This window comes from Mauremys reevesii, linkage group 24 (genome assembly GCF_016161935.1).
Source record: "Mauremys reevesii isolate NIE-2019 linkage group 24, ASM1616193v1, whole genome shotgun sequence".
Classification (NCBI taxonomy): Eukaryota; Metazoa; Chordata; order Testudines; family Geoemydidae; genus Mauremys; species Mauremys reevesii.
In genome coordinates, this window is record NC_052646.1 from 21,254,255 (window position 1) to 21,363,310 (window position 109,056).

Below are 109,056 nucleotides of genomic sequence, written 5' to 3' on the forward strand. Positions count from 1 at the left end.
GCAGGGGAAGGGGCAGGTGAGTGTGCAAGGGCAGGGGAAGGGGCAGGCGACTGTGCAAGGGCAGGGGAAGGTGCAGGCGAGTGTGGGAGAGCAGGAGAAGGGGCAGACAGGTGTGCAAGGGCAGGGGAAGAAGCAGACAGGTGTGCAAGGGCAGGGGAAGAAGCAGACGAGTGTGTGAGGGCAGGGGAAGGTGCAGGCTAGTGTGGGAGGGCAGGGGAAGGGGCAGGCGAGTGTGCGAGGGCAGGGGAAGGAGCAAATGAGTGTGCAAGGGCAGGGGAAGGGGCAGGCGAGTGTGCAAGGGCAGGGGAAGGGGCAGCCAGGTGTGCAAGGGCAGGGGAAGAAGCAGACGAGTGTGTGAGGGTAGGGGAAGGGGCAGGTGAGTGTGTGAGGGCAGGGGAAGTTGGCAGCTGAGTGTGCAAGGGCAGGAGAAGGGGCAGACAGGTGTGCACGTGCTGGGGAAGGGGCAGACAGGTGTGCGAGAGCAGGGGAAGGGGCAGGCGAGTGTGCCAGGGCAGGGGAGTGTGCGAGGGCAGGGGAAGGGGCAGGCGAGTGTGCGAGGGTAGGCGAGTGTGCGAGGGCAGGGGAAGGGGCAGGCGAGTGTGCGAGGGCAGGGGAAGGGGCAGGCGAGTGTGCGAGGGTAGGCGAGTGTGCGAGGGCAGGGGAAGGGGCAGGCGAGTGTGCGAGGGCAGGGGAAGTTGGCAGGCGAGTGTGCGAGGGCAGGGGAAGGGGCAGGCGAGTGTGCGAGGGCAGGGGAAGTTGGCAGGCGAGTGTGCGAGGGCAGGGGAAGTTGGCAGGGGGAAGGCAGGCGAGTGTGCGAGGGCAGGGAAGGCAGGCGAGTGTGCGAGGGGCAGGCGAGTGTGCGAGGGCAGGGGAAGTTGGCAGGCGAGTGTGCGAGGGCAGGGGAAGGGGCAGGCGAGTGTGCAGGTGCTGGGGGACACACACAGACGTGCACATGGAAGATGCCCCCAGCCAGGCCCCTTCGCTGGGTCTGGCCCAGCTTGGGGCAAGGCCGGGGGGCCGGGTCGCACCCTCGCCCACAGCGCCCCCTGCTGGGAGAGGGCCGGGGGTCACCCACTCCCCACGTCTGGCCTGGCCCCCCATGCCTGCACCCCCACCTCCCCCCAGTCTCCCACTCCTGCCCCTGCCGATCTCCGGGTGCGTCCCCGGCCCTTCCCCAGCCCCCGGCCCCGGGAGCGCCCCGGCCCTTCCCCAGCCCCCGGCCCCGGGAGCGTCCCCTGCCCTTCCCCAGCCCCCGGCCCTGGGAGCGTCCCCGGCCCTTCCCCAGCCCCCGGCCCCGGGAGCGTCCCCTGCCCTTCCCCAGCCCCCGGCCCCGGGAGCGTCCCCGGCCCTTTCCCCAGCCCCCGGCCCCGGGGTGCGTCCCCGGCCCTTCCCCAGCCCCCGCCCTGGCCCTGGGAGCGCCCCGGCCCTTCCCCAGCCCCCGGCCCCGGGAGCGTCCCCTGCCCTTACCCCAACCCCCGGCCCCGGGAGCGTCCCCTGCCCTTCCCCAACCTCCCCCGGCCCCGGGGAGCGCCCCCCGGCCCTTCCCCAGCCCCCGGCCCCGGGAGCCTCCCGGCCCTTACCCCAGCCCCCAACCCTGGGAGCCTCCCCGGCCACCCCAGCCCCCAACCCCGGGAGCGTCCCCGGCCCTTCCCCAACCCCCAGCCCCGCGGAGCGTCCTCACCCCCTCCCCTCTTGTCCCGCACAGCCCCATCAACACCCCTCAGCCCCGCCGCCAGCCCCTGTCAATGCTCCCCAGACTCTTCACCCCCCCAAGCCTCCCCATAGCGCCCACGGGCCCCACAGCCTCTGTGCCTCCCCCACCTCGATAGCTGCCCGCCCCCCGGCTGACCCCTGGGTGGGGGCTCACTGAGAGATGGGACCAGGGGAGGCCGAGGTGCCCCCCCCGACCCGCGGCCAGGAGGGCGGGGTGGGGGGCTGGGTGTGAATGTTCACGGGGTTCTGCTGCCCCCTGGCGGACAGCGGCTGAGGCGCAGGTGCTGCCTGAGCGGTTGCTGAGTGCCAGACCCGGTGTGTGTGTGTGTCAGAGCCAGGGGCCCTGTCGCACGGGGGTGGGCGTGTGTCTCTGTCGGGGGCCCTGTCGCACGGGGGTGGGCGTGTGTCCGTGTCGGGGGCCCTGTCACACGGGGGTGGGCGTGTGTCCGTGTCGGGGGCCATGTCGCACGGGGGTGGGCGTGTGTCCGTGTTGAGGGCCCTGTTGCACGGGGGTGTACGTGTGTCCATGTCGGGGGCCCTGTCGCACGGGGGTGGGCATGTGTCCGTGTTGGGGGCCCTGTCGCACGGGGGTGGGCGTGTGTCCGTGTCAGGGGCTCTGTCGCACAGGGGTGGCTGTGTGTCCGTGTCGGGGGCCCTGTCGCACGGGGGTGGGCGTGTGTCCGTGTCGGGGGCCCTGTCGCACGGGGGTGGGCGTGTGTCTCTGTCGGAGGCCCTGTCGCACGGGGGTGGGCGTGTGTCCGTGTCAGAGGCTCTGTCGCACGGGGCTGGGCATGTGTCCGTGTCGGGGGCCCTGTTGCACGGGGGTGTACGTGTGTCTGTGTTGGGGGCCCTGTCGCACACGGGTGAGCTTGTGTCCATGTCGGGGGCCCTGTCGCACGTGGTTGAGCGTGTTTCCGTGTTGGGGGCCCTGTCGCACATGGGTGTACGTCCATCTGTGTCAGGGGACCTGTTGCCCGCAGGGTGGGCATGTGTCCGTCTTGGGGCCCTGTCACATGGGGGATGTGCGTGTGTCCTTTTCAGGGGGCCTGTCGCATGCTTGGTATGTGTTTCTGTGCCACGGGACCTGTCGCACACCAAGTGTATGTGTGTCTCTGTCAGGCATGTGTGTGTCTGTGCCAGAAGCTCTGGTGCACACTGTGTGTGTGTGTGTGTCTGTGTCTGTGCCAGGGGCCCTGTTGCACACCATGTCTGTGTGTCTGTGCCAGGAGATCTGTCACATGCCGGGTGTGCATGTGTGTGTGCTGCAGGCCCTGTTGCTTGCCTAGTGAGCCTGTGTCTGTGCCAGGAGCTCTGTCACATGCGAGTGTACGTGTGTCTGTGCCAGGAGCCCTGTCGCACGCGGGTGTACGTGTGTCTGTGCCAGGAGCCCTGTCGCACGCGGGTGTACGTGTGTCTGTGCCAGGAGCCCTGTCGCACGCGGGTGTACGTGTGTCTGTGCCAGGAGCCCTGTCACACGCGGGTGTCCGTGTGTCTGTGCCAGGAGCCCTGTCGCACGCGGTGTACGTGTGTCTGTGCCAGGAGCCCTGTCGCACGCGGTGTACGTGTGTCTGTGCCAGGAGCCCTGTCGCACGAGGGTGTACGTGTGTCTGTGCCAGGAGCCCTGTCGCACGCGGGTGTACGTGTGTCTGTGCCAGGAGCCCTGTCGCACGTGGGTGTACGTGTGTCTGTGCCAGGAGCCCTGTCGCACGCGGGTGTACGTGTGTCTGTGCCAGGAGCCCTGTCGCACGCGGTGTACGTGTGTCTGTGCCAGGAGCCCTGTCGCACGCGGGTGTACGTGTGTCTGTGCCAGGAGCCCTGTCGCACGCGGTGTACGTGTGTCTGTGCCAGGAGCCCTGTCGCACGCGGGTGTACGTGTGTCTGTGCCAGGAGCCCTGTCGCACGAGGGTGTACGTGTGTCTGTGCCAGGAGCCCTGTCGCACGAGGGTGTACGTGTGTCTGTGCTGCAGGCCCTGTCGCACGCTGGGCGTGCCTGTGGCCGTGCCTGGAGCCCTGTCGCACGCGGGTGTTTTCCTCACCCCTCGCCTCCCCTGCAATTTCCTCCCAGCTGCTTCCTGCTGCCCGCGTTCCCCCTGCCCCCCCTTCGCTCTCTCCTCCGGGGGGTGGGGGGTGGGAACTCCCCCCTGCTCTGCCCCTCCCCCGTCACACCCCTCCCCGACCCGCCGGGCCCCACGCTGCCGGGGCCCAAGCAGCCAAGCTCCCCCAGCCATGGTGAACCCCGACAGGTGGATGCCAGGTAGGGGGTGGGGATAGGAGCAGGGGGCAGGGCTGGGAGGAGCCGGGGGGTTGGGTCAGTTCCCCCTGCCTGGGCTCCGTTCATGGGGTGGGGGCTCCCGGCAGGGGGTGCTGTGGGGAGCAGGGCAGGGCTGGTTGTGGGGTGGGGGTGCTGGGGGTGGGGAGGCTGGCCATGGGGTGGGAGGCACAGGCCGTGGGGCACTGGCTGGGGGGGGCACTGGCCATGGGGGCTGGCTGGGGGGGTGCCGGCTGTGCAGTGGGGGTGCTGGCTATGGGGCGCTGGCTGGGTGGGCCACTGGCGATGGGGGTACTTGCTATGGGGTGGGGCACTGGCTGTGGGGCACTGGCCGTGGGGCTGACCTGTGGAGTGGAGGCCCTGCCCGTGGGGTGAGGGTGCTGGCCGTGGGGCTGACCCATGGGGTGGGGTGCTGGCTGTGGGGGCTGGGCAGTGGGGTGGGGTCCCTGCCCGTGGGGTGAGGTGCTGGCCATGGGAGGCTGGCCGTGGGGTGGGGTGCTGGCCGTGGGGCTGACCCGTGGGGTGGGGTGCTGGCCGTGGGGGCTTGGCAGTGGGGTGGGGTGCTGGCCGTGGGGTGGGGGGCTGGCCGTGGGGTGGGGTGCTGGCCGTGGGGCTGGCCGTGGGGTGCTGGCCGTGGGGCTGGGCAGTGGGGTGGGGGGGCTGGCCGTGGGGCGGGGGCCCTGCCTGTGGGGTGGGGGTGCTGGCCGTGGGGCGGGGGGCCGGCAGTGGGGTGGGGGGGCTGGCCGGGGGGCGGGGGCCCTGCCGGTGGGGTGGGGGTGCTGGCCGTGGGGCGGGGGGCCAGCCGTGGGTATTTTTAGCCTGGGTTTCAGTAAATCTGAGGCTTTTTTAAACCGGCTAAAAATGCGAAAGGGAAACAAATAGGAGAAGTGAAAGTGCCGGGGCTTGGCGGCCCCGCTGGCCTGGGGCCTTCGCACCCAGCAGGGCCCAGCCCCCAGCCCAGGGCCACAGGGGCAGACAGGCCTGTGGGGGGGCGCAGGCCGGGAGGGGCTGGCTGGGGCGCAGGCCGGGCCTGGCGTCCAAAGGCTGAAATGGGGCCGGGCTGGGGATCCTCGCCCCAGGGAGTGGAGGACGCTGACGGGGCCCAGAGAGCGAGACGCGGGGGCGGGGGCAGAGGCCGTCACAGCTCGGGAACGTCAGGCCACGGCCTGTGGGACAGGCCCCCGGTGTACCCACCCCGGCCTACCCAGCCCCCAGTGAACCCAGCCCCCGCCTACCCAGCCCCGCCCCCCCCCCCCCAGCCTACCCAGCCCCCGCCTACCCCAGCCCCCAGTGTACCCCCAGCCCCCAGTGTACCCAGCCCCCACCTACCCCAGCCCCCGGTGTACCCCACCCCCAGCCTACCCCAGCCCCTGGCGCACCCCACCCCCAGCATACCCTGCCCCGTGTACTCAGCCCCACCTACCCAGCCCCGGTACCCCACCCCGGCCGACCCCACCCCCCCGGTGTACCCAGCCCCCCGGCCTACCCAGCCCCCCTGGCGTACCCCCCCCCCCAGCATACCCTGCCCCCCCGGCCTACCCTGCCCCTGGTGTACCCCGCCCCCCGGCCTACCCAGCCCCGGCCTACCCCACCCCGGCATACCCAGCCCCCGGCGTACCCCGCCCCCCGGCCTACCCCAGCCCAGCCTACCCCACCCCAGCGTACCCCACCCCCAGCACCTGGACACAGCCCAGCCCCCAGCCTGCCCCGTCCCCCCATCCCCAGGATCCCCAGCACGGAGCCTGCCCCCGCCCCCCGCCCGCCTGTTTCGGGGTTTGTGCCGGTGACTCAGTCTCTCATGCAAATGAGGCAGCAGGCGGCTCCTGGCGGCCCCGGGCTCCGGGCCCACTTGGTCCCGGGGGCGCAGAGCCAGCCAAGCAGGCAGGAGCTGGGGGGCAGGGACCCCCTGGGGCTGGCCGGAGGGTGAGCAGGCGGCGTGGACAGGCAGGGGTTAAACTCTCACCCCGCAGGTAATTCCTGGGGGGTAGATTGGGGTGGGGAGCAGGGCTGGGCAGGGGGGAGTTGGCTGGGTTGTGGGTCGGCGAGGGCGGGGCTGGGGAGGGACTCTGATGGGGGGGTGAGGCTTCAGGAGGGGGGAGCCCCAGCCTGAGAGCACTGAGAGGGGGAGGGGAAAGGGCCCATGTCCCATCCCCCCCCCCCCCCGGGGGCTGGATCAGGGCCAGTTCTGAGCCCCACCTGGCTGGCCCCCCATCCTGCCCCCCACCTGGACACAGTCACTGTGCAGCCAACAGGGTCACAGAGGGGGGCGGACCGGGAGCCAGGACTCCTGGGTTCTCTCCTGGCTCTGGGAGGCGAGTGGGGCCTAGTGGGTAGAGCGGGGAGGGGGCGGGGGGAGCCAGGATGCCTGGGTCCCAGGCCCGGTTAATCATCGCTCCCCGTCTCTCTCTCTAGAAATAAGAATGTCTAAGCCACTGGAGCTGGAGAAGGCACGAGTGGAGCCACATGGGGAGCACACAGGTACCCCCGAAACCTGGGGGATGCCCCACCGCCCACCAGTCTGTCCCCCCAGCGGAGCCGGCGAAGGGGGTCGGGAACGAGGACCGTAGCAGGCCCTGTGGGTGCCCTGGTTTGGGGGGGCAGGGCCCTGGGATGGGGGGGTTGTGAGGGTTTGATCCCGCTGGGGGAGGCCAGAGACGAAGGTTCATTTTCCCTCTTGTTCCAGACACAGAACGAAACGGTCCCGACACAAACCACCAGGTGAGTGAGGGGGGGGACTCAGGGGGGCCGAGGGAGAGCCCGGTGTGGGGAGCGTGGCAGGGTCCAGAGAGGTGTGGGGGCTGGGGAGGGCAGGAGGGGGAGCAGTGGGGCTGGGGATCACGGTGTGGGAGCGCACTGGGGTCGTGGGGAGCACGGTGCAGGTGGGGGGAGCAGTGGGGCTGGGGGATCATGGTGTGGGGAGCGCACTGGGGTCGTGGGGAGCACAGTGCAGGTGGGGGGAGCAGTGGGGCTGGGGGTTCACGGTGTGGGGAGTGCACTGGGGTCGTGGGGAGCACGGTGCAGGTGGGGAGCACAGTGGGGTTGGGGATTGGGGGCACAGGAGGGTCCCCATCCCCCCACTGACTCGGGGTCCCCCCATCTGTTGCAGACCCAGCAGAGCAAACCAGCCCCGTTCTCCCCGGCCCCCACCGGCCCCAGCCCCAAGGTACGAACCGTGCCTGGGGGCTGTACCTCGCTGGGGGCCGTGCCTTGGGGCTGTGCCTTGCTAGGGGGCTGCGGGGGAGCCGTGCCTGGGGGGGACCATGCCTGGTTCCCAGGGGTTTCCACCCCCCCCCGTTCCGGTTTTCGCTCGGTTGGCGGGTTGCGGGCGGTGACTCAGGGGTGGGGTGGGGAAATCCAGGGCCCCGGGGCGGCAGCAAAACAGGAAGTGGCTCAGCGGGCGGGGGGGGGGGACGGGAGAGCGCGTGAGCGAGCGCCCCCCCCCACCAGCCCCCCCTCCGCAAGCTGGGGAGCTGAACCCCCCCGGGAACATTGTCAGGGAACCCTGGTCCTGTCCCCCCTCGCAGCTCCCCAGCTCTGCCCCCCCATATGGCCCCCCATGCCGGCGGGGCCGGGGGAGGATCTCCCGCCCAGCTCCTCCGAGGTTCCGAGGGGGGGGGGAGTCTGGCTCCGTCGGGGGAGGGAGAGATCAGCGTGAGAATGGCCCAGGCTGGCCCGGGGCCAAAAGCCTCCCCCCCCCCGCCAGGCTCCCCTCTGACCCCCGACTTCTGAGCCCCCCGACTTCTGAGCCCCCTGCCAGGCCCCCCTCTGACCCCCGACTTCTGAGCCCCCCGACTTCTGAGCCCCGCCAGGCCCCTCTGACCCCGACCCCCGACTTCTGAGCCCCCGCCAGGCCCCTCTGACCCCTGACCCCAACTTCTGAGCCCCCACCAGGCCTCCCTGTAACCCCTGAGCCCCACCAGCCCCCAATTGTGACCCTTGACCCCCTGCCAATGCCCCGCTCTGCCCCCCTGACCCGTCTCTCCTCTCCCCCAGATCAAGGCCGAGGACCCCCCGGCCCTGCCTCCAGCTCCAGCACCGGCCCCCCCGGCCCAGCAGCCGCACCTGCCCCAGGCCCAGCTCATGTTAGCCGGCAGCCAGCTGGCCGGGGTGAGTGGGGGCCCCCGGTGGCGAGGGGGGTGGGGGCCCTGGGGTGGGGGCAGGAAACAGCACGGGGCCTTTCCCCTGCAGGGGGCGCTGGCTCCCATCTGGCCCCAGCGTGGGCTGAGGGGGGGTCCCCGGCTGGTGCCCTCGCGCTAACAGGGGTGGGGGCTGCTTTGCCGCTCGCTGGCGCTTCCGGGGGGGACGCGCTGGGACTAACCTGCTGCTTCCCCTCTCTGTCCCCCTCCCCCGCCCGTGCCCCCTGCGCCCCGGCTTGCCTGGCCCCCAGCTGACGGCCCTGATGCCTGCCCAGCAGCAGCTCCTCCTGCAGCAGGCGCAGGCGCAGCTTCTGGCGGCGGCCGTGCAGCAATCCAACGCAGCCGCTGCAGCCACCGCCGGCAGCCAGCCGCCGGGGGGCGAGGCGCCCCAGAGCCAGCCGCAAACGCCCCAGCTGGCTCTGTCGCAGCCCATCCAGCTCACCGCGCAGGTAAGGGACGCCCCCCCGGGCGCCGCTGCAGCACTCTGGGCACGGCGGGGGGGTCACTGCATCACTCTAGGCACGGCGGGGGGGTCACTGCATCGCCGTGGGCACGGCGGGGGGTCACTGCATCGCACTGGGCCCTGTGGGGGGAGATCGCTGCATCGCTGTGGGCATGGCGCGGGGGTCGCTGCATCGCACTGGGCGCTGCAGGGGTCACTGCATTGCTCTGGGCATGGTGGGGGGTCACTGCTTCACACTGGGCACAGCGGGGGGTCACTGCATCACTCTGGGCATGGCGGGGGGGTCACTGCATCACTCTAGGCACGGTGGGGGGGTCACTGCATCACACTGGGCACTGCAGGGGTCACTGCATTGCTCTGGGCACGGCAGAGGGGTCACTGCATCACACTGGGCACTGCAGGGGTCACTGCATTACTCTGGGCACGGCAGAGGGGTCACTGCATCGCACTGGGCACGGCGGGGGGGGTCACTGCATTGCAGTGGGCACGGCGGGGGTCGCTACATCGCACTGAGCACTGAGGGGGCGTCACTGCATCACACTGGGCCCTGTGGGGGGAGATCGCTGAATCGCTCTGGGCATGGCGCGGGGGTCGCTGCATCGCACTGAGCACTGTGGGGGGGTCACTGCAGCACTCTGGGCATGGTGTGGGGGGGTCACTGCTTCACACTGGGCATTGCAAGGGTCACTGCGTCGCTCTGGGCACGGTGGGGAGGTCACTGCATCATGCTGGACACTGCGGGGGGGTCACTGCATTGCTCTGGGCATGGCAGGGGGTCACTGCATCACACTGGGCACTGCGGGGGTCACTGAATCACACTGGGCATGATGGGGGTTGCTGAATTGCACTGGGCACCATCGGGCATCACTTCATTGGGTCTGGCATTGCTGGCTGTCACTGCATTGCGCTGGCCACTGCAGGGGGGTAACTGCATTGCAACGGGCACCACAGGGCGTCACTTCACTGGGCTTGGCATTGTAGGTGGCCACTGCATCCTGCTGGGCACTGCATGGGGTGTCACTGCACTGCTCCGGCACTGCGGGGGCGGGGACTGCACTGCACCGGGCACTGCGGGGATGTGTGTGTCACTGCGTCTCGCTGCGCACCATAGCTGGGGAGAGCCGTCACTTGCCGTGCACCGGGGCCGCTAAGGCTCTGAGCCCCACACGGCGCCAGGCCCAGCCCCCCATCTCCCCCCGACCCTCTTTCTGTCCCCCAGGACATCCAGCAGCTCCTGCAGCTCCAGCAGCTGGTGCTTGTCCCTGGCCACCACCTCCAGCCGCCCGCCCAGTTCCTGCTGCCACAGGCCCAGCAAGGACAGCAAGGTACAGCCCTGGCAGCGCCCTGCCCCCCCCGGCGCCCTGCCCCCGGCTCCCCCCAGCGCCCTGCCTCCCAGCGCCCTGCCCCCGGCTCCCCCCAGCGCCCTGCCCCCGGCTCCCCCCAGCGCCCTGCCCCCAGGGCCCTCCCCCCAGCTCCTCCCCAGCGCCCTGCCCCCAGCGCCCCCCAGCGCCCTGCCTCCCAGCGCCCCAGCGCCTGCCCCCGGCGCCCTCCCGCGCCCCCAGCGCCCTGCCCCGCTCCCAGCCCCAGCCCTGCCCCAGCGCCCTCCCCCGGCGCCCTGCCCCAGCGCCTCCCAGCGCCCTGCCCCCAGCGCTCCCTGCCCCCCCAGCTCCCCTCCCAGCGCCCTGCCCCCAGCTCCTCCCCAGCGCCCTGCCCCCAGCGCCCTCCCCCAGCTCCAGCCCCAGCCCCCAGCTCCCTGCCCCCCCAGCGCCTCTGCCCCCAGCCAGCCTCTCCACCAGCCCCCAGCCCCAGCCCCCAGCTCCTCCCCAGCCCCCCAGCGCCCTGCCCCCCAGCCGGCCTCTCCCCACCAGGCACTCCAGCATTCGGCCAGGGAGCCCTCTAGCATTGGCTCCCATGCACCACCCCCGAGGGGCGGCATCTCTGCCCAGGTGAGGGTCCCTGTATGCCCAGACCCCCAGAGGCAGGCCGTGAGGGGTCTCGGTATAACCCGTCCTGCCCCCCCCACCCCCCAGAGGCAGGCGCGTCGCGGGGGCTGGGCGCCCGGGCGAGGGGTCTCGGTATAACCCGTCCTGCCCCCCCCCCAGAGGCAGGCGCGTCGCGGGGGCTGGGCGCCCGGGCGAGGGGTCTCGGTATAACCCGTCCTGCCCCCCCCCCAGAGGCAGGCGCATCGCGGGGGCTGGGCGCCCGGGCGAGGGGTCTCGGTATAACCCGTCCTGCCCCCCCCCCAGAGGCAGGCGCATCGCGGGGGCTGGGCGCCCGGGCGAGGGGTCTCGGTATAACCCGTCCTGCCCCCCCCAGAGGCAGGTGCATCGCGGGGGCTGGGCGCCCGGGCGAGGGGTCTCGGTATAACCCGTCCTGCCCCCCCCCAGAGGCAGACGCATCGCGGGGGCTGGGCTCACTCTCTCCTCTCCTGCAGGGCTGCTCCCGACACCAAATCTCTTTCAGCTACCTCAGCAAAGCCCGGGGGGGCTCCTGCCAGCCCCCCCCCGCGCCGGGCTGCCTGCTCAGGTGAGCCAGCCGGGGGCTCAGAGGGGTCGGTATCCACCTCCCCTCCGTCCGTCCCCCCCCCGTCCGTCCGTCTGTCCCTCCGTCCCCACCCCGTCCGTCTGTCTGTCTGTCCCCCCATTGCTCTGTCTGTCCCTCCGTCCCCCCACCCCCACCCCGTCCGTCTGTCTGTCTGTCCCCACTGCTCTGTCTGTCCCTCCGTCCCCCACCCCGTCCGTCTGTCTGTCTGTCTGTCCCCCATTGCTCTGTCTGTCCCTCCATCCCCCACCCCCGTCCGTCTGTCTGTCTGTCCCCACTGCTCTGTCTGTCCCTCCGTCCCCCACCCCCACCCCGGTCCGTCTGTCTGTCTGTCCCCCCATTGCTCTGTCTGTCCGTCTGTCCCTCCGTCCCCCACTCCCACCCCGTCCGTCTGTCTGTCTGTCCCCCCCATTGCTCTGTCCGTCCGTCTGTCCCTCCGTCCCCCCACCCCGTCCGTCTGTCTGTCTGTCCCCCATTGCTCTGTCTGTCCCTCCGTCCCCCCCCCCCCCGTCCATCTGTCTGTCTGTCCCCCCATTGCTCTGTCTGTCCCTCCGTCCCCCCACCCCGTCCGTCTGTCTGTCTGTCTGTCCCCCCATTGCTCTGTCTGTCCCTCCGTCCCCCATCCCGTCCGTCTGTCTGTCTGTCCCCCATTGCTCTGTCTGTCCCTCCGTCCCCCACCCCACCCCGTCCGTCTGTCTCTCCGTCCGTCCCCACCCCATCGCTCTGCTGGCCATGCCCCCCATTACCATCCATCCGTCTGTCTGTCCATCCAGCCCTGCCACACCTCCAACTGTTTGTCCATCTCGCCCGGCTCTGGGCCCGACCCTGGGGGACCCCTTCCCTGCGCCGCCCCCTGGGGTCACTCTCCCTGGGGCCGGGAGCCCCCTGCAGGGGGGGACACTGGGGGGGACCCCGCCCCCGAGGCTGCAGTGACCCGGGTGGGTTCTTGGGGGTCCGGGCGCCCTGAGTGACCCTGGAGAAGGGAAATTACAGCACAGTCCAGCTGGGGCGGCCCCGACCCCCCGTGAGACCCCGCTTCCAGCCCCCCTATCAGCCCCCCCAGCCCTTCGTCCCCCAGCTGCTCACCCCGCCCGGCGTCCTGCGGAGTGTCCGGGCCGTTGTCTTCTGGGCCAGACCCCGCCCCCCGGCACCCCCAGGGACAGCCCTGCCTCACTAGGACCTCAGAGACCTCTAGCCCCAGGCATCCGTCTCCGGGTCTGTGCAGAGAACCCCCCCCCCCACGCCGAGTAACCAGGCACCACGTGGGGAAACTGAGGCACACACAGTCGTCACCCAAAATATTATGCAAAATTCCCACTTCATCACCCTCCCCAACTTGTCCGTCCATCCATCACCCCCACCCCACCCATCTGTCTGTCCGTCATCCCCCCATCCAGCAGGGGGCACAAGGTCTGTGCTGGCGCTTGGGGTGCATGGATCCCCCAGTGACCCCCTGTCCCCCCCAGCCAGTGACTCGGCCGGGCCTCCCCGAGTCCCACCTCGCGCACCCCCAGCCCCCGAAATGCCTGGAGCCGCCGGCGCACCCCGAGGAGCCCAGCGACCTGGAGGAACTGGAGCAGTTCGCCCGCACCTTCAAACAGCGACGCATCAAGCTGGGCTTCACGCAGGTACTGCCGGGGGAGGGGCAGCCAGGACTCCTGGGTCCTCGCCTGGCTCTGGGACAGGGGCCTAGTGGTTAGAGTGGGGGTACTGGGAGCCAGGACTCCTGGGTTCTCTCCCTGCTCTGGGAGGGCGGTGGGGCCTAGTGGTTAAAGCAGGGGGGCTGGGAGCCAGGACTCCTGGGTTCTCTCCCTGCTCTGGGAGGGCGGTGGGGCCTGGTGGTTAGAGCAGGGGGGCTGGGAGCCAGGACTCCTGGGTTCTCTCCCTGCTCTGGGAGGGCGGTGGGCCTGGTGGTTAAAGCAGGGGTACTGGGAGCCAGGACTCCTGGGTTCTCTCCCTGCTCTGGGAGGGCGGTGGGCCTGGTGGTTAAAGCAGGGGGGCTGGGAGCCAGGACTCCTGGGTTCTCTCCCTGCTCTGGGAGGGCGGTGGGCCTGTAGTGGTCGGGGAGGGGCTGGGCGCCAGGACTCCTGGGTTCTCTCCTGCTCTGGGAGGCGGTGGGGTGTAGTGGTTGGAGCAGGGGCTGGGCGCCAGGACTCCTGGGTTCTCTCCTGCTCTGGGAGGAGTGGGGCCTGGGAGGTGTGGTGTAGTGGTTAAAGCAGGGGCTGGGTGCCAGGACTCCTGGGTTCTCTCCCTGCTCTGGGAGGGCGGTGGGGCCTGGTGGTTAGAGCAGGGGGGCTGGGAGCCAGGACTCCTGGGTTCTCTCCCTGCTCTGGGAGGGGAGTGGGGCCTGGTGGTTAGAGCAGGGGGGCTGGGAGCCAGGACTCCTGGGTTCTCTCTTGCCCTGCTGCTAACTGCGACCCCCCCGCCCCAGGGCGATGTAGGGCTGGCCATGGGGAAACTCTATGGCAACGACTTCAGCCAGACGACCATCTCCCGCTTCGAGGCCCTGAACCTCAGCTTCAAGAACATGTGCAAGCTCAAGCCACTGCTGGAGAAGTGGCTGAATGATGCCGGTGAGTTGTGGGGTGTGGGGCAGATGGGGAGGGAGGCTGGGGGGGCCAGAGGGTCACGACTGGGACTTTGTGGGTGGGCAGCACAGGGGCAGGGGTAGCAGGCAATGTGGGGACGGGGGGAGCAGGCCTTGGTCTGGGGGGCTGCTGGGGAGGGGGTCTGTGTGCCGGGTCTATGGGCTTTGGGGCCCAGGGGGTGGGTGAGGGTGGGGCTGGGAGGCAGGACTCCTGGGTTCTCTCCTGCCCCTGGGAGGGGAGTGGGGTGTAGTGGTTAGAGCAGGGAGCTGGGAGGCAGGACTCCTGGGTTCTCTCCTGCCCCTGGGAGGGGAGTGGGGTGTAGTGGTCGGGGGGAGGGGAGCTGGGCGCCAGGACTCCTGGGTTCTCTCCTGCCCCTGGGAGGGGAGTGGGGTGTAGTGGTCGGGGGGAGGGGAGTTGGGCGCCAGGACTCCTGGGTTCTCTCCTGCCCCTGGGAGGAGGTGTAGTGGTCGGGGGAGGGGAGCTGGGTGCCAGGACTCCTGGGTTCTCTCCTGCCCCGGGGAGGGGAGTGGGTGTAGTGGTCGGGGGGAGGGGAGCTGGGCGCCAGGACTCCTGGGTTCTCTCCTGCCCCTGGCAGGGGAGTGCGTTGGGTGGGTTGGGGCCGGGATGGTGGCAGCTGGGGCAGGACAGTGGGGGGCCCGAGTCAATGGTCTGTGCGCCCCCCAGAGACCATGTCGGTGGACTCGACCCTCCCCAGCCCCAACCAGCTGAGCAGCCCCAGCCTGGGCTTCGACGGGCTGCCAGGCCGGCGCCGCAAGAAACGGACCAGCATTGAGACCAACGTGCGCTTCGCCCTGGAGAAGAGCTTTCTCGCGGTGAGCCCCCGGTGCTCCCGCCGCCCCGCGAGGGACCCCACTTGTAGTGCTGGTGGGTCACTATCGCTGACGTCAGCCTCTGCCCCAGCTGACTGGTGGAGAGTTAACGGGACATGAATGTTTGTAACAAGGCTCCAGAGGCGACCCGGGGAGCCTGACTTCAGTGCCGGCCAGACGGGATGAAGCTCTGGGATTGTCAGACACAGGGATGAACACGATTTGCTGGGGAAGAGTCAGCTCAGCTCTTGGGAAGGGAAATCGCGCCTCACCAATCTGCTAGAATTCTGAGAGGGGTCAACAAACCGGTGGCCAAGGGGGAGCCAGTGGCTGTCGCGTCCGTGGGCTTTCAGAAAGCCCTGGCCAAGGGCCCTCCCCACAGGCGCTGAAGCAAGGGAAGCTGCCCGGGCTAAAAGGGCAGGTCCCTCTCATGGGGCGGGAGCTGGTTCAAAGGGAGAAATGGTCAGTTTCCAGACTGGAGAGAGGTAAATAGCAGGGACCCCCCAGGCTGGCAGCCCTTCTCGGGGGCTAGGCCCTCGGCACCGCACCCCTGAGCCCCCAGCAGCCTGGGGCCCCTCGGGGAGTCCCCTCGATCTGGGCCCCTGGGACCCCCACCCCCAGAGGGAGCCACACCCCCGATCTCTAGCTGCAGTGACTCTGCCAGCGTCACACAGGAGATTTATTGAGCGTCGGGACCAGCCCAGGCAGGTCTCAGGGCCCTCGGCCCGGCCAGTCTGAGCCCCGGGCAGCTGGGCCTGTCCCGGCCCCATGGCTCCGGCTGCTCCTTGTCCCCATCCAGCCGAGCCCCCTAAATCCCCTCCCCCACCAGCCCCTCCTCCGCCCTTTGTCTTCAGTCCCAGGTTGACAGGTTCCCGGGCCCCTCTCTCCTCAGCCCATTGGCCCCCCACTGGCCCTGAGCTGGGCTGGGTCCCCAATCTCCAGGCTGGTGTCTGGGGTCCCTGCTTCTAGGTGAGGTCACACCTGGTCCTGTGCCACACCCAGGGAAACTGAGGCACGCACAGTGTTCATGCAAACCATTGAGAAAATCCCCCACTTCGTCACACAGGGAGGTGACACATTTTGCAGACGATACAAAACTACTCAAGCTAGTTCAGTCCCAGGCAGAGTGCGAAGAGCTACAAAGGGATCTCACAGAACTGGGTGACTGGGCAACAAGATGGCAGAGGAAATTCACTGTTCATAAGTGCAAAGTGATGCACATTGGAAACATAATCTCAACTACACATATAAGATGGGGTCTAAATGAGCCGTTACCCCTCCAGAGAGACCTTGGAGCCATTGTGGAGAGTTCTCTGAAAACATCCACTCAATGGGCAGCGGCGTCAAAAATGTGAACAGGATGTTGGGCATCATTAAAAAAGGGAGAGAGAATAAGACAGAAAATATCCTGTTGCCTCTACATAAATCCATGATACGCCCACACCTTGAACGCTGCGTGCGGATGGGGCCGCCCCAGCTCAAAAAAGATCTATTGGAATTGGAAAAGGTTCAGAAAACGGCAACAAAAATGATTCGGGATATGGAACAGCTTCCGAATGAGGAGAGATTAATGAGACTGGGGCTTTTCAGCTTGGAAAAGAGACGACTCGGGGGGATATGACAGAGGTGTATAGAATCATGACTGGTGGGGAGAGAGTAAATAAGGGAGTGTTATTTACCCCTCTGTGGAACACAAGAACTAGGGGGTCACCTAATGAAATTAACAGGCAGCAGGTTTAAAACAAACAAAAGGACGTATTTCTTCACACAGTGCACAGTCAACCTGTGGAACTCCCTGCCAGAGGGTGTTGTGAAGCTGAAGACTATGACAGGGCTAGAAAAAGAACTAGAGAAGTTCCTGGAGGACGGGTCCATCAATGGCTGTTAGCCAGGCTGGGCGGGGACGGTGTCCCAAGCCTCTGCCGGAAGCTGGGAATGGGCGACAGGGGGTGGCTCACTTGATGGTTCCCTGCTCTGTTCATTCCCTCTGGGGCACCTGGCACTGGCCACGTTGGCAGACAGGACACTGGGCTAGATGGACCCTGGGTCTGACCCAGTCCGGCCGCTCTTATGTTCTTGTGTCACTGCCCCCAGAACCAGAAGCCTACCTCAGAGGAGATCCTGCTGATCGCAGAGCAGCTGAACATGGAGAAGGAGGTGATCCGTGTCTGGTTCTGCAACCGCCGCCAGAAGGAGAAACGCATCAACCCCTGCAGCAGCACCCCAATGCTGCCCACCCAGGGCAAGCCCCCTGGGTACGGCCCGCACATGGTAGGTACCAACACCCCGGTACGGCCCCCCACATGGTACGTACCGACACCCCCGGGAACAGCCCCCACATGGTACGTACCTACACCCCCGGGTACGGCCCCGCACATGGTATGTACCGACACCCCCGGTACGGCCCCCCACATGGTACGTACCGACACCCCGGGTACGGCCCCCCACATGGTACGTACCGACACCCCCGGGTACAGCCCCGCACATGGTACGTACCGACACCCCCGGTACGGCCCCCCACATGGTACGTACCGACACCCCGGGTACGACCCCCCACACGGTGCGTACCGACACCCCCGGGTACGGTCCCCCACATGGTACGTACCGACACCCCCGGGTACGGTCCCCCACATGGTACGTACCTACACCCCAGGTACGGCCCCCCACCTGGTACGGCCCGACACCCCGGGTACGCCCCCCACATGGTGCGTGGACACCCCGGTACGGCCCCCCACATGGTCCGTACCGACACCCCGGGTACGTCCCCCCACACGGTTCGTACCGACACCCCGGGTACGGTCCCCCACATGGTGCATCGACACCCGTGCACGGTCCCCACATGGTAATGCGTGCCGACACCCCGAACGGCCCCCATATGGTACGTACTGACACCCGGCACGGCCCCACACGGTGCGTACCGACACCCCCGGTTACGACCCCCCACACGGTGCGTACCGACACCCCGGGTACGGGCCCCCACATGGTACGTACCGACACCCCGGGTACGGCCCCCCCACATGGTATGTACCAACACTCCGAGTACGGGCCCCCACATGGTATGTACTGACTCCCCAGGTATGGCCCCCACATGGTATGTACTGACTCCCCAGGTATGGCCCCCACATGGTATGTACCGTCACCCCAGTTATGGCCCCCACATGGTACGTACCGACACCCCAGGTATGGCCCCCACATGGTACGTACCGACTCCGCCGGGAACGGCCCCCACATGGTACATACCAACACCCCAGGTACAGGCCCACATGGTATGTACTGACCCCTCCATGTATGGCCCACACATGGTACATACTGAACCGGGTATAACCCCACATGGTACGTACCAGCCCCCTGGATACGGCCCCCACATGGTAGGTACTGACCCCGTGCCCCCGGTACTGCCCTCGCATGGTGCGTACCGACACCCCCCAGTATGGCCCCCACATGGTACGTACTGACCCCCCAGGTACAGCCCCCCACATGGTACGTACCGACCCCCCAGGTACAGCCCCCCACATGGTACGTACCGACACCCCCCAGTATGGCCCCCACATGGTACGTACCGACACCCCCCAGTATGGCCCCCACATGGTACGTACTGGCCCCCCAGGTACAGCCCCCCACATTAGGGTGACCAGAGAGCAACTGTGACAAAATGGGCTGGGGGTGGGGGGCAGGGGCGGCTCCAAGCGGGTGCCTGGGGCGGGGCCGCGGGGGGCGCTGCGGGGGGCCTTAGGCAGCTTGCCTGCGGGAGCTCCGCTGGTCCCGCGGCTTCGGTGGAGCTTCGCAGGCAAGCCGCCAACGCAGCCTGGGGCGGTGAAATGCCTAGAGCCGCCCCTGGTGGGGGTAATAGGCGCCTAGATAAGAAAAAGGCCCCAAAAATGGGACTGTCCCTATACAAATTGGACATCTGGTCACCCTACCCCACATGGTCCATTCTTCGAGCGATTGCTCCCATGCATTCCAGTCAGGTGTGCGCGGCGCGTGCACGGCTCCCCGGAACATTTTTACCCTGGCAACTCCGGCGGGCCGGCTGGGCGCCCCCGGGAGTGGCGCCGCCATGGTGCCGGATATATACCCCAGCCGGCCCGTCCGCTCCTCAGCTCCTTCTTACCGCCCGTGACGGCCAGTTGGAACAGTGGAGCGCTCCCTTTCCTCCACGGCCCTCGCGTTCTCCATTCTTCTCTGTACATAGTGGTTTAAATTAGTTTAGTAGTTAGTTTAGTTGAGTAAGTTTAGTTAGTTATAGTATAGCAGGGAATTAGGGGGGCTCGCCCCTCTTCTTCCACAACCGGTGCGGGCTCATGCCCAAGGCACCGGGGTTTAAGCCCTGTGCGGCTTGCCAGCGGCACATGCCCGTGGGTGACCCGCACGACTCCTGCCTGCGCTGCCTCGGGGAATCTCACAGGACAGACAAGTGCCCGATCTGCATGGCGTTTAAGCCACGCACCAGAAAGGAGCGAGACTCTCGCCTTAAGCAGCTCCTTACGGAGGCGGCACTTCAGCCTCCCGCGCCGTCCCTGGCGGCGCCGAGATCGTCCTCGGCGCACAGCGCACCAGCGGCACCGAGCCGCCCCAGTACCGACGCTGCTAATTCTTGGCAGACGGCACCGATGTCCCGGCACCGTTCCCTCTCTCCACCGAGGAAGCGGAAGACGGCGCACTCGGCTCCTAAGCCTCCTGCTTCGGGACAGCTTACCCAGCCTTCACCAGCACCTCCGGCACCGGCTGCGGTAGTGCACAAGCCGTGCACGGTTCCGTTGACTCCGGCACCTCAAGAGCCGTCGAGTCCGGTGCCTCCCTGCTCCCCGGTGCCAACCGCCGTCGAGCTGCATCTCCCGTCCATGCCCGAGACATTCTTGACGGTGAGAGAGCTCATCGAGCTCACAGAGGCACGGAGCCTCCGGCCCCCGGCACTGCTGGTGCAGGCTGTTAAGTCAGCGGACAAGCCGGCCATGATGCGGCCCCCTTCCCCTGACGGACGGGATAGACGGCGCTCCAGGACTCGGTCTCGCTCCCAGTCCCGAAGACGGTCACCGTCGCGCCGCTCCAAGTCCCGGCACCGCTGTCCATCGCGGTACCGTTCACCGTCTCGACGCCGGTCGCAGTCCCGGTACCGCTCAACATCGCGGTACCAGTCGCACTCCCGGAGACGCTCCCGGTCCCGATCACCGTCCCGTCGGCACCGCAGGAAGTCCGAGTCCCGGCACCGTTCCCGGCACCGTGACTCCAGAAGCCACTCCCGGCACCGCCGGTCGAGGTCCCGGTCGAGGTCCCGGCACCGCGGCAGTCGATGGTCTCGCTCACCATCTCGGTACCGCGACGACCGGCACCGACCCTCGGCACCGTCCAGGCACGGGATGCCAGTTTCGACGGCGCAGTCCGTCAGCGCCTCCGCACTGCCGTGGCCATCCTGTCATTCGTCGGTCGCTTCGCGGGCAGACAGCTATGGCCATCTCCAGGCGGCCCCGCACGGACAAGTCCTCGGGGCACAGCAGTGGGGTTTTTGGGTCCCCTGGGCCCAATACGAAGCTCAAGGGCTACCTTGCCCCCAGCGGACCCCAGCCTCCGAACGCAGAGCGCCGGAGGCCACTGTCAGCAGGCCGCCCCCATCACCAGGTGAGGCCCAGTTACCGCCTGATCCCGCGGACCATCCACGGTCAGAGTCAGCTGCCCACCACATAGAGGACCCACCCGCAGAGGCGGTGGTCCAAGGTCTGTCCTCGTCATCTTCACCAGACGAGGCGGTGGCAGGGGCTTCTACGGTAGACCCTCCGCCTATTGACTTGTGGGCCCACCAGGACCTTCTTCGCAGGGTGGCGAAGGCTATCGACCTCCCGGTACCGGAGGTCACTGAGGACGAGGACCCGGTGACAAATGTAATTGGGGCTGAGGCCCCAGTGTGGGTGGCATTGCCATTCATCCGCACTATCCAGAAAAACGCCACTACCATCTGGCAGTCACCGGCGTCCGTTCCTCCCACCGCCCGCGGTGTCGAAAGGAAGTACTCCGTCCCCCCCACGGGGTACGAGTACTTATATACCCATCCTGCACCAGACTCGCTCGTGGTCCAGTCGGTCAACGACAGGGAGAGGCATGGTCAACCAGCTCCAGCGCCGAAATCCAGAGAGGCGAGGCGCATGGATCTGTTGGGCCGAAAAGTCTATTCGGCCGGGGGTCTCCAGCTCCGGATCGCCAACCAGATGGCCCTCCTCACCAGATACACCTTTGACATCATGGTGTCCCTGGCGAAATTCACAGAGCTGATCCCGACAGCCTCGCGCCAAGAGTTCACGGCACTCCTGGAAGAGGGCAAGAAGTCCTCCAGGTCATCCATCCAGGCCACTCTGGACTCCGCGGACTCAGGCGCTAGAACCCTGGCCTCAGGAGTAACCATGAGGCGCATCTCCTGGTTGCAGTCCTCCACATTGCCACCGGAGGTGCAGTACACCTTGCAGGACCTACCCTTCGACACCCAGGGTCTGTTTTCTGAAAAGACGGATTCCAGAATTCAGACCCTGAAGGACGGTCGCATAGCCATTCGCACTCCGGGTATGCATACACCGGCTACCTAGCGAAGGTCCTTTCGGCAGCAACCCTACCGGCCATTTAACCAGCCTCGGTCGCGACCCTACAATAGCAGACGTCCCGGCCTGAGTTGCCGTAGACCGTCGGGTAACAGGCGCAACCAGAACCAGGCACCTTCCAAGGCCCCTCAAGGGCCCAAACAGGCCTTTTGATGGGACGCCCGAGGATCCTTCCCGTTTATTTTGCAACCGTCTTTCCCGCTTTCTCCCGGCGTGGTCCCAGATAACATCGGACAGCTGGGTGCTTCGTACAATCCAGTCGGGTTACCGCCTTCAATTTATTTCGCCCCCCCTTCCGACCCGCCTTCCCCGTCCCTCTTCAGGGACCCCTCTCACGAGCAACTCCTCCTACAAGAGGTCGAGACTCTGTTGAGCCTGGGTGCCATAGAGGAGGTGCCTCACGACAGGCGGGGCAGGGGATTCTATTCCCGATATTTTCTCATCCCCAAGGCGAAGGGAGGTCTTCGACCCATATTGGACCTCCGGGAGCTCAACGTGTATGTGCTCAAGCTCAAGTTTCGCATGGTCACCCTGGGGACCATCATTCCCTCCCTGGATCCGGGAGACTGGTTTGCCGCCCTCGACATGAAGGACGCGTACTTCCATATAGCAATTTACCCTCCCCATTGACGCTACCTGCGGTTCATGGTCAACAGCGCGCACTACCAGTTTGCGGTGCTACCCTTCGGCCTGTCCACCGCGCCGAGGGTCTTTACCAAATGCATGGCAGTAGTTGCTGCAGCCCTCCGCCGTCGTCGCATTCATGTGTACCCATATCTCGACGACTGGCTGGTTCGCGGGACATCCCGACAGCTGGTAAAGGACCAGATGTCAGAGATACTATCCCTGTTTCGGTCCCTCGGCCTTCTCATCAACGCCGAGAAGTCCACTCTAGCTCCATCGCAGCGGGTGGAGTTCATTGGAGCGGTCCTCGACTCCACCTTGGCCAGGGCCTGCCTCCCTCGATCTCGGCACCAGACAATGGTATCCATCATCCAGGACCTTCTCACCTTTCCCACGACAACGGTTCGGTCCTGCCTGCGCCTCCTGGGCCACATGGCGTCCTGTAGGTTCGTCACGGCGTACGCGAGGCCCCGCCTTCGCCCCTTTCAGTCTTGGCTGGCGTCGGTGTACCGCCCGCACCGAGACTCAATAGACATGGTAGTCACTGTCACAAAGCCGACACTCGATTCGCTCAGCTGGTGGCTGAACCCAGAGGTCGTGTGTGCAGGAGTCCCGTTCCGTCCTCCTCGCCCATCTGTCACCTTGACCACAGATTCCTCGGCGTTGGGATGGGGGGCTCACCTGGGCGACCTTCACACCCAGGGTCTCTGGTCCCCCCAGGAGCTCGCTCTCCACATCAATGTCCGGGAGCTGCGAGCGATCCGCCTGGCGTGTCACACCTTCCGCGCCCGTCTGCAAGGCCGCTGCGTGGCAGTCTTCACGGACAACACGACGGCAATGTTCTACGTGAACAAGCAGGGCGGAGCTCGCTCCTCCTCTGCACGGAAGCAATGCTCCTGTGGGACTTCTGCATGACCCACTCCATTCACCTGGAAGCGTCATTTCTTCCAGGAGTGCAGAACACGCTGGCCGACCATCTCAGCAGGTCGTTCCTCTCCCACGAGTGGTCTCTTTGCTCGGATGTGGTTCACACAATTTTCCGGAGGTGGGGGTTTCCCCAGATAGACCTGTTCGCCTCCAAGAAGAACAGGAAGTGCCATCTGTTTTGCTCATACCAGGGCCACTCACCGGGCTCCCTGTTGGACGCATTCCTCTGCTCCTGGACGGATCACCTCCTCTACGCCTTCCCTCCGTTCCCGCTCGTACACCGAGTGCTGCAGAAGCTTCGGAGGGACAGGGCCCACGTCATACTCGTCGCTCCGGCCTGGCCGAGGCAGCACTGGTACACCCTGCTGCTCGAGCTCTCCGTTCTGGATCCCATGCCCCTCCCGTTATGGCCGGACCTTATCACCCAGGACTTCGGCAGGCTCTGTCACCCGAACCTACAGTCCCTCCATCTTACAGCCTGGTACCTGCGTGGCTGACCCACGCAGAGAGGGACTGCTCGGCGGCAGTGCAGCAAGTCCTGCTAGAGAGCAGAAAGCCATCCACTCGATGCACCTACCTCGCGAAATGGAAGCGTTTCGCGCTCTGGTGTGATCAACGAGGCCTCAATCCCTTTGTAGTCCCTGTCCCTACCATCCTGGACTACCTCTGGTACCTTAAGGAGCAAGGTCTTGCGGTCTCCTCCTTGAAGGTGCACCTGGCAGCCGTGTCCGCCTTTCGGCCATCTATAGAAGGTCGTTCCATCTTCGCTAACCAGATGGTTTCCCGCTTCCTTAAAGGCTTGGACCGCTTGTATCCGCCGGTGCGGCGTCCTACTCCGACCTGGGATTTAAACCTCGTTCTGGCCAAGCTGATGGGACCGCCCTTCGAGCCCCTGGCCACGTGCTCTCTGCTCTACCTCTCCTGGAAGACGGCCTTCCTCGTCGCAATTACATCGGCAAGACGAGTCTCTGAGCTCCGTGCTCTAACGGTTAGTCCACCATACACCGTGTTCCACGGAGACAAGGTGCAGCTTCGACCACACCCGGCCTTCCTCCCTAAGGTGGTGTCGGCCTTTCACCTTAATCAGGAGATCTTCCTCCTGGTCTTCTTCCCGAAGCCGCACGCCTCCCCTCGGGAGCAACAGCTTCACACCCTGGACGTCCGCAGGGCCCTCGCTTTTTACATCGAGCGGACGAAGCCCGTCCGGCGTTCGCCACAGCTGTTTGTAGCAGTTGCCGACCGCATGAAGGGTGAGCCGGTCTCCTCGCAGCGGATTTCCTCTTGGGTGACGGCATGTATCCGGACATGCTACGAGCTTGCTCGCGTGCCGCCAGGCTGCCTCACCGCTCACTCGACGAGGGCGCAAGCCTCGTCTGCCACCTTCCTGGCCCATGTCCCCATCCAGGACATCTGTAGAGCGGCTACCTGGTCTTCTGTCCACACCTTCGCCTCCCACTACGCGTTGGTGCAGCAATCCAGAGACGACGCAGCCTTCGGCTCCGCGGTTTTACACTCTGCCACGTCTCACTCCGACCCCACCGCCTAGGTAAGGCTTGGGAATCACCTGACTGGAATGCATAGGAGCAATCACTCGAAGAAGAAAAGACGGTTACTCACCTGTAGTAACTGTTGTTCTTCGAGATGTGTTGCTCCTATCCATTCCAGACCCGCCCTCCTTCCCCACTGTCGGAATAGCCGGCAAGAAGGAACTGAGGAGCGGACGGGCCGGCTGGGGTATATATCCAGCGCCATAGCGGCGCCACTCCAGGGGGCGCCCAGCCAGCCCGCCGGAGTTGCTAGGGTAAAAATCTTCCGAAGAGCCGTGCACGCGGCGCGCACACCAGACTGGAATGGATTGGAGCAACACATCTCGAAGAACAACAGTTACTACAGGTGAGTAACCGTCTTTTCTGACCCCCAAGGTACGGCCCCCACATGGTACATACCAACACCCCAGGTACAGCCCCCACATGGTATGTACCAACTCCCCCGGGTATGGCCCCCACATGGTACGTACTGACTCCCCCGTGTATGGCCCACACATAGTACGTACTGAACCTGGGTATGGCCCCTCCCCCCAGGTACTGCCCTTGCATGGTACGTACCAACACCCCGGGCACAGCCTCCACATGGTACCTACCGACCCCCCCACCCCGGGAACGGCCCCCATATAGAATCATAGAATCATAGAATTCAAGATCAGAAGGGACCATTATGATCATCTAGTCTGACCTCCCGCAAGATGCAGGCCACAAAAGCTGACCCACCCACTCTTGAAATAATTCTCTCCCTTGACTCAGCTGTTGCAGTCCCCAAATCCTGGTTTAAAGACTTCAAGTAGCAGGTAATCGTCCAGCAAGCGACCCCTGCCCCATGCTGCGGAGGAAGGCGAAAAACCTCCAGGGCCACTGCCAATCTACCCTGGAGGAAAATTCCTTCCCGACCCCAAATATGGCGATCAGCTGAACCTCGAGCATGCGGGCAAGACTCACCAGCCAGACACTCTGGAAAAGGCTAACAATATCCCAACATTGACCCTTTGTACTAATTACCATTGTGGCACATTATTGACCTATTGACTAAACCCGTTATCCTATCATACCATCCCCTCCATAAACTTATCCAGCTTAATCTTAAAGCCAGAGAGGTCCTTCGCCCCCACTGTTTCCCTCGGCAGGCTGTTCCAGTATTGCACTCCTCTGATGGTTAGAAACCTTCGTCTAATTTCAAGCCTAAATTTCCTAACTGACAATTTATATCCGTTTGTCCTTGTGTCCACATTAGCACTGAGCTGAAATAATTCCTCTCCCTCCCTGGTATTTATCCCTCTGATATATTTAAAGAGTGCAATCATATCTCCTCTTCTCCTTCTTTTGGTTAAGGGAAACAAACCGAGCTCCTCAAGTCTCCTTTCATACGACAGGCTTTCCATTCCTCAGATCATTCTAGTGGCCCTTCTCTGTACCCGTTCCAGTTTGAATTCATCCTTCTTAAACATGGGAGACCAAAACTGCACACAGTACTCCAAATGAGGTCTCACCAACGCCTTGTATAACGGGACTAGCACCTCCTTATCTCTACTAGAAATACCTCGCCTAATGCATCCCAAGACCGCATTAGCTTTTTTAACGGCCACATCACATTGCCAACTCATAGTCATCCTACGATCAACCAGGACTCCTAGGTCCTTCTCCTCCTCCGTTACTTCCAACTGGTGCGTCCCCAGCTTAGAACTAAAATTCTTGTTAGTCATCCCTAAATGCATAACCTTACACTTCTCACTATTGAATTTCATCCTGTTACTAATACTCCAGCTTACAAGGTCATCCAAATCTCCCTGGAGGATCTCCCGATCCTTCTCCGAATTGGCAATACCTCCCAACTTGGTGTCATCCGCAAACTTTATCAGCCCACTCCTACTCTTGGTTCCGAGGTCAGCGATAAATAGATTGAATAAAATGGTATATACCGACATCCCCCCACCCCCCGTATGGCTCCTACATGGTACATACTGACCTCCACAGTAGAGCCTTCCCCAGATTGTATGTATGGACTCCTCCCCTTATCGCCCCCACGTGGTATGTACCGACCCCCCCTCGAGGTATGGCTCCTACCACCCCAGAAATGGCCCTCACACTGTACATACTGACCCCCCCGCTATGGGCCCCACATGGTACATACCTCCCCCCATGGTACTATCCCCACATGGTATGAACTACCCTCTCGGTACAGCCCCCGCATGGTATGACCCCCCCTGGGATGTACCCCCGCACAGCCCCCACATGGTTCGAACCACCCCGTACAGCCCTCACATGGTACAACCCCCCCAACTCTCCCATGGTATGTACCGACCCTGCCCATGGGGAGTTCCAACAGCTCACCCCAGAGGTGGGCGCCTCGTGACCCCGACACTCCGTCTCTCTGCCCAGGTGACGAGTCCAGGCCCCGGCGTGAGTCTCCCGCTCTCCCAGGCTTCCAGCAGTCTGAGCACAACAGGTGTGGCCTTCCCCCTTGTTTACATAGGGCCTGCACAAACAGGACCCTGCTGGGGGGACGGGGGCTGAGACATTGTATTTACATAGGACCTGCACAAACAGGATCCTGCTGGGGGGATGGGGGCTGAGGCATTGTATTTACATAGGACCTGCACAAACAGGACCCTGCTGGGGGTGGGGGCTCAGGCATTGTATTTACATAGGACCTGCACAAACAGGACCCTGCTGGGGGGATGGGGGCTGAGGCATTGTATTTACATAGGACCTGCACAAACAGGACCCTGCTGGGGGTGGGGGCTGAGGCATTGTATTTACATAGGACCTGCACAAACAGGACCCTGCTGGGGGGAGGGGGCCTGAGGCATTGTATTTACATAGGACCTGCACAAACAGGATCCTGCTGGGGGGAGGGGGCCTGAGGCATTGTATTTACATAGGACCTGCACAAACAGGACCTTGTTCAGTCAGCAGAGTGAGATTGAGGCCCTTTATTTAAGTAGAACCTAGAGAAATGGGACCTGTTCAATGGCGGGAGACTGAGCCAGCAGGGCACTGTGTTTACCTAGGACCTGCACAAACTACCTGGCCAACAGGGAGTAGATTGAATGAGGACTTGAAAGCCAGTGTTTACATAGAACCTACCTAAACTCAGCTGGCGGGGGCAGACCAAGGCGCTGTGTTTGCATAGGGCCTACACAAACAGAGACCCGTGGGGATGAGCTGCTCCCTCTCCTGATCCCCCTGTCCACCCCCACTTCTCTCTTGCAGTGACTACCTTATCCTCAGCGGTCGGCTCCCTGACCCCCAGCCGGACGGGAGCGGGCGGGGGGCCCCCCACCATCAATTCCGCCACGCCGCCCCCCCCCAACAGCGCCAACCCCAGCCCCCAGAGCAGCAGCCACTCGGCCATCGGCCTGTCGGGCCTGAATCCCAGCACAGGGTAAGTGGGGGGGGGCCGTGACAGGGACTGAAGGGGGTGGCAGGGATGACACTGCCCTACGTTGGCACGGTAACTCCCCCCCTAAGGGGGCAGGTGCTTCCGGTGCCATGGGTGGGGGGGTGGCACCCTTGCCGAGGGGCCTGGAGCCAGGGCGGGTGGCGTACATGCCTCTAACCAGTGATGTGGGGTGCACGTGCCCCTGGCCACGGGAGGGTGTTGGGGGATTCCCCGGCCTAACCTCCTGCGTCTGGTTTGATTTCAGAAGCACAGTGCTAGGGGTGAACGCGGGGTTAAACCCGGCACTAATGGCCACCAACCCACTGGCCACCATCCAAGGTTCGTGGCACGAGCAGGCATGTTGCCATTTGCTCTGCCGGCCGGCCAGGGCGGACGTGCCTGGGTGTGAGTGTGGGGGCTCAGGAGCCAGGTCTGTCTGGGAGGAACGGGGGGTTAGCGTGTGCAGGGGCACAAGAGGGACAGGCCGAGTGTGAGCGTGCAAGGAATCCTGGGAGAGCAGAGATCTGGAAGGTGTGTGTATCAGGAGTGTGCGTGCGGGGAGGGTGGATGTTTGCGGAGATCCGTGTGTGTGAGAGGATCGGATGGGAGCACGTGAGGATGGCGGATGTGTGCAGAGATCTGTGAGTGTGTGTGAGGATTGGGAGTGTGCGTGCAAGGAGGGCGGACGTGAAGAGATCCGTGTGTGTGTGAGGATCGGGAGTGTGCATGCGAGGAGGGCGGACGTGAAGAGATCCGTGTGTGCGAAGAGGGTGGACGTGTGCAGAGATCCATGTGTGTGTGAGGATTGCGAGTGTGCATGCGAGGAGACTGGACGTGTGCAGAGATCCGTGTGTGGAGAGATCCGTGTGTGTGAGAGGATCGGGGGTGTGCGTGCGGGGAGGACAGACGTGTGCAGAGATCCGTGTGTGTGAGAGGATCAGGGGTGTGCATGCGGGGAGGACAGACGTGTGCAGAGATCCGTGTGTGTGTGAGGATCAGGAGGGCGCGTGCTGGGAGGGCGGATGTGTTAAGAAATCCGTGTGAGGACAGATGTGTGCAGAGATCTCTGTGTGTGTGAGGATCGGGGGTGTGCGTGCGGGGAGGACAGACGTGTGCAGAGATCCGTGTGTGTGAGAGGATTGGGGGTGTGCGTGCGAGGAGGACAGACGTACAGAGATCCGTGTGTGTGAGAGGATCAGGGGTGTGCGTGCGAGGAGGACAGACGTACAGAGATCCGTGTGTGTGAGAGGATCGGGGGTGTGCGTGCGAGGAGGACAGACGTGTGCAGAGATCCGTGTGTGTGTGAGGATCGGGGGTGTGTGTGCGAGGAGGACAGACGTGTGCAGAGACCCGTGTGTGAGAGAGGATCGGGGGTGTGTGTGCGGGGAGGACAGACGTGTGCAGAGATCCGTGTGTGTGAGAGGATCGGGGGTGTGCGTGCGGGGAGGACAGACGTGTGCAGAGATCCGTGTGTGTGTGAGGATCGGGGGTGTGCGTGCGAGGAGTGTGGCTGTGGGGCCAGGTGCGTGTGTCGTCCTGGCAGTTGAGTGTGCAAGGTGTGCGCGAGGCCGGCCGGCGGCACCCCAGACACTCCCGCCTGCTCATTCAGTCTGGGTCCCCCTCATCCCATCCATGGCCTGTCGCCGGCACCGTAGTCACCAGTAACCATCCATCCCATCCACTCACTAACCGCCCCTCCCACACTGTCTGTTCTGTGTCCTACACGCTGCCCCTGCGGCCCTGGGGCCCCCGGGGGCTCACTGGATGGGGGGCAGGGGGAGGAATGGGATGCAGAGTCTTTCCCCTCTAGGGGGCGCCGGCTCCCACCCGGCCCCAGGGCAGTGGCTGGCTCAGGGGGGGCAGGGAATGGGGCAGGGGCCTGTCCCTTCTAGGGGGCGCTGGCTCCCACCCGGCCCCAGGGCAGGACTGGCTGGCTCAGGGGGGCAGGGAATGGGGCAGGGGCCTGTCCCTTCTAGGGGGCGCCAGCTCCCACCCGGCCCCAGGGCGGGACTGGCTGGCTGGGGGGCAGGGAATGGGGCAGGGGCCTGTCCCCTCTAGGGGGCGCCGGCTCCCACCCGGCCCCAGGGCAGTGGCTGGCTCAGGGGGGCAGTGAATGGGGCAGGGGCCTGTCCCCTCTAGGGGGCACCAGCTCCCACTCGGCCCCAGGGCAGTGGCTGGCTCAGGGGGGGGCAGTGAATGGGGCAGGGGCCTGTCCCCTCTAGGGGGCGCCAGCTCCCACCCGGCCCCAGGGCGGGGACTGGCTGGCTGGGGGGCAGCGAATGGGGGGTGGCCTCTCCAGCTAATCCGCCAATCTCTCCGCAGCGTTGGCCAGTGGTGGAACCCTGCCCATTACCAGTCTTGATGCCAGCGGTAACTTGGTCCTGGGCACCACGGCCAGCACCCCGGGGAGCCAGAGCATTGTCACCTCGCCGCTCTTCCTGAACCACGCGGGGCTGCCCCTGCTGAGCGCCACCCCGGGGGGGGTGGGGCTGGTCTCCCTGTCCAGCAAGTCCCCCAGCCTCACCTCCGCCTCCTCCTCCTCCTCCTCCTCCTCCACCTGCTCCTCTTGCAGCTCCTCCAGTGAGGCGGCCGGGCCGCCCCCGGGCCACGCCGGGCCGGCAGCCTCCGAGCCGGACGGCAAGACGGCGTGAGGGGGGGCAGGGCGCTGCCCGCCGGTGCCGCGCAAGGAGGGGAGGCGGCAAGAGACGAGTGAAAGCAAAACTGTCAGCAGCAGCCAAATGAAGAAATCAACCAAAAATAACCCAGAGCAGCCGAACCAAGGGACGAGATGGAGAAACCAAAGCCGAATTCCCCCGGCACTGGCGATTCGGGGCCGTGCTTGGAATGTCTTATTCCCTCCGACACGCCCAAGAACCAGGCCCAGCCGCAGTCTGTCGTGGGATCTGCCGCTTTCGCCAGAGCCCCAGCTCCCAGGGGCACGACGCTGGAGCAGCACTGGCGCTTTCCTCGAGGAAAATCCAATCTCCAGCTCTGCTGGGCCTGGAGAAAATCGTGCGGTCGTGCCCCCGAAGGTGGCGAAAGCAGAAGGCAAAGAACCCAGATTGGATTGCGGTCTTTCGTTTTGTTTCGTTTCGTTTGAAAGCTCGTGATTCTCAATGGCGATCTCGCCTTTGATTTCCCGTGTGTTGAAAGCGGGGGGCTGGCCAGACGGGCGGCTTGAGTCGCTCTTCGGCCAGCGGATTTGGTTTTTGGAATTCTTTTTATTTGATTTTTCTCAGAGTGTTTCTTGGACATTTTTTGGGGGGAAACATAAGAAAAAATAAGTGGGTTTTTTTGATTGCACAGGAAGAAGAAATAAGGGAAATAATATGAAAAAAAAAATCTCACACCAAAAAACCCCAACCCATGACCAGTCCTAGCTTCGCCCAAAGGCTTTTTACAAACTTTTCTAACCTCTGTGTCCGGTCGAATGTCTTTTGAAACCTTTTATTTATTATGAATTGATTTTTATTTGCCATCTGGGAAGGGGGCTAGCGGGGGACGGGTGGGAGGCTCTTTTCACGTCAGAGTCACGCTCTTAACAAACTCGCTTTTGCTTTCGATTTGATAAATCTCTATTTTTTCAATTTGCTTTTATTTTTGTAAAAAACTAACCGGGCGGGAAGGTGGCTTTTCCGTAGCGCTCGGGAAGATGTTTCCGAAGGGGTTTTCGGATCTGCCTGCCGCATTTATCAGAGCCGGGCCTGCATGGGGACGCTGTGCTTCAGTTTAACCGAACCGCCCCGGCTGCACAGACTTACCTGCAGGGTTCTGCTTTTCCAAATCAGACAGGGAGCCACAGGCTGGTGAAAACGCCTGGTAGTGAGAGACTTCAGGAGCTTCTCCGAAAGGAGCCGGGCAGGTGACGTGATGACAGCATCTACGTCCTTTCACGGGGAGAAAATCTTTAACCTGGCAGAGCAAGGCAGAGCAAGAACCAAATTAACGCTGGAGAAATTCCAGGAAGGCGCAGTGATTAGCAGTGCGAGGTATTAACCATTGGGTGGCAGGGGCTGCGCCATGGTGGATCCAGCCTGGGTGCCTTTCTGAGAGATCTGTAAGCAGCCTCCAGTTGGGCAGCTCTCGGAGCCGAGGGAATCCACGACCCTGCCATGTGTCCGCGGTGCAGCTTCAAGCTGCTCTGAATCTAGCGAACCCCAAATAAGCCTGATTTAGCCTGGAATCGGCTCATCCGACGGGGCTTGCAGCCATCTGGCTAAATCGCTTTAAACTCACCCCTCTGCTTAAACTGCTGCACAGTCTTCATGCAACCCCCCCGGCTCCCGCCCTTGCAAAGACTCTGGCGGGTGGGGACACTTCCATGCTTTGCGTAGGTCCGGTGCTGTCAACGGGGCAACTGAAAGTGCTGCAGGCGGCTCCCGTGCTCAGCACTTTGCAGGATTGCGAGCTCCCAGGGCAGGCAGCAATGGAGCAGAGAGGGTTGCTAAGTTCATATTTTCTACCAGTCGTTTTCCATTCCGTTTGTTCGGTTTTCCGTTCAGCGCGGGTATCTCTGGGGTTATTTTCTGAAGCAGGGGAAGGACATATAATGGTTTATTCTTATTTTTATATCTACGTTCTGAAAAAAAAAATCATATTCCAGTGCCTGACAAAAAAAGACAAACACAGAAAACCGGGAATTTCAGCTTTCTTTACATTTTCCAAAAGAAACCAAAAAATCGCTGGATCTATGTACAGAAAAACAACGGCATGAAGACGTTTGCTCTCACCGCAACAACTCGGGATGCGAGAAAAAACTTTGAACCAAAAAAATTCATAACAAAGTGACCCAAGAAAACTCAAATAAACCCCTTGAATTGAAGAAGAAAGGATTTGAAACAATGGACCTAAAGGGGCATGTCGACTTTTTCTGACTAGACTGATGGCCTAACGCTCTTTCTCTGTCTTAAAAAAAATACCTCATGGACATTGCGTTGAGAAGCCCTGGTTTATGTGACAAAAGGACCAAAAAACCAGTTCCAAATAAACCGAATCGCCAGAATGGGATGGGGCTCATGGAGAGTCCTGAGCGCCCTCCCCACGGGCGGAAAAGCTTTAAAAAACGGCTTCTTTCAACGCTGAGATATTGTTTGGTTTTTTTAAAACACAAAGACAACTTTTTCTTTGGGTTGTTTCGTTTTTAGTTGGATTAATTTTCGTGCGTGATTGTTTCGTTTTGTTTTTTCAACGCCTGCGAACCAAAGTCTTGCTCCTTTCAGAGAAGGAAGTTAGCCATGAGAAAATGCCACCCGGCAACTAAAGAACAGAATGGAAAAGTTTAAAAAAAAAAACATTGAAAACAAACAAACCTTTCTTTAAAGGAAAAAAAAAAGAATCTTGACCTCATTTTAGCTCCTGCTTTTAGCTGTGTTCATAGAGTTCAGGTGGGTTTGAGACAACACAAAATGAACATACTGTGAAACTGTTTTACAAAGAAATGGACCGAAACATCTGGGTTTAAACACAGAAAATACCAAAAAACCCCAACAAGAACCAACCAAAAAAACCCAGACTTGAAACTGCTGTTTTTTCACCCTGTAAGGTGCGTGAGGGAGGGGAGCCAGCCCCAGACTTGCAGTTCTCATCTCGAAGGGAGAGGAACAGCGTTTGGGGTGGCTGCTCTCTCCCGGACGTGCTGCCTGAACGAGTTTCTAGGTGGAATGTAACTGTTTTAGTGAACTCTCTTCTTTCTTTCTTTTGGGACTATTTTTGGTTTGGGGTGGGGGGAGAGGGAGAGGGAACTCGTCCCTTTTTTATAGAGAGAAATTCTATGTTCTGCTTTATTGCTTCTTACTGTATAGATAAAAAACGACAAAAATGAAAAAAACAAAAAAAAACAAAACAAAAAAACCCAAACGCAAAAAGTTTGAGATGACAAAAAAAACCCAAAAAACCAAAAATTGTTTAAAAAAAAAAAAAGGATTTTAGACCAAAAATGACCCTATCTCCAGGAGCGGAACAGGGAGTGTTGGGTACTCGGCATTGGTGGGGGGCGACCCCAGAACCTAACGGGGAAGAGGAGTGAAAGAGGGCAAGTGAGATGGCTGTCGTGGAGGGAGCAGGGGGCCATGGGCTTTCTATGGTGTCTGTGAGTCTGTTCATGGCTAACCTGAGCCATGGGGTATCCCTTCCACTGGGACTGCATTTCATAGGGGGCCTGGTGGTTAGAGCAGGGGGGCTGGGAGCCAGGACTCCTGGGTTCTCTCCCCGGCTCTCCCACGTTCTCCCTGCGAGATGATGATGATTCCCATCAGTTCCATAACTGAACCTCTTGCAAGAGAGGCTGTGATGGGAGGCTCATGAATCCCTATGAAATGCATCCATGGCCCCCCCACTTCCCCTGAGCCAGCCCCCCAATGCCCCTCCCCAGAGAGGGGTTGAGAATAAGTATCCAAACAAGCTTTAAACTACAGCTGTGAAACCAAATATTGACGTACACACCTCCATGCTGGCAAGCCAGTCAGGACTGGGGGGGCAGCAGGGAGGGGCTGGGCTGGGGATCCCCTCCCCCCCACAGTGCCGTGGGACCCACCACAAGGTTCTCTGGAGATAGCCTGCCATATACCTCATCTACTTTAAAGATAAACCAAATAGAAATGCTTTATTAGGGGGTGTGCCGGACGGGGGAGGGGAGCGGCGACCTCTCCCATCGTCCCGCGGAGCCCCCAGGAGCGACCCTCCATTTCCTTTCCTTCGTGGGTTTTCCTTTTTGTTTGGGGGTGGTGGTGGTGCGGGCGCAGGGCTGGAGGAATCTTGACGGGGGAGGGAGGATTCCCCCAAGGCCACCAGTCCATCCCCCAACCTAGCCAGCCCCTCTCCAGACTCAGCCAGGTCAGGTTGGGGATCTCGAGTAACACCCCAGGATGATGGTGCTTCGCTGCACCCCTCTCCCCATGTGGACTGGGGGAAGCATCTGCCACCGGTCTGTGAGCCAGGGCGATGCCCATTCCGGACACTATGAGAGGACAGTGCCAGCATCCGAACCCTTCCCCGCTGCCGCCCTCTCCCAGTAACTGACACAGGAGGGGTGGAAAATCGCGATGACTTTGCCAAAGGTAGTCAGTTCCTAGTGTTTAAACGTTTTAAGTTTTAATCTTCCAGGGTCTGATCCTGTCTTGTTAATTTATTTGTAACTGTGGGACTTAGAAGTGACTTGAAAAATTAATAATAATAATGTAACAGATATTCTGAGTGACTTTTTTATATTCTGTTCTGTGGGGGAGGGTTGTTTTTCCTGTCGTCATTTTTAAAAAAAAGTTTTTAATTAAAAAAAAAAATCTTGCAACCAAAGACGAGTTAAAGGGGATCGGGACCCTGTCAGCAGGTGCGGGGAGAGGAAGGGGAACTGCATTCGTAGTGCCAAAGCCCCCCTCCGGAAATACAACTTTTCCCCCTCAAACTCTCCCGCGGTTTCTGTGTGATGAGGAAAGAAGGGAGGGAAAATTTTTGGCCCCTGTACAATTCTCATGCTAGAACTGGGTCAATGGAGCCATAAAGGACTTTGAATCACTCAGTGTTTGCTGATCCAAGATGCCTCCTACACTGAGGAATTCTAGGTTGCTCTGTGATGTGCCATGTCCTGGGCTTCTGGCATGAACTAGCACATGTGCTGGATGTTCTAGGTGACACTTGATTTTTTTGGTCATTCTTGATTCTCTAAGCAACTCTGAAATCTCCAGGTCATGCTAGCTGTTCTGGGCCATGCATTGGATGTTCTAGGTGACTCTTGGTGCTCCAAATTACTCATAAGATTTCTGTGTTTTATTGGAGACTCTAGATCACTCCAGCTGTTCTGGGTCATGTTGGGCATTCTAGGTGACACTTGATATTCCAGATAGGACCTGCGTTCTCCAAGCAGAACTGCAGGGTATATGTTACTCCAGCTGTTCAAAACCATTGGGAGTGTTCTAGATGACACTTGATTCTTTAAGTGGTGCTCTAAGATATCGAGCTGTTCTTGGCTATGTGCTAAATGTTCTAGGTGATGCTTAGTGTTCTAGATTACTCTCAATTCTTTAAGCAGTTCTGAGCTCTTCAGGTCAAACTTAGTATTGTGTCTCAGTTTGGGCATTCTAGGTGACTCATCATCCTAGGTTATGCTTGAGTCTCCAAGTACTAACAGAGCCTGTGAGTCACATCAGATGTTCCAAGAAAAGCTGGATGGTTCTAGGTGACTCTTGCCATTCCAGGTTGCCCTCCAGGTAACACCGAGGCCTTGGAGTTTTCCCAAGCTGCTCCAAGTCCTCCTGGATGTAGGTAACAAGGAGTTCTCCTGGCTGGCCTCGCTCTCCCAGCTTGCTGTGCAGTTTGTTCTAGCTTTAGTTCTCATGGTTGTAAACCTGCACTCTCCAGTTCACCCTGGATGTGGGGCTGGACCGTGGAGGTGGTTGTCCGAGGGGCTTGCGTCCAAGGAGGGTGCTGGAGAAAATGGTTTGTGTGAGCATGGCAGCCACCAGCGTTTGTTGTGTGTGGGGAAAGGAGTTCCTGGGGCAGGGTGAAGGTGCCTCTGAGCAACATGATTGAGAACCAGATGGGAGAGGGTAAGAGCGAAGCAGAGGTGGCAGGGTGGGACTTCCTCCTTGGCACAGAAACTGAGATTTCTTTGCATGCGAGGGCTTCCTGTTCCACAATGGCAAGGACGTCCCATTCACCGTAGCGGAGAATATTGACAGCAGGGCAGAACTTCCTTTTCCATACAGGGTAGCACTTCTTTGCATCAGGGCAGGACTTCCTCTTTGTGTGGGGGCAGGACTTCTGTACTCTGCAGGGTGGGACTTCCTCTTTGTGTGGGGGCAGGACTTCTCTACTCTGCAGGGCGGGACTTCCTCTTTGTGTCGGGGCGGGACTTCCTCTTTGTGTCGGGGCGGGACTTCTCATCCCCTCCGAGATAGCACTTCCTCTTTGCTGTTCTCTGAGGGGTTGGACTTCCTGTTCTCTACAGGGTGGGACTTCCTTTTTCACATCCGGGCAGAAGAAGAGATACCAAAGTCTTATACCAGAGCAGCCTCCTGGATGTTGGCGGGGGGGGTGTTGCCCTCCCCCCCAGTTCCTCCTCCTGTAGCTGCATGGTATGGGGGGCTTCTCTGCCCGGTGGGGTGAGGCGGCACTTCCTCCCACGCCCCCGCAATCGATGGCAATTTAAAAGGTCCCTGAGAAATAACCTCCCTCCTCGACTGCTTGTTTTTAGACAAAAATGCCAAGGGCTCAGGTGCCGCTGGCCTCGGTGACGGTGGAAGGGCTGCCTGGGGGCCTCTGTCTCAGCAGGGGCTCGGGTCCCGTCCCCTGCAAGTGCCAAGGCCCGATGTAGCTTAACTCACACAAACAGGAGTCCCCTGCAAGTCGAGTCTGGTCAGGGCCAGGCCCCGGGCCACAGAAAAAAAGAGACACGAGCCTTATTCCCGTTTACACCAAGGCTTAGTCCTCACACAGATTGCTCCGGGTTAGCCAAAACTAGGGAGGTTCAAAGCAAATTAGGGTCTGTCTACATGAGGATACCCAGGAAAGTTAATCTGAATTAACAAAAGGTGTGAATGTAAAATGGATTAGCTGAAGTGCATTAATTTTGGGAGCAAATTAAGCCTTTTAAGTGAATTAGTTTTGGAAGTGAATTAAGCATGTAAAGTGCATTAATTTTGGAAGTGAATTAAACTAAACCAAATGAAGCCCACTTATATTTGGAATGAGAGCGTCGCACAAGGGGTTTAATGGACTTCAGCTGATCCCCTTTCAAAATTCATTCAGATTAACACTGAGGGTCCCCATGTAGACAAACCCCTAGTCAAACTCTTAGATCGATTTGCAGCTCCATTTATCTTAACCCAGAAACTCTGAGGTCACACGGATTTAAGCCCATTTCCGGGTATCCACTCAGGACAGTGCCCGGTTCGAACAACTGGCACCTCTGGAAGGCGTGTGGCTGGGGAGCTAGTCTGGAGTAAGGGAGGGTGTGAATGGGAGGCGCTCACGCTATTCCGGATTAGCTCCGTGTGTGAATTTCCCTCTTTCCAGGGGCAGCTGTATCCCTTTGAAAGTGGATTCAGTTAAACTTGGAAAAAGACACAAACCAAATCCCCATGGGGAGCTGCAGTGCTGTAGCTGGTTGGCTCAGAGCCCCCATGTAGACAAGTTCAACCTTGGCTGGCTTCCGAAGGAGCTGGCTTGTCACTGGAGGAGCAGAAAGAGCTCCGTTGTGTGGGGGGCCCAGACATTCATGCTGAAAACACTGAAGTCGCAGGGAAACATTTTCCCCCTGGGAATAAGGCCTTGGGGTTGATATGGCACTGAGTTCACCCGGTTTGGTACTGAATTCACCCAGTTTGGCACTGAATTTGCCCAGTTTGGTACTGAATTCACCGGATTTGGTACTGAATTCACCGGATTTGGTACTGAATTCACTGGGTTTAGAACCGAATTCACCTGGTTTGGTACTGAATTCACCTGGTTTGGTACTGAATTTGCGCAGTTTGGTACTGAGTTCACCCAGTTTGGTACTGAGTTCACCCAGTTTGGCACTGAGTTCACCTGGCTTGGCACTGAATTTGCCTGGTTTAGTACCAAATTCACCGGATTTGGTACTGAATTCACTGGGTTTAGTACCAAATTCACCCGGTTTGGTACTGAATTTGCCTAGTTTGGTACTGAATTCGCCCAGTTTGGCACTGAGTTCACCCGGTTTGGTACTGAATTCAGCTGGTTTGGTGCTGATTTAAGATGAAGCTGTTTCAGGCAGGTTTAACTCCAAAGAAGAGAGGTGTTCTCATTTAACTAGATTGCTTTAGAAACCTACTTTGGTAAATCAGTGCATTTCCCATGCAGCAGGTTTTGTAGACAGTCAAAAGAGTACATTTAACTGGCTTCAGGAGAACAATGCAAACCCCTCACATTTATATGGATTTAGCTTGTCTACATGGGGACATCCAGGCAAATTAATCCAAATTAACTAAAGGTGTGAATTTAGAGCGGATTAATTAAAATTCTCGTGTGGATGCTGCTATTCAGAATTAAAGTGGACTTAATTCAGTTTAGTGGAATTCACTCTGGAAATGCCAACATGAGTTTTGAAATCAATGTACTTCACTTGGAGCAACTCCCTTGCTGGGAACTGGGTTTGCTCTGGAGTGGGTCAGTCGCTCTTGAATTGACCTAGCACGGGAGCTGCGGCAGGTTTACGTTCCTAGGAGATTTAGGGGCTTTCGAAAATGTCCCAGTGGCGAGAGCAGCGAGGCTTGTGGTGCAGAGCTGGTGGTGTGTGACCCAAACTGCTTTCCAACTCTTGGGGTAGATTTAACCCCTTACCTCCCGGAGGGGCAGACCTTTAGCTCAGCTTTGACTAGAGAACTAAAGAAAAAACCGCAAAGTCCTAAACGCGGCTTGAACCCAAAGGCGGGAACGGGAGTAACTAGGAATCGCTTTGTCAGGGTAGAAGTTAGGAGAAGTAAAAACCAAAGATGTTCCAGTCACCACACGCAGCCCTGCTCCCTTTGCCTAAGGGACGGGGAAAGAGTCGTAGTCGGGATGCAGAAAAATAATGACAAAAATGCTAAAAAAAAAATACGTCAAAACTCCCAGGCGCCCCCAGTAAGTCGCTGCGCGCGGCCCCGGCCCCTCCACCCCCAAAGCAGGAGGATGCTGGTGACGAGACCACAAATGGGGATTTGAGCGGCTCGTCTCCTGGCCGGGGGAGGCTGAGCCGGGTACCTGTGTGGCTCTGTCCGTCTGTCTCTCGCCCCCTCCCCAACTCCTCCGGCTTACGCTGGGGGGTGGCGGGGCTCCCTCGTCCCCTCCTCCCTCTGCCCTGAGACCCAGGGCCCCCTCTCCCGGCCTCCCTTGTCCCTCCCCCACCTCACAACTGTCTGCCCTGCCCCCTTCTCTCCCTCCCCTCTGCTCTGCCAGCCCGGCCTGTGTCAGTCTCACCCGCTTCTCCAGCTCCTGCCCCTGTGCTCTGCCCCCTCCCCAGCCCAGGGCCTGACGTCAGGAACCCATGGTCCCTGGCTGGCGTGTGCAGAGGGGCTGGGAGGCAGGACTCCTGGGTTCTACCCCTGGCTCTGGGAGGGGAGTGGGGGCTGGTGGTTAGAGCAGGGGGCTGGGAGCCAGGACTCCTGGGTTCTCCCCCTGGCTCTGGGAGGGGAATGGGGTGTAGTGGTTAGAGCAGGGGGTGGGGGCCAGGACTCCTGGGTTCTCCCCCTGGCTCTGGGAGGGGAATGGGGTGTAGTGGTTAGAGCAGGGGGGTGGGAGCCAGGACTCCTGGGTTCTCCCCCTGGCTCTGGGAGGGGAGAGGGGTGTAGTGGTTAGAGCAGGGGGCTGGGAGCCAGGACACCTGGGTTCTCCCCCTGGCTCTGGGAGGGGAGTGGGGTGTAGTGGTTAGAGCAGGGGGCTGGGAGCCAGGACTCCTGGGTTCTATCTTGCCCTGTGTGGTAGGGGGCTCTGCCTCTGCCGTGGGATTTGCTATGGGTGTATCTGGGGCAGTTGCAGGGATCGCAGTGGGGTGAGTCTGGCTTCTCACCCCTTCCAGCACAGCTGGGGGGGCTGGAGCCTTGGGACAGAGGCCACATCGAGGCATCCCCTGCTGAACCCCCCAGTCCAGAGCGAGGTTCTCTCCCTCCCTCCATTCCCCCAATGTCTCTGTCCTGCTCACCCCAGCCCCCGAGCCTCCCGCCCCTCCCCCATCTCCATGGGTCCCTGCTTCCCTTTGCCACCCACTCCCACCTCCTTGGTCTCCCCCCCCAGCTCCTTCTGCCCCCGACCCCCCAGGAGCTTCCCTCTTGTGCTATTCCTAGTCCCTTCCCTGCCAGATCCCCACTCCCGCTCCCCTGCGCCTTCCCTCCTCGGGGGGGGGGCAGTGGGGTGCTGTCTGTGTGAGTCCAGCTCCCAGCTCGTTTCTTGTTCGTGGGTTTTTTGCTTCTTTTAATGACATTTTTGTAACTGAGTGTGTTGCCCACGGGGAAATAAAGAAATGTACAGAGCCTGGCTGCTGTCCGCCTGTCTGTGTGCGCCTCCTGCCCCCCGAAATACAGCTCCTTACAGAGCCTGGCTGCTGTCCGCCTGTCTGTGTGCGCCTCCTGCCCCCCGAAATACAGCTCCTTACAGAGCCTGGCTGCTGTCCGCCTGTCTGTGTGCGCCTCCTGCCCCCCGAAATACAGCTCCTTACAGAGCCTGGCTGCTGTCCGCCTGTCTGTGTGCGCCTCCTGCCCCCCGAAATACAGCACCTTACAGAGCCTGGCTGCTGTCCGCCTGTCTGTGTGCCCCTTCTGCCTCCCGAAATACAGCTCCTTACAGAGCCTGGCTGCTGTCCTCCTGTCTGTGTGCGCCTCCTGCCCCCCGAAATACAGCTCCTTACAGAGCCTGGCTGCTGTCCGCCTGTCTGTGTGCGCCTCCTGCCCCCCGAAATACAGCTCCTTACAGAGCCTGGCTGCTGTCCGCCTGTCTGTGTGCGCCTCCTGCCCCCCGAAATACAGCTCCTTACAGAGCCTGGCTGCTGTCCGCCTGTCTGTGTGACCCTCCTGCCCCCCGAAATACAGCTCCTTACAGAGCCTGGCTGCTGTCCGCCTGTCTGTGTGCCCCTCCTGCCCCCCGAAATACAGCTCCTTACAGAGCCTGGCTGCTGTCCGCCTGTCTGTGTGCGCCTCCTGCCCCCCGAAATACAGCTCCTTACAGAGCCTGGCTGCTGTCCGCCTGTCTGTGTGCGCCTCCTGCCCCCCGAAATACAGCTCCTTACAGAGCCTGGCTGCTGTCCGCCTGTCTGTGTGCGCCTCCTGCCCCCCGAAATACAGCTCCTTACAGAGCCTGGCTGCTGTCCGCCTGTCTGTGTGCGCCTCCTGCCCCCCGAAATACAGCACCTTACAGAGCCTGGCTGCTGTCCGCCTGTCTGTGTGCCCCTCCTGCCCCCCGAAATACAGCACCTTACAGAGCCTGGCTGCTGTCCGCCTGTCTGTGTGCCCCTCCTGCCCCCCGAAATACAGCTCCTTACAGAGCCTGGCTGCTGTCCGCCTGTCTGTGTGCGCCTCCTGCCCCCCGAAATACAGCTCCTTACAGAGCCTGGCTGCTGTCCGCCTGTCTGTGTGCCTCCTGCCCCCCGAAATACAGCTCCTTACAGAGCCTGGCTGCTGTCCGCCTGTCTGTGTGCGCCTCCTGCCCCCCGAAATACAGCTCCTTACAGAGCCTGGCTGCTGTCCGCCTGTCTGTGTGCGCCTCCTGCCCCCCGAAATACAGCTCCTTACAGAGCCTGGCTGCTGTCCGCCTGTCTGTGTGCGCCTCCTGCCCCCCGAAATACAGCACCTTACAGAGCCTGGCTGCTGTCCGCCTGTCTGTGTGCGCCTCCTGCCCCCCGAAATACAGCTCCTTACAGAGCCTGGCTGCTGTCCGCCTGTCTGTGTGCGCCTCCTGCCCCCCGAAATACAGCTCCTTACAGAGCCTGGCTGCTGTCCGCCTGTCTGTGTGCGCCTCCTGCCCCCGGAAATACAGCTCCTTACAGAGCCTGGCTGCTGTCCGCCTGTCTGTGTGCCCTCCTGCCCCCCGAAATACAGCTCCTTACAGAGCCTGGCTGCTGTCCGCCTGTCTGTGTGCGCCTCCTGCCCCCCGAAATACAGCACCTTACAGAGCCTGGCTGCTGTCCGCCTGTCTGTGTGCGCCTCCTGCCCCCCGAAATACAGCACCTTACAGAGCCTGGCTGCTGTCCGCCTGTCTGTGTGCGCCTCCTGCCCCCCGAAATACAGCACCTTACAGAGCCTGGCTGCTGTCCGCCTGTCTGTGTGCGCCTCCTGCCCCCCGAAATACAGCTCCTTACAGAGCCTGGCTGCTGTCCGCCTGTCTGTGTGCGCCGCCTGCCCCTGAAATACAGCTCCTTACAGAGCCTCGCTGCTGTCCGCCTGTCTGTGTGCGCCTCCTGCCCCCCGAAATACAGCTCCTTACAGAGCCTGGCTGCTGTCCGCCTGTCTGTGTGCCCCTCCTGCCCCCCGAAATACAGCTCCTTACAGAGCCTGGCTGCTGTCCGCCTGTCTGTGTGTCCCTCCTGCCCCCCGAAATACAGCTCCTTACAGAGCCTGGCTGCTGTCCGCCTGTCTGTGTGCGCCTCCTGCCCCCCGAAATACAGCTCCTTACAGAGCCTGGCTGCTGTCAGCCTGGCTGTGTGTCCTCCTGCCCCCTGAAATACAGCTCCTTACAGAGCCTGGCTGCTGTCCGCCTGTCTGTGTGCCTCCTGCCCCCCGGAAATACAGCTCCTTACAGAGCCTGGCTGCTGTCCGCCTGTCTGTGTGCGCCTCCTGCCCCCCGAAATACAGCTCCTTACAGAGCCTGGCTGCTGTCCGCCTGTCTGTGTGCCCCTCCTGCCCCCCGAAATACAGCTCCTTACAGAGCCTGGCTGCTGTCCGCCTGTCTGTGTGCCCCTCCTGCCCCGAAATACAGCTCCTTACAGAGCCTGGCTGCTGTCCGCCTGTCTGTGTGCGCCTCCTGCCCCCCGAAATACAGCTCCTTACAGAGCCTGGCTGCTGTCCGCCTGTCTGTGTGCGCCTCCTGCCCCCCGAAATACAGCTCCTTACAGAGCCTGGCTGCTGTCCGCCTGTCTGTGTGCGCCTCCTGCCCCCCGAAATACAGCTCCTTACAGAGCCTGGCTGCTGTCCGCCTGTCTGTGTGTGCCTCCTGCCCCTGAAATACAGCTCCTTACAGAGCCTGGCTGCTGTCCGCCTGTCTGTGTGCCTCCTGCCCCCAAAATACAGCTCCTTACAGAGCCTGGCTGCTGTCCGCCTGTCTGTGTGCGCCTCCTGCCCCCCGAAATACAGCTCCTTACAGAGCCTGGCTGCTGTCCGCCTGTCTGTGCGCCTCCTGCCCCCCGAAATACAGCTCCTTACAGAGCCTGGCTGCTGTCCGCCTGTCTGTGCGCCCCTCCTGCCCCCCGAAATACAGCTCCTTACAGAGCCTGGCTGCTGTCCGCCTGTCTGTGCGCCCCTCCTGCCCCCCGAAATACAGCACCTTACAGAGCCTGGCTGCTGTCCGCCTGTCTGTGTGCCTCCTGCCCCCCGAAATACAGCACCTTACAGAGCCTGGCTGCTGTCCGCCTGTCTGTGTGCCCCTCCTGCCCCCCGAAATACAGCTCCTTACAGAGCCTGGCTGCTGTCCGCCTGTCTGTGTGCCCCTCCTGCCCCCCGAAATACAGCTCCTTACAGAGCCTGGCTGCTGTCCGCCTGTCTGTGTGCGCCTCCTGCCCCCCGAAATACAGCTCCTTACAGAGCCTGGCTGCTGTCCGCCTGTCTGTGTGCGCCTCCTGCCCCCCGAAATACAGCTCCTTACAGAGCCTGGCTGCTGTCCGCCTGTCTGTGTGCCTCCTGCCCCCCGAAATACAGCACCTTACAGAGCCTGGCTGCTGTCCGCCTGTCTGTGTGCCCCTCCTGCCCCCGAAATACAGCTCCTTACAGAGCCTGGCTGCTGTCCGCCTGTCTGTGTGCGCCTCCTGCCCCCCGAAATACAGCTCCTTACAGAGCCTGGCTGCTGTCCGCCTGTCTGTGTGCGCCTCCTGCCCCCCGAAATACAGCTCCTTACAGAGCCTGGCTGCTGTCCGCCTGTCTGTGTGCGCCTCCTGCCCCCCGAAATACAGCTCCTTACAGAGCCTGGCTGCTGTCCGCCTGTCTGTGTGCGCCTCCTGCGCCCCGAAATACAGCTCCTTACAGAGCCTGGCTGCTGTCCGCCTGTCTGTGTGCGCCTCCTGCCCCCCGAAATACAGCTCCTTACAGAGCCTGGCTGCTGTCCGCCTGTCTGTGTGCGCCTCCTGCCCCCCGAAATACAGCTCCTTACAGAGCCTGGCTGCTGTCCGCCTGTCTGTGTGCCCGTCCTGCCCCCCGAAATACAGCTCCTTACAGAGCCTGGCTGCTGTCCGCCTGTCTGTGTGCGCCTCCTGCCCCCGGAAATACAGCTCCTTACAGAGCCTGGCTGCTGTCCGCCTGTCTGTGTGCGCCTCCTGCCCCCGGAAATACAGCTCCTTACAGAGCCTGGCTGCTGTCCGCCTGTCTGTGTGCCCCTCCTGCCCCCCGAAATACAGCTCCTTACAGAGCCTGGCTGCTGTCCTCCTGTCTGTGTGCCTCCTGCCCCCCGAAATACAGCTCCGTGCAGAGCCTGGCTGCGGTCCGCCTGTCTGTGTGCCTCCTGCCCCCGAAATACAGCACCTTACAGAGCCTGGCTGCTGTCCGCCTGTCTGTGTGCCCTCCTGCCCCTGAAATACAGCTCCTTACAGAGCCTGGCTGCTGTCCGCCTGTCTGTGTGCCTCCTGCCCCCGAAATACAGCTCCTTACAGAGCCTGGCTGCTGTCCGCCTGTCTGTGCGCCTCCTGCCCCGAAATACAGCTCCTTACAGAGCCTGGCTGCTGTCCGCCTGTCTGTGTGCGCCTCCTGCCCCCCGAAATACAGCTCCTTACAGAGCCTGGCTGCTGTCCGCCTGTCTGTGTGTCCCTCCTGCCCCCCGAAATACAGCTCCTTACAGAGCCTGGCTGCTGTCCGCCTGTCTGTGTGCGCCTCCTGCCCCCCGAAATACAGCTCCTTACAGAGCCTGGCTGCTGTCCGCCTGTCTGTGTGCGCCTCCTGCCCCCCGAAATACAGCTCCTTACAGAGCCTGGCTGCTGTCCGCCTGTCTGTGTGCCCCTCCTGCCCCCCGAAATACAGCTCCTTACAGAGCCTGGCTGCTGTCCGCCTGTCTGTGTGTCCCTCCTGCCCCCCGAAATACAGCTCCTTACAGAGCCTGGCTGCTGTCCGCCTGTCTGTGTGCGCCTCCTGCCCCCCGAAATACAGCTCCTTACAGAGCCTGGCTGCTGTCCGCCTGTCTGTGTGCGCCTCCTGCCCCCCGAAATACAGCTCCTTACAGAGCCTGGCTGCTGTCCGCCTGTCTGTGTGCGCCTCCTGCCCCCCGAAATACAGCACCTTACAGAGCCTGGCTGCTGTCCGCCTGTCTGTGTGCGCCTCCTGCCCCCAGAAATACAGCTCCTTACAGAGCCTGGCTGCTGTCCGCCTGTCTGTGTGCCTCCTGCCCCTGAAATACAGCTCCTTACAGAGCCTGGCTGCTGTCCGCCTGTCTGTGTGCGCCTCCTGCCCCCCGAAATACAGCTCCTTACAGAGCCTGGCTGCTGTCCGCCTGTCTGTGTGCCCCTCCTGCCCCCCGAAATACAGCTCCTTACAGAGCCTGGCTGCTGTCCGCCTGTCTGTGTGCCTCCTGCCCCTGAAATACAGCTCCTTACAGAGCCTGGCTGCTGTCCGCCTGTCTGTGTGCGCCTCCTGCCCCCCGAAATACAGCTCCTTACAGAGCCTGGCTGCTGTCCGTCTGTCTGTGTTCCCCTCCCGACCCCCGTAATACAGCTCCTTACAGAGCCTGGCTGCTGTCCGCCTGTCTGTGTGCGCCTCCTGCCCCCCGAAATACAGCACCTTACAGAGCCTGGCTGCTGTCCGCCTGTCTGTGTGCCCCTCCTGCCCCCCGAAATACAGCTCCTTACAGAGCCTGGCTGCTGTCCGCCTGACTGTGTGCCTCCTGCCCCCGAAATACAGCTCCTTACAGAGCCTGGCTGCTGTCCGCCTGTCTGTGTGCGCCTCCTGCCCCTGAAATACAGCTCCTTACAGAGCCTGGCTGCTGTCCGCCTGTCTGTGTGCGCCTCCTGCCCCCCGAAATACAGCACCTTACAGAGCCTGGCTGCTGTCCGCCTGTCTGTGTGCGCCTCCTGCCCCCCGAAATACAGCACCTTACAGAGCCTGGCTGCTGTCCGCCTGTCTGTGTGCGCCTCCTGCCCCCCGAAATACAGCTCCTTACAGAGCCTGGCTGCTGTCCGCCTGTCTGTGTGCGCCTCCTGCCCCAGAAATACAGCTCCTTACAGAGCCTGGCTGCTGTCCGCCTGTCTGTGTGCGCCTCCTGCCCCCCGAAATACAGCACCTTACAGAGCCTGGCTGCTGTCCGCCTGTCTGTGTGCCCCTCCTGCCCCCCGAAATACAGCTCCTTACAGAGCCTGGCTGCTGTCCGCCTGTCTGTGTGCGCCTCCTGCCCCCCGAAATACAGCTCCTTACAGAGCCTGGCTGCTGTCCGCCTGTCTGTGTGCCCCTCCTGCCCCCGGAAATACAGCTCCTTACAGAGCCTGGCTGCTGTCCGCCTGTCTGTGTGCCCCTCCTGCCCCCGGAAATACAGCTCCTTACAGAGCCTGGCTGCTGTCCGCCTGTCTGTGTGCGCCTCCTGCCCCCGGAAATACAGCTCCTTACAGAGCCTGGGGCACGTCCATGTCTCTGGCTGCAAGGGGGTTCTGGTTCTGTCTGTCTGCACCCCAGGCCACGCCCCTGAGCCCAGGTGTCTGGCACCACCCCAGGCCACGCCCCCGAGACCAGGTGTCTGTCTGCACCCCAGGCCACGCCCCCGAGACCAGGTGTCTGGCACCACCCCAGGCCACGCCCCTGAGACCAGGTGTCTGGCACCACCCCAGGCCATGCCCCTGAGCCCAGGTGTCTGTCTGCACCCCAGGCCACGCCCCTGAGCCCAGGTGTCTGGCACCACCCCAGGCCACGCCCCCGAGACCAGGTGTCTGGCACCACCCCAGGCCACGCCCCCGAGCCCAGGTGTCTGGCACCACCCCAGGCCACGCCCCCGAGACCAGGTGTCTGGCACCACCCCAGGCCACGCCCCTGAGCCCAGGTGTCTGGCACCACCCCAGGCCACGCCCCCGAGCCCAGGTGTCTGTCTGCACCCCAGGCCACGCCCCCGAGCCTAGGTGTCTGTCTGCAGCCCAGGCCACGCCCCCGAGCCCAGGTGTCTGTCTGCACCCCAGGCCACGCCCCCGAGCCCAGGTGTCTGTCTGCAGCCCAGGCCACGCCCCCGAGCCCAGGTGTCTGTCTGCACCCCAGGCCACGCCCCCAGCCCAGGTGTCTGTCTGCACCCCAGGCCACGCCCCCAGCCCAGGTGTCTGGCACCACCCCAGGCCACGCCCCTGGGCTCCACCCCCCACTCCCCCTGCCCCAAGGTTACAGGTATCTATGCAGGTGCTGCCCCCTGCCCCAGGTCTCTGTCTTCTGCCACCCCCACACCCTGCCCCTCCCCCTCTGCCTGGGGCCCGAGGGCTCCGATCCCTGTGGGTACCTGGGGGCAGGGCTTGAGCCGCTCTCTAGGAGCCACACCCACTGCCTCGGGTCAAGCTCCGCCCCCCTCCCCTGGCCGGGGGGAGGGGCACGCATGGACTAGCCCCTCCCCCATGCCCAGCCTGCCGCGGGCTTCAAAGCACCCTAGCAGCACTTCGCCAGCCGGGGAGAGAACCCAGGAGTCCTGGCTCCCAGCCCCCCCCTGCTCTAACCACCAGTCCCCTCCCAGAGCTGGGGAGAGAACCCAGGAGTCCTGGCTCCAGCCCACCCTGCTCTAACCACCAGCCTCCCTCCCCTCCCCGAGCCGGGGAGAGAACCCAGGAGTCCTGGCTCCAGCCCCCCCGCTCTAACCACCAGCCCCCACTCCCCTCCCAGAGCCGGGAGAGAACCCAGGAGTCCGGGCTCCCGGCAGCCGCAAGTCCCTGGCTCGGGAACACGGGGCCCCCTGGTGGCTGAGTGGGAAAGGCGGGGGGGGTGAGGGTGCTGAGGAGACCCCCCCCTCCTATCACTGCATCGGGGCTTTTCTCCCCCCCGCCCCATGGAAACAGGGCGAGTCATTGCTGTATTTTCCAATCCCCCTCCGGCCCCTCATTGGTTCGATCCAATCCCCCTCTGCCCGCTTCACATTGGTTTGACCCAACGGGCTCTTTCTCTCTCTTGCCAACATGGCGGAGCAGCCTCGCTTTGACTCGGGCCCAACGTCATTGCGAAACCTCCCTATGCGGGTCCCCGCGGGAGGGGGCGGTGCCTGCGGGCCGGGCGCGTTGATTGGCTGGGCGCTAAGTAACGCGCCTCGCGATTGGCCGGCAGCGCTGGGCCAATGGACAGGCGGCTTGTTCCGGGGCTGACAGCGAGAGAGCGAGAGCGAGCGGGGCCTGCCAGGAGGTGAGACGGGGCCGCGGGGGGGAGGGGCAGCGCGTGACCTCGCCACCCCCCCGCGTGGACCCGGAGCCCCCGCGTGGGGGCGGGGCCGTGGGGGTCAGATCCCCCCCCCCGTGAGCGTGAGACGGGGCAGGAGCCTCGGGGGGATCCGCAGCCCGGGACCCCCCCGCGTGTCACCCCCCCACGGAGCCCCCCGCGTGTCACCCCCCCACGGAGCCCCCCGCGTGTCTCCCCCCCGCGTGTCTCCCCCCCTGGGACCCCCCGCGTGTCACTCCCCAGAGCCCCCGCGTGTCACCCCTGGGACCCCCGCGTGTCTCCCCTGGGACCCCTGCGTGTCACCCCCACGGAGCCCCCGCGTGTCACCCCCGCGTGTCACCCGCCCCACGGAGCCCCTGCGTGTCTCCCCGCGTGTCTCCCCTGGGACCCCCGCGTGTCACCCCCGCGTGGCCCCACGGAGCCCCGCGTGTCTCCCCGCGTGTCTCCCCTGGGACCCCCGCGTGTCACCCCACGGAGCCCCGCGTGTCTCCCCTGGGACCCCCGCGTGTCACCCCGCGTGTCACCCCGCCCCACGGAGCCCTGTCTCCCCTGGGACCCCGTGTCTCCCCGCGTGTCATGCCCCTGGGACCCCCGCGTGTCACCCCATGGAGCCCCCGGCCCCTGCGTGTCACTCCCCTGTGTCACTCCCCGGAGCCCCAGCGTGTCACCGTGTCACTCCCTGGAGCCCCCTGCGTGTCACACCCCAGGACACCCCTTGTGTCACCCCTACGGAGCCCCCAGGGACCCTCCCATGTGTCATCCCCACAAAGCCCCGTGTGCCCCCACACGGAGCCCCCGGCAGTCACCCCCATGTGTCACCCCCGGAACCCCATCTCTGACCCGTCTCTCCCCGGCAGGTGAGGCCCCCCGCCCCGGCATGGCGGAGCCGGCGGAGGAGACGCTGCTCTACGTGGAGCATCGCTACGTGTGCTCGGAGTGCAGCCAGCTCTACGGCTCCCTGGAGGAGGCGCTGCTGCACCAGCAGAGCCACCTGGGCCCGGAGCAGCACTACGAGGTGGTGGGGCTGGCGGGCGAGGCCGAGGCCGGGCTGTACCAGGCGCTGGCCGTGCAGGAGAGCAGCCAGTACCAGTGCCTGGAGTGCGGGCAGCTGCTGCTCTCCCCGGCCGAGCTGCTGGAGCACCAGGAGCTGCACCTCAAGCGCCTGAGCCAGGAGCCGGAGGCGCCCGCCAAGCTGCCGGCCTCCAGCCAGATCCACTACGAGTGCGTGGAGTGCAAGGCCCTGTTCCTCAGCCAGGAGGTGTGGCTGGCTCACCGGCAGGCCCACCGCGCCCCCCCGGAACCCCCCGTCGCCGAGGCAGGACCCGCCGGCCAGAGCCAGGCGCTGGTGGACCTGGAGCACTCCTACCGCAAGCCGGAGGAGGCGGCAGCGGCAGGGGGGGACGGCTGCGCGGTGCAGCTGCTGCTCTATGAATGCGGCGAGTGCTTGCAGCTCTTCCAGACGCCCAAGGACTTCCTGGAGCACCAGGCCACGCACCTGGGCGCTGCGCCCACCGGGGAGCTGGCAGAGCCGCCCGCCTGCCTGGCGGAGCCCCCGCAAGCGGAGCCGGCGGGCGTGCTGAACGGAGCCGCACCCGCCCCCTCGGAGCCCAGCATCACCGCCAGCGACCACAGCTACGAGCTGAAGAATGGGCCTGAGGAGGCGGCGGCCGCGCCGCGCCGGCCCAAGCGGGGCGGCCAGGAGCCCTGGTGCGCCGAGTGCCAGCAGCCCTTCCCCTCGGCACACCAGCTCCAGCTGCACCTGCAGTGCCACCGGCAGGGCGCCTTCCAGTGCCCGCTCTGCAGCAAGGTGCTGCCCACCCCGCTGGCCCTGCGGCAGCACCGGAGCGAGCACAGCGGCGAGTCGCGCTACCTGTGCTTGGACTGCGGCCTGGCCTTCGACACCGAGGCCGTGCTGCTGGCCCACCGGCGCGGCCACTCCCCCAACCCCCTGCACCGCTGCGCCTGCGGCAAGGCCTTCCTCAACATGACCAAGTTCCTGTACCACCGCCGCTCCCACGGCCCCCTGCCCCCGCCCCCGCCGGAGCCGCCCCTGCCCGCCCCGCCGGAGCCCCCGCCCGCCCCGCCGGCGCCCAAGAAGCCAGACGACGTTGTGCCGCTGGCCATCATCTACTCGGTGGAGAACGCGGAGGCCAACGGGCCCAGCTTCCGCTGCCTGATGTGCAGCAAGGTCTTCTCCAAGCACCTGCAGCTGGTGCGGCACCAGCGCTTCGTGCACAAGCTGGAGCGGCGCCACAAGTGCCAGACCTGCGGCAAAATGTTCAAGAAGAAGTCGCACGTCCGCAACCACCTGCTGACCCACACGGGCGAGCGCCCCTTCCACTGCAAGGAGTGCGGCAAGAGCTTCAACTCCCAGGCCAACCTGCTGCGCCACCGGCTGACCCACACGGGCGAGCGCCCCTACCGCTGCGAGATCTGCCAGAAGGCCTTCACCCAGTCCTCCACCCTGCAGCAGCACCTCTTCGTGCACAGCCGCCACTACCCCTACAAGTGCCAGGAGTGCGGCATCAACTTCCACCGGCCCTACCGCCTGCTCATGCACCGCTACCACCACACGGGCGAGTACCCCTACAAGTGCCAGGAGTGCGGGCGCTCCTTCCTGCTCCGGCGCCTGCTGGACGTGCACCAGCTGAGCCACGCCGGGCGGGAGCCCCAGGTCTGCGCCGGCTGCGGCGCTGCCTTTGTCACGGCCCTGCAGCTCCGCGAGCACAAGTGCGGCAAGGTGAGCCGCCGCTTCGAGTGCCCCACCTGCGGGAAGAAGGTCAGCTCGGCCGCCCGGCTCCGCGCCCACGAGCTGCTCCACGACGGGGGGGCCGCGGCCTCCCTGGAGGAGGAGGCCCCTGCCCCGCCGCCGCCGCCCCCCCCGCCCCGCCGCCCCGCCTGCCCCAAGAGCTTCGAATGCGCCGACTGCAAGAAGCTGTTCAGCACTGAGACCTCGCTGCAGGTTCACCGGCGCATCCACACCGGGGAGCGGCCCTACCCCTGCCCGGACTGCGGCAAGGCCTTCCGCCAGTCCACCCACCTCAAGGACCACCGGCGGCTGCACACCGGCGAGAAGCCCTTCAAATGCGAGGAGTGCGGCAAGGCCTTCACCATCGCCGTGCGGCTGGCCGAGCACCGGCGCATCCACACCGGCGAGCGCCCCTACCACTGCGCCGACTGCGGCAAGGCCTATCGCTCCTTCTCCAACCTGTGGAAGCACCGCAAGCTGCACCAGCAGCAGCGCCTGCAGAACGAGCAGGAGGCCCTGGCCGAAGCCGCCGCCGCGGCCGCCATGGCAGCCGCCGCTGCCCCGGACTACGGCAACACCCTGACCATCATGGAGACGATCGAGATCTACCCCGCTGTGGCCACCGAGCCCGAGGGCGCCCCGGGCGGTCGCCTGGAGAACGTTCAGCTGGGAGGGGTCTGAGCCGGGAGAAGGGGCCACGGCGTGGACAGAGCCTCCCCCCACACACACAGCTCGTGCCGGAGCTCTCGGCTGGTGGCCACACAGCTTCTGTTCTAGCCATGGCTGGGTCACACGTGGCGCCAGCTGCTTCTCCAGCTCCCCCTGGTGGCCACGTCCCTGTGCCCGGGGCCACATGGTTCCTCCTGGCCACGGCGCTGCCCCCTCTGGCTCCCCCTCGTAGCCACGTCCCGGGGCCACACGGCTCCTTCTGGCCACGGCGCTGCCCCCTCTGGCTCCTCCTGGCCACGTCCCTGTGCCCGGGGCTACGTGGCTCCTGGCCATGGCGCTGCCCCCCCCGGCTCCCCCTCGTGGCCACGTCCCTGTGCCCGGGGCCACGCGGCTCCTTCTGGCCACGGCGCTGCCCCCTCTGGCTCCTCCTCGTGGCCACGTCCCTGGGCCCGGGGCCACGCGGCTCCTTCTGGCCACGGCGCTGCCCCCTCTGGCTCCTCCTCGTGGCCACGTCCCTGTGCCCGGGGCCACGCGGCTCCTTCTGGCCACGGCGCTGCCCCCCCCGGCTCCCCCTCGTGGCCACGTCCCTGTGCCCGGGGCCACGCGGCTCCTTCTGGCCACGGCGCTGCCCCCTCTGGCTCCCCCTCGTGGCCACGTCCCTGTGCCCGGGGCCACGCGGCTCCTTCTGGCCACGGCGCTGCCCCCCCCGGCTCCCCCTCGTGGCCACACTCGTCACCAGGGCACTTCCATTTGCTTCTCTGGCTGCCGCCGGGGGCCGCATCCCCGCTGCCATGTGGCTGCCGCTCCAGGAACACCCCCCTGAACCCGGCCCCATGCCAGGCCGTGGCAGCTGCCCCCTGCCCCCGAGTAGCTCACTTTTCTATTGACCCCCCCAGCCAGCCATCCCCCCCCAACGTAAATAACAGCCCCCCCGACTTTTGCTAACTGGACCCCTCCCTGGGGGGGGCATTTTGGTATCCGTGTTACAATTAAACATGAGTGAACAATCAGCCTGGAGTGACTGGTCCTGGGGGAGGATGGACTAGAAAACACTCCACGGTGCTGAACTCGGGGGCCCCAAGGGCAGGTGGGGGGTTAGGGGCTCGGTGGGGCCGTTAGAGGGTCGGGGGGTGTCCTGGGGTTCCAATGGGGGGTCCATTAGCAAGGCCCTGTCCTGTTGTACTGAAACCCCTCCCCCATGCTGGGGGGCGGGAGAAGGGGGGGATGTCGCCCTGTGAGGGGGCTTGGGGGGGGGGGACGGGATTCCTGAGGTACAGCCTGTAACGGGGGTACGGCTGCGCCCCCATAATGCTCCCGCCTGGGCGGCTCCCACACAGCAAACCCCTCCGGGCGCTGTGAGCACGCGGCCCCCCCCAGCCACTCCCGAACCTCCCAGAGACTGGGGGCCCCCCCCGAGCGAGGAGGGGCCCCCAGGCCGGGCGCCGCCGGCAGGTTCCGCCCCCCCCGAACGGGGGGTCCCTTCTCGCCCTGGGCGGGATTTGGATGGAGCCGGTTCCCCCGCAGCGTGATGCCGCTGTCCCGGTTCCAGCCCCTCGGCCAAGGGGCCTGGCAAACACTAGCCCAGACCTGTCCGGGGGGGGGGCTGTCCTGAGTCCCAGAGCTGAGCAATTCCCCCCCCCCCCGGTGTGATGCGCCCGCAGCCCCTTACAGCTGTGTGACCCCCTTGTTCCCGGCTCCCCTGCTGCTGAGCGGCCGCGGGTCCCCCCCCACCATGGAGCCGCTCCTCGGACACGCGCGACCCCCAGCCAACGGGCCCAGGGGGGCCGGGTCTCCCCGGTGTCTGCCTGTCCCCCCGCACCCTCCCTCCTGTGGCACCAGGTGCGGCTGTTCCAGGCTGGATGGGGGGGGGGGGGGGGGAGCTGGTTCATTCCCTACCTGCTTCCCTGCCCCCCACCTGTGCTGTGTCCCTTCTCCTTTCCCCACCTGGACAGGAGTGGGGGGGGTGAGTGTCCTGGCAGGGGGCCATTTCCTGGGCCTGGGAGGGATCTTGTACAGTGGGGCTCCCCCCCACGCTGCACACGCCTCCTGTGATGACACAACACCTGCCGCCCGCCTGTCACCATCTCACAGGCTGACAACCCGCGGTGACACAACACCCGCCGCCCACCTGTCACCATCTCACAGGCTGACAACCCGCGGTGACACAACACCCGCCGCCCGCCTGTCACCATCTCACAGGCTGACAACCCGCGGTGACACAACACCCGCCGCCCACCTGTCACCAACTCACAGGCTGACAACCCGCGGTGACACAACACCCGCCGCCCACCTGTCACCAACTCACAGGCTGACAACCCGCGGTGACACAACACCCTGACGCTCTGTGATATCCACGGATGTGTCACACTGCAGCTAACACACCCTGTGGTAATAACAGCCGCCACCCAGCTGTCACTAACCATCTTGCACATTGATGTAACCAGCAGTGACACAACACCCTCATTCAGCAGTAGTGTGATGTCAGTGGACATTTAACACACCCCACATTGACAACACCCGCCGCCCAGCTGTCACTAACCATCTCACGTGGTGACACAACCCTCGGAGATACAACCCCCGCCGCCCAGCTGTCACTAACCATCTCACGTGGTGACACAACCCTCGGAGATACAACCCCCGCCGCCCAGCTGTCACTAACCATCTTTCCCACTGACTCCCCCGCGGCAACACCTGCCCTGCCCCCCGGGCGTTCCCCAGGCTCTCTCTGCCCGTGTGGGCACCGAACCGGGGGGCCGAGGGCTTGGTGGGGGAGCAGCCGAAGGTCTGACGCTCCCAGGGCTGCCGGCCGCACTCTGACGGGGGCTGAGGTGTGGCCGCTGGCCAAGGGGTGGCTGGGTGGGGGGACCTGCCCCAGCTCCGCCCGTGTTAGTTCAGGGGCCTGGCTCCATGTGCCCCTCACCACCCAGCCACATGGTGACCTGCACGGCTAGTGGCAGGGCACACGTGTGTGCCAGCATTGTGCCTGCTCTTACACACCCATATCCCCACCTCTCGTTCACTGATACTGCCTCCTTCCCCTGCCAGCTGCAAGTCTGCTAGTGCAGTGCACACCCACATGTGCACACCTCAGCCCATTGCACATGCACTAGTGCAATTGCACACCCTCAGTCTGCTGCACACTTGCTGGTGCAATGCATACAGACCTGGCCTGCTGCACACGCTAGTGCAATGTGTGCACACTCAGCCTGCTGCACACACATTGTGCACTGCACAACTCTACAGTCTGCTGGACACACACTAGTGCAACATTGTCACGGGGTCCCCGGGCGCTGCTCTGGAGCTGCTCCCCACCAGGCCAGGCAGGACTCTGGGAGCCTCCTCCCCCTCGGAGCAGCCTGTCTGCAGGGCAAGACGCTCCCCCGGCTTCACCTCCTGGGTCTGACCTTGGAGCATTCAGCATCCTCTGCCCCTCCGTGCACTTCCCCCAGCGAGCCCCCCGGCGGGGTCCTGGGGGGCCACAGGGTCCTGCCCCCCCACGGCGCAGTCAGACGTGACTCTCAGCCAGCCAGTAACACAGAGGTTTATTCGATGCCAGGAACAGGGGCTAACACAGAGCTTGTAGGTACCGCGAGCCGGACCCCTCGGCCGGGTCCATTCTGGGGGGCAGGGAGCCAGACCCCCCCGTCTGCCCTCACTCCTCGTCCCCAGCCAGCCCCAGACTGACACCCCCCAGCGCCCCCTCCTCTGCTCAGCCCCTTCCCTGGGCCAGGAGGTCACCTGACCCCTTTGTCTCCAACACCTTCAGTTGGCACCTTTGCAGAGGGGGGGCCCAGGCCATCAGTTGCTAGGAGACAGTGTCAGGCATTTAGGTGCACTGGCCCCTTCCTCTGCAGCAATCACCCCCCTGATCCCCCCACCTGGATATTAAGAACTGCAGAGGGGACACTGAGGCACCAACACCGGATTCAGAGGGAACATTCAGAACATTCCCAGCTCGTCACATCTCTCCCCCCTTCGAGACCGAACTGAGCGGGGTCCCTCCAGCCAGTGACCTGGGGCAGTTCGAACCCACGTTCCCAGGGACGCCCCAGCATCCCCCCCATTCCTAGGGGTGAGTTACCCCAGGACAGGCCAGTCTCACGCCCTCCCTCAGGCCGGGGGCGCTCGCAGGCCGCATGTGGGAAGGTTTGTGCAGCCCGGGGCCTTTTGCCACCCAGTACCCCTGGGGTTCAGCCTGGGCCGGGGTCTCTCCCAGCGCCCTGGGCTGCGATTCGGGCTCCCTTGGCTAAGAGCCCCCATCTCGGCCTTGGCCAGCGCTGGGCTCGGGCAGCCGCTCCCCACCTTGTGCCCAGACACCCCACCTCTGCCGCCCCCACCCTGCACTGTCCAGCTGTTACCATCAGTCCCACCTCCTTGGGGCAGCCCAGCCCCCTCCTCACCTGGGACGCCTGTTCCTCCCAGGGCTGGCTAGAGATGCCCATGTCATCAGTGTCTGCCAGGGCCAGGTTCTCCATCCCCCCAGCGTGTCTAGAATCCCCCCAGGCCTGGGCAGGGGGTCGGCATCGGACACCGCGAGGGCTTCAAGCTTCCGATGGTCCCCACAGAACCAGATCGACCCGTCTCCCTTGGGGACCAGCCCCACGGGTGAAGCCCTGTGGTGGAGCAGGGGCTGTCTGTGTGGGGGAGGGGAGAGCAGGGAGGATTTTAGGGGAGATGCAGGTATTCAGCCTGTAACATGAGCTAGGCCTGGGGAAGGGGAGGTGACACCTCGGCCCAGGAGCTGGACAGAGAAAAGGAGCTGAGTGGAGAGGGGGGGGTCAGTCTTCGGTTTTGGGACCGGGGTGGTGGGTTTCAGGGGATCCTAGGCTGGAATCCAGACACCCTGAACCCCCCAGAAGGACCAGAGTGAGGGGTCCTGGCTCTGAACACGAGCTGGGCTGTATCCTGTGTTCCTGTGTCCAATAACCCTGCTGTGTTACTGGCTGGCTGAGAGTCACTGTGGGTCCCAGGAAGAGGGGGGCAGGGCCGGACTCCCCCACACTCCGTGACAGGCCCATGGGCTGTTGAACGGCTGGATCCCATCTAAAGCCAGCAGGTCCTTGACCTCTCCCCAGGCTCTGGGCTGCTTCCCCAGTGACTCTGAACGGGGAACACCTGAGGGGGGGATTGGCTCCCACCTCAGGGAAGAGATCCCCAGGGGGTCTGCCCCCTTCTCCTCCCAATCCTCCCCTTCCAGGTCCAGGGGTCCCCTCACTCTGCTCCCATCCAGCAGCTCGAGAGGGAAGAACCCTGTGGGTTCCTGGGGCCCCACCAGCTGCCTCCCGATCCCCCCCAGTTCCACTCCCCCTTGGGGAGCCCATTCCCGGTACAGGAATCGCTTCCCCGCAGGACTCAGTCCCTGCAGCCTTCCCCAAGGGGGTTTGCAGCGCTGGGGCCAGCAAGTCCCCTCAGCTTCTCCAAGGAGGGACCCTCCGCAGCTCGGTCTGGGATTCAGCTGCTGGGGCAGGGAGTGGGACCTGCCCCCTCTCGCTGGCTGGGCCGGGGGTCACAGCCCCCCTGAGCCCTGGCCCTGGTAGCCCCCTCCCTGCTGTTTAATCACTTCCCAGCAGCACGTCTGGACCAGGCAAACCTGGTTGGCAGCCGACCTGCCCTGCCTGGGGGTCCCCCCACTCAGCTGGGGTCTCAGCTCCCCCCGTGCTCAGCGCTGGCCTGGCTGTCCCCGTGGGGGCAGGCAGTGAGCTCTCTGCTCTGGTCACAGCATCAGAGCCAGCGTGAGCCCCTCTCCGGTGTGCAGGGGGGGGGAGCATCTCTCCCTCCCGCTCAGCCCCCGGGGGCTGGTTACAGGCAGGCAGGTATCCTGAGCCCAGCAGCCCCTCCCCCCTGCCAGCCAGGTCATTCGCATTGGGTGCTGGCTGGAGAGTCTTGGGTGCTGGGTGCTGGCTGGTGAGTCTTGCCCACATGCTCAGGGTTCAGCTGATCGCCATATTTGGGGTTGGGAAGGAATTTTCCTCCAGGGCAGATTGGCAGAGGCCCTGGAGCTTTTTCGCCTTCCTCTGCAGCATGGGGCACGGGTCACTTGCCGGAGGATTCTCTGCAGCTCGAGGTCTTCAAACCGCAATTTGGGGACTTCAATAACTCAGACATAGGTTAGGGGTTTGTTACAGGAGTGTGGGGGTGAGATTCTGTGGCCTGCATTGTGCAGGAGGTCAGACTAGACGATCATAATGGTCCCTTCTGACCTTAAAGTCTATGAGTCTATGAGTCTATTTTCACTGACCATTTCCATCCCAGCCAATTGGTTCTCTGGATTTGAATTCAAACCCTCGGCCGTTACAGGAGCAGGGCCTGGATCCTGTCCCAGAGAGACACAGTCACCCCCCAACAGGGCCTCCCAGCCGATATCCTGGAGAACCCCAACGACCCGCCAGCCCGACCCCACCTGGCTCTGCACAGGGATCCGGGCCATAGGCAGGGCGAGGGGCTTCACCCCAGGGACCTTCACCCAGGTCCCACAGCCCCTCAGCATCTGCAGCTGCACCACCCCAGTTCTCTCTGTCCCAGGGTCTCGCCACCCCAGGCGTGTTTCCCCACTGACCCTGGGCAGCCCCCTATGCCTCCCCGCTCCACCATCGCCAGTCCAGGCTGCTGCTGCTTCTCCTGCACCTTTTGCTCCGGCTCTTGCTCTCTCTCACGGCCTCTCGCTCTCCCGGGCTCTGCTCCCATCCCATCCGTCTCCGATCCCCTGATGGGGAACCCGATCGTGAAGACCCTTGTCTGGTTGGGGGACCAGACTCCCGGGGATGCCTGGCTGCTGCTCCAGCTGCTCCCAGATCCTCTTGTAGCCCATCTGGATCCATAGGCGGCAGGTTTGTATAATTTTTGGTGGGGCCCAAAATGGTGGTGCCCCCCCACTCCCGCCCTGTAAGCCGATATAAAATGAAGCTACAACGCGTCAGCACCACAAGATTACAAGGGTCAATTAAAAGTGGAAAGTCAGAAGCAGCACTTGCCTGCTTCAATATACGGTATTATATTTTGTTGCACCTGTTGTGATGAAGTGGGAATGTTCTTAATATTTTCTCTGAATACTGTGTGGGTGCCTCAGTTTCCCCTGCAAGATGCCAACTGAAGGTGTTGGGGACAAAGAGATCAGGTGGCCTCCTTGTCCAGAAGAGACACAGAGGCCAGAGGAGGGAGTGTCAGTTTGGAGCTGGCTGGGGAAATGGGGAGAGACCCAGAACTTGGTTCTGGGCTCCCCACCCCCCAAGATGGACCTGACAGAGGGGTTCTGTTTTCTGTACCAACAAGCTCTGTTTAAACTGTGTTCCCATCATCTAATAAACCTTCTGTTTTACTGTCTGGCTGAGAGTCACATCTGACTGCGGAGTTGGGGTGCAGGGACCTCTGGTTGCCCCAGGACCCGCCTGGGCAGACTCGCTGTGGAAAGTGCATGACGTGGAAGGGCTGAATGCTCTGAGGTCAGACCCAGGAAGGTGTAAGCTTCTTGCCCTGGAGACAGTATGCTCCGAGAGAGGAGGCTCCCCCAGAGTCCTGACTGGCTTTGTATGGAGTTGTTCCAAAGCATCCCAGCTTCCCCTTCCACACCGTGCACTTCCCAGAAGTCCACACAGGCACTGACACTCCCTCCTCCGGCCTTTGTCTCTTTTCCAGGCATTAGGAGGCCACCCGATCTCTCTGTTCTCCAACACCTTCAGTTGGCACCTTGCAGGGGAAACTGATTTGGGAGAAATGAAGTAAAAGCTGCCCAAACCGAGCTTGAGCACTCCTGAATTTTGAGGTGTTCAAATCTGGAAGGCAGGTGCTGGGGGTGGGAGAGGGCTGTGGGCTCCATGGGAGAGCATGGCAGCAACTGTCTGGAGCTGCACGGAGCCAGACATGCTGGTCTGAGTGGCACAGTAAGCGGTTTGGGGGTTGGAGAAGGGGTAGGGGTTCCGGGGGGCAGACAAGGGACAAGGAGCCGGGGGGGTTGGATGGGGCAGCGGTTTGGAGGGGCAGTCAGGGGACAGGCAGCAATTGGATAGGCATGGGAGTCCAGACGGTTTATCAGGGGACCGGTCGGAGGGCCCGGGGGGGAAGGTGGGGGGGGTCTCAGGCGGGGGCCGGTGGGGACAAGGAGAAGGGAGGTTTCGATCGGGGCTGAGGTCCCACGGGGCAGTTAGGGGCAGGGGCTCGGGAGGGGTAATCGGGGACAAGGACCAGTGGTGTTTAAATAGGGGGTGGGGGTCCTGGGGGGCAGTTGGGGCAGGGGTCTGGGGAGGGGGCAATCAGCGGCCAGGGGCTGGGATTCAAAGGGCTCTGGGCTGCCTGCAACCGCGGGGAGCCCAGAGCCCTTTAAATCCCAGCCGCGGCCGGGAGTCAGAGGGCTCTGGGCTGCTGGCAGCCGTGGGGAGCCCAGAGCCCTTTAAATCCCAGCCGCGGCCGGGAGTCAGAGGGCTCTGGGCTGCCAGCAGCTGCAGGGAGCCCAGAGCCCTTTAAATCCCAGCCGCGGCCGGAGTCAGAGGGCTCTGGGCTGCTGGCAGCCGTGGGGAGCCCAGAGCCCTCTGACTCCCGGCCGCGACTGGGATTTAAAAGGCTCTGGGCTGCGGGCGGCTGCCGGCAGCCCAGAGCAGGGGAGAAACCTAGCTCCAAATATTGCTGGAGCAGAGCCCCTGCCTGTGAATATTGGCGCCCATGTCTGGGTCAGGAATCTGCTCCTCAGAGTGGTCCTTGTCCTCCTCCTCCAGCTGCACGATTAACTGGGCCTGGGTGAGCTTCCCCATGCGTCACCCTCTCTGTGTGCCCAGGATCACAATGTCCTTCTCAAGGAGATGGTGACAGGCCATCACTGCACCGCTCCCAAGTGGCTCTGGACTCACAGGCCTGGGTGCTCTTGGCTCCCCCGTGGCTCCAGGAAGAACCCCTGGTGTGCCAGCCCTTTTCGTGGTCACCGCCTCTTTGCCAGGGTCGAGCTGCAGACTCCTCCGCCCCGAGACTGCTCCCTGCCATCCTCAGGGGGACCCCGTTACTCCAACCGTCCTTCTCGCTGGTCACACACTCCCAGAGGTTAACCGCCCCCTGAAACCGTCCCTCTCTGAGCCTTCAGCATGCCTGGTCCTCATCATCCCCCCTTCGTTTTACTGCTCCCCAGTCACTGACTGCAAGCAGCGCCATTCACGGGGTGCAGTACATCCCACCGCTGCCACCAGTTGTCAGGGAGTCCCCGGGCGCTGCTCTGGAACTGCTCCCCACCAAACCAGGCAGGACTCTGGGAGCCTCCTCTCCCTCGGAGCAGCCTGTCTGCAGGGCAAGAAGCTCCCACGGCTTCACCTCCTGGGTCTCTCCTGGGAGCATTCAGCATCCTCGGCCCCTCCGTGCGCTTCCCACAGCGAGTCCCCCCGGCGGGGTCCTGGGGGGCCACAGGGTCCTGCCCCCCCACTGCGCAGTCAGACGTGACTCTCAGCCAGCCAGTAACACAGAGGTTTATTCGATGACAGGAACAGGGTCTAACACAGAGCTTGTAGGTACCGCGAGCCGGACCCCTCGGCCGGGTCCATTCTGGGGGCAGTGAGCCAGACCCCCACGTCTGCACTCACTCCTCATCCCCAGCCAGCCCCAGACTGACACCCCCTCCAGCCCCCCCTCCTCTGCTCAGCCCCTTCCCCAGGCCAGGAGGTCACCTGACCTCTGTGTCTCCAACACCTTCAGCTGGCACCTTTGCAGAGGGGGGGCCCAGGCCATCAGTTGCTAGGAGACAGTGTCAGGCATTCAGGTGCACTGGCCCCTTCCTCTGCAGCAATCACCCCCCTGATCCCCCCACCTGGATATTAAGAACTGCCGAGGGGACACTGAGGCACCAACACCGTATTCAGAGGGAACATTCAGAACATTCCCAGTTCGTCACATCCACTGAGGTGTTAATGGGGGGGGACCTGGAGAACTGGCCAAGCAACCCCCAGGGTGCCCTGGTCGTGACCCATAGCCCAAGCCTGCACGGGACACTGCCCTGCCCTCGGGAGGTACCTTGCCCGAGGCGCCGGACCCTGACCCGGTAGGGAGGGAACGCCCAGGGACACGGCCCAGAGAGGCTTTGGCCCCAGACCCAGCCGGGGAGAGAGAGCAGATCCCCGCGCCTGCCCCAGCGGCTGAGTACCAGGCCGCGGTGCGGGGAGACCCCTCCTTGCGGAGGATAGGGGACCTGGCCAACCTCGGGGGGGGACAGACCATGGGACGAGGTGGCCGGAAAAGGTTCCTGTGGGAGAAGGGGTTCCTGTACCGAGAATGGGCTCCCCCAGGGAAGATGGAGTCAGGGGGGATCAGGAGGCAGCTGGTGGTACCCCAGGAGTATCGCCACCAGCTGCTGTGCCGGGCCCATGACATTCCCCCCTCAGGGCACCCGGGAGCCTGGCGTACCCAGCAGCGGCTGCTGCAGAACTATTACTGGCCTGGGGTCTTTGCCCATGTCCGGCAGCACTGCCGCTCCTGTGCCCCCTGCCAGAGGGGGGGGAAGGCCCGGGACAGGGGGGAGATGGCTGTAAGGCCCTCGCCCCGCCCCGAGGAGCCTGTCCAGAGGGGGGCCAGGGTCAGAAGGGGGGCTCTGAACCCAGAGAGCCCGAATCCCAGCCCCCCAGCCTGGAATGTGGGGAGAAGCCCCCAGCCCCGCGTGCACCCCAGGGGCACTGGGGTGGGGAAAGGACACGGGCCGGATCAGCCTTCCCACCTGCGAACTACGGGTGCCACCAAGCCCCCCGACCTACAGGGGGGCAGGAAACCGGAAGGACCTGGGGTAACTCTTCCCCCCGAGGGGGGGGGGGGATGCTGGGGCGTCCCTGGGAACGTGGGTTCGAACTGCCCCAGGTCACTGGCTGGAGTGACCCCGCTCAGTTCGGTCTCGAAGGGGGGAGGGGTGTGAGGGGCTGGGGCTGGTTTTAATGTTCCCTCTGAATACTGGGGGGGGGGGGGGCTCAGCTCTGGCCGACCCTCTGTCGCCTGGCAACTAATGGCCAGGCCCTTCCCCCCTGCAAGGTGCCAGCTGAAGGTGTTGGAGATGGAGAGCTCAGGTGAGCTCCTGGCCAGGGCAGAGACACAGCCCAGAGAGGGGGGGCTGGAGGGGAGCCTCCCTGGGGCCCCAGATGGACCTGACTAAGGGGGGTCCTGCTGTCTGTGCCGGCAAGACCCGTCCTGGCCTGTGTCCTGTCGTCTGAACAAACCACCTGCTTCACTGGCTGGCTGAGAGTCACGTCTGACTGCAAAGTGGGGGGGCAGGACCCTGTGGCCCCCCCAGGACCCCGCCGGGGGGACTCGCTGGGGGAAGCGCACGGAGGGGCAGAGGAGGCTGAATGCTCCCAGGAGAGACCCAGGAGGTGAAGCCGGGGGAGCTTCTTGCCCTGCAGCCAGGCTGCTCCGAGGGGGAGGAGGCTCCCAGAGTCCTGCCTGGCTTGGTGGGGAGCAGCCCCAGAGCAGCGCCCGGGGACCCCGGGACAACCCGGCACCCAGGCCTGGTCCCCCCTGGGTCTTTCCATCTGCCCCTCCCTCCCCACTAGACTCCAGCAGGGGACTGAGTCCCCCTCACTTCTTGTCCCCAACTGCAGCACCGGCTGGGTACAAAACAGCCCCTGCGCCCCGCCCCAGAGGTGGCTGCATCCCAGCGCCGGGTGAAGGGTCCCTGTATAACCAGCCCCTGTGCCCCACCCCAGAGGTGGCTGCATCCTCACATTTTGCCCTCCACTTCTCATGCACATTTGCCAAAGAGCTGTTGGGTGCAGGACTGGTGGAGCCTGGCCTAGAAAGGAGGCAGGTGACAGATCCCCCGCTGCCAGCCCTAGCTGTGCCCTGGGGAGAATGGGCCAGACCCCCCAGAGAGAACCCAGGAGTCCTGGCTCCCAGCCCCCCCCCCCGCTCTAACCACTAGACCCCACTACCCTCCCAGAGCCGGGGAGAGAACCCAGGAGTCCTGGCTCCCAGGCCCCCCCTGCTCTAACCACTAGACCCCACTCCCCTCCCAGAGCCAGAGAGAGAACCCAGGAGTCCTGGCTCCCAGGCCCCCGCTCTAACCCACTAGACCCCACTCCCCTCCCAGAGCCAGAGAGAGAACCCAGGAGTCCTGGCTCCCAGGCCCCCCCCAGCTCTAACCCACCAGCCCCCACTCCCTGTCCCTCTCCAGCTGGTCTTGGGCCTGTCTGTCTGGGTGGCTCTGAGCAAGGACAGTCCCCCCCAGCCCCCCACGGGAGCTGCACCCCAAGGCCCCAGCCCCACGTTCCTGCTGCTGGTCTTGGATCTCAATGTATTGAGCTTCCCCACGGCAGTGCCCAGCCGGGGCCCCTGGCGCTGCGAGCTTCCCCACAGCAGTGCCCAGCCGGGGCCCCAGGCGCTGCGAGCTTCCCCACGGCAGTGCCCAGCCGGGGACCCTGGCGCTGGGAGCTTCCCCACGGCAGTGCCCAGCCGGGGCCCCAGGCGCTGCGAGCTTCCCCACGGCAGTGCCCAGCTAGGGCCCCAGGCGCTGGGAGCTTCCCCACGGCAGTGCCCAGCCGGGGCCCCAGGCGCTGCGAGCTTCCCCCCGGCAGTGCCCAGCCGAGGCCCCTGGTGCTGCGAGCTTCCCCACAGCAGTGTCCCTAGCTCCCTTTGTCCTGCCTGCCCGAGGGGAGCTAGTGGTGATTGAAGCCATTTCCCGCCCCCCCCCGTCAAGTCTTCAGCGGCTCCCAGAGATCCCCGCCCCCAGTCACCCTCCCTCCTCCCCCGCCACAGCCCCGCCCCTGCCCCCTCCCGCCGGGCCGGGTCGCTGCGGGGCCTCATCAGGATTCAGCTCGCGCCCGCGAGCGCCGCTGCGAATCTCCATCAGGAGACCCCCCCCCAGCCCGGCCCCCCCCGAGACCCCCCGCCGCCAGCCGCCCCCCCTCCCGTCCCCTGCAGCCCCCCCTGAGCTCCCCCAGACGCCCCCCCGAGCCCGGCCCCACGGCCCCCCAGCAGCCCCCGGCCGCCCCCCGACCCCAGGCAAAGGAGGGGTCTCTCCACCCCTCATCCCCAGGCCGTAAGACCCCGCCCCCGACAGAGGGTCTGGCCGCCCCCATCCCCCCTTTTCTCCATCCCCGCCCCCTCCCCCTCTCTCCGCCCCCTCCATCTCCGCCCCACCGTCGCCGCGATGCGCCGGCCTCGGCTGATTGAGGGCTCCTGAAGCGCCCCCCCCCGCGTCCTCTGCATCGCCCCCCCGGCGGAAAATCGGGATTTGAACCCTCCCCCCGTGGAGATCGAGGCCGGGGCTGCGATCGGGGGGGGTCCGGCCCCCCCCAGGAGGGCGAGCGGGGGCTGCGGTCGAGGGAGATTCGGGGCGGCCCCCCCCGGACAGACAGACGGACATGGGGCGTTTTCTCTTCTACCGGCAGTTCTCACCCCCCCGCTTGCAAAATGCGGGGCGCTGACGCCTGAGCCCCCCTCGCTGCGCCCCCGCCCCCCGCGCGTCTCGCCGCTGCCCGGATTGCGGACTTGGGGGGCCCCGAGCGGGCCGGGGGGGCCGCAGGCAGCCAGAGCGGGGGGCCCCCGCGCCGATCACGGATTCCGTAAGTCTCGCTACTTTCCTGCCTGTTTGGGGGCGCCGGGGGGGCAGCTCCGTGCCCCCCCCGCACTTTGGCGTGGCCTGTGCCGAAGCTCTGCGCACGCGTATGTGGGGCCGGGGGCGGTATGGGGGGATTGGGGTGCGGGGGGAGGGGAACCTCGTCTGGCCTCTGGCGGGGATGGGGGGCGGGAGACAAGGGGCAGAGACCGCCGGGCTGCGCCCCCCCAACACCCTGCAGCCCCCCCCGCCTTCGCTGGGCCCCGGCCCCCCCTTTTCTCTCTGCTCCGTCCTCGCGCCCCCAGCTCGGCCTGACCCCTCCCCCGGCCTGTCTCCATCGCCCCCTTCCGCTGGGGGGACCCCCGGTGCCCCCCCTTAGCCCCAAGCCAGGGCTGAGCACACGAAGCGGGTGGGGGGCCCCGGCCCCGATCCGGCCCGGGGGGAGGGACTGGCTGGCTCAGGGGGGCAGGGAATGGGGCAGGGGCCTGTCCCCGCCGCGGGGGGGGGGCTCTGGGACGGTCTAGCTGCTCAGTGGGTCCATGTGTCAATCGAGTTGGCCGGGTCTCTGCGCTCCCCCCCAGGCACCAGCCAGCCCCCCTCGGCCACAGGCCCAAGCCCCCTTCCCCCTGTGCCTGGGGGTCATGGGGCGAGGGGGTGTCTGTGTGCTCACCCTGCCCCACTCTGGGACCAACCACCCCGGGTCCCCCATGTGCCCCCACCCCACAGCCCCCCTCTCTCCTAGGCCCCCCCCCAGCAGCTCCCAGCGCTCAAACCCCGTCGGTCCCACCCCACTGCACCCCCCCTCCCAGAGGGCCCCTCTGCCCATTCTGCCCCAGGCCCCTGGCAGCCCCCCGCCGCCGAGCCCTGAGTTCGAGGCCTCGCTCACCCGCAGCTGCAGGGGGCACAGAGGTGCCCCCCCCTGCTCCCTGGCGCGGCCTGGGCAGGAGGACTCGGGGCTGAGTCGCTGGCCAGGCCGGGCTGGGGCCTGGGGCCTCCTGCTATGGGGGAGCGGCACGGCCAGGTCTGGGTGCTGGATTTTCGGGGGGGGGGGCTGGGATGCAGTGGGGGGGGCAGGGGCTGTCTCTCCAGAGTGGCAGTTCCTTGGGGCTGCCTTCTAGCAGGGGCCATGTCTCAGTGCTGAGGGTTCAAGGGGCAGAGTTAACTGCTGAGGGCACTGCTGGGGGAGGCTCGCAGCGTCAGGGTCCCCAGCTGAGGGCACTGCTGGGGGGAAGCTCATGGTGCCAGGGTCCTGGTCTGGGGGCACTGCTGGTGGAAGTTTGCAGCACCAGGATCCCAAAGTGGGGGCACTGCTGGGGGAAGTTCGCAGCACCAGGGTCCTGGCCAGGGGCACTGCTGGGGTGAAGCTCGCAGCACCAGGGGCCCTGGCTGAGGGCACTGCTGTGGGGAAGCTCACAGCACCAGGGGTTCTGGCTGGGGGCACTGCTGTGGGGAAGCTCGCAGCACCAGGGGCTCTGGCTGGGGGCACTGCTGTGGGGAAGCTCGCAGCACCAGGGGCTCTGGCTGGGGGCACTGCTGTGGGGAAGCTCACAGCACCAGGGGCTCTGGCTGGGGGCACTGCTGTGGGGAAGCTCGCAGCCCCGTCTCCCTGCTCAGATGTTGATACCCTTTTGTGGCAGCCGGTAGCTGTTGCTGGGCAACAGGACACGGCTAGGAAGGAAGCTGGTGTCTCCAGGCAACGCTATCTGAGACCCCGCCCCCTTGTCCCTCCCCTCCCCCATGCAGCTGGTGGGGCATCAAGGGTCACGTGACTGGATTGGATTCCCATTCCGCCCCCCCCTTCCTGGACCATGGAGGGATGGGTGATGGGCCCCATCCCATCGCCCCAGCCCCCAAATCCCCCGGGTACCCCAGCACCAAGACACGGCCCCATCCCCAAATTCCCCTGGGAACCCTGGCACCGCGCCGCCGCCCGGGCCCCCCCCCGATCCCCCCGGGAACCCAGCACTGGACATGGCCCCGTCCCCCAGATCCCCGGGAACCCAGCACTGGACACAGCCCCGCCCCCAGATCCCCGGGAACCCAGCACTGGACACGGCCCGTTCCTCCCAAATCCCCGGGAACCCCAGCACTGGACATGGCCCCGTCCCCCAGATCCCCTGGGAACCCAGCACTGGACATGGCCCCATCCCCAAATCCCCTGGGAACCCCAGCACTGGACACGGCCCCATCCCCAAATCCCCGGGAACCCAGCACTGGACTTGGCCCCGTCCCCTGCCAGATCCCCCCCGGGAACCCAGCACTGGACATGGCCCCGGCCCCCCCAAATCCCCCCCGGGAACCCAGCACTGGACATGGCCCCGTCTCCCCCAAATCCCCCAAGGAATTTGGCACCAAGACACGGCCCCGTCTCCTGCAAATCCCCCCCGGGAACCCCAGCACTGGACACGGCCCCGTCCCCCAAATCCCCTGGGAACCCAGCACTGGACATGGCCCCATCCCCCAAATCCCCATGGGAACCCCAGCACTGGACATGGCCCCGTCCCTCCCAAATCCCCATGGGAACCCCAGCACTGGACATGGCCCCATCCCCAGATCCCTCCCGGGAACCCAGCACTGGACATGGCCCCATCCCCACATCCCCGGGAACCCACCACTGGACATGGCCCCGCCCCCAGATCCCCTGGGAACCCAGCACTGGACACGGCCCGTTCCTCCCAAATCCCCGGGAACCCAGCACTGGACATGGCCCTGTACCCCCAAATCCCCATGGGAACCCCAGCACTGGACACGGCCCCGTTCCCAAATCCCCGGGAACCCCAGCACTGGACATGGCCCCGTCCTCCCAAATCCCCGGGAACCCAGCACTGGACACGGCCCCATCCCCGGGAACCCAGCACTGGACACGGCCCCATCCCCACATCCCCGGGAACCCAGCACTGGACACGGCCCCGTCCCTCCCAAATCCCCCCTGGGAACCCAGCACTGGACACGGCCCCGTTCCTCCCAAATCCCCCCCGGGAACCCCAGCACTGGACATGGCCCCATCCCCAAATCCCCTGGGAACCCAGCACTGGACATGGCCCTGTCCCCAAATCCCCGGGTACCCCCGCACGGGACACGGCCCCGTCCATCCCAAATCCCCGGGAACCCAGCACTGGACACGGCCCCGTCCCCCAGATCCCCGGGAACCCCAGCACTGGACAGGGCCCCGTCCATCCCAAATCCCCCCCGGGAACCCCAGCACTGGACACGGCCCCGTCCCCCCCAGATCACCCCCCGGGAACCCAGCACTGGACATGGCCCCTTCCCCCCCAAATCCCCCCTGGGAACCCAGCACTGGACATGGCCCCATCCCCAAATCCCCGGGAACCCAGCACTGGACATGGCCCCGCCCCCAGATCCCCGGGAACCCAGCACTGGACATGGCCCCGGCCCCAGATCCCCGGTAACCCAGCACTGGACACGGCCCCGGTCCTCCCAAATCCCCCCCGGGAACCCAGCACTGGACATGGCCCCGGCCCCAGATCCCCGGGAACCCAGCACTGGACACGGCCCTGTTCCCCCAAATTCCCCGGGAACCCAGCACTGGACATGGCCCCATCCCCCAAATCCCCGGGAACCCAGCACTGGACATGGCCCCGTCCCCAGATCCCCGGGAACCCAGCACTGGACATGGCCCCGCCCCAGATCCCCGGGAACCCAGCACTGGACATGGCCCCGGCCCCGGGAACCCAGCACTGGACACGGCCCCATCCCCCCCAAATCCCCCCCGGGAACCCAGCACTGGACATGGCCCCGTCCCCCCCACATCCCCCCCGGGAACCCAGCACTGGACACGGCCCCATCCCCATGCAACTGACTATATCCCCCTCCCATGGCACTGAGACGCCCCCTCCCTGGGGCCCCTGGTGCTGTGAGCTTCCCCCCAGCAGTGCCCAGCCAGGCTGCGGGAAGCCACGTCGCTGCTCAAGGTGAAGGTGGCGCGAGGACGCCGCGAGCTGCTGACTTGGCACAAACGGGGAGCGGTGCCGGGGGGGGTGGGGGAGCGGTGCCAGATGCTGCGAGACCCCTCCCCCACACTGTCACCGGGAGTCACCTTGGCCAGGGGCGCCGGGGGGCAGGAGGCTCAGTAGGGGGCGCTGTGGGGCAGGGTCACTAGGGGGCGCTGTGGGGCAGGGGGTCAGTAGGGGGCTCTGTGGATTGGAGTGTGGGGCAGAGTGTCATAAGAGCATAAGAAAGGCCGTACCGGGTCAGACCAAAGGTCCATCCAGCCCAGTATCTGTCTACCGACAGTGGCCAATGCCAGGTGCCCCTGAGGGAGTGAACCTAACAGGCAATGATCAAGTGATCTCTCTCCTGCCATCCATCTCCATCCTCTGATGAACAGAGGCTAGGGGCACCAGTCTTACCCATCCTGGCTAATAGCCATTTATGGACTTAGCCACCATGAATTTATCCAGTTCCCTTTTAAACATTGTTATAGTCCAGCCTTCACAACCTCCTCAGGCAGGGAGTTCCACAAGTTGACTGTGCGCTGCCTGAAGAAGAACTTCCTTTTATTTGTTTTAAACCTGCTGCCTATTAATTTCATTTGGTGACCCCTAGTTCTTGTATTACGGCGTCCCCGGGCGCTGCTCTGGGGCTGCTCCCCACCAAGCCAGGCAGGACTCTGGGAGCCTCCTCCCCCTCGGAGCAGCCTGTCTGCAGGGCAAGACGCTCCCACGGCTTCACCTCCTGGGTCTCTCCTTGGAGCATTCAGCCTCCTCTGCCCCTCCGTGCGCTTCCCACAGCGAGTCCCCCCGGCGGGGTCCTGGGGGGCCACAGGGTCCTGCCCCCCCACTGCGCAGGCAGACGTGACTCTCAGCCAGCCAGTAACACAGAGGTTTATTCGATGACAGGAACAGGGTCTAACACAGAGCTTGTAGGTACCGCGAGCCGGACCCCTCGGCCGGGTCCATTCTGGGGGGCAGTGAGCCAGACCCCCACGTCTGCCCTCACTCCTCGTCCCCAGCCAGCTCCAGACTGACCCCCTCCAGCCCCTCCTCTGCTCAGCTCCTTCCCCGGGCCAGGAGGTCACCTGACCCCTTTGTTCTCCCCCCCTTTAGCATCCCCTTGCAGGGGGAAGGGCCCGGCCATTAGTTGCCAGGCGACAGAGGGTCGGGGAACTGATGCCCCCCCACAGTATTCAGAGGGAACATTAAGAACAGCCCCACTTCGTCGCACGGGGTCACTAGGGGGCTCTGTGGGGCGGGAGGGGCCCGGGAGGGGCGGTGAGGCAGTGTCAATGGGGGCAGGGGTCACTAGGGGCGCTGTGGGCGGGGTCAGTGGGGCGCTGTGGGGGCCACTAGGGGCGCTGTGGGGCCAGGGGTCAGTGGGGGGGCGCTGTGGGGGGCCACTAGGGGGTGCTCTGCCATGTGACTCCCCCGGGCCCCACCCCCGGGCTCTTCCCCTCCCCCCCCGCAGGTGGCAGCCGGGGCCGCGGCGACGTTCCCCATGAGGAGGGTGGAAGATGCCGACGTCGCCCGCGCTGCTGCTGCTGCTGCTGATCGTCAGCTTCGCCCGCCTGAGCCTGCAGGTGCTGTCGTCACTGCGCATGGGTGAGGCACCCCAGGGAGCCCGGGGCTGGGGGCCGGGGCTGCGGGTCGGGCGTGAGGGGCCCCGGCAGAGCTGGGGGAGCCCGGGGCTGCGGGTCGGGAGGGAGGGGCACCGGCAGAGCTGGGGGAGCCCGGGGCTGGGGGCAGGGGCGGCGGGTCGGGCGGGCGGGGCACGGGCAGAGCTGGGGGCGCCCGGGGCTGGGGGCCGCGGCTGCGGGTCGGGAGTGAGGGGCACCGGCAGAGCTGGGAGCCCGGGGCTGGGGGCAGGGGCTGCGGGTCGGGAGTGAGGGGCACCGGCAGAGCTGGGGGAGCCCGGGGCTGGGGGCAGAGGCTGCGGGTCGGGAGTGAGGGGCACCGGCAGAGCTGGGGGAGCCCGGGGCTGCGGGTCAGGAGTGAGGGGCACCGGCAGAGCTGGGGGAGCCCGGGGCTGGGGGCAGGGGCTGCGGGTCGGGAGTGAGGGGCACCGGCAGAGCTGGGGGGGGCGGAAGCCCAGGGCTAGGGGGTAGGGGCTGCGGGTCGGGAGTGAGGGGCCGTGGATGGGTGGGGGGCCATGGGAGGTGGCTGAGGATGGGGGGGAGCTCAGTGGTGGGGGAGGGGTGTCAGTGGTGTCTCTGGTCCCACGTGCCCCCCGGCTCTGTGCCCCCCAGCTGCGATCCTGGACGATCAGACGGTGTGTGGGCGCGGGGAGCGGCTGGCCCTGGCCCTGGCCCGGGAGCAGATCAACAGCATCATCGAGGTGCCGGCTAAGGCCCGCGTGGAGGTCGAGATCTTCGAACTGCAGCGCGACAGCCAGTACGAGACCACTGACACCAGTACGTGTGCGAGGGGCCGTGCGTGAGACCACTGACACCAGTACGTGTGCGAGGGGCCGTGCGTGAGACCACTGACACCAGTACGTGTGCGAGGGGCCGTGCGTGAGACCACTGACACCAGTACGTGTGTGAGGGGGTGTGCGTGAGACCACTGACACCAGTACGTGTGGGAGGGGCCGTGCGTGAGACCACTGACACCAGTACGTGTGCGAGGGGCCGTGCGTGAGACCACTGACACCAGTACGTGTGCGAGGGGGTGTGCGTGAGACCACTGACACCAGTACGTGTGTGAGGGGCCGTGCGTGAGACCACTGACACCAGTACGTGTGCGAGGGGCCGTGCGTGAGACCACTGACACCAGTACGTGTGCGAAGGGCCATGCGTGAGACCACTGATACTAGTATGTGTGCAAGGGGCCGTGCGTGAGACCACTGACACCAGTACATGTGGGAGGGGCCATGCGTGAGACCACTGATACTAGTATGTGTGCGAGGGGCCGTGCGTGAGACCACTGACACCAGTACATGTGCGAGGGGCCGTGCGTGAGACCACTGACACCAGTACGTGTGCGAGGGGCCGTGCGTGAGACCACTGACACCAGTACGTGTGCGAGGGGCCGTGCGTGAGACCACTGACACCAGTACACGTGGGAGGGGCCGTGCGTGAGACCACTGACACCAGTACGTGTGCGAGGGGGTGTGCGTGAGACTACTGACACCAGTACATGTGGGAGGGGCCGTGCGTGAGACCACTGACACCAGTACATGTGGGAGGGGCCGTGCGTGAGACCACTGACACCAGTACGTGTGCGAGGGGCCGTGCGTGAGACTACTAACACCAGTACATGTGGGAGGGGCCGTGCGTGAGACCACTGACACCAGTACTTGTGCGAGGGGCCGTGCGTGAGACCACTGACACCAGTACTTGTGCGAGGGTGTGTGTGTGAGACCACTGACACCAGTACATGTGCGAGGGTGTGTGTGTGAGACCACTGACACCAGTACTTGTGCGAGGGTGTGTGTGTGAGACCACTGACACCAGTACATGTGAGAGGGGCTGTGCGTGAGACCACTAACACCAGTACTTGTGCGAGGGGCCGTGCGTGAGACCACTGACACCAGTACATGTGCAAGGGGTGAGTGTGCAAGGGGTAGCCAGAACTAGTTTGCCAGCACCATTGTATGTGCCAGTGTTCAGTGTGTGAGGGGGTGACCGCATGTGAGTGTGTAAACATGTGAGGGGAGCGTGCGAGGGGGAGTGTGCACGAGGGTGGTTAGTCCAAAAGCACCTCTGCCAGACCCTCGTGGTGCGGGGAGTGTGAGGAGGCGAGGGGGAGTCCGTGACCCAGCGGGGCTGGGAGCGTGAGATCCCCCAGGCCAGTCACGGCTGGGTGTGCAAGGTGCGTGTGCACACGTGGGCCCAGCCCTCGCTGGGTGGGGATAATCTGTGTGAAGTCAGGGACGTGGGCATGTGCCGGGCACAAGTGTGCAAGGAGGAGAATGGATGTGAGTGTGCTGGAGCGTGCGGGAGACTGAGGCGATGGGGAGTGTGCACGTTTGTGTGTGTAGGGGGGGTGTCCCAGGGCCCTGGCACGGGGTTGGGGGGGTCCCGGGGCCCTGGCACGGGGTTGGGGGGGTCCCGGCACGGGGTTGGGGGGGTCCCGGGGCCCCGGGCTGGGAGCTCTCAGGGCTCCGGGTGAAGCCAGGCAGGACTCTGGGGCAGCGTCTCCCGCAGGGCACCTGTCACTGGGGCCAGGAGCCTGCTCGGCTTCGGGGCCTCCTGGGTCCGACCTCGGCCCCCCGCTCACCCCGGCCCCCCCGCAGCGAGTCCCCCTGGGCGGGGCCCCGGGGAGCCTCTCACGCCCCCAAAGGGCCCTGCCCCCCCCAGCGACTCCCAGCCAGCGAGTGACCCCGGCGGGTTATTCGTCGTGGGGGACCCAGCGTAGAACAGAGCTTGTGAGCACAGGGCCCAGGGACCCGCAGCAAAGTCCGTCTGGGGGGGACCCAGAGCCCCCCCAGTCCCAAGCCAGGACTGACCAGTTCCCCCAGCCCAGCCTCCCACCCCCTGTAGCCCCCTCGGCCTCTGTCCCTTTCCTGGGCCAGCAGGTCGCCTGGGTTCCCCTCCCGCCCCCTGGCCGGCCCTGCAGGGCCAAGCTCCAGCTGCCAGTGAGCAGGTTCTGAGCGGGGGCCGGTCGTCACACCTGCCCTCCAGGGGTCACTGCACCAATCACACCCCCTGAGCCCCCCAGCCAGGTACCTAACACACAGGGGAAACTGAGGCACCCACCGTATTCAGAGAAACATTGCGAACATTCCCACTGTGTCACAGCAGGAGAGTGAGGGTGAGTGGGCATGTGCAAAGATGGGGGGGTGTATTTGTGCAAGGGAAAGTGTGCAAGGTGGGTGTGCAAGGATGGGCGTGTGGGGAAGGATGAGTGTGCATTCGTGGCCAGACACGCATGTGAGTGTGAATGGACAGGGCAAGAGGAGGATGTGTGTGTGCAAAGGTAATTGTGCAGGACATGGATGCTTGTGGAGGGATGAGTGCACGTGTGAGAGGGTGGGCAGGCAATGGGGAGTGTGCAAGGGTTGTGTGCAGTGGTGAGCATGCAGGTGCGCGTGCGAGGGGGCGTGCGAGGGCCTGGCTGCCCGGCCTGCCCCCCACACACTCTCTCCCCGCAGTGTGCCAGATCCTGCCCAAAGGGGTGGTGTCGGTTCTGGGCCCAGCGTCCAGTCCAGCCTCGGCCGCCACCGTCAGCCACATCTGTGGGGAGAAGGAGGTAAATGGGGGGCGGGACCCCCTGAATCCTGCCGTGCCCCCCCGTGCGCCCCACATCCCCAGTGCGTCCCCCCCGCCGGGGTCCTGAGCCTCTCACCCCCCCCGTGCGCCCCACATCCCCAGTGCGTCCCCCCCCGCCGGGGTCCTGAGCCTCTCGCTCCCCCCCGTGCGCCCCACATCCCCAGTGCATCCCCCCCCGCCGGGGTCCTGAGCCTCGCTCCCCGTCGCCCCACATCCCAGTGCATCCCCCGCCGGGGTCCTGAGCCTCTCGCTCCCCCCGTGCGCCCCACATCCCCAGTGCGTCCCCCCCCGCCGGGGTCCTGAGCCTCTCGCCCCCAGATCCCCACGTGAAGGTGGGCCCCGAGAGACCCCGGCTGCAGTATCTTCGCCGCCTCCGTCAGCCTCTACCCCAGCAACGAGGACCTGAGCCTGGCCCTGGCCCGGATCCTGCAGTCGTTCAACTCGCCCTCCGCCAGCCTGATCTGCGCCCGGGCCGAGTGTGAGGGGCGCCGGGGGCGGGGCAGGCTCTGCTGGGAGCGCCGGGGTCTGCTGGGGCGCCGGGGCGGGGGCAGGGTGGGGCTCTGCTGGGGTGCCGGGGCGGGCAGGGCGGGGCTCTGCGGGAGCGCCTGGGGGCAGGCGGGGTCTCAGAGGGCGCCGGGGCAGGGAGCAGCCGGGGCTGGGGGACTCTGCTGGGGTGCCGGGGCGGGGCAGGGCGGGGCTCTGCGGGAGCGCCGGGGCAGGGCGGGGTCTCAGAGGCGCCGGTGGGCAGGGAGCAGCCGGGTCCACAGGGGTGCCGGGGCAGGAGGTGGGGTGGGGTCAGAAGGGGGCACTGTGAGGCAGGGAGTGGAAGAGGTTGGCAGGGGATGCCATGGAGCAGGGGTCAGAGGGGCGCCATGGGGCGGGAGGAGGGCCAAAGGGGTGCCGTGCTGCAGGAGGTGGGGCAGGGATCAGCAGGGGGCACCGTGGGGCGGGGATGGGGGCCCAGAGGGGCGCCGTGGGGCGGGGATGGGGGCCCAGAGGGGGGCGCCGTGGGGCGGGGGGATGGGGGGCCCAGAGGGGGGAGCCGTGGGGCGGGGGGATGGGGGCCCAGAGGGGGGTGCCGTGGGGCGGGGGGATGGGGGCCCAGAGGGGGGCGCCCTGGGGCGGGGGGATGGGGGGCCCAGAGGGGGGCGCCGTGGGGTGGGGATGGGGGCCCAGAGGGTGCCGTGGGGCGGGGATGGGGGCCCAGAGGGGGTGCCGTGGGGCGGGGATGGGGGCCCAGAGGCGCCGTGGGGCGGGGATGGGGCCCAGAGGCGCCGTGGGGTGGGGATGGGGGCCCAGAGGGGTGCCGTGGGCGGGGATGGGGGCCCAGAGGGGGTGCCGCGCTGCAGGGACTGACCCTGCTCCCCCGCCCCCTCCAGGTCTGCTGCGATTGGAGGAGCTCGTGCGCCAGTTCCTCATCTCCAAGGAGACGCTGTCGATCCGGATGCTGGACGACGCCCACGACCCGACGCCGCTGCTCAAGGAGATTCGGGACGACAAGATCTCGACCATCATCGTCGACGCCAACGCCTCCCTCTCCTACCTCGTCCTCAAGAAGGTGCCGGCCCGGGCACTGCCGGGGGAAGCTCGCAGCGCCGGGGGCCGGCTGGGGGCACTGCTGGGAGAAGCTCGCAGCGCCAGGGCCCGGCTGGGGGCACTGCCGGGGGAAGCTCGCAGCGCCAGGGCCCGGCTGGGGGCACTGCCGGGAGAAGCTCGCAGCGCTGGGGCCCGGCTGGGGGCACTGCCGAAGGAAGCTCGCAGCTGGGGGCACTGCCGGGAGAAGCTCGCAGCGCCAGGGGCCGGCTGGGGGCACTGCCGGGGGAAGCTCGCAGCGCCAGGGGCCGGCTGGGGGCACTGCTGGGAGAAGCTCGCAGCGCCAGGGGCCCGGCTGGGGGCACTGCTGGGGGAAGCTCGCAGCGCCAGGGGCCCGGCTGGGGGCACTGCCGGGGGAAGCTCGCAGCACCAGGGACCGGCTGGGGGCACTGCCGGGGGAAGCTCGCAGCGCCGGGGCCCGGCTGGGGGCACTGCTGGGGGAAGCTCGCAGCGCCAGGGGCCCGGCTGGGGGCACTGCTGGGAGAAGCTCGCAGCGCCAGGGGCCCGGCTGGGGGCACTGCTGGGAGAAGCTCGCAGCGCCAGGGCCCGGCTGGGGGCACTGCTGGGAGAAGCTCGCAGCGCCAGGCTCTAACTCTCTGATTCTTTTGCAGGCCTCCGAGCTGGGCATGACTTCGGCCTTCTACAAATACATCCTGACCACCCTGGTGAGCGGGGGCTGGGCTGGGCTGGGGCCCCACTGCAGGGGGGCTGGGCTGGCTCCCAGGGCCGTGACCCCCGGCCCAGCCCCGACCCAGCTCCCGTCTGCCGCACCCGGGGAACCGTTCGCTGCCGGCCTGGGCCGAAGGGCCCCCCGGTTCCGCAGCCCCCCCTGTGCCGGGCCCCCCTCCCGCCCCACAGCCCCCTCGCGCCGGCAGGCCCCTCCCGCCCCGCAGCCCCCGTGCCGGCGGGCCCCCTCCCGCCCCGCAGCCCTCGCCGGGCGGGCCCTCCCGCCCGCAGCCCCCTCGCCGGCGGGCCCCTCCCGCCCCACAGCCCCTCGCCGGGCGGGCCCCTCCCGCCCCGCAGCCCCTCGCGCCGGGCGGGCCCTCCCGCCCCGCAGCCCCGCGCCGGCGGGCCCCTCCCGCCCCGCAGCCCCCTGTGCCACCAGGCCCCTCCCGCCCCGCAGCCCCTCGTGCCGGCGGGCCCCTCCCGCCCGCAGCCCCCTCATGCCGGCGGGCCCTCCCGCCCCACAGGCCCCGTGCTGCCGGGCCCTCCCGACTCACCCCGCGCCCCGCCCCTGCTGCCCGCGTGGGCCTGACCCCGGCCGCGGCCCTGCAGGATTTCCCAGCCTGCGGCTGGACGACGTGGTGGCCGATCACAGCCGGGTCCTGGGCTTCTCCGTCCTCAACACCAGCCACCGCTTCTACCCCGAGTTCGTCCGCAGCCTCAACATGTCCTGGCGGGAGACCTGCGAGCGCAGCCCCTTCCCCGGCCCCACGGTGAGCCCCCGGCCCCTGGGCCCTGCCCCCAGACAGCCCCGGCCGGCTCCCGGCCCCTGGGCCCTGCCCCAGACGACAGCCCCCGGCCGTCCCGGCCCCTGGGCCCTGCCCCAGACAGCCCCGGCCGGCCCCCGGCCCCTGGGCCCTGCCCCAGACGACAGCCCCGGCCGGCCCCGGCCCTGGGCCCTGCCCCAGACAGCCCCGGCCGGCCCCGGCCCCTGGGCCCTGCCCCCAGACAGCCCCGGCCGGCCCCCGGCCCCTGGGCCCTGCCCCAGACAGCCCCCGGCCGCCCCCTGGGCCCTGCCCCAGACAGCCCCGGCCCCGGCCTGACCCGGCCCCTGGGCCCTGCCCCAGACGACAGCCCCGGCCCCTGGGCCCTGCCCCAGACAGCCCCGGCCCCGGCCTGACCCGGCCCCTGGGCCCTGCCCCAGACAACAGCCCCCGGCCTGCCCCGGCCCCTGGGCCCTGCCCCCAGACGACAGCCCCCGGCCCCTGGGCCCTGCCCCCAGACAGCCCCCCGGCCCCTGGGCCCTGCCCCAGACAGCCCCGGCCGGCCCCGGCCCCTGGGCCCTGCCCCAGACGACAGCCCCGGCCCCTGGGCCCTGCCCCAGACAGCCCCGGCCGGCCCCCGGCCCCTGGGCCCTGCCCCAGACGACAGCCCCGGCCGGCCCCGGCCCCTGGGCCCTGCCCCAGACGACAGCCCCCGGCCCCGGCCTGACCCGGCCCCCGGACGACTGCCCCCGGCCGGCCCCAGCCTCCTGACCCTGCCCCAGGCCCTGCCCCCAGACGACAGCCCCGGCCCCGGCCTGCCCAGCCCCGGCCCCTGGACAACTGCCCCCGGCCGGCCCCAGCCCCTGACCCTGCCCCCAGGCCCTGCCCCCCAGACCCCTGGACTACTGCCCCCCCGGCCCCCAGCTCTGCCCCCAGCCTGACCTGGACCCCGGGCCCCCGGCCCCCAGCCTGCTCCCGGACGACTGCCCCTGGCCTGCCCCAGCCCCCGGGCCCTCCCGGCCCCAGCTCTGCCCCCAGCCTGACCCGGCCGCCCGGCCTGCCCCATGGATGACTGCCCCCGGCCTGGACCCCAGCCCCCGGACCACTGCCCCCAGCCTGGACCCCAGCCCCGGACTACTGCCCCCGGTCCCCAGCTCGGCCCCCCGGCCTGCCCCGGCCCCCCCCGGTCCCCCTGACCCTCCTGTGGGGAGGTGGGTGGACGGGGGGCGCTGGGGGAGAGGTTGGGGGGGAGGGGGGCGGACGGGGGTCGCCGGGGGGGGAGGTTAGGGGTGGGGGGAGGGGCTGGGGGGGCGGAGGGGGGGCGCCAGGGGCCCGGCCGGGGAAGGGGGCCGGCGTAACGTGTCTGTGGGTCCGTGGCCCCCCAGCTGGCGGCGGCGCTGCTCTTCGACGCGGTGCACGTGGTGGTGGGGGCCGTGCGGGAGCTGAACCGGAGCCAGGAGATCGGGGTCCGGCCGCTGGCCTGCGCCTCCGCCGGCATCTGGCAGCACGGCACCAGCCTGATGAATTACCTGCGCATGGTGAGCCCCCGCCGGCCCCGGGCGTTCACTCTGGAGCCTACTGACCCCGGGGGCCCCGCAAGGGGGGGCTGGGGCGCCCCCCCGGCTGCTCCCACTGGGGCTGGGCCCCCCCGGCCCTGCTCTGTCCCCTTGGTCCCCCTCACCTCGTCCCTGTGCCTGGCCCGGCAGGTCGAGTACGAGGGGCTGACGGGTCACGTGGAGTTCAACAGCAAAGGGCAGCGAACCAACTACACCCTGCGCGTGCTGGAGAAGGCGCCGGACGGGCACCGCGAGGTGAGACCCCGGCCCCCGGCCCCCTGTGCCCCCGGCCCCCCGCGCCTCTGGCCCCCCAGCCCCTGCGCCCAGCCCCTGGCCCCGGCCCCAGCCTCTGGCCCCCAGCCCCCTGTGCCCCAGCGCCCGGCCCCCAGCGCCTCTGGCCCCAGCCCCTGTGCCCCAGCGCCCCCGCGCCCCGGCCCCAGTGCCTCTGGCCCCAGCTCCCCTGTGCCCCAGCGCCCCTGGCCCCAGCGCCTCTGGCCCCCAGCCCCTGTGCCCCAGCGCCTGTGCCCCAGCGCCTCTGGCCCCAGCCCCTGCCCCCAGCCCCAGCGCCTCAGCCCCAGCGCCTGTGCCCCTGGCCCCAGCGCCTCTGGCCCCCAGCCCCTGCCCCCAGCCCCGCGCCCCTGCCCCCAGTGCCTCTGCCCCTGGCCCCAGCGCCTCTGGCCCCCCGGCCCCCCAGCGCCTCTGGCCCCCAGCCCCTGCGCCCCAGCGCCCAGCCCCGTGCCCCGCGCCCCGGCCCCAGCGCCTCTGGCCCCAGCCCCTGCACCCCAGCGCCCCAGCCCCGCGCCCCAGCGCCTCTGGCCCCAGCGCCTGCCCCAGCCTGGCGCCCCCAGCCCCGGCCCCAGCGCCTCTGGCCCCCAGCGCCTCTGGCCCCCAGCGCCCCAGCCAGCGCCCCGGCCCCGGCCCCAGCGCCCCGGCCCCAGCGCCCCGGCACCGCGCCCGGCACCCCATCCCCGACCTCTCAGCCTTCCCGGCCCCCAGCCCCGGCCTTCCCGATCCCCAGTGCACCCAGCCCGAGGCCTGCAGCTCTCCCCAGCCCCCAAACTGCCAGCCTTCCTAGAGCCCCACACCTCCCAATGTCCCCAGCTCTGCCCAGGGCTCCCCAATGCCCCAGCCCCCATATCCCTGGCAGCCCCCATCTTCCTACAGCCCTCCATATACCCCCATACACCCCCAATAAACCTAGCGCTCCTCAATGCCAGACCCCCCCCCCTGGCACCCCCAGGGACAGCCCTGCCTCACTAGGACCTCAGAGACCTCTAGCCCCAGGCATCCGTCTCCGGGTCTGTGCAGAGAACCCCCCCCCCCCACGCCTAGTAACCAGGCACCACGTGGGGAAACTGAGGCACACACAGTCGTCATCCAAATTATGAAAGATTCTCACTTTGTCACCCTGACCCCGCTGAGCCCCAGGGGCCCAGCTCCTCAGTCAGCCCATGACCCCCTCCTGCTCCCACCCAGCCTGTGCCCTCTCCGCAGATCGGCGTGTGGTACTCGAACAGGACGCTGGCCATGGACGCCACCACACTGGCCATGGACGTCTCCGAGAGCCTGGCCAACAAGACCCTCATTGTCACCACCATCCTGGTGAGCCCGGCCCGGAGGGGGGGCGTGCGGGAAGCCCAAGGCTGGGGCGGGGGCTGCCTCTGGATTATCTGGGGAAGCTCGCAGCGCCGCAGGGCACCGCTGGGGAAGCTCGCAGCGCCGCAGGGCACCTGTCACGGAGTGTGGGGGAGTCCAGCCCTGCACCCCTCTTCCCGGGACCCACAGTGACTCTCCGCCAGCCAGTAACACAGAAGGTTTATTGGACACAGGAGCACAGGATACAGCCCAGCTCGTGTTCAGAGCCAGGACCCCTCACTCTGGCCTCTCTGGGGGGTTCAGGGTGCTTGGATCCCAGCCTAGGATCCCCTGGAAACCCCCCACCCAGCTCCCAACCGAAAACTGACCCCACCCTCCACTCAGCTCCTTTTCTTTATCCAGCTCACGGGCAGAGGTGTCACCTCCCCTCCCCCAGGCCTAGCTCATGTGACAGGCTGAATCCCTGCATCTCACCTAAAATCCTCCCTGCTCTCCCCTCCCCCACACAGACAGCCCCTGCTCCATCACATCACCACTGAGGGGAAGCTCGCAGCGCCGCAGGGCACTGCTGGGGGGAAGCTCGCAGCACCATAGGGCACTGCTGGGGGGAAGCTCGCAGCGCCACAGGTGTCAGGGAGTCCCCGGGCGCTGCTCTGGAGCTGCTCCCCACAAGCCAGGCAGGACTCTGGGAGCCTCCTCCCCCTCGGAGCAGCCTGTCTGCAGGGCAAGAAGCTCCCACGGCTTCACCTCCTGGGTCTCTCCTGGGAGCATTCAGCATCCTCTGCCCCTCCGTGCGCTTCCCCCAGCGAGTCCCCCCGGCGGGGTCCTGGGGGGGCCACAGGGTCCTGCCCCCCCACTGCGCAGTCAGACGTGACTCTCAGCCAGCCAGTGACACAGAGGTTTATTCGATGACAGGAACAGGGTCTAACACAGAGCTTGTAGGTACCGCGAGCCGGACCCCTCGGCCGGGTCCATTCTGGGGGGCAGTGAGCCAGACCCCCACGTCTGCCCTCACTCCTCGTCCCCAGCCAGCCCCAGACTGACCCCCCCTCCAGCCCCTCCTCTGCTCAGCTCCTTTCCCGGGCCAGGAGGTCACCTGACCCCATTGTTCTCCCCCCCCTTTAGCATCCCCTTGCAGGGGAGGGCCCCAGGCCATCAGTTGCTAGGAGACAGTGTCAGGCATTCAGGTGCACTGGCCCCTTCCTCTGCAGCAATCACCCCCCTGATCCCCCCACCTGGATATTAAGAACTGCAGAGGGGACACTGAGGCACCAACACCGGATTCAGAGGGAACATTCAGAACATTCCCAGCTCGTCACAACAGGGCACTGTGCGGGGAAGCTTGCAGCACCGCAGGGCACTGCTGGGGGGAAGCTTGCAGCACCGCAGGGCACTATGCAGGGAATCTCACAGTGCTGCAGGGCACTGCTGGGGGGAAGCTCGCAGCACTGCAGGGCACTGTGCAGGGAATCTCGCAGTGCCACAGGGCACTGCTGGGGGGAAGCTCGCAGCGCCACAGGGCACTGTGCGGGGAAGCTTGCAGCGCTGCAGGGCACTGCTGGGGGGAAGCTCGCAGCACTGCAGGGCACTGCTGGGGGGAAGCTTGCAGCACCGCAGGGCACTATGCAGGGAATCTCACAGTGCTGCAGGGCACTGCTGGGGGGAAGCTCGCAGCGCCACAGGGCACTGTGCAGGGAATCTCACAGTGCCGCAGGGCACTGCTGGGGAAGCTCGCAGCGCCACAGGGCACTGTGCAGGGAATCTCACAGTGCCGCAGGGCACTGCTGGGGAAGCTTGCAGCGCTGCAGGGCACTGCTGGGGGGAAGCTCGCAGCACCGCAGGGCACTGTGCAGGGAATCTCACAGTGCCGCAGGGCACTGCTGGGGGGAAGCTTGCAGCACTGCAGGGCACTGTGCAGGGAATCTCACAGTGCTGCAGGGCACTGCTGGGGGGAAGCTCGCAGCGCCACAGGGCACTGTGAGGGGAAGCTTGCAGCACTGCTGGGCACTGCTGGGGGGAAGCTTGCAGCACCGCAGGGCACTATGCAGGGAATCTCACAGTGCCGCAGGGCACTGCTGGGGAAGCTCGCAGCACCGCAGGGCACTGTGCGGGGAATCTCACAGTGCCGCAGGGCACTGCTGGGGAAGCTCGCAGCACCACAGGGCGCTGCTGGGGAAGCTCGCAGCGCCACAGGGCACTGTGTGGGGAAGCTTGCAGCACTGCAGGGCACCGCTGGGGGGAAGCTCGCAGCCGGCACTGACGCCCCCGCCCCCCCCCACAGGAGAACCCCTACGTGATGCGCAGGGCGGGGGCCCAGGCCCCGGGGGGCGCCGGGGAGCAGTACGAGGGGTTCTGCGTCGACATGCTGCACGAACTCGCCGGGATCCTCAAATTCCGCTTCCAGCTGCGGCTGGTGGAGGACGGGCTGTACGGGGCGCCCGAGGCCAACGGCTCCTGGACCGGCATGGTGGGCGAGCTCATCAACCGGGTACGGCCCGGGCGCGGGGGCAGCTCTCCCCCCCCCGACTGACCGGGCGATGGGAGGGGGCAGTGAGGGGTCGGGGGGTATCAGGGGCAGCAGGGGGCTCAGGGTGTCAGGGAGTGTGGGGGAGTCGGGGCCCTGCACCCCCACTTCCTGCGGTTCCCCGGGGCTCTCAGCCAGCCAGGAGAGCAGCAGGTTCGTTCAGACGGCAGGACACAGGCCAGGACGGGTCTTGCCGGCACAGACAGCAGGACCCGCCCCCATTGGGTCCATCTTGGGGTCCCAGGCGCCCCACAGCCCCCTTGGGGGTCAGAGCCCCGTCTGGGCTCCCTCCATTCCCCAGCCAGCTCCTGAAACCCCCTCTCCCCCCACCTTCCCCCCCCCTTGTTCAGCTCCCCGGGCAGAGGGGTCCCCTGGCCTCTCCCCTCCCTGGGGCCCTCCTCCGGCCAGTCTCCTCCCCAGTGCAGCTCGTCCTCCCAGGCCAACCCCGCAGCACTCAGCCCCGGTAAGAACAGGGAACCGGCCCCGCCCCTCACACCGGGGCTGTGGGCGGGGGCGATGGGTGGGGGCCGTGGGGTGTCAGGGGCAGTGGGAGGTAGGGGGCAGCAGGGAGGTGGGGGGCAGGGCCCCCGCTCACCCCCGGCTCTCTCCGCAGAAGGCCAATGGGAGGAGGCAGTGGGGTGTCAGGGGGCAGTGGGGGTGGGGGCAGCGGGAGGTGGGGCAGGGCCCCTCACCCCGGCTCTCTCCGCAGAAGGCCAATGGGAGGGCAGTGGGGTGTCAGGGGCAGTGGGGGCAGGGGGTGGGGGCAGCGGGAGGTGGGGCAGGCCCCTCACCCCGGCTCTCTCCGCAGAAGGCCAATGGGAGGGGCAGTGGGGTGTCAGGGGAAGTGGGGGTAGGGGGCAGCGGGGAGGTGGGGCAGGCCCCCTCACCCCCGGCTCTCTCCGCAGAAGGCCAATGGGAGGGGGCAGGGGGGGGGGAGGGGGGCAGCGGGGAGGTGGGGGCAGGGCCTCACCCCGGCTCTCTCCGCAGAAGGCCGACCTGGCGGTCGCTGCCTTCACCATCACGGCGGAGCGGGAGAAAGTGATCGACTTCTCCAAACCCTTCATGACGCTGGGGATCAGCATCCTGTACCGGGTGCACATGGTACGGGGCTGGGGGCAGGCCTGGGGGCTCGGCCCGGGGGCACTGGGGGTCAGTCCTGGGGGTGCTCGGCCCGGGGGACGCTGGGGGTCAGTCCTGGGGCTCGGCCCGGGGTGCTGGGGGTCAGTCCCGGGGTGCTGGGGTCAGTCCCGGGGGAGGGCTCAGCCCGGGGGCGCTGGGGGGTCAGTCCCGGGGGTGCCTGGCCCGGGTGGGTGCTGGGGGTCAGGGGGGGAATCAGCCCGGGGTCTGGGGTCAGTCCTGGGGGCTCAGCCTGGGGGCGCTGGGGGTCAGTCCTGGGGGCTCAGCCCGGGGGTCTGGGGTCAGTCCCGGGGCTCGGCCTGGGGCGCTGGGGGTCAGTCCCAGGGGGCTCAGCCCGGGGGCGCTGGGGGGTCAGTCCCGGGGGGGGCTCGGCCCGGGGGCGCTGGGGGGGTCAGTCCCGGGGGAGGGCTCAGCCCGGGGGGGCGCTGGGGGGGTCAGTCCCAGGGGGGGGCTCAGCCCGGGGGGGCGCTGGGGGGTCAGTCCCGGGGGACGCTCAGCCCCCCCATCTCCCCCTCCCCAGGGCCGCAGACCCGGTTACTTCTCCTTCCTGGACCCCTTCTCGCCGGCCGTGTGGCTCTTCATGCTCCTGGCCTACGTGGCCGTCAGCTGCGTCCTGTTCCTGGCCGCCCGGTAACGGGGCGCGGGGGCAGCAGGGACGTGGGGGGCAGGGCCAGGGGGATGGGGGGCGGGGAGGTGGGGGCAGGGCCGGGGCAGGGCAGTGGGGATGGGGCGGGGCCGTGCGGGCAGGGGCAGGGCGGGGACGTGGGGGCAGGGCCGGGGGCAGGGCAGTGGGGGCGGGAAGGTGGGGGCAGGGCCGGGGGCAGGGCAGTGGGGGGATGGGGGGTGGGGACGTGGGGGGCAGTGGGGGGATGGGGGCGGGACGTGGGGGTAGTGGGGATGGAATGGGGATGGGCGGTAGGGATGTGGGGCAGGGCCAGGGGCAGGGCAGTGGGGATGGGGGCCGGGGACGTGGGGCAGGGCCGGGGCAGGGCAGTGGGGATGGGAAGGTGGGGGCAGGGCCGGGGGCAGGGCAGTGGGGCGGGAACGTGGGGGCAGTGGGGATGGAATGGGGATGGGCGGTAGGGACGTGGGGGCAGGGCCGGGGCAGGGCAGTGGGGATGGGGCGGGGCCGTGGGGGCAGGGGCGGGAGGTGGGGCAGGGCCGGGGGCAGGGCAGTGGGGATGGGGGCGGGGACGTGGGGGCAGTGGGAGATGGGGCGGGGCCGTGGGGCAGTGGGGATGGAATGGGGATGGGCGGTAGGGATGTGGGGGCAGGGCCGGGGGCAGGTGCCCAGGCCCCCCCTCACTGCCCTGTCCCGCAGGCTGAGCCCCTACGAGTGGTACAACCCCCACCCCTGCCTGCGGCGCCCCCCCGTGCTGGAGAACCAGTTCAGCCTCGGCACCAGCCTCTGGGTCCCCATCGGGGGCTTCCTGCAGCAGGGCTCCGAGGTGCTGCCCCGCGCCCTGTCCACCCGCTGCGTCAGCGGGGTCTGGTGAGTGCGGCGGCGGGGGGCTCGGGGGAGCCGGGGGGCTCTGGGGCTTGGGGGCTGGAGCCTGCGCTCGGGGGGGCCGGGGGGCTGGAGCCTGCGCTCGGGGGCGGGGGCCTGGGAGCTCGGGGCTGGAGCCTGCGCTGGGGCGGCGGGGGCTCGGGAGCTCGGGGGCTGCAGCCTGCGCTGGGGCGGCGGGGCAATGGGGGCAGCGGGGGCTCGGGGCTGGAGCCTGCGCTCGGGGCGGCGGGGCTCTGGGAGCTGGAGCCCTGCGCTGGGGCGCCGGGGGGCCTGGGAGCCTGGGGGCTGCAGCCTGCGCTGGGCGGCGGGGCAATGGGGGCAGCGGGGCCTGGGGGCTGGAGCCTGCGCTCGGGCGGCGGGGCTCTGGGAGCTGGAGCCCTGCGCTCGGGGGAGCCGGGGGGCTCTCGGGGGCAGCAGGGGGCTTGGGGGGCTGGAGCCCTGCGCTCGGGGCAGCCGGGGGGCTCGGGGCGGTCCTGACCCCGCCCCAGGTGGGCCTTCACGCTGATCATCATCTCGTCCTACACGGCCAACCTGGCCGCCTTCCTGACGGTGTAGCGCATGGAGGTGCCGGTGGAGTCGGCCGACGACCTGGCCGACCAGACCAACATCGAGTACGGCACCATCCACGCCGGCTCCACCATGACCTTCTTCCAGGTGAGGGGGCCCGCCCCCTGGCCCCCGCAGCCCCTGGACCCCCAGGGACCTTCGCGCCCCCTGGACCCCTCAGCCCCCAGCCCCCGGGACCCCTCAGCCCCTGCGGCCCCGGACCCCAGGGACCCCTCAGCCCCCACAGCCCCTCGGCCCCACGGCCCCGGGACCCCTCAGCCCCACGGCCCCCGGACCCCAGGGACCTTCGCGGCCCCGGCCCCGCAGCCCCGGACCCCCAGACCCCTCGCGCCCCTGGGACCCCCGGCCCTCCCCGCCGCCCCGGCCCCGGGCCCCTCCCTGCCCCCAGCAGCCCCTCCACGGCCCCTCCCACAGCCCCCGGGCCTCCCGCCGCCCGCAGCCCCCGGCCCCTCCTTGCCACCTGCACCCGCTCCGGGCCTCCCTGCCACCCCGCAGCCCCCTGGCCCCTCCCACAGCCCCGGGCCCCTCCCTGCCGCCCCACAGCCCCCGGCCCCTCCTAGCCACCCCTGCACCCCTGGGCCCCTCCCTACCCCAGAGCCCCCAGGCCCCTCTCTGGCCCCACAGCCCCCGGGCCTCCCTGCTGCCCCCAGGGACCCAACCTGGCGTCCGGCCCGCTCCCCACGGCCCCCGGGCCCCTCCCTGCCCCTGAAGCCCCCAGGGCCCCTCCCTGGCCCCCAGCCCTCCCTGCCCCACAACCCCCAGGCCCCTCCCTGCCCCTGCAGCCCCCGAGCCTCCCGCTGCCCCTGGGCCCCTGGGCCCCTCCTACCCCTGCAGCCCCTCATGGCCCCTTCCTGGCCTCCCCGGCCCCTCCTTGCCGCCCGCAGCCCCGGGCCCCTCCCCAGCTCCCCCGGGCCCCTCGCTGGATCCCCGGCCCCCAGGCCCCTCCCTGCCACCCCGGCCCCTCCTGCCACCCTGCAGCCCCCGGGCCTCCCGGCACCCCTCCCTGCCCCTGCAGCCCCCAGGACCCGACCCAGCGTCCGGCAGCCCCCGGCCCCTCCGCCGCCCCCGGCCCCAGGCCCCTCCCTGCCCCAGGCCTCCCTGCCGCCCGGCCCCCGGGCCCTCCCTGCCACCCGCCACGGCCCCAGGCCCGCTCCCCATGGCCCCCATGGCCCCTCCTGCCCCAGCAGCCCCCACTGCCCCTCCCTGCCGCCCCGGGCCCCCCCCCGCCGCCCAGCTCCCCAGGGACCCGACCCGGCGTCCGGCCCGCTCCCACGGCCCCGGGCACTGAGAGGGGACTGGCCCCGGGCCTCCTGCCCCTGCAGCCCTCCCGGCCCCTCCCCAGTGTTCTCCCCATCCCTGCCGGTGCCCCTCACTCCCGACCCGCAGCCCCCTACACCCCCCAGCCCTGCCGGTGCCCCTCACTCCTGACCCGCAGCCCCCTACACCCTCAGCCCTGCCGGTGCCCCTCACTCCCGACCCGCAGCCCCCTACACCCCCGCCCTGCTGGTGCCCCTCACTCCCGACCCGCAGCCCCTGCAGGCCCCGGCCTGCCCCCCCAGCTCTGCCACGCCCCGGCTCTCCCGCAGAACTCCCGGTACCAGACCTACCAGCGGATGTGGAATTACATGCACTCCAAGCAGCCCAGCGTGTTCGTGAAGAGCACGGAGGAGGGAATCGCCCGGGTGCTGAACTCCAGATACGCCTTCCTGCTGGAGTCCACCATGAACGAGTATCACCGGCGCCGGAACTGCAACCTCACCCAGATCGGGGGGCTGCTGGACACCAAAGGCTACGGGATCGGCCTGCCGCTGGGTAGGGGGGGCTGGCGGGGGCGGGGGGGCCATGCCGCTGGGTAGGGGGCTGGCGGGGCGGGGGCCATGCCGCTGGGTAGGGGTCTGGGCGGGGGGGCCATGCCGCTGGGTAGGGGACTGGGCGGGGGCCATGCCGCTGGGTAGGGGGCTGGTGGGGGGGGGGCAGGGCTCGTGGCGCTGGCTGGGGGGCTCCGTCCCTGCCCTGGGGGGGGCTGCTGCCTCTGGGGGTGTCCTGCATCAGCGACCCCTGGGGGCTTGTGGGAGGCTCGTGGGGAGGGGTCTCTCTAGGGGAAGGGACAGGTCAGGGCTGTGTGTGGGGTGGCCAAGAATGTTCCCCCAAATGGGGCTGGGACGGGGGTTGTTGGGGTCAGGCTGGTCCCTCCGGAGGCCGGGGGTGGGGGGCAGAGGCTGGTCTCCGAGCTGTGAGCTCGTGTCCCATCCCAGGCGGGTCTGCGGGCGCCGGTGCTGGGCGTCTCCCCCAGCGGTAGCCGGTGGGTCGGCTCCGGTGCCCCCGGAGCAGCACCCCCCATGCCGGTAAAAGGGCCCCACTGCCCCTCGGTCCCTTCCCGCCACCCGGTTGCTGGGACGCTGGACGCCTCGTGCTTAGCAAGCGACGCCCCTGGGCGGTTCCGGCGCAGTCTGGGCTGGAGTTCGGAGCTGGATCACGCCGGGGGCTGCGGGATTCCCGACGGGCCCACACGCCCATGGCGGCCTGGGACGCGGCCACGGTCCAGTGCCGGCTCCGTAACCCAGAACCTAGGAGAGGGACAGACTCGGATTCCCCCGCGTGGCAGCGGCAGCCCGATCCGGCCCCAAGCACCTCGGCGCCCAGAGCGCCCCGGCCTCCTTTAGCAGAGCTCCGGGTGGGGCGGGCTCTCCGGCCCCCCCGCCTGGCCAGCGCCACCCCCCAGCGCCAGGGTCGCCCCCAAAACAGACACTGACTGGCCCCAGGCAGGTGCCCGCAGACGCCCCCCCAGGGTGAGCCCTGGCTGTGCCCCCTGCCCTCCCAGCACCATCTCCCCCGAATTGTGACCCACAAGGGCCAGCTCCTGGGGACAGATCCCCGTCCTGGGCCAGCCAGCAATGGGGGTGCAGCACCCCCTGCCTCCTCGCGGGGCCCGACCCCACAGCGGGGCTGGTCCAGGCGAGGCCGCAGGGTCTGCCCGGCCCTGGCACACGGTGCAGGCGCTTGTGGGTCCCGTAGGATCCACCTGCCAGTCGCCCGTCTGGCCGGCTCGGGACGGATCGTAGGGGTGGTTCCCGGCTTGTCCAGAACCGCTTCAGGGCTTTGCAGCACCCAGGCTCCGGGACGTCCCATCAGCACAGCCAGGAGCCGCCTGACGCTCCGGGGGAACGTGGGACTTGTGCGGCTGCGTTGGGGCGTGTCCCGGCGGTGACGTCGATGGCGCTGCTCCCCCACGGGACGGGATGGGACGGGAGCTCCCCTGCGGCCCCGCCAGACCCAGGAATTAGTGTCACCGAGCTCAGAGCGGCGCCTCAGTCCGTAGGGACAAGCCGACCGCGACGTGCCGGGGGCGCTCGCCCCTGCCCGGGCCAGGATTAGGATTCCTGATAGCGCCGTTTTCCTGCCAGCCTCAGGGACCCGGCCGAGCAGATCCCCTGTGATCACGCCTGGCCCATTTGGGGGCCGTTTTCCGGACAGGGGGGTCCCCCAGCTGCAGCCAGGCAGGAAATGCCCCCAGCTTTGCTCGTATCCGGGACACAAGCCAGGCTCCGTCTGCCATGGGGAGGGAGACTTCCCCCCGGCCCCTTATTGCCAAGGCTCCGCTCCGCGCCAGGGCATGGGTGATTCTTACAGCCCTGTGGGTAGGCTCTGCCCGGCTCCGGGCGGCACCGCGGCCGCAGGCTCTGCCCGGCTCCAGGCGGCACCACGGCCGCAGGCTCTGCCCGGCTCCACCACGGCCGCAGGCTCTGCCCGGCTCCAGGCGGCACCACGGCCGCAGGCTCTGCCCGGCACCACGGCTGCAGGCTCTGCCCGGCTCCGGGCGGCACCACGGCCGCAGGCTCTGCCCGGCACCACGGCTGCAGGCTCTGCCCGGCTCCGGGTGGCACCACGGCCGCAGGCTCTGCCCAGCTCCGGGCGGCGAGGCAGCTCTGTGGCTGGGCGCGGCTCTGAGCCGATGTCCTGGGGAGCAGGAACCTGCCATGAGAACGGCACGTCTGGCAGAGTGGACGAGGCTTCCTGGTGGCCGTCCCGTCGGGCCGGAGAGTCCCGGAGCTCCAGGCCCCGCGCTGCTCTTGGGGCCCAGGTGCGACTCTCCACATCCCTACGGCGGTCGCAGGACCTGGGAGGTTTTTCTTCCGGTCTCTGCCCGAAGCCGCGAGAACAGAGACTCCGGACGTCAGCCGGGCACCGGCTTTGTCCAGCGAAAGTCTGCGCAAGTCTCCATCTCTGCCACGCACAGGATGGCCGGGAACCGAGTCAGCCCAGAGAATCTCCTCTGGGGTCACGTCCTGCATCTGCCCGGGCTGTCACGGGTGCACGGATCGGGCCCACGCGTGGCCCCGTGCGGTCCGTGGGGGGAGCCCCTTCCAGTGCGACAGCCCCTCTCGGGGGTCCCCTCTCCCGGGGTCAGGCCCCCCCACCTCCCGGAGCCTCAGCGCGTCTGTCTCTGCCGTGGGCCCCCCAGGGAGTCCCCTCGCTCTGGGCCCCCGGGGCCTCCACTCCCCAGAAGGCGACGATCCCCCCCCCCGTTCTCTAGCCCCCAGCGACTCTCCCCCAGCGTAACACAGGAGGGTTATTGGGGGTTGAACCCAGCACAGGAAACTCTCCGGCCTCAGGCCTGGCCTCCCTCAGCCCAGCACATCCCAGTCCCCCTGCAGCCAGGGGGGCTCTGCCTGCTCCCCCTCTCCAGCCCCCCTGCTCCCAGCTGGGCCTCCGATACCCCCGGCCCCAGGCCCCCTCTGTCCATTGGCTTCTCTCCAGGGAAACAGGGTCGTAAACCGGGGCCTGGGTCTCCTCTCAGCCCCCCTCTGGCCCCTCTGGCTGGAGCCGGCTGGGCAGGTCACCGGGGTCCTCTCCCCGCAGCCCATTGTCCCCACTGGCCAGAACCGGCTGCGACTCCTGAGCTGGGTCTCTGGGTCACCAGGTCACCAGTCGCTGGGGTCTCCACCCTCCAGGCCGGGCCGGGGTCCCGAGTCCCTCTCCGGTCCTGTGTCCCAACAAACTCCCTCTCCCCTCGTTACACCAGCGACACCCGGGGACACTGAGTCCCCTGTCATGAAGTGGAGGGAAGTCGGGCCCTGCACCCCCCACGCCCTGCGATTCCCTGGGGCTCTCAGCCAGCCAGGGACACAGACGGGTTATTAGCCGACAGGAGCACGGCCCCCAGCAGGGCTTGTGGGTACAACCAGGACCCCCAGCCGGGTCCCTCTGGGGGGCAGGGAGCTTAGACCCCAGACTTGGGGTTCCCCACGTCTTCCCAGCCAGCCCGAAGCTGAAACCCCCTCCCCTGCTCTCCCTTTGTCCAGCTCCCGGGAAAGGTGTCACCTCGCCCCCCCCTTCCCGGCTCAGGTCCCGTCCCTCCCCTAAAGTCACCCCTGCTCTCCCCTCCCCCATGCAAACAGCCCCCACGACATTTGCAGGTCAATCCGCCCCCTCCCTCCGGCGTGACATCGCCCCCCCCACGTGGTCCCAGGCTGCGACCTGGCGAAGGCGTCGCCCCCGCGCTTGGGCACGGCAGGATTGCGCCGGGCTCGGCAGCCAAGTCCCGGTGCTGGTCCATGCAGGCCGGGCCCAGCCCCCGGCACCGCTCCTCCCGGTGCCCCACGCCGGGCCCAGCCCCCGGCACAGCTCCTCCCCGTGCCCCACCAGACATTCCTTCTCGATGGCCGCGTAGCTCTGCTCCCGGGGTAGCAACTTCTTGCTCAGGTACACGATGGGGTGTCTCTCCCCGTGTTCATCCTCCTGCATCAACACCGCCCCCAGTCTCGTGTCTGAGGCGTCGGTGAACACCATAAAGGGCTTGTCAAAGTTTGGGTTTGCCAGAACTGGGCCTTTGAGCAGAGCCTCCTTCAGCGCCTGGAGAGCCTGCTGGCACTGCTCGGTCCAGACCACCTTGTCTGGCTTCCCCTTCTTGCACAGCTCAGTGATGGGGGTGTCTATGGCGCTAAAGTGGGGCACAAACCTCCGATAGTACCCCACCATCCCAATAAAGGCCTGGACCTGCTTTTTGGTCTGGGGAGCGGGCCAGTCTCTGATCACCTCCACCTTGACTGGTTCTGGCTTTAGGCAGCCGCTCCCCACCCGATGGCCCAGGTAAGATACTTCCGCCATCCCCACCTTGCACTTCTCAGCCTTTACGGTCAGTCCAGCCTCCCGGAGTCGGTCCAGCACTCGTCTAACCTGGGACACGTGGTCCTCCCAGGTCTGGCTGAAGACGCAGATGTCATCAATATACGCCACAGCAAAACTCTCCATCCCCCTCAGTAGCTGATCCACCAGGCGCTGGAAGGTGGCCGGCGCTCCCTTGAGGCCGAAGGGCAGGGTCAGAAACTCGTAGAGCCCCAGAGGGGTGATGAAGGCCGATTTCAGCCTGGCATCTGCATCCAGCGGCACTTGCCAGTAGCCCTTTGTAAGATCCATGGTGGTGAGGTACCGAGCGCCTCCCAGCTTGTCCAGGAGCTCGTCAGGCCTTGGCATGGGGTAGGCATCAGATACAGTGATGGCATTGAGCTTTCGATAGTCCACACAGAACCGGATCGACCCGTCCTTCTTGGGGACCAGCACCACTGGGGAGGCCCAAGGGCTGGCGGACGGCTGAATCACCCCTAAAGCCAGCATGTCCCTGACCTCCCTTTCCAGGTCCTGGGCAGTTTTGCCGGTGACCCAAAAAGGGGAGCAGCGTATCGGGGTGTGTGTCCCAGTCTCCACCCAGTGGACAGTCAAATTAGTGCGCCCAGGCTGGTTGGAAAACAGCTGTTGGTACAGATGCAGCACCCCTCTGATCTCAGCCTGCTGGGCCAGGGTCAGCTGATCTGACAGGGGAATCACCTCCAGGGGGAACCAGCCTTTGTCCCTGGGAATAGATCCACTAGAGGGTCATCCCCCGGCTCCTCCCAATGTCCACACACGGCCAACACCATATTCCCTCGGTCATAATATGGCTTCATCATATTCACATGGTACACCCGGCGGTGATGAGCCCGGTTCGACAGCTCCACCACATAGTTTACCTCATTTAGTTGCTTGACAACCTTGAAGGGCCCTTCCCAGGCAGCCTGGAGTTTGTTTTTCCTTACGGGGATGAGAACCATCACCTGATCCCCGGTGGCGAAGGCGCGGGCCCGCGCCGTGCGGTCGTACCAGACCTTCTGCTTCCTCTGGGCTCGGGCCAGATTCTCCCTGGCCAGGCCCATGAGCTCGGCAAGTCTTTCCTGGAAGGTCAGGACATACTCCACCACCGACTCTCCATCGGGAGCAGCCTTCCCCTCCCATTCGTCTCTCAGCAGGTCCAGGGGCCCCCTTACCCGCCTTCCATACAACAGTTCGAAAGGCGAAAACCCAGTAGACTCCTGGGGTACCTCCCGGTACGCAAACAGCAGGTGAGGTAAGTACTTGTCCCAGTCCTGTGGGTGCTGGTGCATGAATGTTTTTAGCATCATCTTTAGCGTCCCGTTGAACCTCTCCACCAGCCCGTTGGTCTGGGGGTGATACGCTGAGGCCCAGCTGGGTCGGATCCCACATTTCTCCCACAGGGACTGGAGCAGGGTCAACATGAAGTTGGACCCCTGGTCCGTTAAGACTTCCTTGGGGAACCCCACCCGGCTGAAAATGGTCAGCAGCGCATCTGCCACGGTGTCTGCTTCGGTAGAGGACAAGGCCACCGCCTCGGGGTAGCGAGTGGCGAAATCTACCACCACCAGGATGTGTTTCTTCCCTGACCGAGTCGCCTTGCTGAGAGGTCCCACCATGTCCATGGCCACCTTCTGGAAAGGCTCTTCTATGATGGGTAAAGGCCTCAGAGCTGCTTTCCCCTTGTCCCGGGCCTTCCCCACCCGCTGGCAGGGGTCACAGGATTGGCAGTACTGTCGGACATGGGTAAAGACCCCAGGCCAGTAAAAGTTCTGTAGCAGCCTCTGCCTGGTGCGCCGGATTCCCTGGTGCCCGGCGAGGGGGATGACATGGGCCAGGTACAGCAGCTTGTGGCGAAACTTCTGGGGAACCACCAGCTGCCTCCTGATCCCCCATGACTCCACCTCCCCGGGGGGGGGCCCATTCTCGGTACAGGAACCCCTTCTCCCACAGGAACCTCTCCTTGCAACCTCTCCTCATGGTCTGTACCGCACTGAGGTCAGCCCGGTCCCTGGGCTTCTGCAAGGAGGGATCTTTCTGCACCTCGGCCTGGAACTCAGCAGCTGGGACAGGGATGGGGACCTGCTCTCTCTCACCGGCTGGGTCTGAGGCCGCAGCCTCTCCGGGCCGTGTCCCTGGGCGTTCCCTCCCCGCCAGGTCAGGGTCCTGCGCCTCGGGCAGAGTACCTTCCCCGTTGTCAGGGTGCAGTGCCCTGCGCCGACTCTGACTACGGGTCACGGCCAGGGCACCCCGGGCATTGCCTGGCCAGGCTTCGAGGTCCCCCCACATTAGCACCTCTGTGGGCAAATGGGGGTGCACCCCCACATCCTTGGGGCCCTCCTTGACCCCCCACTTCAGGTGCATCCTTGCCACAGGCACCTTGAATGGGGTCCCGCTCACGCCCATCAGGGTCAGGTAGGTATCAGGCACCATCCGATTTGGGGCCACCACCTCGGGCCGGGCCAGCGTCACCTCTGCGCCTGTGTCCCAGTACCCAGTGCCCTTCCTCCCATCCACCTCCAGGGGAACAAGGCACTGGTTCCGGAGGGGCAGCCCCGTGCCCACCCTGTAGACCAAAAACCCTGGGTCCGGAGCATCCAGCCCCCCCGAGGAGCTGACCTGGGGCTCTCCTCCCTCCTTCCCAGGTGGTACGCGGCCAGCCCCCCTTTCCTGGGAATGCTGCCCCTCATCCGACCGGGTCTTTACCCAGTCAACCCTCTGCAGGTTGGGTCTGCTCGGTCTGTCCCTGAGCTTGGGGCACTGGGCCCGTATGTGGCCTCGTTGGCCACAGCGATAGCAGCCCATGTCTCGTGGGTCCCCTCGAGGGGGTCGGGTGGACCTGATGCTGGATGTTCCCCTTTGGTGGGGGTTCTCCATAGGCCCCCACTGGGAGGCCCCGTGGTGACTCTCTCTCTGCGTTGAGGCAGGCCTGCTCCCTCGAGACTCCTCCCTGCCATCCCCCGCCCGACTGTCCATGTATTGGTCGGCCAGCCGGCCTGCATGCTGCGGGTTCTCCGGCTTCTGGTCCATCACCCACCGCCTCAGGTCCGACGGGCACTGCTCATACAGGTGCTCCAGTACGACTAGGTCAAGCAGGTCCTCTCTGGTTTGGGCCCCAGCCGTCCACTTGCGGGCATATCCCTGCGCCCGGTTGACCAGTTGTAGGTATGTGACCTCCCGGGTCTTACGTTGACCCCGGAACCTCTTCCGGTACATCTCCGGGGTCAGCCCAAACTCGCGGAGCAGGGCCTCTTTGAACAGTTCGTAGTCCCCTGCCTCCGCCCCTCTCATTCGGCTGTACACCTCCACGGCGGTGGAGTCCAGTAAGGGGGTGAGGCGCCGGATCCTGTCTGCAGGGTCAACCTGGTGCAGCTCGCAGGCATTCTCAAAGGCCGTCAGGAAGGTGTCTATGTCCTCCCCCTCCTTACGCCGGGCCAGGAAGTTCTTATCGAAGCTCTTTGTAGGCTTGGGCCCCCCCTCACTCACTGCAGCCGGGGCCTCCCTGCTCCTCAGCCGGGCCAGGTCCAGCTCATGTTTACGCTGGTTCTCCTTCTCCTCCCGCTCCTGTCTCAGTTCTTGCCTCCTTAACTCGAGCGCCTCCCTGTCATATTCCAGCCGCCTCCGCTCCAGGGACAGGGAGCTCCGCCGGGACGATCCCCTGCTGGCCACTGAGCCCTCGGTAGTCGCTGGGCTCCCCCTCCCCCTCCGCCTAGGGGTGGGGGGTCTCGAGGAGCCCTCAGCGGCCGGCTGACCACTCCCAGCGGGGACAGACACTGGTGCCTGCGCTGCATCTGCCGGGCTGCTTCCCTCAGAGACAGGGACCGGTTCATTGACGTGGTCTCTCTCCTCCAGCCAGGCAATCAGCTGGGCCTTGGTGAGCTTCCCATGGCGCAGCCCCCCCTGCTTGCACAGCTCCACCAGCTCACACTTGCGCTGCTGGGCAAACATCTTCCTGCTGGCCGCTCGCAGGCCGGGGTGCTCGCCGCTCCCCACGTGTTCCAGGGGGACCCCTAGTGTGCCAGTCCGTGAGGTCACCCCCTCTCTGCCAGGGTCGAGCTGCAGACTCCTCCGCCCCTGGGATCGCTCGCTGTGATCCCCCGGGGGACCCTGTTACTGCAAAGTCCTTCTCGCTGGTCACACTCGCCCAGGGGTGAATCGCCCCTTCGTTTTACTGCTCCCCAGTCACTTACTGCAGGAAGCACCGTCCACGGGGTGCAGTCGATCCCACCGCTGCCACCAGTTGTCATGGAGTGTGGGGGAGCCCGGCCCTGCACCCCCGTGCTCCCTACGATTCACCAGGACTCTCAGCCAGCCAGTAACACAGCAGGTTTATTGAACAACAGGATCACAGGATACAGCCCCGCTCGTGTTCAGAGCCAGGACCCCTCACTCTGGCCTCTCTGGGGGGTTCAGGGTGCTTGGATCCCAGCCTAGGATCCCCTGGAAACCCACCTCCCAGTTCCCAACCGAAGACTGACTCAACCCTCCCCCTTCGCCCCTTTTCTTTGTCTAGCTCCTGGGCCGAGGTGTCACCTCCCCTCCCCCAGGCCTAGCTCGTCTTACAGGCTGAATCCCTGCATCTCCCCTAAAATCCTCCCTGCTCTCCCATCCCCCCCACAGACAGCCCCTGCTCTCTACTCCACCACACCCACACCGGCCCGGCCCGCGGCCCAGCTCCTCCCGGTGCCCCAGGCCGGGCCCGGCCCCCGGCCCAGCTCCTCCCGGTGCCCCACGCCGGGCCCGGCCCCCAGCCCAGCTCCTCCCGGTGCCCCACGCCGGGCCCGGCCCCCGGCCCAGCTCCTCCCGGTGCCCCAGGCCGGGCCCGGCCCCGCCCAGCTCCTCCCGGTGCCCCACGCCGGGCCCGGCCCCGGCCAGCTCCTCCCGGTGCCCCACGCCGGGCCCGGCCCCAGCCCAGCTCCTCCCAGTGCCCCACGCCGGGCCCGGCCCCGGCCCAGCTCCTCCCGGTGCCCCACGCCGGGCCCGGCCCCGGCCCAGCTCCTCCCGGTGCCCCACGCCGGGCCCGGCCCCCGGCCCAGCTCCTCCCGGTGCCCCACGCCGGGCCCAGCCCGCGGCCAGCTCCTCCCGGTGCCCCACGCCGGGCCCGGCCCCCGGCCCAGCTCCTCCCGGTGCCCCACGCCGGGCCCAGCCCGCAGCCAGCTCCTCCCGGTGCCCCACGCCGGGCCCGGCCGGGGGTCGCCTTGCGGGAGAACAGACGTTCCCGACCTCCTGGGACTTGTTTGCCGAGGGGCCGCTCGTGTCCGTTCCACATCCGCCCCCCTGCCCCGTGGAGCTGCCGCGAGAAGGGGCCGAGGGGGCACCATGCCAGGGAGGTGCCGACCCGCCCGATACCGCTGGGGGGCTCCCGGTGCCCCCGGCCGGCACAGACCCGCCTGGGAAGGGACACGACCACACAGCTCGGAGCCCAGCCATGGGTCAGTGACCCGCTGGTCCCTTGGGGGCTCCCAGGTGGGGGGCAGGGGGCTGCAGGGCACAGGCCGGGCTGGGCTCCTGGGGGGCAGAAAGGCAGATGGGGGGCTGGGGGGTCATGGGGGGCAGTCCCCCCGTGGCCTGACCCCCCCTTCCCCCAGGCTCCCCGTTCCGGGACGAGATCACACTGGCCATTCTGCAGCTGCAGGAGAACAACCGGCTGGAGATCCTCAAACGCAAGTGGTGGGAGGGCGGCAAGTGCCCCAAGGAGCAGGATCATCGGGCCAAGGGTGAGGGGGGCGGGGGGCGCTGGCAGGCCCAGGCCGGGGCGGGGGCGCCGGGGTGCTGGCAGGCCCAGGCTGGGGGGCTGGTTGGCGGGGGGGGGGCGCTGGCAGGCCCAGGCCGGGGCGGGGCGCGGGGCGCTGGCAGGCCCAGGCCGGGGCGGGGCGCCAGGGCGCTGGCAGGCCCAGGCCGGGGCCGGTTGGCGGGGCGGGGCGCTGGCAGGCCCAGGCCGGGGCGGGGCGCGGGGCGCTGGCAGGCCCAGGCCGGGGCAGGGGCGGCGGGGCGCTGGCAGGACCAGGCCGGGGCCGGTTGGCAGGGGGCGGGGCGCTGGCAGGCCCAGGCTGGGGCGGTTGGCAGGGGCGGGGGCGCTGGCAGGCCCAGGCCCGGGGGCGGGTTGGCAGGGGGCGGGGCGCTGGCAGGCCCAGGCCGGGGCGGGTTGGCAGGGGCGGGGGCGCTGTCAGCCCAAGCCCGGGGGGCAGGTTGGCGGGGGGGGAGCGAGTGCAGCCGGCCCCCCCTGACCCCGTCTCTCCCCCAGGTCTGGGCATGGAGAACATCGGGGGCATCTTCGTGGTTCTCATCTGCGGACTCGTCGTCGCCGTTTTTGTGGCCGTCATGGAGTTCGTCTGGGCCACGCGCCGCTCGGCGGAGACCGAGGAGGTGGGAGAGTGGGGGCTCCCGTGCGGGGGAGGGAACCCAGGCGTCCGGTGCAGGGAGGGGCGGCGAGGAAGGAACCCAGGCGTCCGGTGCCGGGAGGGGCGGGGAGGAAGGAACCCAGGCGTCCAGCGCTGGGAGGGGTGGTGAGGAAGGAACCCAGGCGTCCGGCGCCGGGAGGGGCGGTGAGGAAGGAACCCAGGCGTCCGGCGCCTGGAGGGGCGGTGAGGAAGGAACCCAGGCGTCCGGCGCCGGGAGGGGCGGAGAGGAAGGAACCCAGGCGTACGGCGCCGGGAGGGGCGGAGAGGAAGGAACCCAGGCGTCCGGCGCCTGGAGGGGCGGTGAGGAAGGAACCCAGGCGTACGGCGCTGGGAGGGGTGGAGAGGAAGGAACGCAGGCGTTCGGCGCCGGGAGGGGCGGAGAGGAAGGAACCCAGGCGTTCGGCGCCGGGAGGGGCGGAGAGGAAGGAACCCAGGCGTCCGGTGCCTGGAGGGGCGGTGAGGAAGGAACCCAGGCGTACGGCGCCGGGAGGGGTGGAGAGGAAGGAACCCAGGCGTTCGGCGCCGGGAGGGGCGGAGAGGAAGGAACCCAGGCGTCCGGTGTGAGGACGGAACCCAGGCGTTCGGCGCCGGGAGGGGCGGAGAGGAAGGAACCCAGGCGTCCGGCGCCGGGAGGGGCGGTGAGGAAGGAACCCAGGCGTCCGGCGCCGGGAGGGGCGGAGAGGAAGGAACCCAGGCGTTCGGCGCCGGGAGGGGCGGTGAGGAAGGAACCCAGGCGTCCGGCGCCGGGAGGGGCGGAGAGGAAGGAACCCAGGCGTCCGGCGCCGGGAGGGGCGGTGAGGAAGGAACCCAGGCGTCCGGCGCCGGGAGGGGCGGTGAGGAAGGAACCCAGGCGTCCGGCGCCCTGACCCCCGCTCTCCCCCCAGCTCTCGGTGTGCCAGGAGATGCTGCGGGAGCTGCGCCAGGCGGTGTCGTGCCGGAAGCCCACGCGGTCCCGGCGGCGCCGGCGGCCCCCCCCCCGGGCAGGCCTGGCCCTACGCGCCGTCCGCGAGATGCGCCTCAGCAACGGGAAACTCTACGCGGGGCCCCTGGCCTCCGAACCCGCCCCCCAGCGCCTCCTGGAGGAGCCCCCCCGGCCCTGCACCCACATCCGCATCTGCCACGAGTGCCGGCGCATCCAGACTCTGCGGGGGGGGCCCCCCACCCCCCGCCGGCCCCCGCCCCCTGAGGAGGGCACCCCACGCCGGGGGGGGCCCCGGGACCTGACTGAGCAGGACTGACCCCCCCGCGGCCTTCGCCCCTTAGCCATGTACGCCGTGCGTATGCCGGGCCCCCCCGGACGCGCCCCCTCGGGCCTCCATCCCCTGCCGCCGGGGGACGGGACGCAGCCCCCACCTGCCTGGAGGCGGGGGAGGCCCGGGCTGGGGGGTCAGGTGCTTTTGGAAACGTGCCAGCGCTGGACCAGGACAGACCCCCCCGCGAGGGGGGGCAGAGCCGGGGCTGCGGGATCCCCATGGCCGGGGGGCCACGAACTCAGGGGAACCGGCCGCAGGGCCCGGCCCGGCCCGAGGAGCAAGCGGCACGGACGGGGGGGGGCCCGGCCCCCCCGGCTCGTTTCATTCCCTCTTGTTTCCGTCTTTTTGTTCTTTTTGGAGAAATTTCTATAGAACCAAAACGGGAGAATCCGAGCGAGGCCGAGGGAATAAACCGACGGGAGATTTTACCAGCGACGCCAGGGCGGCTTTGTTACCGGCGCCCCTCACTCCCGACCCGCAGCCCCCCGCTCTGCCGGCACCCCTCACTCCCGACCCGCAGCCCCCTGCCCCCCAGCGCCCCTCACTCCCGACCCGCAGCCCCCCGCTCTGCCGGCACCCCTCACTCCCGACCCGCAGCCCCCTGCCCCCCAGCGCCCCTCACTCCCGACCCGCAGCCCCCGGCTCTGCCGGTGCCCCTCACTCCCGACCCGCAGCCCCCGGCGCCCCTCACTCCCGACCCGCAGCCCCGCTCTGCAGCGCCCCTCACTCCCGACCCGCAGCCCCTGCTCTGCCGCCCCTCACTCCCGACCCGCAGCCCCGCTCTGCCGGCGCCCCTCACTCCCGACCGGCAGCCCCCGCTCTGCAGCGCCCCTCACTCCCGACCCGCAGCCCCCCGCTCTGCCGGCCCCCCTCACTCCCGACCCGCAGCCCCCTGCCCCCCAGCGCCCCTCACTCCCGACCCGCAGCCCCGCTCTGCAGCGCCCCTCACTCCCGACCCGCAGCCCCTGCTCTGCAGCGCCCCTCACTCCCGACCCGCAGCCCCCGCTCTGCAGCGCCCCTCACTCCCGACCCGCAGCCCCCGCTCTCCGCCCCTCACTCCCGACCCGCAGCCCCTGCCCCGGCGCCCCTCACTCCCGACCCGCAGCCCCTGCTCCCGACCCGCAGCCCCTGCCCTCGCGCCCCTCACTCCCGACCGGCAGCCCCCGGCGCCCCTCACTCCCGACCCGCAGCCCCCTGCCCCTCGGCGCCCCTCACTCCCGACCCACAGGCCCCCCCAGCACCCCTCACTCCTGACCCGCAGCCCCCCCCAGCGCCCCTCACTCCCGACCCGCAGCCCCCGGCGCCCCTCACTCCCGACCCGCAGCCCCCTGCCCCTGGCGCCCCTCACTCCCAACCCGCAGCCCCCTGCCCCCCGGCGCCCCTCACTCCCGACCCGCAGCCCCCCGCTCGGCCAGCGCCCCTCACTCCCGACCCGCAGCCCCTGCCCCAGCGCCCCTCAGTCCCGACCCGCAGCCCCTGCCCCCAGCGCCCCTCACTCCCCGACCCGCAGCCCCGCTCGGCCAGCGCCCTCACTCCCGACCCGCAGCCCCTGCCCCTGGCGCCCCTCACTCCTGACCGGCAGCCCCTGCCCCAGCGCCCCTCACTCCCGACCCGCAGCCCCCCCCCCCAGGCCGGGGGGGGCGGGCGCTCTTCCCGTTACCCTCGGGCTGCGGGGCTGGTCTGGGGGTCCGGGGGCGGTTACAGGCGGCGCCCAAGGGGCCGAGTTCAGGGGGCATCAAGCCCCGCCCCCGTGGGGCTCCAAGGGGGCGGAGCCGGCGCTGTTGCCATGGGAACAGCCGAGCCGATGGGTTTTTTTAAAGGCAGATTACAGCTCTGTGCCCTGTATATGCAAATTAGATGCAAATATTCAAATGAGCCTAGGCAATGGTATAAAATGACGCGTTTGGGCCAACCCAAAACGGGGAGGGGGGGGAATGAGAACTGAGACCGGACTGACCCATCTGAGGGGGAACGGGGGCGCGATGTGGGAGTGGACTGACCCATCTGAGGGGGAACGGGGGCGCGATGTGGGACCGGACTGACCCATCTGAGGGGGAACGGGGGCGCGATGTGGGACCGGACTGACCCATCTGAGGGGGAACGGGGGCGCGATGTGGGACCGGACTGACCCATCTGAGGGGGGACGGGGGTGCGATGTGGGAGTGGACTGACCCATCTGAGGGGAGGGAGGGGGCTGGGATGTGGGACCGGACTGACCCATCTGAGGGGGGACGGGGGTGCGATGTCGGACCGGACTGACCCATCTGAGGGGGGACGGGGGTGCGATGTGGGACCGGACTGACCCATCTGAGGGGGTACGGGGGTGCGATGTCGGACCGGACTGACCCATCTGAGGGGGACGGGGTGCGATGGGAGTGGACTGACCCATCTGAGGGGGACGGGGTGCGATGTGGGACCGGACTGACCCATCTGAGGGGAACGGGGTGCGATGTGGGACCGGACTGACCCATCTGAGGGGGACGGGGTGCGATGTGGAGTGGACTGACCCATCTGAGGGGGGATGGGGGTGCGATGTGGGACCGGACTGACCCATCTGAGGGGAGGAACGGGGGTGCGATGTGGGAGTGGACTGACCCATCTGAGGGGGAACGGGGGTGCGATGTGGGAGTGGACTGACCCATCTGAGGGGGGACGGGGGTGCGATGTGGGACCGGACTGACCCATCTGAGGGGGGACGGGGGTGCGATGTGGGACCGGACTGACCCATCTGAGGGGGGACGGGGGCGCGATGTGGGACCGGACTGACCCATCTGAGGGGAGGGACGGGGGTGCGATGTGGGAGTGGACTGACCCATCTGAGGGGAGGGAGGGGGCTGGGATGTGGGAGTGGACTGACCCATCTGAGGGGAGGAACGGGGGTGCGATGTGGGAGTGGACTGACCCATCTGAGGGGAGGGACGGGGGTGCGATGTGGGAGTGGACTGACCCATCTGAGGGGGAACGGAGGTGCGATGTGGGAGTGGACTGACCCATCTGAGGGGAGGGACGGGGGTGCGATGTGGGAGTGGACTGACCCATCTGAGGGGAGGGAGGGGGTGCGATGTGGGACCGGACTGACCCATCTGAGGGGAGGGAGGGGGGTGGGATGTGGGAGTGGACTGACCCATCTGAGGGGGGACGGGGTTGAACCCCCCTGGGCACAGAGGTCCCGCGCCAGACGCTGTGATGCTCTATCATGGCCACCAGGTGGCTCCCTGCTCCCGCCAGCTGAGCCCCCCCCCCGCCCCCCTGCACCGAGTGAGGCACCAACTCGACCTGCCTCAGGCTCCAGGTTCCCCCAGAGGAGCCGACACCTGCCCCCCCCCCCGCCTTTCCAGCTGCGGGTCGGGAGTGAGGGGCACCGGCAGGGCTGGGCTAACAGGGGGCTGCGGGTCGGGAGTGAGGGGCACCGGCAGGGCTGGGCTAACAGGGGGCTGCGGGTCGGGAGTGAGGGGCACCGTCAGAGCTGGGCTAACAGGGGGCTGTGGGTCGGGAGTGAGGGGCACCGGCAGAGCTGGGGGGGAGCAGGGGCTGCGGGTCGGGAGGGGCACCGGCAGAGCTGGGGAGGAGCAGGGGCGGGGGGTCGGGAGTGAGGGGCACCGGCAGAGCTGGGCTGGCAGGGGCTGCGGGTCGGGAGTGAGGGGCACCGGCAGGGCTGGGCTGGCAGGGGCTGCGGGTCGGGAGTGAGGGGCACTGGCAGAGCTGGGCTAACAGGGGGCTGCGGGTCGGGAGTGAGGGGCACCGGCAGGGCTGGGCTAACAGGGGGCTGCGGGTCGGGAGTGAGGGGCACCGGCAGAGCTGGGCTAACAGGGGGCTGCGGGTCGGGAGTGAGGGGCACCGGCAGGGCTGGGCTAACAGGGGGCTGCGGGTCGGGAGTGAGGGGCACCGGCAGGGCTGGGCTGGCAGGGGCTGCGGGTCGGGAGTGAGGGGCACCGGCAGGGCTGGGCTAACGGGGGCTGCGGGTCGGGAGTGAGGGGCACCGGCAGAGCTGGGCTAACAGGGGGCTGCGGGTCGGGAGTGAGGGGCACCGGCAGAGCTGGGCTAACAGGGGGCTGCGGGTCGGGAGTGAGGGGCACCGGCAGAGCTGGGCTAACAGGGGGCTGCGGGTCGGGAGTGAGGGGCACCGGCAGAGCTGGGCTAACAGGGGGCTGCGGGTCGGGAGTGAGGGGCACTGGCAGAGCTGGGCTAACAGGGGGCTGCGGGTCGGGAGTGAGGGGCACGGGCAGAGCTGGGCTAACAGGGGCTGCGGGTCGGGAGGGAGGGGCACCGGCAGTGCTGGGCTAACAGGGGGCTGCGGGTCGGGAGTGAGGGGCACTGGCAGAGCTGGGCTAACAGGGGGCTGCGGGTCGGGAGTGAGGGGCACTGGCAGAGCTGGGCTAACAGGGGGCTGCGAGTCGGGAGTGAGGGGCACCGGAGGAGCTGGCGGGGTGGGGACCTTCCTCAGCCTTTCCTGCTCTCAGGTGAGGCGGTTTCAGTCCATCAGACCCTAACCCACAGTCAGAAGAACCAGGCCAGAGCCGGGGCTGGGGCCTTTCCCGGGGGGGGGGAGGGGGGCGGTTCCCATCCGGCCCCAGGGACTGGCTGGCTGAGGGCTTTGGGCCCCATTTGCTCACTGAGTTTGCAGGGTTCAGCCTGTTCCCAGCAGGCGCAGGGCCCCCCCATTACCTCCGGCCCGTGTCCCTCGTGAGTTACCCCCAGGGGGAGCTGCGCCCCCCATCCCCCATCCCAGCCCCCCACAGAGCTCAGGGCCCACCCCCAGTAGCCTCTGTCCCCTTCCCATCCCTCCCCCCGCCTTCCCCCGGTGCTTCCTGCGGGCGCGAATGGAAAATCCCCGGCGCCAGGACTGGCCTCCGTGTAACCGGAGCCTCATTGTTCTGGCGGGGAGGAGGCTGTGCCAGCTGCAGCCGCGGCTCTGCGCGTGGGGGGGGGGTTGGCGGGGTTGGTGACCCTGTGAGTCCCTGAACCCCTGTTCACGCCCACTGATAAACCAACAGGGGCTAGCAGGGGCTGCGGGTCGGGAGTGAGGGGCACCGGCAGAGCTGGGCTAACAGGGGGCTGCGGGTCGGGAGTGAGGGGCACCGGCGGAGCTGGGCTAAGAGGGGGCTGCGGGTCGAGAGTGCGGGGCACCGGCAGGGCTGGGCTGGCAGGGGCTGCGGGTCGGGAGTGAGGGGCACTGGTAGAGCTGGGCTGACAGGGACTGCGGGTCGGGAGTGAGGGGCAGCGGCAGGGCTGGGCTGGCAGGGACTGCGGGTCGGGAGTGAGGGGCACCGGCAGGGCTGGGCTGGCAGGGGCTGCGGGTCGGGAGTGAGGGGCACCGGCAGGGCTGGGCTGGCAGGGGCTGCGGGTCGGGAGTGAGGGGCACCGGCAGAGCTGGGCTAACAGGGGGCTGCGGGTCGGGAGTGAGGGGCACCGGAGGAGCTGGGCTAACAGGGGGCTGCGGGTCGGGTGTGAGGGGCACCGGCGGAGCTGGGCTAACAGGGGGCTGCGGGTCGGGAGTGAGGGGCACCGGCAGAGCTGGGCTAACAGGGGGCTGCGGGTCGGGAGTGAGGGGCACCGGCAGAGCTGGGCTAACAGGGGGCTGCGGGTCGTGAGTGAGGGGCACCGGCAGGGCTGGGCTGGCAGGGGCTGCGGGTCGGGAGTGAGGGGCACCAGCAGAGCTGTGGGGGGGCAGGGCTGTCCTGGCAGGGGCTGCAGGTCGGGAGTGAGGGGCACCGGCAGGGCTGGGCTGGCAGGGGCTGCGGGTCGGGAGTGAGGGGCACCGGCAGAGCTGTGGGGGGGCAGGGCTGTCCTGGCAGGGGCTGCAGGTCGGGAGTGAGGGGCACCGGCAGGGCTGGGCTGGCAGGGGCTGCGGGTCGGGAGTGAGGGGCACCGGCAGAGCTGTGGGGGGGCAGGGCTGTCCTGGCAGGCGCTGCGGGTCGGGAGTGAGGGGCACCGGCAGGGCTGGGCTGGCAGGGGCTGCGGGTCGGGAGTGAGGGGCACCGGCAGAGCTGTGGGGGGGCAGGGCTGTCCTGGCAGGGGCTGCAGGTCGGGAGTGAGGGCACCGGCAGGGCTGGGCTGGCAGGGGCTGCGGGTCGGGGTGAGGGGCACCGGCAGAGCTGTGGGGGGGCAGGGCTGTCCTGGCAGGGGCTGCAGGTCGGGAGTGAGGGGCACCGGCAGGGCTGGGCTGGCAGGGGCTGCGGGTCGGGAGTGAGGGGCACCGGCAGAGCTGTGGGGGGGCAGGGCTGTCCTGGCAGGGGCTGCGGGTCGGGAGTGAGGGGCACCGGCAGGGCTGGGCTGGCAGGGGCTGCGGGTCGGGAGTGAGGGGCACCAGCAGAGCTGCCAGAAAATGGTGCCAAAAACCATCTCGGCTCTTTTAATGAACAAGCCTCTTCTCACCAGAAATAACCTGCCCCCTGGGGCCCCCCGGCCCCCCTTGCTCGGGGGGTTTCCCCTCCCACGCCAGGGACCCATTGCCAGGAGATGAGTCACATCCCCACTGACATGCGCATCTCCCCCGCCTCCCTGGGATCCTCCCCTCCCCCAGCTGCTCCATCTCGGGCAGGCTGGGGAGAGAACCCAGGAGTCCGGGCTCCCAGCCCCGCCCCCCCCCCCCCCAAAAAAACCCGCTGGGCTGGATGCTGGGAAGTTCCAGCCCCCTGGGGGAGAGAACCACTCATTGGTCTGCGTCCAGTTGTCAGTCACTGGTTGCCATGGAAACCAGACATGACGTCAGCCTCGGGATGCCAGACAGAAATTGAAGCCATGTGAGGGAAGCCCCCTAATCCCCCCCCCGCTGGTGCCCCTCACTCCCGACCTGCAGCCCAACAAGGGGGTGAACGGGGGGGGTGCGATGCTCCCCAGAGCAGGTCGCATCCCTCCCACAGCTCCTCCTCCCTGGGTCTCTCTCCAGGCAGCTCGAGAAGCCTCCCCTATTCCATCCCCCTACCCCCTTCTGTCGCCCCCAATGTGCCTCCTCCGGCCCCATGGACCCCCCCCCCGCTGGCAGCCCCCTCCCCAGGGGTCTCATTCCCCGGGAGCCTGCCTGGGCCCTGCTCTGAGACCTCGCAAACTCAACTCGTCCAGGGGGCATCTGAGTGGAGCCCCCCCGTAGGGCACCTCTGGGGGGAGGCAGAGGAGTGGGGTCCCCTCCTCAGACTCGGGTGGGCGCTGAAGGGGATGGTGGGGAGTCTCCTGTATTGGGGCTGAGGTTTTCCTGGGGGCAGGAGGAGTCTTCATGTGTTTTGGGGATTGTCTTGTTGGGGGGCTGGGTGTGGTTATGGGGCCTGTCCCTTTGGAGGGGGTGGGGGCTGTTCCCTTGGGGCGGGGAGTTGGGGGCAGGGGCGGTTATGGGGCCTGTCCCTTTGGAGGGGGTTGCGGGCTGTTCCCTTGGGGGCGGGGGGCGGTTATGGGGCCTGTCCCTTTGGAAGGGGTTGGGGGCTGTTCCTTGGGAGCGGGGCGGTTATGGGGCCTGTCCCTTTGGAGGGGTTGGGGGCTGTTCCCTTGGGGCGGGGGCGGTTATGGGGCCTGTCCTTTGCAGGGGTTGGGGGCTGTTCCCTTGGGGCGGGGGCGGTTATGGGGCCTGTCCCTTTGGAGGTTGGGGGCTGTTCCCTTGGGGCGGGGGCGGTTTTGGGGCCTGTCCCTTTGCAGGGGGTTGGGGGGCTGTTCCCTTGGGGGCGGGGGGTTGGGGGGCTGGGGGCGGTTATGGGGCCTGTCCCTTTGGGGGCGGGGGCTGCCCCATGCCATCTCTGCGGGGGGGGGATCCTGATGGGGCATTTTGCTGTCGCTGCAGCCCAGGGACGTGGCGAGCTGAAGCCAGCGCGGAGGAGACGCGGGAGGGAGCAGCCAGGCGGGGGGGGGGGCGGGGGGGTCTGGTGCCAGGGGCCCGCCCCACCCAGCCCCCCCGAGCCCCCTGTCTCGCCCCGCTCCACCCACCACAAGCCCAGAAGGGTTAAATGTGCCCAGAGACTGCGGCTCCTGACAGACCCCGCAGGGAATGGGGCAGAGCCCCCCCCAGCGCCCAGGTGCCCAGGAGAGAGGCCGAGGGCAGTGCAGGGCGGGGGGGGGTCTGTGGGGGGAGGGGGGAGACGGCCCGTGGGTTCCCGCCTTGTCCCGGGAGGAGCTGTTCTTTCAGCACTGGGGCCGGGCCGGCCAGACCGGGGTGACACGGAACCGGTTAAACTGCAGGGGCTGCAGGGCGGGAGTGAGGGGCACCGGCTGGGGGGCAGGGCCGGGCTGGGGGCTGGGGGCGGGAGTGAGGGGCACCGGCAGGGCTGGGGCAGGGCCGGGCTGGGGGCTGCGGGGCGGGAGTGAGGGGCACCGGCTGGGGGCAGGGCCGGGCTGGGGGCTGGGGCGGGAGTGAGGGGCACCGGCAGGGCTGGGGGCAGGGCCGGGCTGGCAGGGGCTGGGGGCGGGAGTGAGGGGCACCGGCTGGGGAGGGGCAGGGCCGGGCTGGCAGGGGCTGCAGGTCGGGAGTGAGGGGCACCTGCGGAGCCGTGGGGCGGGTGGGGGAGGTTGCCAGGCCCCGGCGCCGCTCCGGTTGTGGGGCAGGGCAGCCCGGCTGTGGGGCAGGATTCCCGTCCTGGGATCTGGGGCGGGGTCAGCTGCTGCCGGGAGCTCCTCCCTGCGCCCCCTTTCCGGCCCTGCCTGGGCTGAGGATGCCCCTGGCCAGCCCCTTGGGGGGAGGGGGCGCCTCTGCC

The 109,056-nt window shown here is 66.7% G+C and overlaps 3 protein-coding genes across 3 annotated transcripts; all 3 read left to right on the plus strand.

Annotated features, from left to right (window-relative positions):
• The first annotated feature begins 3,885 nt into the window (after window positions 1-3,885).
• On the plus strand, window positions 3,886-32,886 carry POU2F2 (POU class 2 homeobox 2). The gene is made up of 16 exons (XM_039513088.1): window positions 3,886-3,967; window positions 6,395-6,460; window positions 6,666-6,700; window positions 7,089-7,145; window positions 7,976-8,089; window positions 8,370-8,567; window positions 9,801-9,906; window positions 11,016-11,107; window positions 12,589-12,750; window positions 13,554-13,695; window positions 14,395-14,543; window positions 16,635-16,811; window positions 26,605-26,671; window positions 27,439-27,610; window positions 27,873-27,946; window positions 29,930-32,886. The coding sequence occupies exons 1-16, from the start codon at window positions 3,940-3,942 to the stop codon at window positions 30,256-30,258; spliced, it is 1,968 nt and encodes a 655-aa protein (XP_039369022.1). The 5' UTR covers window positions 3,886-3,939; the 3' UTR covers window positions 30,259-32,886.
• A 15,605-nt stretch (window positions 32,887-48,491) lies between these two features.
• ZNF574 (zinc finger protein 574) lies at window positions 48,492-52,584 on the plus strand. The gene is made up of 2 exons (XM_039512176.1): window positions 48,492-48,573; window positions 49,464-52,584. The coding sequence occupies exon 2, from the start codon at window positions 49,484-49,486 to the stop codon at window positions 52,034-52,036; it is 2,553 nt and encodes an 850-aa protein (XP_039368110.1). The 5' UTR covers window positions 48,492-48,573; window positions 49,464-49,483; the 3' UTR covers window positions 52,037-52,584.
• A 9,296-nt stretch (window positions 52,585-61,880) lies between these two features.
• Window positions 61,881-100,912, plus strand: GRIK5 (glutamate ionotropic receptor kainate type subunit 5). The gene is given in 21 exon segments (XM_039513254.1): window positions 61,881-61,896; window positions 70,953-71,086; window positions 71,731-71,895; window positions 74,577-74,676; window positions 75,014-75,061; window positions 75,063-75,172; window positions 76,074-76,252; window positions 76,899-76,956; window positions 77,563-77,723; window positions 79,100-79,252; window positions 79,421-79,525; window positions 80,765-80,872; window positions 83,148-83,354; window positions 84,378-84,491; window positions 85,048-85,157; window positions 85,849-86,019; window positions 86,523-86,688; window positions 88,188-88,413; window positions 98,316-98,444; window positions 98,972-99,093; window positions 100,013-100,912. Coding segments are annotated over 20 exon segments (2,874 nt in total). The 5' UTR covers window positions 61,881-61,896; window positions 70,953-70,998; the 3' UTR covers window positions 100,367-100,912.
• Window positions 100,913-109,056: the final 8,144 nt, after the last annotated feature.

Bases quoted from the DNA above. Each gene is read 5' to 3' on its own strand.
- POU2F2 (XM_039513088.1), top strand. From the start codon at position 3,940: ATGGTGAACCCCGACAGGTGGATGCCAG. The intron at 6,701-7,088 runs GTGAGTGAGGGG...CATCTGTTGCAG, and splicing joins GTCCCGACACAAACCACCAG to ACCCAGCAGAGCAAACCAGC. The intron at 16,812-26,604 runs GTAGGTACCAAC...CTCTCTGCCCAG, and splicing joins CTGGGTACGGCCCGCACATG to GTGACGAGTCCAGGCCCCGG.
- ZNF574 (XM_039512176.1), top strand. From the start codon at position 49,484: ATGGCGGAGCCGGCGGAGGAGACGCTGCTCTACGTGGAGCATCGCTAC.